The sequence below is a fragment of the Pistacia vera genome, unplaced genomic scaffold (genome assembly GCF_008641045.1).
Source record: "Pistacia vera cultivar Batoury unplaced genomic scaffold, PisVer_v2 Contig507, whole genome shotgun sequence".
NCBI classification, from domain to species: domain Eukaryota; kingdom Viridiplantae; phylum Streptophyta; class Magnoliopsida; order Sapindales; family Anacardiaceae; genus Pistacia; species Pistacia vera.
The window spans coordinates 341897-486075 of NW_022196343.1; the positions used below are offsets into that span (position 1 = coordinate 341897).

The 144179-nt window shown below is 36.1% G+C and overlaps 5 protein-coding genes and 5 pseudogenes across 6 annotated transcripts; 6 read left to right on the plus strand and 4 right to left on the minus strand.

The window, feature by feature from the left end:
- Positions 1 to 3563: 3563 nt before the first annotated feature.
- On the minus strand, positions 3564 to 6091 carry LOC116105906 (annotated as a pseudogene).
- A 6516-nt stretch (positions 6092 to 12607) lies between these two features.
- LOC116105887 lies at positions 12608 to 88817 on the plus strand (annotated as a pseudogene).
- On the minus strand, positions 45433 to 58497 carry LOC116105884 (LEAF RUST 10 DISEASE-RESISTANCE LOCUS RECEPTOR-LIKE PROTEIN KINASE-like 2.1). 2 transcript variants are annotated; one of them, XM_031392275.1, is made up of 3 exons: positions 57679 to 58497; positions 47223 to 47261; positions 45433 to 46710 (listed from the first exon to the last, which is right to left on the minus strand). In XM_031392275.1, exons 1-3 carry the CDS (start codon positions 58367 to 58369, stop codon positions 45596 to 45598), a joined length of 1845 nt encoding a protein of 614 aa, XP_031248135.1. In that variant the 5' UTR covers positions 58370 to 58497; the 3' UTR covers positions 45433 to 45595. The 2 variants fall into 2 exon arrangements, 1 of the variants encoding a protein (XP_031248135.1); XR_004124174.1 differs by lacking the exon at positions 57679 to 58497 and adding an exon at positions 50470 to 51300 and having other exon boundaries at positions 46635 to 46710.
- Positions 80402 to 83467, minus strand: LOC116105883 (LEAF RUST 10 DISEASE-RESISTANCE LOCUS RECEPTOR-LIKE PROTEIN KINASE-like 2.1). The gene is made up of 3 exons (XM_031392273.1): positions 82656 to 83467; positions 82393 to 82443; positions 80402 to 81629 (listed from the first exon to the last, which is right to left on the minus strand). Exons 1-3 carry the CDS (start codon positions 83344 to 83346, stop codon positions 80518 to 80520), a joined length of 1854 nt encoding a protein of 617 aa, XP_031248133.1. The 5' UTR covers positions 83347 to 83467; the 3' UTR covers positions 80402 to 80517.
- Positions 88818 to 96910: 8093 nt separating the features above from the next.
- LOC116105997 lies at positions 96911 to 99214 on the minus strand (annotated as a pseudogene).
- Positions 99215 to 103516: 4302 nt separating this feature from the next.
- On the plus strand, positions 103517 to 104263 carry LOC116105907 (annotated as a pseudogene).
- A 6911-nt stretch (positions 104264 to 111174) lies between these two features.
- LOC116105966 (non-functional NADPH-dependent codeinone reductase 2-like) lies at positions 111175 to 112967 on the plus strand. Its single transcript, XM_031392334.1, is given in 5 exon segments — positions 111175 to 111872; positions 111954 to 112194; positions 112267 to 112446; positions 112659 to 112754; positions 112756 to 112967. Coding segments are annotated over 5 exon segments (963 nt in total). The 5' UTR covers positions 111175 to 111555; the 3' UTR covers positions 112885 to 112967.
- Positions 112968 to 115073: 2106 nt separating this feature from the next.
- LOC116105972 lies at positions 115074 to 116342 on the plus strand (annotated as a pseudogene).
- Positions 116343 to 134248: 17906 nt separating this feature from the next.
- On the plus strand, positions 134249 to 137872 carry LOC116105954 (non-functional NADPH-dependent codeinone reductase 2-like). The gene is made up of 5 exons (XM_031392316.1): positions 134249 to 135336; positions 135720 to 136357; positions 136458 to 136698; positions 136781 to 136963; positions 137542 to 137872. The coding sequence occupies exons 2-5, from the start codon at positions 136044 to 136046 to the stop codon at positions 137764 to 137766; spliced, it is 963 nt and encodes a 320-aa protein (XP_031248176.1). The 5' UTR covers positions 134249 to 135336; positions 135720 to 136043; the 3' UTR covers positions 137767 to 137872.
- An 831-nt stretch (positions 137873 to 138703) lies between these two features.
- LOC116105955 (non-functional NADPH-dependent codeinone reductase 2-like) lies at positions 138704 to 140034 on the plus strand. Its single transcript, XM_031392317.1, has 4 exons — positions 138704 to 139115; positions 139198 to 139438; positions 139530 to 139694; positions 139783 to 140034. The coding sequence occupies exons 1-4, from the start codon at positions 138802 to 138804 to the stop codon at positions 140005 to 140007; spliced, it is 945 nt and encodes a 314-aa protein (XP_031248177.1). The 5' UTR covers positions 138704 to 138801; the 3' UTR covers positions 140008 to 140034.
- The last annotated feature ends 4145 nt before the right edge of the window (positions 140035 to 144179 follow it).

The window sequence follows — 144179 nt, forward strand, 5'->3', positions numbered from 1 at the left end:
CAATAAAAGAAAAAATTAAAAACATAAAAAGAAGGGCTAGCTTTACCAATTCCTTTCAAAAAATTTGTTTTTAATCATTTTAAGAATGAAGAAAATCCTTATCTCTATCGAGTCAGCACGTAGACAGGGATTTGATATTTAGATGAAATATAGTTTATACAATAATCATCTAGAAACCACTTTCTAAATCTTCACCGACGAGAATTTCTTCGTCATGTAAGATTTATTTTGATAAAAGTTAAAGACTTATCTATTAAATCATATTTAATCTAACAAAATTCTATTTTTAAATAAATTCTATAAGAATATTAAACGTATTATTAAATTAATGAATAGTAATACCTTTGTTTTGTTTTTTAATTTTTTTGGCAGGTCGGTAGGAACCTGGTCTACCTGCAAAAAAAAAAAAAAAAAAAAAAAAAAAAAAAAAAAGGTGGGTCAGGTAAGGGTCTTGTTCCCACAGGTCCTAAATATATTAACTCGTGATTGCTTAAAATATATGGGTACTGGTGGACCCGGGGTACAATACCCATTTTGTCGGGTCTACCATAGATGTTTCTCATTTTTATAGTGAAGTTGATAACTATTGACTTAATTTGTTCAAGTGATTAGTCTACCTAAGTTTCTGAAACCCAACTCGGATTGGGACTTGGGGCCTTTTACAGACAGGGTTACCCCCTGTCTACTATTTCAAAATCCCTAACTCGACCGTCGGCCACTTTCGACGCCCCCTTGCCCCCCACTCCCCTTACCTCACCTTACCGCCCCGCCCACCCCTGGTTGGCTGCAACCCTAGCTTTAGTTGCATCAAGCCCCATTTCTAGTGTTGTCGTGCTGCCTTTTGCATGAACTTGAGCTCAACGAGGTAGTGGTCATTGATAGCACAAACATGCACTTAAAGCCCCCAAAGGGTGCCTTGCTATGCCCCCATCATGGACGGTAGTTGCATGCAATTGTTGTCACACGCCCTCCCCTTCTGAGCCAACGTCCAACCCTGCTCTCCCGGTATGTAACTGTCACCAACTACTCGATTGTTGATTTGAATTTAGCCAAATCATAGGGGTGTGTTTGTAGATTTCAAACCTGTAGAGACTAATTCGTATTTATCAAGAGTGTGTTTCTAGATTTCAAACTTGCTGGATCACTGGTTAGACCGTCGATCGGATTGGTCGGATCGGTAAACCCGAGACCTGCCCTTGGCGGGTGACAGCTCGGGTAGGGTATAATAACACTGGTCTTACATGTATCTTTGATTGTGATTAATAATTCTATGAATTATGCTTATGTGTTGCACCATATTAAAAACAATAAACATGAAAAAGAGGCATCAATTTTATTAATTTATATTAATATAATATTGCTATAATTTATAAACATCAGAATTAAAGAGGGAATCTTCAGTTTTACATACACATTATTGTTGAAAATTAATTAGTTGAAAAGTAAGGGTAGAATTGTCCTTTGGCTTACCTTCCCTTATCTTATAAACCTTCAGACTAGGAGAGAGAAACCACACCACACAATTGCAATAATTCTAATAATTATAGAGGGAAATATCTTGAGAAAATGGTGAACATTCCAATGGCAACCTTGCCCTCCAATGGCAAAACCATTCCTCTTGTAGGCTTCGGCACAGCCGAATATCCATTCAACTCAACCGGCTCTGTGAAAGAATCGACTCTCCATGTAATTAAACTTGGCTACAAACATTTTGATACCGCTGCACTTTACCTTTGCGAACAACCTCTTGGAGAAGCAATAGCCGAAGCTTTACACCTTAGCCTTATCAAATCCCGCGATGAGCTTTTCATCACTTCCAAGCTTTGGCTCAACAATGCTCACGGCCACCTTATCGTCCCTGCACTACAAACCACTCTCAAGTAATGTAGCCAAACGATCCATGTTAAAAATTTTGCCTTTTCTGTAAAGATATCTAACCAATATTTTGTTGAATATAGGAATCTTGGCTTGGAGTACCTTGATCTCTATCTCATTCATTATCCGTTAAGCTTGAGACCAGAGTCAGATTCAAGCCTTTTACTGAAGAAAGAGGATATTATGAAAATGGACTTTGAGTTTCTGGTTCGAGACCACACTTTTATAGACTCGTCCCCCTCCGAAAATCAACCAGTATTTGCACTTTACCCCATGCGCGCGTATATGGGAAGATCCGTCATACCTTACGGTTTATGATATCCCCTAGGCATGAAGGATGCTTGTGAAGCTCCAAGCAGGAGTACACCCAACGAGTATAGGCAGGGGTGGATTTAGAAATTTCTATTAGGGTAGGCCAAAATTCAAAAATTATATATATTAATATTTTTTTAGAAAAATTGGCCCACCCTCAACTAGAGTAGCATCTGCCCTTAGGTATAGGCTTGGGTGGGATTACACCAAGCGAGTATTGGCCTAGGTGGGATTATCAGACAAGTATTGGCCTTTTTTATTTTCTAGTTGTTTGTCTGGTTTAGGGACTGACATGTGAGAGTTATGGCATGACTCCTTCGGTATTGGTTCGGTGGTAATGAGAGGTATGATAGATTGGTATGGTCTGGGTACAAGTATGGTGATTGTTGCATTATTTACATGAGTGGTATGTTATTCCATGGCATTCAAAAGGATTTTTGCATACTGTTTCGAGAATAAATATTATTTTCATATAAAATGTATTATCCATTCATTGGGTTCTCTAGCTCACTATTTTAAATTCCTCCTGTAGGGTTTGTGCGAAGCTTACTTTATGCTCTAAGGTGGCCCACTGATGCATGTTCATCTGCATGATTTGTAAAAATCTAGAGCACTCTGATACATTTGGTTTTGTACTTGGATTAATTGTAATTTTAGTTTTCAGAACTTATGTTGTGATACTTTTAAAGTTGTTTTTACGAAGGAACTTTTATGAAACATTTTGTTTTCAAAACCATTCACCCTCCTCTTGGGATCCTGAGTCCTTAGGTTTTATTTTATTTTATTTTATTTTTAATGAAATGATTTCAAAATATTCACCCTCCTCTCGAGATCTTGAGTCCCTAGGAGCGCTCAGATCCTGTGGGATAGGGATAGCCAGGAGGGGGCGTGTCAGTAGTTGTCCACGACCAGTAGCCCACACTCAGGAGGCGTTTGATTGGAGAAGAGGAAGCTAATATCACCCTAGAAACCACAAGGGAAACTTGGACATCTAGGATTCAACCTCTTTTTCTCTTGAGCCAAGCAAAAAGGTAAAAGATGAGAAAAAAAAAAAAAAAAAAAAAAAAGAGCACATGATAGGCTACACGACGCATGAATAATACTTTTGGTTTATTTGTATTACTTTTTTTTTTTTTTTTTTTTTTTTGGGTGGACGTGCTAATTGTATAAATGAATCAAACGGAAGCCTAGGGGAGGAAATCCCCTTCCACCAAAACCTTGGACAGGCCCAAGATTTGAACTATACAAAAGAACCAAAAAATTGCACAGGATGTGAAATCCTTTACAAGCAAGGCCCAAACCAAAAAAACCAGACTAAAGACGGAAGCAGCTACACCAGATAAATGTCATCAGGCCCTGGAAGAAGACCAATACAATCACCATTGCAAAAGAGGCAGTCCACAGTCCACACCCTTTGAAGCCCACCATACATACCTCCATCTGCGGAGTTCTAAAACCCATACTAACACTGCCCAAATCTCCAGAGGCAACATCTCAGCAGCTCCAGATTGAGACAACATTTCCAGACTTACAACATAAAAGCCACCCAGCGGCAAAAAAACCAGAGAGTCTGCACACACTCTGGGACAACCTGGAGCAGCAGCACTCAAAACTCTCTAAATGGTCATAAAACTAATCAAATAGCAAACTATACAGTAGCCAAAGTTTCCATACAAAAAAGATGTTCTCCCACGGCCACATCTCCTGATGAAGGCTCCCAAATCTTCCAAACTTAACCAAAATGCAGACTGAGTTCAGAAAAACATCTACATAATCTATTGTTGTCAGAGTAATGGGATTTTTCTTTGTTAATTGTGTAATTCTGTTATTGCTTCTACTCAATATGTTCAATGATTTTATCATTTTAAAATCGATAATGGACTCGGAAAAGCTTGTAGGAGATAATTTGTAAAACATCTTTTGACTGTTCCTGCCTGATGACATAGATTATTCCAGTTTAAAAAGTGTTCACTGCTCAACGGTTCTCTGTAACAGTTTCCGTTTGTTTTTCAAAAATGTTCACTGCTCAACGGTTTGATTAACAGCTTCTGTTAAGTGGCGTTAAATTCTTTTAGTTGAACGCTGCCGTTTCAGATCAAAGTTGCTGGGTTTTTCATTCTGCGTTTTGAGTTTAATTGAAGTGCTGCGTTTTGGCGATCAGTTAATTAATGAAGTGCTGCGTTTTGTAAATATAAAGCTGAAGAAGAAGAAGTGCAGAAACGCAACTGCAGCCGTTCAATTTTCAGATGCTGATGAAGTGTGTTTGTTTACCTGGCAGATTGACAGATTGCCAGCGTGTACTTTACTTATAAAAATAGACTGTAATCAGTTTAGAATTTTAATCCAAAATCAATAAAATTTCCAATTTGCAGAAAATTCTCTGTTTTTCAAGTTCTGCATTTTCTCTCCATTCTCTGTTTGTTTCTCTGGAAAATCTCTCATTTTCTAGAAAATATATCATATTCTCGCATGGTAAGAAGATCGAATCAAATAAATTGTTGTGTAACACAGAAACTTTAAGTAAAGGGTCTACAAACTTCCGGTAGGTTTTTGGTGCTCCTGAAGGTTAAAGTTACAAAGTTATTAAAAATCAACAAGAAGTGGTGATCTTGATCCAGAACTGTTACTTTTGTTGGCAAGATGAGATATCAAAGTTATAACACAGAGTTGCATGTGGAGGAGGAAAAAAAGCCGTTTCAGTGCCTATGAAGAAAGCAGTTACTAAAACACGCAGTAAAAAATGGAAATCACTGATCAATATATATATATATTCATCATACAGTGCAAGTGATATTTTTGCTAGATGAAATATGAAACTACAAATGTATTAATACATCTGAAGTCATGTTTCTTATTGGGAAGATATGCATTTTGATTAATACATCATTGTTGGAGAATCTTTTGGGGTTGATATTGGGAGAAGATAGGAAAGGCTTGGGCGGAATTTGCAAGGAACTGATGCTCCCTTCCAACATCTCCACTACTCTACCCATTGTTGGCCGATCTGATGGATTAGTTTGCATGCACCACAAGCTCACTATTACCATCTTCCTTACACATTCTTTATCTTGTTCATTTGAAATGCCTTGTAGTATGAGCTCTTCATCTACTTCAAGACGCTGATAAATCCATTGTGGAAATATATTTCACTGCTATTATCAACTCAAACATTGTTATTTTTTCTCCCTCCAGTCATTTCTAACACCATCATTCCATAGTTATAAACATCTGACTTGTGAAAGACTATTCCAAAGTTTCTAGAAAATACTTTTGGAGCAATATAACCAATGGTCCCTCGTACACCTATCATCAATACAAAACTCTCTTTCGTAGGACAAATTTTAGTTAGACCGAAATCAGAGATCTTTGGACAAAAATCTTCATCTAGGAGAATATGTGAGGCTTTATGTCAAAGTGTAGAATTCGTGTGCTACAACCACGGTGCAAGTACTCAAATTCTCGAGCTATGCCTACTACAATTTGATACAATTTTTCCCATTGCAATTATGATCTACCTTCAATGGATTCTTTTCATCTATGAACTTCTCTAGAGATCCATTTGACACAAACTTGTAGATAAGAGCTCTTTTATGTCCCTTGAAACAGAAACCTAAAAGAGGGACAATGTTGACATGGGCAGTCCTACTAATGCTAGCAACCTCATTAATGAATTCTTCCCGTTACCTTTGGATTCAGTTAAGACCGTCACTTTGCATTCAGTTAAGACCTTCACCGCCACATAATGACCATTTGGTAACCTACCTTTAAAAACTTTATGTTTGAATGAATTGGTCATTTTCTTAATATCTAAATACCTATATCTTTTAGGAGCAAGGGATCCATGGTTCCTTAAGAATGCCTCAATGTTTTGGCAATCCTTTTTTTTCTTCCTCCAGTAGGCCATGGAATTATGTGGTGATGATTTTCTCATGTAGCTAAAAGCTAGAACTATCAGTATACTCGTTGCAGTGGCCGATATGGCTGCAGTTAATTGAAGGAATCATCAGAGCATAAAGAAAGCAAACAGTCTAGGAAAATTTTGTGTGGTTAGAAGGTTCATCCATTCCACTAAAAAGTAAATATGTAAAGATCCTCAAACAAGATGAAGTTAAGTTCTAGGAGAAAGGACTGGATGACTATATTAACTACTGCAACTTTTGCTTAAGGTGTTTAACATTTCTTGCAATTCAATCATAATATTGTAACTTTTTAATGGATTGTCTTCGCAATTTCAGGTCATAAGTACTGTATATCCTTGATTAATCAACATCCGGTTATTCTCACAATTAATTTCTTTGTAGACTTCTTAATAGATTTTGCTTAAGATATTGATGACAAAAACAACGCATAGGCGAACACGAATGCGCTTAAGATATTTTCTAGGATATTTTTGATTTCATAATTTGAGCCTTATCTCTGTTTTAGTATCTATCTCATGATTTAGACTAATCAAGTTCAAGGTAATTCCCGAATAATTAACTCAAACTAATCTAGATGATTCAGTTGTTCCTGGAATCCTAGGAGTAGAAGCCAAACAAAAACAATAAACAGAAATTATCAATTGGATATTTGGTTAAAAAGATATATGACCGAGTCCAAGTCCTAGCTTCAGTCCCAGATTTCCATCACCTGCAATATGAACTACAAATAAATATGGTACAAGTTCTTGTCTAGAAAATATATTTATTATGTAATAAGAGTATTAAAGGTAATTTATTTTATGGGTTTGTCAACAACTTTTAGATTAGATAAATGTAAATAAAATTTGATTTTTTCTGTTTACATATACTTACTTGAAGGGTAATGTAAATAAAACAAACAACAAAAATTGTTCTACTATAGCCATTTTTGTTGCAATAACCATATGTTTGATACATCGCATTGTATAAAATTGTATAACACTATATATAATACTATGCAAATAAAACATGATGTATGGTGCATTATTGCATTATATTAACTCATATTTAATTGTTTAACTAAATTTTACAATAAATCATTATTCATTAAAAACTTATTTTTAACGTAATTTTTAATTAATATAATTTATTGAAATATTTACCAAAACATTTAATAATATTTACTAAATAGTAAAGAGATGACATAAATATGAGATATGATTTTACTAACGGAATTGATTAGTGGGAATTATTGTTCTTTTAAATTAATTTTAATTATATATATATTTTGTTTTTGGGGGAATAGATTTAAGGGAAGGGGGGATTTTGAATCAGTTTTTTTTCTTTTTTAGATTTTAGAATTGGCTGACGTGACAATTAACTGATGTGGCATATAAGATGATATTTGCCACGTTAGCTCCATATCAATTAGTATAAGAGATTAGTATGGGAGATTAGTAAGGCTAACATTACTCAAAGTTTAATCTAATTGTAGGCATACCTAATTTATGAGAGATTGGTGAAATTATTTTTCATACCTTTCCTAAAGTTTGCACACTGAAACTTTCCCTAGTAGTCAATTTTACACTGATCCTCTTTCTGAAAACACTCAAGACATTCCCCTATTACTTTAATTCGAAGGCGAAACAACCCTGTATATAAATTAAGGAAGTTGACACCATTTTGAGTCTTGATAACTTGGAGCCTTATAATCGAACAATTTGGATAGTCTTAGGAATAAATCATCAGTTGAGACCTTTGGGTAGGCAATGTTGTGTTTGGGCTCCTTGCATTGGAAAGTAAAGTTTTCAGGGATAGTATCAAGGGGACATCTGAACTGTGTTTGGTTGACTGGTTCAACAGAGATAAAAGGAGAGCTTGGAAGGCTCAAATTTTTGAAGGCACAGTTGTTCCTTGGTGTGAATGCAAATGTATCGTTTGCTTGAAGCGTGACCGTGTTATCCTGAGAGATGCTTGTAATATAAAACCATGGCCAATCTTTCTCCAACTTAATCCTCGGAAGTGGTTCACTGCAGTGATCTACTGTCAAGCATCCGCACTCAGAATACGTTCCATTGAAGTAGGGAAAACCTATACGTCCCAAAACTCCACAATAAAAAGGTCGACATCTGGGGTTGAATTTATTTTCTTCTTGGGACAAGGACAGAACCAAAAGACGAAAGATATGTTTGTTTGAAAGAATTGGGTTTTCAATTCATTGATTTATCACTAAGGAATTACACCCTTTATATTAGGAGTATACGATCTCCTAAATCTCCTAATTATGTCAATTGTGGATTACACAATATTTTGTCTGACATAATTAGGAGATTACATAATCTCTAGAATATTCTGAGATAGTATACCTAAAATAAATAAAAGATTACATAATATTCACTTGATTACAAAATATATACAAAATATTATGAAAATCTTAACACTTCCCCTCAAGTTGGTGCGTAGATGTCACACATGCCCAACTTGTCTAACACTTGTGAGAAAATACGTTTCGAGACAGCCTTGGTAAGAATATCAGCCAATTGATCCTCTGATCGAATCTTGGGCAGTTCAATAATCTTTTCATCCAGTTTTTCTTTGATGAAAAATCTATCTACTTCAACGTCCTTCGTACGATCATGTTGAACTGGATTGTGAGCAATGTCACATGCTGCTTTATTGTCACAATATAACTGGATTGGTTGATTAGGTTGATATTGGTATTACTTTTTTTTTTTTTTTTTTTGTGGTGGACGTGCTAATTGTATAAATGAATCAAAACGGACAGCCTAGGGGAAGGAAATTCCCTTCCACCAAAACCTGGACAGGCCCAAGATTTGAACTATACAAAAGGAACCAAAAAATTCACAAGGATGTGAAATCCTTTACAAGAAAGGCCCAAACCAAAAAAAACCAGGCTAAAGAGAAGCAGCTACACCAGATAAATGTCATCAGGCCCTGGAAGAAGACCATACATCACCATTGCAAAAGAGGCAGTCCCCAGTCACAACCTTTGAAGCCCACCATGCATACCTCCATCTGCAGAGTTCTAAAACCCATACAACACTGCCCAAATCACCGGCAACATGTCAGCAGCTCCATATTGAGACAACATTTCCAGACTTACAATAAAAGCCACCCAGCGGCAAAAAACCAGAGAGTCTGCACACACTCTGGGACAACCTGGAGCAGCAGCACTCAAAACTCTCTAAATGGTCTAAAAACTAATCAAATAGCAAACTATACAGTAGCCAAAGTTTCCATACAAAAAAGGATGTTTCCCACGGCACACTCTCCTGATGAAGGCTCAAATCTTCCCAACTTAACCAAAATGCAGACTGAGTTCAGAAAAACATATCTACATAATCTATGTTGTCAGAGTATGGATTTTTCTTTGTTAATTGTGTAATTCTGTTATTGCTTCTACTCAATGTTCATGATTTTATCATTTAAAATCGATAATGGACTCGGAAAGCTGTAGGGGATAATTTGTAAACATCTTTTGACTGTTAGGCAAATAATTCATAAAACAGTCCATCTTTCTCTATGTGAATAGTACTGAATGACTTGATAAAAAAAATGAAAACAAAATCTAGTTTTCATGTGAGAGGGGGATTGGTCTAATATATGTTCCTGCCTGATGACGTAGATTATTCAGTTTAAAAAGTGTTCACTGCTCAAGGTTCTCTGTAACAGTTTCCGTTTGTTTTTCAAAAATGTTCACTGCTCAACGTGTTGATTAGCAGCTTCTGTTAAGTGGCGTTAAATCTTTTAGTTGAACGCGCCGTTTCAGATCAAAGTTGCTGGGTTTTTCATTCTGCGTTTTGAGTTTAATTGAAGTGCTGCGTTTTGTGGATCAGTTAATTAATGAAGTGCTGCGTTTGTAAATATAAAGCTGAAGAAGAAGAAGTGCAGAAACGCAACTGCAGCGTCGTTCATTTTAGATGCTGATGAAGTGGTGTTGTTTACCTGGCAGATTGACAGATTGCAGCGTGTACTTTACTTATAAAAATAGACTGGAATCAGTTTAGAATTTTAATCCAAAATCAATAAAATTTCCAATTTGCAGAAAATTCTCTGTTTTTCAAGTTCTGCATTTTCTCCATTCTCTGTTTGTTTCTCTGGAAAATCTCTCATTTTCTAGAAAAATATCATATTCTCGCATGGTAAGAAGATCGAATCAAATAAATTGTTGTGTAACACAGAAACTTTAGTAAAGGGTCTACAAACTTCCGGTAGGTTTTTGGGCCTGAAGGTTAAAGTTACAAGTTATTAAAAATCAACAAGAAGTGGTGATCTTGATCCAGAACTGTTACTTTTGTGGCAAGATGAGATATCAAAGTTATAACACAGAGTTGCATGTGGAGAGGAAAAAAAGCCGTTTCAGTGCCTATGAAGAAAGCAGTTACTAAAACACGCAGTAAAAAATTGAAATCACTGATCAATATATATTATCATCATACAGTGCAAGTGATATTTTTGCTAGATGAAATATGAAACTACAAATGTATTAATACATCTGAGTCATGTTTCTATTGGGAAGATATGCATTTTGATTAATACATCATTGTTGGAGAATCTTTTGGGGTGATATTGGAGAAGATAGGAAAGGCTTGGGCGGAATTTGCAAGGAACTGATGCTCCCTTCCAACATCTCCACTACTCTACCCATTGTTGGCCGATCTGAGGATTAGTTTGCATGCACCACAAGCTCACTATTACATCTCCTACAATTCTTTATCTTGTTCATTTGAAATGCCTTAGTAGAGCTCTTCATCTACTTCAAGACGCTGATAAATCCATTGTGGAAATATATTTCACTGTATTATCAACTCAAACATTGTTATTTTTTCTCCTCCAGTCATTTCTAACACCATCATTCCATATTATAAAAACTGTTAAAGACTATTCCAAAGTTTCTAGAAAATACTTTTGGAGCAATATACCAATGGCCCTCGGACACCTATCATCATACAAAACTCTTTTCGTAGGACAAATTTAGTTAGACGAAATCAGAGATCTTTGGACAAAAATCTTCATCTAGGAGAATATGTGAGGCTTTATGTCAAAGTGTAGAATCGTGTGCTACAACCGGTGCAAGTACTCAAATCTCGAGCTATCGCTACTACAATTTGATACAATTTTTCCCATTGCAATTATGATTACCTTCAATGGATTCTTTTCATCTAGAACTCTCTAGAGATCCATTTGACACAAACTTGTAGATAGGCTCTTTTGTCCCTTGAAACAGAAACCTAAAAGAGGGACAATGTGACAGGGCAGTCTACTAATGCTAGCAACCTCATTAATGAATTCTTCCGTTACCTTTGGATTCAGTTAAGACCGTCACTTTGCATCAGTTAAGACCTTCACCGCCACATAATGACCATTTGGTAACTCCCTTTAAAAACTTTATGTTTGAATGAATTGGTCATTTTTAATATCTAAATACCTATATCTTTTAGGAGCAAGGGATCCAGGTTCCTTAAGAATGCCTCAATGTTTTGGCAATCCTTTTTTTTCTCCTCCAGTAGGCCATGGAATTATGTGGTGATGATTTCTCATGTAGCTAAAAGCTAGAACTATCAGTATACTCGTTGCAGTGGCCGATATGGCTGCAGTTAATTGAAGGAATCACAGAGCTAAAGAAAGCAACAGTCTAGGAAAATTTGTGTGGTGTAGAAGGTTCATCCATTCCACTAAAAGTAAATATGTAAAGATCCTCAAACAAGAGGTAGTTATCAAGCCCCATTTCTAGGTGTTGTCACGCTTGCCTTTTGCATGAACTTGAGCTCAACACGAGGTAGTGGTCATTGATAGCACAACATCATGCACTTAAAGCCCCCAAAGGGTGCCTTGCTATGCCCCCATCATGCGACGGTAGTTGCATGCAATTGTTGTCACACGCCCTCCCCTTCTGAGCCCAACGTCCCAACCCCGCTCTCCCTGGTATGTAGCTGTCGCCCAACTACTCGATTGTTGATTTGAATTTAGCCAGATCATAGGGGTGTGTTTGCTAGATTTCAAACCTGTAGGGACTAATTGTATTTATCAAGAGTGTGTTTTCTAGATTTCAAACTTGCTAGATCACTGGTTAGACAGTCGATCGGATTGGTCGGATCGGTAAACCCGAGACCCTGCCCCTTGGCCAGGTGACAGCCCGGTAGGGTATAATAACACTGGTATTACATGTATCTTTTGATTGTGATTAATAATTCTATTGAATTAATGCTTATGTGTTGCACCATATTAAAAATAATAAACATGAAAAAGAGGCATCAATTTATTAATTTATAATTAATATAATACTGCCTTATAATTTATAAACAATCAGAATTAAAAGATGGAATCTTCAGTTTTACATACACATTATTTGTTGAAAATTAATTAGTTGAAAAGTAAAGAGTAGAATTGTCCTTTGGCTTACCCTTCCCTTATCTTATAAAACCTTCAGACTACAGAGAGAAACCACACCACACAATTGCAATAATTCTAATAATTATAGAGGGAAATATCTTGAGAAAATGGTGAACATTCCAATTGCAACCTTGCCCTCCAATGGCAAAACCATTCCTCTTGTAGGCTTCGGCACAGCCGAATATCCATTCAACTCAACCGGCTTTGTGAAAGAATCGACTCTCCATGTAATTAAACTTGGCTACAAACATTTTGATACCGCTGCACTTTACCTTTGCGAACAACCTCTTGGAGAAGCAATAGCCGAAGCTTTACGCCTTGGCCTTATCAAATCCCGCGATGAGCTTTTTATCACTTCCAAGCTTTGGCTCAACAATGCTCACGGTCACCTTATCGTCCCTGCACTACAAACCACTCTCAAGTAATGTAGCCAAACGATCCATGTTAAAATTTTTGCCTTTTCTTTAAAGATATCTAACCAATATTTTGTTGAATACAGGAATCTTGGCTTGGAGTACCTTGATCTCTATCTCATTCATTATTCGTTAAGCTTGAGACTAGAGTCAGATTCAAGCCTTTTACTGAAGAAAGAGGATATTATGAAAATGGACTTTGAGTTTCCGGTTCGAGACCACACTTTTATAGACTCGTCCCCCTCCGAAAATCAGCTAGTATTTACACTTTACCCCATGCGCGTGTATATGGGAAGATCCGTCATACCTTACGGTTTATGATATCCCCTAGGCACGACGGATGCCTGTGAAGCTCCAAGCAGGAGTACACCCAATGAGTATAGGCAGGGGTGGATTTAGAAATTTCTATTAGGGTGGGCCAAAATTCAAAAATTATATATATTAATATTTTTTTAGAAAAATTGGCCCACCCTCAACTAGAGTAGCATCTGCCCCTGGGTATAGGCTTGGGTGGGATTACACCAAGCGAGTATTGGCCTAGGTGGGATTATCAGACAAGTATTGGCCTTGTTGATTTTCTAGTTGTTTGTCTGGTTTAGGGACTGACATGTGAGAGGTATGGCATGACTCCTTAGTTATTGGTTCGGTGGTTATGAGAGGTATGATAGATTGGTATGGTCTGGGTACAAGTATGGTGATTGTTGCATTATTTACATGAGTGGTATGTTATTCCATGACATTCAAAAGGATTTTTGCATACTGTTTCAGAATAAATATTATTTTCATATAAAATGTATTATCAGTTCATTGGGTTCTCTAGCTCACTATTTTAAATTCCTCCTGTAGGGTTTGTGCGAAGCTTACTCTATGCTCTAAGGTGGCCCACTGATGCATGTTCATCTGCATGATTTGTAAAAATCTAGAGCACTCTGATACATTTGGTTTTGTACTTGGATTAATTATAATTTTAGTTTTCAGAACTTATGTTGTGATACTTTTAAAGTTGTTTTTATGAAGAAACTTTTATGAAACATTTTGTTTTCAAAACCATTCACCCTCCTCTTGGGATCCTGAGTCCTTAGGTTTTTTTTTGTTTTTTTAATGAAATGATTTCAAAATATTTACCCTCCTCTTGAGATCTTGAGTCCCTAGGAGCGCTCAGATCCTATGGGATAGGGATAGCCACGAGAGGGCATGTCAGTAGTTGTCCACAACCAGTAGCCCACACTCAGGAGGCGTTTGATTGGAGAAGAGGAAGCCAATATCACCCTAGAAACCACAAGGGAAACTTGGACATCTAGGATTCAACCTCTTTTTCTCTTGAGCCAAGCAAAAAGGTAAAAGATGAGAACAAAAAAAAAAAAAAGAGCACATGATAGGCTACACGAGCCATGAATTAATACTTTTGGTTTATTTGTATTACTTTTTTTTTTTTTTTTTTTTTTGGTGGGCGTGCTAATTGTATAAATGAATCAAAACGGACAGCCTAGGGGAAGGAAATCCCCTTCCACCAAAACCTTGGACAGGCCCAAGATTTGAACTATACAAAAGGAACCAAAAAATTCACAAGGATGTGAAATCCTTTACAAGAAAGGCCCAAACCAAAAAAACCAGGCTAAAGACAGAAGCAGCTACACCAGATAAATGTCATCAGGCCCTGGAAGAAGACCAATACAATCACCATTGCAAAAGAGGCAGTCCACAGTCCACACCCTTTGAAGCCCACCATACATACCTCCATCTGCGGAGTTCTAAAACCCATACTAACACTGCCCAAATCTCCAGAGGCAACATCTCAGCAGCTCCAGATTGAGACAACATTTCCAGACTTACAATATAAAAGCCACCCAGCGGCAAAAAAACCAGAGAGTCTGCACACACTCTGGGACAACCTGGAGCAGCAGCACTCAAAACTCTCTAAATGGTCATAAAACTAATCAAATAGCAAACTATACAGTAGCCAAAGTTTCCATACAAAAAAGATGTTCTCCCACGGCCACATCTCCTGATGAAGGCTCCCAAATCTTCCAAACTTAACCAAAATGCAGACTGAGTTCAGAAAAACATATCTACATAATCTATTGTTGTCAGAGTAATGGGATTTTTCTTTGTTAATTGTGTAATTCTGTTATTGCTTCTACTCAATATGTTCAATGATTTTATCATTTTAAAATCGATAATGGACTCGGAAAAGCTTGTAGGAGATAATTTGTAAAACATCTTTTGACTGTTAGGCAAATAATTCATAAAACATGTCCATCTTTCTCTATGTGAATAGTACTTGAATGACTTGATAAAAAAAATGAAAACAAAATCCTAGTTTTCATGTGAGAGGGTGGATTGGTCTAATATATGTTCCTGCCTGATGACGTAGATTATTCCAGTTTAAAAAGTGTTCACTGCTCAACGGTTCTCTGTAACAGTTTCCGTTTGTTTTTCAAAAATGTTCACTGCTCAACGGTTTGATTAACAGCTTCTGTTAAGTGGCGTTAAATTCTTTTAGTTGAACGCTGCCGTTTCAGATCAAAGTTGCTGGGTTTTTCATTCTGCGTTTTGAGTTTAATTGAAGTGCTGCGTTTTGGCATCAAAAGTCAAAATGAATAAAAGAGTTCCAAACAAATAATACACAAATAATGCAGCAAAGATTAAATTTAGTTTGTAACAAAAAATGCATAAAGACATAAACAACAATAAGTTCAATAACACTAAAAAAAGAGCATCATTTTTACTGATTTAATTGTAAGTGAGCTGTAAAATTTTTTACCTATATGTATATATATAAAGCAACTCTAAGATAGATAGATGCCTTTATTCATACCATACTAAGATAACCATGATACTAACCTCATGGCATACAATGCTGCAAATAATAAAATATTAAAAGAACCAAACATGTTTCAAACCAAATGACAGACACATTATGATAAATAAAATTAAAGACTCAAACACCCGGCATGAATAAACTAAACAAACTGTGTTCTGGCAGACACCCTTTCAACATTCTAACCATCAAGGATTTCAGTAAAATACGTCTGAATCCAGGAGATTATATCCATGAAGAGGCATCATATTCGGATGAAGCTAGCAGACTGAAGATCAAATGGAAGATTAATCCCCACACTTGATGAACTCGCTCCAAGAAACTGTGGGGGACCAGAATTCTGGATCTAATCTTCTCAGCTTGCTTTCCGCATTCTTCTTCGCTCCTCAGCGCTGCTTTAACTGCTCAAGCTGTGGCAAATAAGGTCTTCAATCAGATTTCCCACCAACACTGAGCTGAGAAGCCTTCCTCATACTGAAAAGCTCTTCAATCGGATTCTCCCACCAGCTCTGAGCTTGAGCTGAGGAAGAAGAATGTTTGACATGCCAACTGAGAAGAATGACTGAACGAGATTTGTTTTAATTTTTTGTAAAACCCACCAAACGACGTGTTTGGGGGTGTGAGATTTTGTTTTTTTTTTCAAAAATTCGCGAATTATACGCGAATTATATTGGAAAACCTTATTATACGTAAATTATACGGCAGATTTTAAAATATGATACGTGGTTTATACGCGTGAATTATACAGATTCCGTACAATTCGCGTATAATACATGGTTTTACTAACTAGGATGAGTCAGCACGTAGTCCAGGGATTTGATATTTAGATGAAATAATATGTTTATACAATAATCATTTGAAGCCACTTTTCTAAATCTTCACCGATGAGAATTTCTTCCCATGTAAGATTTATTTTGATAAAAGTTAAAGACTATACTATTAAATTCATATTTTAATCTAACAAAATTCTTTTTTAAATAAATCTTATAAGATATTAACGTATTATTAAAATTAATGAAAAGTAATACCCTTTTTGTTTTGTTTTTAATTTTTTTTGCAGGTATGGTAGGTATACCTGGTCCACCTGCAAAAAAAAAAAAAAAAAAAAAAAAAGGTGGGTCAGTAAGGGTCTTGTACCCACAGGTCCTAAATATATAACTCGTGATTCTTAAAATATATGGGTACGGTGGACCCGGGGTAATACCCATTTTGTCGGGTCTACATAGATTTTCTCATCTTTATTAGTGAAGTTGATAACTATTTGACCTTATTGTTCAAGTGATTAGTCTACACAATGTTCTGAAACCATAGATTGGGACTTGGGGCCTTTTACAGAACAGGTTACCCCCTGTCTACTATTTCAAAATCCCTAACTCGACGTCGGCCACTTTTCGAGCCCTTGCGCCCCCCCCCCCCCCCCCCCCCCCTCACCTTACCACCGCCCACCCCTGGTTGGCGGCAACCCTAGCTTTCAAGTGCAGCAAGCCCATTTCTAGGTGTTGTCCGCTTGCCTTTTGCATGAACTTGAGCTCAACATGAGGTAGTGGTCATTGTAGCACAACATCTGCACTTAAACCACCAAAGTGCATTCCTATGGCCCCATCACGCGACGGAACTGCACGCATTGTTCACACGCCCTCCCCTTCTGAGCCCAACGTCAACCCGCTCTCCCGGTATAGCTGTCGCCCAACTACTCGATTGTTGATTGAATTAGCCATCATAGGGGGGTGTTTGCTAGATTTCAAACCTGTAGGGACTAATTGTATTTCAAGAGTGTGTTTTCTAGATTTCAAACTTGCTGATCACTGGTTAGACAGTCGATCGGATTGGTGGATCGGTAAACCCGAGACCCTGCCCCTTGGCCAGGTGACAGCCCGGTAGGGTATAATAACACTGGATTACATGTATCTTGATTGTGATTATAATTCTATTGAATTAATGCTTATGTGTTGCACCATATTAAAATAATAAACATGAAAAAGAGGCATCAATTTATTAATTTATAATTAATATAATACTGCCTTATAATTTATAAACAATCAGAATAAAGATGGAATCTCAGTTTTACAACATTATTTGTTGAAAATTAATTAGTTGAAAAGTAAAGGTAGAATTGCCTTGGCTTACCCTTCCCTTACTATAAAACCTTCGACTACAGAGAGAAACACACCACACAATTGAATAATTCTAATAATTATAGAGGGAAATATCTTGAGAAAATGGTGAACATTCCAATTGCAACCTTGCCCCCAATGGCAAAACCATTCCTCTTGTAGGCCGGCACCGCGAATATCCATTCAACTCAACCGGCTTGTGAAAGAATCGACTCTCCATGTAATTAAACTTGTACAAACATTTGATACCGCGACTTTACCTTTGCGAACAACCCTTGGAGAAGCAATAGCCGAAGCTTTCGCATGGCCTTATCAAATCCCGCGATGAGCTTTTATCACTTCCAAGCTTTGGCTAACAATGCTCACGGTCACCTTATCGTCCCTGCCATACAAACCACTCTAAGTAATGTAGCCAAACGATCCATGTTAAAATTTTTGCTTTTCTTAAAGATATCAACCAATATTTTGTTGCATAAATTTTTTACACTCCAATCCCTTAATTTGTTGAAAATTATTGGGCCCCCAAAAAACTTTTCTGACTCCGCCCGTGTCCATCAACATATTGTAGCAATACAGTTTAGCACAACACATTGACTCTCTTTACTTTGCGAATTTTGTGTACAATCCTTGGCTGAAATTACGGCCAATATGATCTTGTCTTTTTCCTGCCTTTGTCTAGATGTGTCAAATAAGTAGAAGAAGACAACTTGAAGCTATCTTCATGAATTTGATGTCATAGTAGTTTTTTTTTTTTTTTTCTTTTTTTTTTTCTTTGATTCAAGTCTTTCCACTACAATTCACTAAAAATTATTGGTCCAACATGTAGCGAAGATATCATATGTTGGCTAAAATTTCAACTTTTGTCTAACCCAATCTGAAAATTAACAGAAAAAACAGAAGGACAAAATAGAGATCAAACATACTGAAGCAACGTAGTTTCTTAGCTAAAGATGTGTGTAACTTATATGGAGTCACCCGTTTCATGTTTGAATAATACTACACAAACAAAAAAATTTTACAAAGATTTATATACAAAATGATATGACATAAAATAAATGAAAGAGTAAATATAATGAGTTTGAACTTTTGTATTTACTCTTTCATTCATATTATTTTGTATAGAAATCTTTGTAAGATTTTTTTGTACCGATAGTATTATTCTTCATGTTCATGCATGATATAATAAACTTTACATATGGATTAATGTCACCACGTTTCCATAACTATTTCCAAAATATTAATATATCGGATAAGTATCATACGTAATTAAATTGTTATGAATGAATCCTAATAATTGAGGATAACTACTATTTTCATTTTATATGTAACCTTCATTTTCTGAGGCAGTCCCATCGAATTCCCATGGAACTCTTGCTTATTGTTTGATTTGAATATATGGACAATATATTTGGAAAAAGAAAAAAAAAAATAAAAAATCGGTGATTTCCTTTTGCTTTTTGCCCATCAATTATCACTTGATTCAAAGTCTCATATCTTTGAACTGGAATGTTGATAAAAAGGGGAAGACTTGATAAGGAAAACCCAATTTGACTCAAGTCAACTAATTACTCTGATTAATTAGCCCTATTACATAATTTAAGATAATTAAACCCAAATGAAGAAACATCTACCCAGCAATCCATGTGAGCCCGTCCAATAAAAGAAAAAATTAAAAACATAAAAAGAAGAGCTAGCTTTACCAATTCCTTTCAAAAATTTTGTTTTTAATCATTTTAAGAATGAAGAAAATCCTTATCTCTATCGAGTCCCTAGTTAGTAAACGGGTACGGCAAAAAAAGGGTACTGGAATTATATGGATATAATACGGCAAATGGTGAAAAATACGTTTATAAAAATTCGGTCATAAAATTCAGATACGAAAAAAATACGGTACAGGTATATACGGGTTTAATACGGTGTATTGTCAATAATATGTTTTGAAAAATACGGCAATATCAATCTTAGTTTTAACACTTTTATGGACTACTTGGTTAAAAGCAAATATTCAATTAATCAATAACACAAATACACAATATATAACTGATATTCAAATTATAGTCTCCAGACTCAAACACAATATTTAACCAAGATTCAACTATAGTGTCAAATTAAACACATAAGTCATAACAAANTGAGGAGAAGGTAAATGCCAAGAGACATTGGCAATCCTCTATTTGGCAAGTAATTATAGCAGTAGCTCGTCAGCTACACCAAGCATAAAATATTACTACTAAGAAATCTTTCAATTACTTGTTTAATAGTTTTCTTTTTTTACTTTTTATTTATATTGTTTCTTCTAAACATGTCTTTCAAATATTGCTAGCTAGAAATTAGTTTTTAAATTAATTTCTAAAACGCGCTCTTGACTTGGAGAAACGAGAAAGGACGACTTGGAGAAACCAAAAGAGAAAGTTCTGGGTTAGGGTAGTATTTTAAAAGATACATATAAAAGAAAATTTAAAAATAAAAAGTGACACCTTCTCTCTCTCTCTCTCTCTCTCTCTCTCTCCCCTACCCTCTCTATAACTTTTCCCACTCGCTAAATGAAAAGTGACAGGCTGCACTTTTTTTTTTTTTTTTTTTTTGGTTGGAAACAGACAGGCTGCACATTTACTTTGGGCTTTTGGGCTTATTTTGTGTCCAAACCCACACATGGGGTGGACAGGCCGACAAGTGATAAGTATACTGAAACTTCAACATTCAAATAATATTCCCACGTGCAAACAGAGCAATAACTTTAGCTGATTTATCTGCACTTAGGGGAATGAGGAGTGATTAAGAAGCAGGATCTTTAATTTTTGGGGGCCTCTTTTGAAAATCTTAAAACTACTTTCGGTCTGCTACAACCTATTCATGGTTGAAAAATTATATGCTTTAGTCAATCTCAAGGCTTGAATCACTCCAATTCTAGTAGTTCTCTGGCCATTAATCAAGAGTTTAGGGCAAGTACCTATACAAGAATTTATAAAACCATGCAAGATAAGTTTATATTCAATGCTTTTTAAACTCCCATGTCAATTAAAAAATTGCAGTCACTTAACAATCATTTAGGTAATCAGATATATCTCAATACAGTATCTATTGTATATTTCATTGCCCCATAGCCCCTATATGTTGCAAAAAAGTAGTAAATAGAGAGGAAATAAGATAAAGTTGGCATGAATTCAACAGCAGCTTAAATTATGATAGATTGTTGAAATTGCTAGTTGAGGCAATCATCAAATATCAACAACAAATCTTTTGGAGAATAACTTCAATTGACACCTTAATATTCTTTTATATGTGTAAAAATCATCACTGAATAGCCTAAAAAGTATAAATACGGAATCATTTCTCCTTGTTGGAAGATGTGCATTTTGGTATGCCATTGGGTTACAATATTAGTCTCACAAATGTGCTGAAGAGTCTACCTGAGATCTGGAGAAGATAGAAAAGGCTTCGGTGGGATTTGCAAGGAACGAGTGTAATACTCTCTCTCTAACTAGTATACTCGAAAAATAATAGTAAAACTCGTAAAATATATATAAGAAAATATACATGTAGATGAGTATAAAATAATGGGCACATAACTAATTTTTCTTTAAATAAAAATCTTTATAAAATATAAAAGTCACAAAAAATCAACTCGACAGTGTTGCCCAACCCTTCCGCTACGTGATATTTCAAGCGACCGCATCTCACCTATTACCTACAAAAATATTGAAAACAACGGGATGAGCACTAATTGCTCAGTAAGTAAACCTGCTATGCTACTTTTCTCTCTCCGTTGCTTAAATTCTGAATTTCTTTCCTTACATCACACCTCTCTATTCTTCTTTGTTCTTTCTCTCCCTTTGGTAGAATTCCCTCCTTCTCAAACCCTAAGCATATACAACCATAAGAATTCAAAACTTTAAAATTTAATCTCACTTCTTGGTGCAAGAATCTTACCTTTGGATGTTTAGGATTGAAAATCCATCAAAAGTTAGCCAAAATCCTATGAATTTCCTTGGAAATTTAATAAAGAAATTTGAGAGAATTTGGGTAGAGAATGGCTTGAATGGAGGGTAGAGTGGCTAGGGTTTCTCTTCTTCAACTCTTAATATTCATAAAATAATATATATAGATTCCCATTTTACCCTTGCACTTTCTAAAAATTTCATCTATATCCCTTAGTCAATTATCATAATGCCCTCATTTTTATTGCATTCTCCATGAAATTCTATTACTTTTCACTCCCCATTTTTTCAACTAATTATGAGTGAAAAGACCATTTTACTCCTAATGAAATTTTAGGAAATTTTCTTCACACTTGTTCAAGATAACTTTAACAAGATTCAACTAAGGGTATTAGGGCATAAATAAAGCTACGTACCTTGATGTGGGTGTTACACCGAGGCTTCCTTCCAACATGTCCAACACTTTACTCATTGGTGGTCTATCAGAGGGGTTAGTCTGTATGCACCACAAACTAACAATTATCATCTTCCTTGCACATTCTTTATCCTCTTCATTTGAAATGCCTAGTAGCTCACATTCTTCATCTACTTCAAGATGTTGGTAAACCCAATGTGGTAAATACATTTCACTGGTGTGATCAACTTCAACATCAGTATTCTTTCTCCCTCCAACCATTTCTAAAACCATCATTCCATAGCCATAAACATCTGATTTGTGAGAGACTACTCCAAAGCTTCTATAAAATATTTCTAGAGCAATATAACAAATAGTCTCTCGTGCATTTGTCATCGATACAACACTATCTTTCTTGGGGCAAATCTTTGCAAGAGCAAAATCAGAAATCTTTGGACAAAAGTCTTCATCCAATAGAATATTGTGTGGCTTTATGTCAAAGTGCAAAATTTGGGTGCTACAACTACAATGCAAGTACTCTAACCCTCGAGCTATGCCTATTGCAATTTCGTATAATGTTTCCCACTTTAATTGATATGTCTGGGATTGATTTTTTTCATGTATAAACTTCTCGAGAGATCCATTGGACATATACTCATAGATAAGAGCTCTTCTATGACCCTCAAAACAAAAACCTAAAAGAGTGACAATGTTGACATGGGAAGTCCTATTGATGCTCGCAACCTCATTTATAAATTCTTCACCGTTACCTTTGGATTTAGTAAGTACTTTCACTGCCACATAACGGCCATCAAGTAGCCTACCTTTAAAAACACCTCTATACCTTCCTTGGCCTAGTTTATGCTTGAATGAATTTGTCATTTTCTTAATATCTAAGAAACTATATCTTTAAGGGGCAAGGGATTCATGGTTCCTTAAAAAGGCCGCAATGTTTTGGTAATCCTATGTTTTCTTCTTCCAGAAGATCATGGAATTACGTGCGAATGATTTTCTCCAGAAGCAAAAGGCTAGTATTATCAATGTACTAGTTCCAGTGGCCGATACGATTGCAATTAATTGAAGAAATGAATCATTAGAACACGAGGATTGCAAATGGTAGAGAAAATTTTGTAAGGTTAGAGGGGTCATTCATGAAGAGAGAGATTTTTAAAGACTCTCAAACATGATGAAATTAATTTCTAGGGGAAAGGAATTGATATAAATTTTTTATGTTTATTTTGTGAAGGCGAGAAGTTGAAGATCATATTATCTGAAATTGTGCAGAAAAACAAATAATACATAAGCAAACAAGGATGAAAGACACATTATAGTAATTTGAAGACAAGGATAATCTAAAAAGGACGCTCTAAAGGAACTAATGAACAAATCAAAATAAAAGATCTGTTTTGACATGAAATTGATATATCCATATATCAGACTTATATTTATGAAATGATAAAATATGCAAATTCTATACCAAAAAGTGTTTCATGTAGGACTGGACGGATTGGTTCATGTAAAAGTGCACGTTAACTACCAAAAGGTGATAATCATGTTCAAGCAAGTTTCAACAACACCATTGTGACTATTATAGATATATGGGGGCGGGAGATTTCTTGGTCCACCATTGAGACTTGTGGATTCAGGGGTATAAGAAGAGGACACCCTTTGTTGCTCAAGCCGCTACAGGAAATGCTATTGGAGCAGTTACGGAACAAGGTATGCAACGAGCAGAAGTTATGATAAAAGGAGATACAACATTACGAGCTATTGGTAGAAGTGGTTTACTTTTAAGTTACATATTATCTGAAACTCTTCAGAAAACAGAGGAATGAAACAGAGTACCAAACGCTTTTTGTAGGTTCTTAGCTGAAGATTAATTCACCACAAGGGTTCAACTTTAACAAGGTCATTGAGTAGCTTTTATTCTTCATCTCTTAATCAATATTTACACAATTACATAAACAATAAGATCATATTATAAAATGAGACAGAGAGAGAAGAGAAGAACAAGATTATAATTTTGAATTAATAAGCATAAAATACAAATAAGAACTTGATTAAACAGATACATTACCGAGTCCCAGGCGTAGCTTCAGTCCAAATTTTCCATCTTCTCCATCTCGGCCTGCAATAGAAGATACAAATCAACAGACGTGAAGATCTGGAGCTGCTACTTTTCTTGGCTAGATGAGATATGAAATTGCAAATATTTTATTGCAATTAATATGCTTTTCTTATTCTGAATTTTACTGGAAATGAAACTAAATTATCTACTCATTTTCAAAAGCATAATGTAATTTTTTATATTATACCTTCTTTTGAACATCGAAAATTTCCCTGGTGGTCAATTTGACACTAGCCTCCGCTCTGACAACACTCAAGACATTCTTTGGTTACATTCAGTTGAAGACGGAACCAACCAGTATATAAATTAAGGAAACTGTAGATCCAAAAAATCTACCGTCATGAAAATAGGGTCTAATTTCATAAGGTTGAGGCCACTGATAATCTGCTAGACCTGCACACATGAAAAGATAAGCGTGAAGCTTCTGGAAAACACTGGGGTGGTGTTTGCTGTAGGCACTCCGACGCTCAAGTCAGTGAGGCTGAAAGAGATTATTTGATAAGAATTAAAGAGATGAAGAATTACCAGGAGTCTTCTTCACTAGGAGCTAAATCACAGAACAATCAAGATTAAGCCTTTGGAATTCATTATGACTTGAACCGTTTTGATAGCCAACATTGAAGTGTTTAGACTCTCTGCAGTCCGGCCCAAAATTTGAAGGAATTCTATCACTTGGACATCTAAAAAGGGTTCGATTGTATGGTTTGACAGAGATAAAAGGGGACCTTGGAAGGCTCAAATTTCTGAAGGTACAATTTTTCAAAAGATTTGATGCAAATGTATTGTTTTCTTGAAGCGTGACTGTGTTAGTTTGAGAGATGGCTGTAACATAAACCCATGGCCAATCTTTATCCAGCTTAATCCTCGGAACTTGTTTATCCAACTTATCTACCTTCCAGAATCCACGCTCAGAATATGTTCCATTGACGAAAGGAAAGCCTATGCTTCCCACAAGTCCACATTCAAAAGGTTGACATCTGGGGTTGATTCCATATTCTTGAGCCCAGGACAGAACGAAAAGACGACAGATAATAAGGAACAGAAGGTTAGTGAGACGAGACATTCAAAAGTTCCCTAATTGCTAACAGATTTAACAACAGCTCCACCAACTATAAAAAAATCTGTGAATTACTTGTTAATTTACTTTATTATTTCTAACCACGTAATTAATCATTTTTTAATTATCGTCTAAAACACACGGTTTGGAAAACGGATAGGAAGACCGACGTGTTGAAATTGGACGATAGTAAAGTTAAAGTTGGGGTAGTATTGAAAATCAAACGTGTTGTGTACTGTAGTGCATGGAATTCATCTTGTTGATTGTTCGACCCATGATATGACTAATTAAACGTAAAAGCGAAAGATTTTGAATCTTTCTCCTTAACTTATTTTTCTATACGTTAGAAGAGACCCCTTTTGTTTTATATGTCATGTCTCCTATAAATGATTAATTTTCCACTCAATATAAAATATATTATTTGTCTTGGAAACTGGATAGATATAGTCTTCCAGAAACAGATAGCAAGTAATTTACTTTTCCACCAATTATTGGTCAAATATAATTTTTTTGGATAAACTTCTTAAAATAACGATGATAACTACTTCTAGCTAGTTTGACGGTTCACAACTCTTAGGTGTATTATATAAAAGGTCCTGAGTTTGAATTTCCATAAATACTTCTACTCAAGCTCACTATTATCATATTTCTTGAAAATTCTTTATCTTCTTCAATCCAAAGTTATCCATTTGGCGAGAAAAGCTGCAACTGCTATGTTATCATGTGGCATTACTTTAGAGATATGAATGAAGAATTGAAGATATAACATATCAGATAGCAGATTGATTTCCTTTGGGATTTAATTTTGGACTTTGCTGGTATCATAGGCTGATTAGATCAAAGAGAAATCTGATCCTAGGTTGAGATGATCCTAACCTTATCATATTTTGTGTATAAATATGAGAGGGAGAGAGCATAAAAAAATATAAGAAAATTTGGGTTTATTGGGTTTTGCCTTGTATCAATTTTTCTAGGGTTTTTTTCTTTCTCTTGAGAGCTAGTGAGGTTGTAATAATTCTTTCATTCATAGTGAACTTTGTTTTCTTTTGCCTCCTCGTCGAGTAGATTGTCTCTGTGAAGATCGAAACACGTAAATTTGATGTCTATTTCTTCTTTCTTCCTTGCTCTATTTTAAGTTCTATTAGCTTTATCTGCTTAAATTAGCGTCTGAACATAACATGCTATACAACTCTCAACTAATAATACTGTTAATAAAGTAGTCTTTTGGGTGAATCTTTTTTATCATATTATTCTCTATTATTTCTTACTATAATAAGCAAGGAAATTGCATTCCTTATCCTTTGAAACACGTCAGTTGACTTGGAAATTGTGTAGGAAAGTCTTGCATAAACAGACTTAAAAGCAGCCCCATAGGCAATCTTTTGACTATTCTGCCAAAATTTCCAACTTATCTCCCAATGGATAGTACGAATGTTAGAAGTTGAATTTGTCTGCATCGCTTCAATAATGGGCTGTTATGGTGTATATAAGTAGTTGGGTTCCCTCCTCCCTTGAGCTAGTTTTTAGGAGTGAGTTCTACCCAAGACCACTTTATGAATTAGAACCACGTTTGTTTCTCTCTTCTCCTTATGCGATGATGGGTTTGGACCCCACTCTTTGTGTTAGAAGTTGAATTCATCTTACATCACCCCAATACGAGTGTGATGGAGGTTAGAAGTTAAATTTGTCCCACATCGCCTCAATAATAAACACTTATGTTGTATATAAGTGGTTAGACCATCTCCTCCCTTGAGCTAGCTTTTGAGCTTGAGTTCTACCCAAGCCACTTTATCACTGGGAAGTCTTGACTCATTGACTCTTTAAAAACTATGACATCTAATTGACGATGATAACTTTCGGTAAGTTACATCATGCTCATAGTAAATATTTGATTGACACTCAAGTCTAAAATCATTACTAGTTTCAATCATTATGGAATCAGAAATTTGTTAACAAGATTGATATGTTGATCTAGGGCTGACTTATATTTAAACTAATATGTAGTTTTCTTAATTAGCGTTTTGGGTTGAGGTGTAGGTGGAGAAGCAAAGCAAGCCAATGGTCATTTAGTGCTTATGAATAAAGTAGTTACCAGAACAGAGTTAAAAAGCAGAGGTATTAATAATATATAAATTTGAAAATGTACCAATACATCTGAAATCACGGTTCTCAAAATGAAGATATGCATGTTGATTAATACATCATTTTAGGAACTACTTAACTTATCCCGGTGAAGATAAGAAAGGCTTGGGTGGAATTTGCAAGGAATTGATGCTCCCTTCCAACATCTCCACTACTCTACTCATTGTTGGCCGGTTTGAAGGATGAGTCTATGCACCACAGGCTCACTATAATCATCTTCCTTACACATTCTTTATCTACTTCATTTGAAATGCCTTGCAGTCCAAGTTCTTCACCTACTTCAAGACGCTCGTAAATCCATTGTGGAAAATATATTTCACTACTATTATCAACTTCAACATTGTTATTTTGTCTTCCTCCTGTCATTTCTATAACCATCATTTCCATAGCTATAAACATCTGACTTATGAGAGACTACTCCAAAGTTTCTAGAAAATATTCTGAAGCAATATAACCAATTGTCCCTCGTGCACCTATCACTGACACAATACTCTCTTTCTTGGGGCAAGTTTTAGCGAGACCAAAATCAGAGATCTTCGGACAAAAATCTTTATCTAAGAGAATATTATGAGGCTTTATGTCAAAGTGTAAAATTCGTGTGCTACAACCACGGTGCAAGTACTCTAATCCTCGAGCTATACCTATTGCAATATGCTATAATATTTCCCACTTCAGTGAATTATTTGTTAGGGATTGATCTTTTTCGTCTATGAACTTCTCAAGAGATCCATTAGACACATACTCGTACATGAGAGCTCTTGCATGACCCTCAAAACAAAAACCAAAAAGAGTGACAATATTGACATGGGAAGTCCTACTAATGCAAGCAACCTCATTGATAAATTCTTCACCATTACCCTTGGAATCAATTAAGTTCTTCACTGCTACATAGTGACCGTCAAGTAGCCTACCTTTGTAAACACATCCATATCCTCCTTGGCCAAGTTTGTGTCTGAACGAATTGGTCATTTTCTTAATATCTGAATAACTATATCTTTTAGGAGAAAGGGATCCATGATTCCTTAAAAATGCCTCAATGTTTTGGTAATTCTTAGTTTTCTTCATGCAGAAGACCATGGCATTATGTGGTGACGATTTTCTCCAGAAGCAAAAGGCTAGAAATATCATTATACTAGTTGCAGTGGCTGATACGGCTGCAATTAATTGAAGAAAGGAATCAACAAGATACAATGATGGCAAATTGTTTAGACAATTTTGAATGGTTAATTTGAAGCGCATCAATGCCACAAATATATACATCTCATGCAAGACTAACTGAAATTGTTCAAGTTATAGGAAAAGGGACTTGATGGCTATATTTTTGCTGCAACTTTTGATAAGTCTTTAACATGAACAGAGACCATAATACTATTTTGAAAGGAGACATCAGAAGATAAAGATGGAAAATTGTTTAGACAATTTTGAATGGTTATTAGAAGGATCCTCTGTTTTGTTTTTAACAACTGCTTCAGATAAATTCTAGACTATTGAGTTGAATACAGTGAATGCCTCTTAAAATCAATTGTCTAGATGATTTCAGGCTTTCCGGAAAACTAAAAGAAAAGAATAAGCAGAAAAGATAGTCACAAAGATATTTGGTGAAAGGGGTATCTTACCAAGTCCGATGCCTAGCTTCATTCCTGATTTCATTTTCCCATCCCCTGCAAGAAGTTACAAATAAATGGTTTTAGTTGAAACAATAAAAACTAGAGTGATTTGATCAACTTATCATTATCCAAGTTCTTCTCAAGATTATGAACGAAACAAAAGTCATGATAAGTTTGTTTGTTATGGAATTAGAATTAACGCAAGTTATATAGAGAAAAAACAATAGGTAAAACATGGAAAAGCAAGACGTATTTAACCAAGACAAAATCGTAGTACTTCACCGTAATTTGTGATGTGTGTTTTTTGAGTGTAAGATATTGTGGAGTTTGTTCTTCCTGTCACAGAACATTTAAAGTTTCCCTTGCTATCAGTTTGACATTGCCCTCCCGCAAAAAAACAGTCATAGCATTCATCCGTTACATTCACTTTCAAAGAGAAGAAACCCGTGAACAAATCAGAATATTCAACACTTTTCCGAGTGTTATTCACTTGGTAGCTAACAGGTGAACAATGAGGAGGGCTTGGAAAATGATCACTTGGCTTACCGTAGAAGATATAAGAGTGTTGAGAATTATTGCAGCCAAAACGGAAATTTTTGGGGAGCCTGTAACCGAGGGGGCATCGGAACGCTGATAGATTGCGGGCCACATTAAAAGAGAGAAAAGGAGAGATGGGAAGAATTAAAGTTTTTAAGGATTTGAGGCTACAATTCTTCAATTGTTCTTTTACATCTCCTTCTTCAAGATTAACCACATAATCTGCGGAGATGGCAGTGATATTAAACCATGGCCCACCCTTCCCCAACTGAATCTTCTGAACATCTTCAGTGCAGTTATCTATAATCAGCAACCCACACTCCGGATGCGTTCGATTGGGGAAGGGGAATCCAACATCACCCAGGAAACCACAATGGAAACTTGGACATCTAGGATTCAACCTCTTTTCCAATTGAGCCAAGAAGTAAAATATGAGAAAGAAGAAAGAACACATGATAAGTTGCACGACCCATCAGCTATTACTATTAACAAATCCTTGTATTGCTTCTATTTGTAGTTCTGTTCTTGCTTCTAACAAAACAAGCCAGTTGACGTAGAAATTGCACGGGAAAGACTTGCGAAAAAACATAAGGAAACAAGTGCAAGTTGGGGCATTCGCTTGAATCACACTCGCACCCCGCAAGAAAAATCCATTTTCATTGGTCGGCCAAAGACTAAGAAGACTGGACCGATTGACTTATTTTATGGCTTAAAGTGGCCTTCTCTGCAGTCTGCTACTTACTTGACGCGTTCAGATAGACGACAGAGAAGTGGAAAAATCTTGGCTCTATGACTCTCGTGAGATCAGAAAATTCACAAAATAATGGCCATAAAATGATTTTCATTACAAAAAAGAATAGGAACTTTACTGAATGAAGTATTTGATGGACCTATGACAAATAGTCCTGCTGTGCAATTAGTCATTTCCACCTCCTTTCTCTGAACATAACATTCTATACAACTCTCAACTAATAATACTGTTAATAAAGTAGTCTTTTGGGTGAATATTTTAATCATATCATTCAATTCCTTATCCTTTGAAACACGTCAGTTGACTTGAACATTGTGTAGGAAATTCTTGCAGAAACAGACTTAAAAGCTGCCCAATGGGCAATCTTTTTACTATTCCGGCAATAGTTAATGCAATACTTCCAACTACTCTCCCGGAGAATAGTACTGGGAAGACACGACTCATTGCCATCAGAAACTGTGACATCTGATTGACGATGATAACTTCATCCAGTTGTCTTCTTCAATTTATCTGACACGTCTAGACAAAGGCTAGCCTGAAAAAAAGGATAAGTCTTCGCTGATTAGGAAAAACAATTCTTTACTAAGAAACATAGTGGACCCAAATTGTTGTGCAGATTGTTAATAACTACAAAGATTTTTATTAAATGGTCAACAAATTTGGAGAAAATTTGTGTGGTTTAATTAAGGCCAAAGTTACTAAAGCAAGAAAAAGACTAAAAGTTGTTTTCTTCTTTGGAGAAATACATAATTTCAATCATTATGGAATTTGTTAACAAGATTGATCTGCTGATCTAGAGCTGATTTATATATGAACTAATATGTAATTTTCTTAGCGTTTTGGGTTGAAGTGTAGGTGAAGGAGCAAAGCAAGCCAATGATCATTTAGTGCCTATGAATAAAGTAGTTACTAAAACGGAGTCAAAAAGCAGAGGTTTTAATCAACAGAGAAATTTCAAAATGTATTAATATATCTGAAGCCACAGTTCTTAGTATGAAGATATGCATGTTGATTAATACATCATTTCAGGAACTACTTAACTTAGTAGGTTAATTGAAGAATCTCTTGGGGCTGATCCCGGTGAAGATAGGTAAGGCTTGGGTGGAATTTGCAAGGAATTGATGCTCTCTTCCAACATCTCCACTACTCTAGTCATTGTTGGCTGGTCTGAAGGATTAGTTTGTATGCACCACAAGCTCACTACAGAACAAAAGAGAAACTTTGCTAAATGGTCCACAAACTTTGGAGAAGCGAAGCTCTTGGCTGGCCTGTGACAAAAGTTCGGAAAACGGGAAAAGAGAAAACAGGTTTGAAATCTATGAGAAAAATATAAACAGATAAGGTAGCGTTTTGGGTTAATTACTTCCTGATAATCGAGGCAAGAAAGGAACAAATTCTACAAAGAAAGTGATGTGCAAATTGGGCCATTGTAATCTCTAGATTTAAGAGGTGGTTTTCATTGTGATAAAGAAAAGTCTTTCCAGGTGAAGTAGGCAATGGGGCAGCAAATGTAAGCACAGGGAAATCTATTGACATTTCAAGAATCTTTATCTGATTTGGAAGAGGTTATCTTTTCTAACTATGTGTTGCGAACCTACTCTATTGTACTAATTCAATCATCCACAAATTCACAACATCAACATATTCTACCATTAAGTATGAACAATCTAAACATTCAGAACTTCAAGTATGTATTTCCTGGTAGAGTCAGATCTACATTCATGTATGGACACTTCCCAACACCAGAATACAATTAACAAAACAACAAGAAAATAAATGGAACTGCTACGCTGGACTTCGAGAGCCAGCTACCTCCCCTTTTACTCAATTCTCTCTTGATGCCTTTTTAACGTCTGCTGCTCCCTTTTATTCACTTCCTTCCCTAACAGAATTCTATTCTCAGCCACTTATCTGTCGCCACCTGTTTATTCTGCCTTTTTCCTTTTTCTTCACACTTTAGCTGCTCCCTTTGTCACAATTGATTCCCTGGTGTTTCTTCCTACGCTTATTATAAACCTTCATTTCACGTGTTGTATCAATACCTTCCCGAAGAAGAGCCACCTTGTCCTCAAGGTGGAAGGAAGGAAATTGGTAATTCAGGCCATCATACTCTTCCCAAGTATTCTCGTGGTGGGGTAACCCTTTCCACTTAATTAAAACTTCCCTTTGTCCATTGATGAGCTTGCGTATTTTTAGCACGTCTTCTGGTTCGACAACTAAAACCAGGTCTTCATTTAAGGAATCGGGAAGAGGCTGAATGTTTGGTGGAGGAAAATTGGCTTTCTTGAGTTGGGACACATGAAATACATTGTGGATACGAGCACTAGCTGGAAGTTCTAACTTGTAGGCGGCTGATCCGATTTTCTCAAGGATTCGTAATGGCCCATAAAACGGGGACTTAGTTTTTCATTGCAGCGGGCAGCGAGTGATTTCAGACGGTGGCTGCAGCTTAAGGTATGCAGATTCGTCCACTTCAAACTGAACATCCCATCTCTTCGCATCGGTCGAATTTTTCATGCGGTTTTGAGCCTTATGCAAATTCTCCTTAAGCTCCAGGATAATACTGTTGCTATTCTGAATCTGCTAATTGACTTCATCTACCGGGGAGCTGTGGTCTGTGTATTTCAACAATGTTGGGGGGTCACGTCCGTACAAGGCCTTGAAAGGACTCATACCCGTGGAGCTGCTGTAAGTAGTGTTAAACCAGAATTCAGCCCACGGAATCCAGTGAGGCCACTACCGAGGTTGATTTCCTACAAAACAGCGAAGTTAAGTTTCCAAACATCTGTTAACAACCTTCGTTTGCCTGTCTGTCTGCGGGTGATAGGCTGAGCTCATATGAAGCTTAGTTCCAGCCTGCTTAAATAGTTCTCCCCAAAAATGGCTCATGAACACTCGATCGCGATCCGAAACAATCGTCCTTGGAAAGCCATGGAGTCGTACCACATCTTTGATGAATGCGGTTGCTACTTCTTTGGCTGTATAAGGGTGTTTGAGTGTGAGGAAATGGCTATATTTAGTGAGTCTGTCAACGACTACCAGGATAGTATCTACATTGTGTGCTTTCGGAAGCCCCACTATAAAATCCATAGAGATATCTTCCCAAACCTGGATTGGAATAGGAAGAGGCTGCAGAAGACCAGCAAGCCGCAATGCTTCATATTTGTTTTGTTGACACACACTACAAGAGTTCACATAATTTTGGATATCTCGCTTCATTCCATCCCAATAAAACACATTCATCAGGCGCTTGTATGTTCTGTAGAATCCAGAGTGGCCTCCAATCGGGGATGAGTGAAATTCATGCAAAACTTTTTGAATATGAGGGTCTTGTTTCGGAACAACCAACCTGTTTTGGTACATAAGGTGTCGGCCCCTGAGTTTGAAATGAGGGCGGCCGTGAGGGTTAACCATGAGTTGTTGGGTGAGCTGCCGCAACTTACCATCTTGTTGGATGGCCTCTTCCAGTTCTTCGAATCCGCCGAAACAGCCCATTGAAATGGTGTTATTCTCCACATTCTCGGGCCGCCGGGACAATGCATCCGCAACCTTGTTCTCTGGCCCTGGACGGTATTGTATTTCAAATTGCAACCCCAGTAATTTTGAAACCCATTTCTGCTGTTCTTCATTCAGCAACCTTTGTTCAGTCAGGAAATGTAGGCTTTTCTGGTCCGTTCTAATGACAAAACGTCGGCCAAGCAAATAATGTCTCCATTTCTGTACTGCCATCACGATAGCCATCATTTCTCTTTCATAAACCGACTTGAGTTTCGAATTTGCTGATAGCCCTTTACTGAGAAAAGCAAGCGGCCTTCCTTCCTGCATTAAAACAGTTCCCAAACCACAACCTGACACATCAGTTTCAATGAGAAATTGTTTAGAGAAATCAGGCATTACCAATACTGGTACACTGGTCAAGGCAGATTTTAATGCCTCGAAAGCTTCCTGAGGTTTCTCACCCCACATGAATGAATCCTTTCTCAATAAATTAGTCAAGGGAAGAGCTATCTTACCATACCTTTTCACAAAGCGTCTGTAATACCCTGTCAAGCCGAGGAACCCCCTGAGTGTTTTCGCATCCTTCGGTTGGGGCTAGTTGACAATACTTTCAATCTTTGAGGGATCCACAGCCAACCCGTGTGCCGAAATGAAATGGCCCAAATATTCTAATTGAGGTTGTCCAAAGAAACACTTCTTTCGGTTAGCCACTAATTGATGTTTTAGCAGTGTCTGAAACGTGAGACTGAGATGCCGCATGTGGTCGTCCATTGTTTTGCTGTACACCAGAATATCATCGAAGAATACCAGTATAAACTTCCAAAGGTATGGCCGAAAAACCTCGTTCATCAAGGCTTGGAATGTGGATGGTGCATTGGTCAACCCGAATGGCATAACGAGGACTTCGTAGTGCCCTTCGTGAGTTCGGAAAGCTGTCTTGTGTGTATCCTCTGGTCACACTCTAATTTGGTGGTACCCGGACTTCAAATCCAGTTTGGAGAATACCTTGGCCCCTCCAAGTTCATCGAATAACTCGTCAATGGCGGGAATGGGAAACCTATCTGGGATTGTTACTTTGTTGAGTGTCCTGTAATCAACGCAGAACGCCACCCACCATCTTTTTTCTTAACCAGCAGGACCGGACTAGAGAAGCGACTGATACTCAGCTTAATAATCCCCGAAGCTAACATCTCACTAATGATTTTCTCAATCTCATTTTTCTGGTAATAGGGATATATGTAAGGTCGAAGGTTTGGGGTTTGGGCATCAGGATTTAATCGAATGGCATGATCCTGAGGTCTACTCGGTGGTAATCTCGGCAAAGGCACAAAGACAGACTGAAATTTTGCTAACACTGACAACAGGTCACTACTGACACTAGCTTCTTCATCCAATTGTTTTTGTAGTTGCCCGAATTCGACCAGATAGCCATTTCCTTCACTCTTCAATGTTCGGATCATTGCTTTCAGGGAAACCACAGTTTTACTCAACGCCGGATCACCTAAAAGAGTAACCATTTCGTTACCCAGCTAAAATTTCATTACCTGCTTTCTCTAATCCATTGTAGTTTCACCCAACGTCTCTAACCAAGCCATACCAAGGACAACATCTGCACTACTCATGTCAAAAGGAAAAAAATCTTGAATTAGCCGTACCTCCTGAACTTATAAACATACTGCCTTACATTCGCCCTCACTCCTTACCTTATATCCATCTCCAACACGCACTCCAAACGGCTGTGTTTGTGTCACCACAATGCCCAACTTTTCTACAATCTCCTTACTAATGAAGTTGTGGGAAGCCCCACTGTCAATCAAGATAATCACCTCCTGACCCATTATACTCCCCTTCAGCTTCATCGTTTTTGGTCCATTAATTCCAACAACCGAACTCAAAGAAAGTTCAACATTACCTTGGCCTTGCTCTTCCATCGTTGCTTCACTGATTTCCACGTCACCTGGATCCAGATCTTCTTCTTCCTCGTCAACTAAAATTACTTGAAATTGCTTCTCACCACACTTATGACCAAAGGAATACTTCCCATCACACTTGAAGCACAAGCCTTTTTCCCTTTTTCGTTGTATTTCTACTTCTATCATCTTTCGAAAAGGGAAATCACGTTGTTGTGGATGACCTCTGTCGAAGGGTCTGAAAGTTGTAGACGCGTGTTCGCGGGGAGAAGAATGAATCGATGAACCCATGGTGTTACTCTCTATGTTTCGTTGTCCCACGTTGGAGACTGAATTTGAAAATGCATTTGATTTTAGGGATTCATTTGCGTTTGGGTATTTGCGTGAATCGGGTCGGGTTGTAAATGGGTTAAAAATTGGGTTAAAATTTCTGGATCCAAAGTTATTTAGTCCAACATGCATACCAGGCCCATTCCACCTATTGGTTCTTGCTGGGCCACTCTTTGCCTCTTTTAAAGCCCAGTTGCGTTCCTCCACTCTATGGGCTCTCTCTATGATTTGAAGAAGTGTATTGGGCTGGATCAACCTTAATTCGGCCTGAATCTCTGCCCTCAGTCCATTCAAAAACGCAGCACTCAATATTTCTTCCTTCTCTTCCACCAACAGAGCAGCTACCGCCTCAAACCTGCGTCTAAATTCTGCAACTGTACTGGTTTGTTTCATGGCCATGAGCGTCTCGTAAGGGTTACTTTCTTGGGATCCACTGAATCTCTGAATTAAGGCGAGTTTGAATGATGGCCACGAGTTAACTGGTGCTCTGACCTCCATCCACTGATACCAGTTAATGGCTTCCCCTTCCATCCATACTGCTGCAGCTGTGAGTTTCCCTTCATCTGAAATTCCATTTAGACTGAAGTACCTCTCAATTCTAAAAATCCACCCATACGGATTTTCCCCCATAAAAATGGGTAACTCTGATTTACGTCCTCCTACCTCACTCTGATTTTGTCCTAAACTTCCAGATCCACTGATCCCATTTTGGTTCTCCCCACCCTGGTTTCTCACGTTCCTGGATGATGATGGTTCACCGTGCCCAGCTTCCTCTTCATCTTTTCTTCTCATCCAACTTTGTATTTCCACCATACATTCACGAATCGTTCCCATGTCAACCCCTAATTTCGTCACTTCTCTTTCCACATTTTCTAGTCTTGATTCCATTTTCATTGCTACTATTACCCACACGTGTGCTCTGATACCAAATTGTTGCTAACCTACTCTATTGTACTAATTCAATCATCCACAAATTCACAGCATCAACATATTCCACCATTAAGTATGAACAATCTAAACATTCAGAACTTCAAGTATGTATTTCCTGGTAGAGTCAGATCTACATTCATGTATGGACACTTCCCAACACCAGAATACAATTAACAAAACAACAAGAAAATAAATGGAACTGCTACGCTGGACTTCGAGGGCCAGCTACCTCCCCTTTTACTCAATTCTCTCTTGATGCCTTTTTAACGTCTGCTGCTCCCTTTTATTCACTTCCTTCCCTAACAGAATTCTATTCTCAGCCACTTATCTGTCACCACCTGTTTATTCTACTTTTTTCCTTTTTCTTCACACTTTAGCTGCTCCCTTTGTCACAATTGATTCCCTGGTGCTTCTTCCCACGCTTCTTATTATAAACCTTCATTTCACGTGTTGTATCAGTCTCATAAAGCAGAGGATTTAAATTCAAGTTATCATTGTGACAAGACTATTAATTGAGGACAAACTTGTTTCTTTGAAAAGTCTTTGCAATTAAAGTAGGTAGCGGGGCAGAGAAAAAATGTATGCACAAGGAAATCTGATGAGAGACATAGGATTTATTACCTCAGAGTTGAACTTCAAGGCTTAAAAAATAATTCATACAGAACAGACAAACATGTTTTTGCAACAACAAGCAATACAATCACACCACAGAATCCTGTTGAACACGGTGGTTTTACCGATCAACAATACAGAAACTGGTAAGGTTCAATCTCAAGTTATCTGTTAACTTAGAATCGCTTATTGTTCTGCTTTTATGAGTAGCTACTTGCTCTACAGGAGTTCTATAAACAGGTGGAAACATGCATGCCATACTAAGCTTGTGCAGGACCATGCTAATCTTTTATATATCCTTCTAATTCTATCAAGTACCTTAGAAATTCAAAAGGATTACTTTGCACGACCATGCTAATCTTTTATGTATCCTTCTAATTCTATCAAGTAACTTACAAATTCAAAAGGATTACTTTGCACCTAGACCTAGAATTAGTTTTCAAAGAATTGTGAGTTAGCTGGACTCAGATCATAGGACTCTATTCGATTGATAGTATCCAACTGTGTCTAGTCCATTTCAGTATAAATTCATGCTTCAACAAATTCACATCCTCCAATTCAACAGGTGCAGCAACTAAATATTTACAGGCAATTTTACTCCAATTCACATCCTCATCCTTAGATTTTGTGTCAGTGACAGAAAACAAGTCATTAAATTTAAGAAAGAAGATGATATCAGCATGATGGTTTCCTTCCTTCATCTGAACTCTCTTGAACTCTTATAAGTCTAATGACACATGCAGAATAAGAAATATGAAATATGAAATATGTGTGATTAACATTTGTTTTCTGTTTTTATCCTTTCTGTTAACCGTCAATCGCAATCTTGTTTCTTGTTTGATATAGATGATAGATCGAAGTAGGGCAAACTAAGCTATTTTCTCGAAACCCAGAAAGGAATCAGTCAAATTCACTAGACTTAAACTAAACTAAACGCAGTTCACATTAATCCATGAAAAATGCTAGTAAACTTAGAACAAGAAACCAATAAGTAAAACATGGAAAGTGAGACAAGTAGTACCCAAGAACGAGTCCCAGTGCTTCACTATAATACCTGTCACTAAACAATTAACTTTCGTTCGCTATCAGTTTGGCATTGCCCTCCCGCCTTATAACAATCACGACATTGTTTTGTCACATTTACTTCCAGGGTGAAATCATAAGCTGACGAATTGAAAAATTCAACACTCTGTTGTGTCTTATTCATATGGAAGGGAATAAGTGAACATGATTGAAATATAGAACTTGACAATTCATCAGTTGCGAAAAAGTATAAAAACAAGTATTTTGGAGTCATTGTAGACCGAACCGGACTCTGTGGGCATCTGAATAAGGTTTGGTTGTAGGGATTTTCAAAAGAGAGAAAATGAGTGATGGGAAGACTCAACTTTGTTAAGGATCTGCACTTATCACTGTCCAAGTGATTTGGATATTCTTGCTCACGAAACCTGACGAGATGCTTGAAACATAAAACTGTGGCCCATGACTCCCCAGTTGAATCTTCTGAAACGTTTTGTCACAGTCATCCACTATGCATAAGCCACACTCTGGATGCGTTCGATTGGAGAAGGGGAAGCAGATCTCGCCAAGTAAACCACAAGTGAAAGGCAGACATTTTGGATTGATGCTCTTTTCTTCTTGAGCCAAGCCAAGAAGTAAAAGATGAAAGACAACAAACAACACAACACAACACAAACGAGCCATTCTACCAAACTTCTCTATCTCCTAACGTTTCTTCGTAATTCGTCTCAATATAGAAGCAGAGTTGCTTCTCTTTCAAAAGTAAAACACGCCAGTTGACTTAGAAATTGTAGGGGGAAGACTTAAAAAACTCTTTTTACTTCGGTTATTCATCCACTAATAATCAAACCCACATTTCATAAAAAGTAACTAGCAAAGGAATCCCTTTTTGTATTGTTAGCGGCCGAACGACAAGCACCCACTCATAGTTTGTCGTCAAGTCCAAAAAGTTTGGAAATGACAAACACCCACTTACCTACTTTTCTTTGATGTTTATTTCTTCTTCAAAGCCGCCGCCACCGGCATTCTTGCCGGTTTTCTTTTCCTTTTCCTTCACCTCGCATCACCATCCTCATCCATCCTCAGCCGGATTTGACCCATTTTTGGCTGGAATTTCCTCTTTCCCTTGACCTGGCTTCACCCTAGCGGCCTCCGGATCAAGCCAGAACGAGCCGGATTCGGACGCCGATGGATGCCGCCCTCACTCCCATCTGAATCCCCATCCCTCCTATTCAAAACCCATCCCTCCACTAGCCCTCCCAACTCCCCGTTTGCCGCCTGTGACCTGCATCTGCCGCCGCGAGATAGTCGCGTTTTGCGGCCTTTTCTTTCGTGTTTTGTTGGTTTTTTGGTGTTTGATCAGTGGGTTGCTGTTTAGAAGTGTTTGTGTTGCTGTTGTGGTGTTTTTTTCTGGTCGCCGGCAGCTTCCCCATCACTCCAACCTTGCTGCTTCATCGTCGCCCACCACCTGTTCAACCTTTTGCCGCCTCTAGCTCCCAGTCTGCCTAGCAACCAACTGTTGGAGTCTGTTAAAATGGGAATTTCATTTAGTAAATATAGAGTGAAGAGTGAGCACTTCATATGATTTTACAAGCTTTGCCTTAGCGCTCTTCATTTATTGTGTTAATGCACTATTGCTATCTGCCTTCCTTTTAATTTTTCTCCTATGTGTTTCTTTGCATTTTGTGATTGTCATAAGGTTACGAGGAAAACTTAGATTGTGTTTGTCTTTTGTTTAAAATTTAAATAGATATGAATTTGCCTAAAATTTGAAAACTTTTTTAACTTTTGGGGAATGGGGATTGTAGTTGAAAAAGGAGGAAAGGGTAGAAGGATTAGGTTAGGGATAAGTTTTTTTCAGCTGATTAAGAAATTACCAGACTATCCTTCAGCAGACGGAATTCATTAACAGAACCAGACAAAAAATTGGTGTTGTCATTTCCAAACTTTTTTAGTACCAAATTAGTTTTACGGCAAACTATGGATGGCTGCGTGTTGTTTGTTCTAGCTCAAAAAGCTAGAGTACAATGTAGTAGATAAACTTAATATCAACCTAAACATGAAACATGGGATCCGAATGTTATTTAATAGAATGTCTTGTATGTATGATCAGTGTGGGACTTATTTAGAACTTTGGTCCCAAGTGTCAACGGGATGCTTTTCACATACTTATGTTTCTTGCCTTTCTTCTTGTTACTCAATAAAAATGATGTGTTCTGTATTTTCTTTCTTTACTTTTAGGGATGGCAACGAGGCGGGGTCAAGGCATGGAAGCCTTCCCATCCTCACTTCATTTCCCCGCAACAAAATTAACATTTATCGCAATTTTTAGTACATTCTGATTTAGTGTTTATGTTTTCTGAAAGAATGACCATTAACAAGGGCAGAGCTATATGCTGGCCTGGCGAGGCCCAGGCTCCACAAAAAAAATATTTAAATTTTGTATTAAGATATACTTTTTCACATCTAAATATTCATCTTACCTTTGGGCCCCCTTATTTGTTGAAGCTGACTTTTAACTCCCTTTAATATAACTTTCTAAATTTATTTTTATACTCTAATCCCTTCGCTTGTTGAAAATTAATTGGGCCGACCAAAAAAATTTCTGACTCCTCCCGTGACCATCAACATATTGTAGCAATACAGTTTAGCACAGCACATTCACTCTCTTTACTTTGCGAATTTTGTGTACAATCCTTGGCTGAAATTACGGCCAACATGTATCCAAGATAAAGATTATATGTTGGCTGAAAATTCAGCTTTTGTTTAACAGATAATCTGAAAATTAGCAGAAAAAACAGAGGAACAAAATAGAGCAACGTAATTTCTTAGCTAAAGATTTGATTCTCCATGCATCATCAAACAAGGTTATAGTCTCATAGACTAGCTTTTATTCTTCTGTTCAAAACCAAAATTTAAACAATTACATGAACATTAAGATTAAATTGGACTTATAGTGGGTACTAAGTAGCAGTAAAAAAATTGTGTCACCATTGATATCAACACAAAATGGAAGACAGAAAGCGGGGAGACTTATAATTGTGAAAGTTTCTAGGTTTATTTGATAAAATATTTTAGAATAATTATATGTAAGGCTATTATTGAACAATTAACTAACGTTCTAATTCAGATGATTCCATTATTCTTGGAATTCTAGGAGGAGAAGCCAAACAGAGATAAAAGAAGAACCTGGAAGAGCAAATTACTGAAGGCACAATTGTTCCAAGGTTTCGGCAGAAAGGTATTGTTTTCTTGAAGCTGGAACATGTTACCCTCAGATATGCTTCCACAAATACGGAAAAATTTGTGTCGTCTGTATCTGTAGACAGAGGTTAAAAAAATTGGATAAGTCTACGGTCAGATAAGATTGTTTAGTCGTAATCTCTTACGGAACACCTAGAAAATTAAATATTAGATAATCCAATTTGGTTTGATATGCGTTCCCTCCCTTAATTCATGTAACTTGTTGGAATTTCTTACGAAATCTAAAACAATTTTGATACTTTTAGTGAGAAATATACATTTTAATTAATACATTATAGGATTGGCACTGTAGTAGTGTTGAAGAATCTGCTGGCCGTGATGTTGGAGAAGATAGGAAGGGCTTTGGTGGGATTTCCAAAGAACCGAGACTCCCTTCCAACATGCCCACCACTCTACTCACTGTGTCTAAGGAATTACTTTGGATGCATTACAAGCTCACTATTATCATCTTTCTCTCAAATTCTTTATCCTCTTCATTTGCAATGCCTTGGAGCTCAAATTCTTTATCTACTTTAAGACGCTGGTAAATCTAATGTGGTAAATATATTTCATTGGTATAATCAACTTCAACATTGATATTTTTTCTCCCCCCAACCATTTCCGAAACCGTTATCCATAGCTATAAATATCTAACTTGTGAGAGACTGGTGCAAAGCTTCTAGTTAAGTTAACAAAGCACACAGGAATGAAAGTGCAATTTATAATCTGAAACTCTGTAGAAAAATAGAGGACCGAAACAGAGAACCAAACACAGTAAAGCCTTTGTAGTTTCTTAGCTAAAGATTAATTAACACCAAGGGTTCAACTTTAATAAGGTTATTGAGTAGCTTTTATACGTCATCTCACTATCAATTTATACATGATATATGAACTATGAGATTATATTATAAAACGAGATAGAGAGGGATAGAATGGAGAAGAAGAAGATTATAATTTCGTAACGATAAGCAGAAAATATCAATAAGAATTTGATTAAGGAGATACACTACCGAGTCATAGGACCAGATTCAGTCCTAATTTTCCATGTTGTCCATCTCGACCTGCAACAGAAGATATAAAGAAAGATGTATACGTTACTATTAAAACTTATAGGTGTGCCCTATAGAGCTGTTACTTTTCTTGGCTAGATGAGATATGAAATTGCAAATATGTTCTGTTTCTTATTCTGAATTTTACCGGAGATTAAACCAAATTTTCTATGAATTTTCACAAGCATAATGTGTGAATTTCCTCCCATAATGTTAAAAAACAAAGGAGTAAAAAATAAAATAAAGAACAACACAATATCGGAAGAACATCAACCACACAAAGACACAATATTTACGTGGTTTGACATAACTTGTATACATTCACGTATGAGAGAGATTTTCAGTGATTTTCATAACACAATACATGAATGCATCACACCATTAACCTAGTACTTAGGCGGGAATTCCACCCTATGGTGTTTTATCAGTACAACACCATCAACCCTTTACATAGGCGGACACAATCAACCCTTTACATAGGCAGACATCTTGTTCCTATGGTGTTTAATACCCCTTAGTATTTACCCGATACCTAAAGTCATTTACCCTATGGTACCCTCACATCAAAACCCTTGTGTCATCACATTCTCTCTTTCTCTTATTCCCCCTCTCATAACCTTAAATTGGTCCTAACCCCTCTATTTATAAGTAGAATAAGACATTCTTTTTCTACTAGGATTTATATTTCAGATAAGATTCCTCTAATTTAATTCATTCTCATATTTTAACTCAAAATAAAATCCTAAATCAATTTTTCTTTCCTAATACAACTCAAAGTAAAAGGAAAACAAATATTCTCAAATACAAACTCCTAAAATAAAAATTTGGCTAAAACATAAATTCATTTTTCTTCTTTAGCAATATCTTCATCAATTACCAAAAAGTGTTCACATTCCAACGCACAACATGTTTGTTGCAATAAATACAAAATAAATTAGACAGATTATTTTTTATACCTGTTCTTTCAAATTGGTTATTGGCCCTTTGCTGTTAATTTGACATCAGCCACCTGTCTTTTGACATGCTCTGTTTACATTCAGTTGAAGGCAGAACCAACCAATATATAAATTAAGGAAGTCGACACCGTTTTGATTCTTGTTCACTAGGAGCTGAATCACAGAACAATGGGAATTAAGTCTTTGGAATTCATCATCGATTGAGCCGTTTTGGTAGCCAATTAACTGTTTGGAGTCTTTGCAGTCCGGAACGAAATTTGCAATACTTCTATTACCGGGACATCTGAAAAAGGTTTGATCGAATTGTTCAAAGATATAAAAGGAACGCTCAAATTTTTGAAGGCACAAGTGCCCAAAGGTTTTGGTGGTATTGTTTCGTATTCTTGAAGCGAGACCATGTTAGTCTGAGAGATTCTGTAATATAGAACCATGGCCAGTCTTTATTCAGCTGAAACCTTTGAACTTGTTCATCGCACTTATCTATCTTCCATAATCCGTAATCAGAATTCGTTCCACTGAAGAAGGGAAAGCCTATGCTTCCCAGGTTTCCACATTCAAAAGGTAGACATCTGGGGCTGACTCCATCTTCTTCTTGAGCCAAGGCAAGAGATAATAAAGAACAGAAGGTTAGTCCCACGAGACATTCAAAAATTCCCTAATTGGCAACAGATATGACAACAGCTCCACCGAACATCAACTATTACTATCAAGAAATCTTTGAATTACTTCTTTTGATTTGTCATTTCTGTTATTGTTTCTTCTCAGTTGTTTATCCTCCAAAACAGCAGTTGACTTGGGGTCTTCTGAATTATATATCATATATCTATGTATCTTGTTGATTTATATTTCAACTCTTGTAATACATATCTATTGTATATTGTTTTCTATATAACTATTACACAATTACCAAGAAGACTTTAAAAGCTCAGATGGAAATTGTTGAGCCAACTGATATTTTGCTGGAATAGTACTTAATGCAGCTGAAGCTGATGAAGCTGAAAGAAGTAGGTGATTGGAGCTGAAAATAATGTGGTTTAAGTCATCTGTTTTTGTGTTAACTACAGCAAGTAATGTAGCTGCATTAAAGTTTAAAATTCATATTTTTTGTTTAGTTAGATTTGTGCGGTGCTGGTGTAATGTTTTAGAAAAATCACTACAAGTTTAGGTGTAATAGTTGATGTGAAACTTTTGTATATATTTCAGTTCAAGTTAATGAAAATCCGATGAACTCTTAAGCCAACTTCATTGCATTCGACTCTTTCTTCTTCCCTTTACACCTTTAGCTAAAAAGCCAACAGAGATGATCCTGGTCCTTTGGTTAGATAATTGAGCAATTGACTTGGAAAGAAGACTTGTAATAGAAGAGTGTACATTTAACTGACACTTAATTCTCATTAAACAAACAAAAATTGCATTGAAGAGTCCAAGAGAAATATATAGTAATAATGATTATTTAGCGTTTTGGGTTGAGGTGAAGGTGGAGGAGCAAAGCAAGCCAGTGATCATTTAGTGCCTATGACCAGAACAGAGTTAAAAAGCAGAGGTTTTAATCAACAGAAAAAATTTGAAAATTTACTAATACATCTGAAGTCACTTCTTAGTATGAAGATATGCATGTTGATTAATACATCATTTCAGGAACTACTTAACTTAGTAGGTTAATTGAAGAATCTCTTGGGGCTGATCCCGGTGAAGACAGGAAAGGCTTGGGTGGAATTTGCAAGGAATTGATGCTCCCTTCCAACATCTCCACTACTCTACTCATTGTTGGCCGGTTCGAAGGATTAGTCTGTATGCACCACAAGCTCACTATAATCATCTTCCTTACACATTCTTTATCTTCTTCATTTGAAATGCCTAGCAGTCCAAGTTCTTCACCTACTTCAAGACGCTGATAAATCCATTGCGGAAAATATAATTCACTGCTATTATCAACTCCCACATTGTTATTTTGTCTTCCTCCTGTCATTTCTATAACCATCATTCCATAGCTATAAACATCTGATTTGTAAGAGACTGCTCCAAAGTTTCTAGAAAATACTTCTGGAGCAATATAACCAATTGTCCCATGTGCACCTGTCATTGATATAATACTCTCTTTCTGGGGGCAAATTTTAGCAAGACCAAAATCAGAGATTTTCGGACAAAAATTTTCATTGAGGAGAATGTTATGAGGTTTTATGTCAAAGTGCAAAATTCGTATGTTACAACCGCGGTGTAAATACTCTAACCCTCGGGCTATGCCTACCACAATTTGGTACAATGTTCTCCACTTCAATTGATGATCAACCTTCAATGGATTCTTCTCATCTATGAATTTATCAAGAGATCCATTTGACATAAACTCGTAGATGAGAGCTCTTGTACGACCCTCAAAACAGAAACCTAAAAGAGTGACAATATTGACATGGGAAGTCCTACTAATGCTAGCAACCTCATTGATAAATTCTTCACCATTACCTTTGGAATCAATTAAATTCTTCACCGCTACATAGCGACCATCAAGTAGCCTACCTTTATAAACACCTCCATATCCTCCTTGACCAAGTTTGTGTCTAAATGAATTGGTCACTTTTATAATATCTGAATAGCTGTATCTTTTAGGAAAATGGGATCCATGATTCCTTAAAAATGCCTCAATGTTTAGGTGATTCTTTGTTTTCTTCTTCCAGAAGAACCATGACATTATTTGAGAGGACAATTTTCTCCAGAAGTAAAAGGCCAGAATTACCAATATGCTAGTTGCAGTGACTAAGATGCCTGCAATTAATTGAAGACAGGAATTAGCTGAACACAATGATGGCAAATTGTTAAGACAATTTTGAATGGTCAATATGAAGGGCGTCAATGCCACAAATATTTGTATATATACATAAAGAATCACTTGCAAGACTAACTGAAATAGTTCAAGTTCTAGGAAAAGGGACATGATGGCTATATTTTTAGCTGCAACTTTTGATATGTCTTTAACACGAATAGAGACCATAATACCAAAGAAATTTTCTTAGAGGACAAGAACAATTATAACATGTTAATGGGTTCTCTGTGTCAATGGACATGCAAATGATTGATAGGAACTTTGCCTCATAGTTTAGACAATTGAGAGACGATAATTCAAGCTTTTGTACAGTTTTAATATCTGATTCATATACTCGTGTTCCCCAAAAATTAATTCTCGAGATGAATTCAAGCTCCCTGGAAATCTAGTGATAGAAGCAAAGAATAAACAGAAAGTAAATTCAATAGAATATTTGGTTAAAGAGGTATATTACCAAGTCCGATGCCTAGCTTCAATCCCAATTTCTCATCTCCTGCAGCAAATTACAAATAAGATGGCATTAGATTATCCAAATTCTTGTCAAGATTTTGAATGTAACAAAAGTCATAATAATCTTCTTGTGACAATCTGAGCTCTTCGACCTAGTGACGGCTCTAATGTTTTGGCATGGAATCAAAATAAACGCACGCAGATTATTGAGCAAAAAACCAATCTGTGAAACCGGGAAATCCGGACATGTTTTTAAGCAGGAATGAATCCTAGTACCTCACTGTAATTTTTTATTACCAGTTCTTTCTGTCACAGAACATTCAAACTTTCCCTCCCTATCCGTTTGGCCATGCCCTCCCGCAAAAAAAGCAACCATAATAGTCGCTTGTTACATTCAATTCCACAGAGAAAAAACCTGTAAATAAATCAGAATATTCAACACTTTTTTGAGTCTTATTCACTCAGAAGATAATAGGTGAACACTGAGGTGGAAGACCTCGAAGATGATCAGTTGGGTTTGAGTAGACGATCTAAGAGTGCTGGGAGTTATTGCAGCCAAAACTGAATTTGAATCATATTATCCCGAGAGATTGCTGAAATATTAAACCAATACCCCTCCTTGCCCAACTAAATCATCCGAACTAGATCAGTGCAGTTATCTACAATCATCAACCCACACTCAAGATACGATCGATTGGAGAAAGGGAAGCTGATATTGCCCATGAAACCATAATGGAAACATGGACATATTGGATTCACTCTCTTTTCTTCTTGAGCCAAGCAAAGAAGTAAAAGACGAAGAAAATATTCAAAGGCTAATTTACTGCAATTTCAAATCTCATCCCTAGGGAATAAAACAACGGAAGTACTGTAGGTTGCATTGAAAGCACAAGTAACCACAGATTTTAAGTAGTTGACAGGAAACAAGTCTTTGCAATTACCAAAAAAGAAGAGATCGGCATGGTAAGGTCTGAAGCTGAGGGAAGCACGCTCACAACATAATGGCCATAAAATGATTGTCCATCTTGTTCATTACAGAACAAACTAGAAACTTTACCAAATGGTCAACAAACTTTGGAGAAGTTTTTGGTGGCCCTATTACAAAAGTTGAGAAAGAGGTGTGAATTGGGAAAAGGGGCTTGACATGTATGAGGAAAAGCTAGACATGGCGTGGTTTGAGAGAAAGACGACAAAGATGTGGACTATAAAACTAGTGATTGGTTGTTAATTAAACATTATTGTTAATAAATGCGGACGAACTTGTACTTTTTAAAGTCTTTGTAGTTATCAGTTGAAGTTGGGAAGAAAACCTAATGATATTTCAAGAATCTGTCTAGCTTTTGAAGAGGCTCCCTACTCTAACTCAGTCTCTCATGAAACAGAGGATTTATTGGCACACAATTCATACAAAACAGACAAACAGGTCTCTGCAATGGCAAGCAATTCGATCACATCATAGGCCAAAAATCAGTAACAACAATTTTTCCATAAGATTCAGCTCAGGTTGATGATGAACTGAAAGGAACAAACTAAAGAATCATGAAAAACTTGGGGATTTACCTATCATGCTATGACAAACTAAACTGCTTTCTCTTAACCCGGGTAAGGAATCAAGCAAAATCCACTAGAATAATACGAGTAAAAAGCAAGAGAACAATTGTTGTCTTTTGTCATGTTATTAAACTAATCCACCTCCTATGAATGTATGAAGCGGCAGATAAGTGTCTCACAATTATTGAACTTCAAGGATGAGCACACAATTCATACAAAACAGACAAAAAGGCTTCTTTAATAGCAAGCAATACAATCACACCATAGAATCTTATCGAACACAACGATTTTACCCATCAACAATATAGCAACTAGTAAGATTCAATGTCAAATGTTCAAATAACCTAGAAGTTCTTAGTGTTCTGCTTTTATGAGTGGCCACTTTAGAGTTCTATAAACAAGTGGAAAGCATCCACTCACAATTGTCATACTAATCTTTACTGTATATGTGTTGGAGTTCCACACCGATTAAACACGCTTAAGCCTACTAGTTTATAAGAGGGAATAATCCTCTCATTCAACAAGGTCTTATTGGGTGAGGAGTTAGGCTCACCTCAAATTCTATCATTGTATTAGAGCTAGATTCAGTTGAATTAAGTGTTTAACCAGCGGGTGAGAAGTTAGAGCTAGCCACTACCTCCATCAATAGACATGACCCAACATATGGGCTTGATTGTGAGGGGGAGTGTTGGAGTTTCACATTGACTAGACACGCTAAAGCCTACTGGTTTATAAGAGGGCGTAATGCTCTCATTCAACAACATGGGGGTAATGCTCTCATTCAACAACATATGGGCTTGACTGTGAGGGGTACCTCCATTAATAGGCATGACCTAACATATGAGCTTGACCGTGAGGGGAAGTATTAGATATAAGAGGGGGTAATCATCCCATTCAACAAAGCTTCATTAGGTGAGGAGTCAGACCCACCTTAAATTCTATCAATATGGTAATTCTACACACCTTAGAAATTCATAAGGACTACTTTGTTATCATCCAATGCAATTTAGCTCTACCTATCTAAAATGCACAGATTTCACCCAGACAAAGAATCATCGACCACCAATTTTTCAGCAATCCAGTTCATTTCAGTGTAAATCCATCTTCAACTTCGCATAGTCAAAACTAGTTATTTTTTCATCCCTTTCCTCTAATTAAATAGGTGCAGCACAGAAACTAAGTATTAGCGGGAAATTTTACTCCAATTTCAAATCCTCATCCCTAGGGAATAATGCAACAGAAGTATGTGGGTTGCATGCTTCAAATGGAATCACAAGTAACCACAGATTTTGTGTCATTGACAGGAAACAGATCATTGCACTTATGGAAAAAGATTAGATCAGCGTGGTAGGGACTGGAGTTGAGGCAGAAATTATGAAAAATATTTGTGACCATATTTGTATGATCCGAATTCCAGACAAGATTGAGCATAGGACTGTCAGAATTGCCAATCTGAGACTCATATAGAGGATAGATCATGCTGCGACTTACTAAACTGCTTTCTCTCAACCCGGGTAAGGAATCGGTCAAAATCCATTAGACTAATCCTAGTAAAAAGCTACAGAAAAGTTATTGTTTGGCAATTTTGGTATTAAACTAAATGCAGCTCATACAAATGTATGAAAATCATCTAGTAACTTAGAACAAAGAAACAGATATTTTAAAAAAGCAAAACAGGACATGTATGTAATTTTTGTTACCTGTTCTTTCTTCTGAACAATAAAAAAATCCCTCGCTATTCCTTCTACAACCGCGTCCGGTCAAATTACAATCCACTCATTCTCTTTCTCCTTTCTCATAACACTTAAACTTCCCCTGGCTATCAGTTTTACATTGACCTCCCTCCAAATGACGGTTAAAACATTCTTTAGTTACCTTCACTACCAGTTGGAATTTATAAGTCGACAGATTGAAAATTTCACCACTGTTATGTGTCCTATTGAACAGGAAGCGAATACGTGAACATTGAGGTAGAGAATTAGATAAAAGAGGCCCCGGAGTTATTGCAGAGAAGAGGGTGAAAGTCTGTGGGCTTAGTATAGGTGAGGGGGCATTTAAAATTGTTTGGTCATTGGGAATTTCAAACGAGAGAAAAGGAGTAATGGCAAGAGTTAAGTTTTTGAAGGATTCGTCAAAGTGATATAAATATTCTGGGTCATGAAGTGTAACTGTATTATCCTTTAAGATGTTTACAGCATCAAAAAATGGCACGTGGTTTGGATATTGTTTGTCACATTCATCTACTATGCATAACCCACACTCAGGATGCGTTCGATTGGAAAAGGGGAGGCCGATCTCGCCAAGTGAACCACAAGAAAAAGGTGGACATCTTGAATTCCACCTCTTTTCTTCTTGAGCAAAGCAAAGAAGTAAAAGATGAAAAATAACAAAGAACACAACACAATAGGCACGACCCATTCTAAACTTCTCCGTTTGGCAACAAAAGCAGCAACAGCTTCCCCGACTCTCAACTACTAATACTGTTAAGAAGTCTTTGCTTCACTCCATTTTTGTCCAATCATTCTCTGACTGTTTCTTCACAGTTCTTCTCATTATAGACACGGCAGTTTACTTGGAAATTTTACAGGGAAGACTTGAGAAAAACAGAACGAAACAAGAGCTAGATGGGACATTCGCGTAAATCACATACGTACAGTGCATGAAAAATCAATTTTTATTGGTCTGCCAAAAGACTAATAGTTAGTAACTACAAAAAGAGTTGACGATTGACCTACTTGGAAGTCTTTAAGTCGTCCTCTCCACTGCTTAACGCGCATAGGTAAAGGACCTAGAGAAATACAAAATCTACTCTCTATAATTCTCATGAGATCAGAAAATCGACAACATAATACCCACAAAATGATTGCCCATTTTGTTCATTACAGAACAAAAGAGAAAAAATATAAATAGATAAGGTAGCGTTTTGGGTTAATAACTTCCTGATAATCGAGGCAAGAAAGGAACAAATTCTACAAAGAAAGTGATGTGCAAATTGGGCCATTGTAATCTCTAAATTTAAGAGGTGGTTGTCATTGTGATAAAGAAAAGTCTTTCCAGGTGATGTAGGCAACAGGGCAGCAAATGTAAGCACAAGGAAATCTATTGACATTTCAAGAATCTTTATCTGATTTGGAAGAGGTTATCTTCTGTAACCATGTCTCATAAAGCAAAGGATTTAAATTCAAGTTATCATTGTGATAAGACTATTAATTGAGGACAAACTTGTTTCCTTGAAAAGTCTTTGCAGTTAAAGTAGGTAGCAGGGCAGAGAAAAAATGTATGCACAAGGAAATCTGATGAGAGACACAGGATTTAGTACCTCAGAGTTGTTGAACTTCAAGGCTGAACAAATAAGTCATACAAAACAGACAAACAGGTTTCTGCAACAGCAAGCAATACAATCACACTTATCTGTTAACTTAGAATTGCTTAGTGGTCTGCTTTTATGAGTAGCTACTTGCTCTACAGAAGTTTCTATATACAGGTGGAGGAAACATGCATAGCATGCTAAGCTTGTGCAGGACCATGCTAATCTTTTCTGTATCCTTCTAATTCTATCAAGTATCTTACAAATTCGAAAGGACAACTTTGCACCTAGACCTAGAATTAGTTTTCAATGAATTGTGAGTTAGCTGGACTCAGATCAGAGGACTCTATTCTATTGACAGTATCCAACTGTGTCTAGTCCATTTCAGTATAAATTCATGCTTCAACAACTTCACATCCTCCAATTCAACAGAAGTAACCTCAGATTTTGTGTTAGTGACGGAAAACAAGTCATTGAAGTTATAAAAGATTATGAAAGAAGATAATATCAGCATGATGGTATCCTTCCCTCATCTAAACTCTCTTGAGCTCTTACAAGTCTAATGACACATGCACAAAAAGAAATATGAAATATGTATGATTTACATTTGTTTCCGTTTTTATCCTTTTTATTAACTGTCAATCTCAATCTTGTTTCTTGTTTGATATAGATGATAGACCGAAGTGGGGCAAACTAAGCTACTTTCTCTAAACCCAGGAAGGAATCAGTCAAAATTCACTAGACTTATCCAAGTAAAAATTAATCCAAAAGTAAAAGGCTAGGAAGAGTTATTGTTTGTTGGCAAGATGGTTATTAAACTAAACTAAACGCAGTTCACATCAATCCATGAAAAATTCTGGTAAACTTAGAAAAAGAAACCAATAAGTAAAAAAGGGAAAGTAAGACAAGTAGTACCCAGGAGCGTCCTAGTACTTCACTATAATACCTGTTCTTACTGTCTCCGTCAGTAAACAATTAAACTTTCCGTCGCTATCAGTTTGGCATTGCCCTCCCACCTTGTAACAATTCCGACATTCTTTTGTCACATTTACCTCCAGAGCGATCTCATGAAACAGAGGATTTAGTATCTCAAAATTGAACTTCAAGGCTGAGCACACAATTCATACAAAACAGACAGAGGTTTCTGCAATAGCAAGCAATACAATCACACCACAGAATCCTGTTGAACACAACGATTTTTACCCATCAACAATATAACAACTGGTAAGATTCAATGTTAAATGTTCAAGTAACCTAGAAGTTCTTAGTGTTCTGCTTTTATGAGTAGCCACTTACTCTAGAGGAGTTCTATAAACAGGTGGAAAGCATCCATTCACAATTCGTCATACTAATCTTTACTGATATGGTAATTCTATCTTCTTAGAAATTCATAGGGACTAATTTATTATCATCCAGTGCAGCTTAGCTCTACCTATCTGAAATGTTAGGAAATCGAGTAACGGAAAACATACATTCGAGATAAATAACATAGGATTAAAATCACATCACACAAAGAAACACGATATTTACGTGGTTCGGCATTCCCTGCCTACATCCACGGATGAGAGAAATCCACTATAATTTCTTGAACATAATATACAAGAGTACACAACACCTTAAGCCTGGTACATAAAATAGAGCAGAAACATCCTAGTTTCTAACTACGCTCAACCTAGTACCTAGAGTGAAAACGATCGCAGTTTCTTAGACATTTTCCTCATGGTGTTTTATACCCTACATCAAATATCCTGTGTTCTCTTATTCTCTCATAACCTTGAATTAGTTCTCACTCCTATAAATATAGGTAGTATATGGGATATTCTGTTCCTAATAAGATTCATACTTTAATTCTTAATAGGACTCTTATAATTTTATTCCTATTTAGAATTGTATTCTTTATTAAAGAGTTTTCCTAAAGGCATACAATTTTACATGGGAAAAAAAAAGGAAAATGGGCTACAATATCCCAACATGAAATGCATAGGTTGCAGTCCGGTCCAATCCATTTCAGTGTAAATCCATCCTTCAACAACTTCACATGAGCAAAACTAGTAATTTTTTCATCCCTTTCCTCTAATTAAACAGGTGTAGCATAGGAACTAAGTATTCACGGGAAATTTTACTCCAATTTCAAATCCTCATCCCTAGGGAATAATTCAGTAGACGTATTGCGGGTTGCATACTACAGTTGGAATCACAAGTAACCTCAGATTTTGTGTAATTGACAGAAAACAGATCATTGCACTTATGGAAAAGGACTAGATCAGCACGGTAGGTACTGGAGTTGAGGCAGAAATTATGAAAACTATTTGTGGCCATATTTGTATGATCCGAATTCCAGACAAGATTGAGCACTGAACTGTCAGAATTGCCAATCTGAGACTCGTATAGATGATAGATCATGCTGCTGACTTAGTAAACTGGTTTCTCTCAACCCGGGTAAGGAATCAGTCAAAATCCACTAGACTAATCCTAGTAAAAAGCTAGAGAAAAGTTATTGTTTGGCAATTATGGTATTAAACTAAATGCAGCTCATATGAATGTATGAAAATCAAATAGTAACTTAGAACAAAGAAACCGATATTTTAAAAAAGAAAAAACAGGACATGGATGTAACCGGTTAACAGTCTGGGACGACTGTAATTTGCCATACCTGTTCTTTCTCTTTCTCTTTTCCCAGAACACTTAAAGTTCCCCTGGCTATCTGTTTCACATTGGCCTCCCTCCAAATGACAATCAAAACATTCTTTAGTTACCTTCACTTCCAGTTCGAAAAGAGAAGTAGACAGATTGAAAATCTCAGTACTGTAACGCGTCTTATTGAACAGGAAGCGAATACGTGAACATTGAGGTAGAGAACTAGGCAATTTTTTAAATCTTGAGGGGTAGTAGATTGTTCGTTTTTGTGATGCTGGTTATTCAAAGAAGAGAGATGAAAAACTAAAAACTGGACACACTTTTTCATTAGACAAAAACTGCATATAACATACTTCAACTACTGTTTCAACAACCAGCAGACCACTTTTCCTTAATCTCAGCTAAACCACATAAAAGGCTAACTACTTCATTACAAAAACTGAGCCATTAAACAAAAGATTAACATTAAATTACAATACATCTTAAGCTACTGAAAAGAGAAGCACTCCCATGCAGTCCATGCAGAGCAAAAACTCTTCCAGGTTTCACATACATTCGGCAACCCACTTCCAGCACAGCATCAACCTTCAACATAGATAAACGAGTCCCTGGAGTTATTGCAGAAAAGAAGGGCGAAATCTGTGGGCTTAGTATGAGTGGGGGGGCATTTGAAAATTGTTTGGTTATTGTGAATTTCAAAAGAGAGAAAAGGAGTAATGGGAAGAGTTAAATTTTTGAAGGATCCGCAGCTAGTAATGGGAAGAGCTAAATTTTTTAAGGATCCGCAGCTACGGTTGTCAAAGGGAAGTAAATATTCTGGGTCATGAAGCGTAACCGTATTATCCTGTAAGATGCTTGAAACATTAAACAATGGTACGTGCTTCCCAAGTTGAATTCTCGGAAATTGTGTCACATTCATCTACTATGCATAACCCACACTGAGGATGCGTCCGATTGGAAAAGGGGAAGCCGATCTTGCCAAGCAAACCACAAGAGAAAGGTGGACATCTTGAATTCCACCTCTTTTCTTCTTGAGCAACGCAAAGAAGTAAAAGATGAAAGATAACAAAGAACACCACACAAGAGGCACGACCCATTGTAAACTTCTCCATTTAGCAACAAAAGCAGCAACAGCTTCCACAACTCTCAACTAGTAATACTGTTAAGAACTCTTTGCTTCACCCCATTTTTATCCAATCATTCTCAGACTGTTTCTTCGCAGTTCTTCTCACTATAGACACGGCAGTTGACTTGGAAATTTCACAGGGAAGACTTGAGAAAAACAGAGTACAGTGCATGAAAAATCAATTTTTATTGGTCGGCCTAAAGACTAATAATTAGTAACTTACAAAAAGAGTTGACGATTGACTTGCTTAAAGTCTTTAAGTCGTCTTCTCCACTGCTTACTTAACGCGTATAGACAAAAGACCAAAAGAAACACAAAATCTACTCTCCATATACAACATAATTACCACAAAATGATTGCCCATCTTGTTCATTACAGAACAAAAGAGAAACTTTGCTAAATGGTCCACAAACTTTGGAGAAGCGAAGCTCTTGGTGGTCATATAACAGAAGTTCAGAAAATGGGGTGAAAAAAGAAAACCGGTTTGACATCTATGAGAAAAACATAAACATATAAGGTAGCTTTTTGGGTTAATTACTTTCCTGATAATCGAAGCAAGGCAGGAACAAATTCTGTAAAGAAAGGGATGTGCAAATCGGGCCATTGTAATCTCTAAATTTAAGAGGTGGTTGTCATTGTGATAAAGAAAATTTTTTCCAGATGAAGTAGGCAATGGCCAATGGGGCAGCAAATGTAAGCACAAGGAAATCTATTGACATTTGAAGAATCTTTATCTGATTTGGAAGAGGTTTTCTTCTCTAACTATGTCTCATAAAGCAGAGGATTTAAATTCAAGTTATCATTGTGATAAGACTATTAATTGAGGACAAACTTGTTTCTTTGAAAAGTCTTTGCAGTTAAAGTAGGTAACGGGGCAGAGAAAAAATGTATGCACAAGGAAATCTGATAGAGACAGAGGATTTAGTATCTCAGAGTTTAATTTCAAGGCTGAACAAATAAGTCATACAAAACAGACAAACAGGTTTCTGCAACAGCAAGCAATACAATCACACCACAGAATCCGGTCGAACACGGCGGTTTTTAACGATCAACAACCACAGAAACTGGTAAGGTTCAATCCCAACTTATCTATTAGCTTAGAATCACTTAGTGTTCTGCTTTTATGAGTAGCTATTTGCTAAGCTTGTGCAGGAACCATGCTAATCTTTTTTGTGTCCTTCAAAGTCTATGAAGTACCTTCGAAAATCGAAAGGACTACTTTGGCACCTAGACCTAGAATTAGTTTTCAAAGAATTGTGAGTTAGCTGGACTCAGATCATAGGACTTTATTCTACTGACAGTATCTAACTGTGTCTAGTCCATTTCTGTACAAATTCATGCTTCGACAACTTCACTTTCTCCAACTGAACAGGTGCAGGCGTGCAGCAACTAAATATTTCCGGGAAACTTTACTCCAATTCACAACCTCATCCCTAGGAACTAATTCAACAGAAGTAACCTCAGATTTTGAGTTAGTGACAGAAAACAAGTCATTGAAGTTATGAAAGAACATGATATCAGCATGAAGGTATCCTTCCCTCTTCTGAACTCTCTTGAACTTTTATAAGTCTAAGAGACCACAGTGGGGCAAACTAAGCTGCTTTCTCCAAACCCAGAAAGGAATCAATCAAAATTCACTAGACTTATCCAAGTAAAAAGCTAGGAAGAGTTATTGTTTTTTGGAAAGATGGTTACTAAACTAAACTAAATGCAGTTCACATCAATGCACTAGAAATGCTAGTAAACTTAGAACAAGAAACCAATAAGCAAAACATGTAAAACATGGAAAGTAAGACAAGTAGTACCCAGGGAACGAGTACTAGCACTTCACTATAATACCTGTTCTTACTGTCACTGAACAATTAAACTTTCCGTCACCATCAGTTTGGCATTGCCCTCCCGCCTTAAAACAATTATGACATTCTTTTGTCACATTTACTTCCAGGGCGAATTCATTAGTTGACAAATTGTAAAATTCAACACTGTGTTGTGTCTTAATCACATGGAAGGGAATAAGTGAACATGATTGAGATATAGAACTTGGCAATTTAGTAGTTGGGAGATAGTATAAAAACAAGTGTTTGGAGTCATTGCAAACCAAACCGGAATTTGTGGGCTTTACATAATGGAGGGGGCATCTGAATATGTTTTGGTTGTAGGGATTTTCAAAAGAGAGAAAAGGAGTGATAGGAAGACTCAAATTTGTTAAGGATCCGCAGCTACTATTGTTGAACTGATTTGGATATTCTTGCTCACGAACCGTGACCATATTATCCTGAGAGATGCTTGAAACATAAAACTGTGGCCCATGACTCCCCAGTTGAATCTTCTGAAACGATTTGTCACAGTCATCCACTATGCATAAGCCACACTCGGGATGCGTTCGATTGGAGAAGGGGAAGCCGATCTCGCCGAGTAAACCACAAGAGAAACTTGGACATTTTTTATTGATTCCCTTTTCTTCTTCAGCCAAGCCAAGAAGTAAAAGACGAAAGACAACAAACAACAAAACACAACACAAACGAGCCATTCTTCCAAACTTCTCTAGCTCTTAACGTTTCTTCATGGTTCTTCTCAATATAGAAGCAGAGTTGCTTCTTCTTCAAAAGTAAAACACGCCAGTTGACTTGGAAATTTCAGCGGGGAAGACTTGAGAAAAACACAAGGAAATAAGCGAAAGTCGGGCATTCGCGGAAAGAATAGACTTACAGTGCATGAAAAACCAATTCTCATTGGTCGGCCAAAGACGAAAGTAATATATCGAATATGTTGATTAATACATCATTTCAGAAACTACTTATGATACGAATGCTTTCTGCCCCAGAGCAATTAAACTTTCCCATTCTATCAGTTAGGCATTGCCCTCCCGCATAGAAACAATCATAACATTCATCCGTTACATTCACTTCAACAGAGAAAAAACCCGTAAACAAATCAGAATATTCAACACTAGTTTGAGTCTTATTCACTCGGAAGTTAATAGGTGAACACCGAAATGGAGGACTTTGAAGATGATCAGTTGGGTTTGAGTAGACGATATACAAGTGCTGGGAGTTATTGCAGCAAAAACTGAAATTTTTTGGGATCGTGTAATTGCGGGGGCATTCGTACAGGGATTGAACGTAGGGCGCATTAAAAGAGAGAAAAGGAGAGACAGGAAGAATCAGTTTTTTCAAAAACACATTGGTTCTGAATTTGAATCATATTATCCTGAGAGATTGCCGAAATATTAAACCAATGGCCCTCCTTCCCCAACTGAATCGTCGGAAATTGTTCAGTGCAGCTGTCTACCATCACCAACCCACATTCAGGATGCGATGTATGGTAGAAGGGGAACCTGACATCGCCCAAGAAACCACAACGGAAACTTGGACATCTTGGATTCATCCTCTCTTCTTCTTCAGCCAAGCAAAGAAGTAAACGATTAAAAAGAACAAGGAAAACATGATAAGCTGCACAAGCCATCAGCCATTACTATCAGGAAATCTTTGTATTACTCGTGTTTTGTAATTCTGTGATTGCTTCTACTCAATCTGCTCGGTAATGTTCATCCCCTCAGAGACGATAGTTGACTTGGAGATTGAGTAGGAAAGACTTGCAGAAAAAAGACAAGAGTTAAAAGCAGTGCAAGTCTAGCTGCACAACAGTAAATCTTTTGATTGTTTGGCCAATAATTCACAAAACATTTCCATCCTGTGAATAGTGAAAGAAAGCTTGACTGTTCACTTATAAAAACTTTGCAGTCAAATTTATGATGATAGCTTCAACTTTTAATTAAAGGGTCCACAAACTTCCGCTAAGATGTGGGAAGTCCTGGGGGCTAAAGTTACAAATGTATGAATTAATCGAATAAACTTCTCTTCTTTTTTAGAAAAGTCCTCAATCTGATAACTCTTATTGCTGGTTATGTGCTTATTTAACCCTGCAGTGCCCATGTGCTGCACTAATTATCAAAGAGAAAAGATAAATTCAACATGTGAGGTCTCTCTAAATTGACAGATTATTGAAAGCATTTGTTAAATTTCCATAAGGCAATTACTCTTCAGCTTTCCTTGCTCAGATAGAATCATAGAAATTTAATTTACACTAAAATCTAACGGTATCCATAAAATTACATTGAAGAGGACAAACAAAAACATATTATTGTGGGATTTCTTAACAATTAATACATCAAAACCTATATGCTCCCTTCCAATATTAGTCTGTATACACCACAAGCTCACTATTATCATCTTTCCATCATATTCTTGATCCCCTTTGTTAGAGTTGTCAACCACTTCAATAATAAGGGGTGAGACAAACGCATTCGAGAGTCGAGCAGGCAAGGGTGTAGGAGGCAACACCCCCAGATCTGTAGGCAGTTTGGGCCTATCCCATGAAAAGCTGTTGTAGGATTTCTCTAAGTAATTAAATTCTTAATTGGGTTTGGACTTAAGAATAGGGATCCTAGTAATATTTTTCTCATTAAACCTAATATACAGACTTATTATTTTATTTTATGAGTGATATAGCAAATCATAAGCAAATACATTCATTATAATGAAAGAGGTGAGGAGATATTTTGATAATATTGACTCTGTTGGACGTAATCCTTTTTTGGGCTAACCAAGGTAAATCGCGTGTGTGCTTTCTTTTTACTGTTTACATTATTTGTGTGTGATTGTTTAGTTGTTTGGTTTCGATTACTCTCTAGATTATTTCACTCTTCACTTTTAATGCCTTTCAGTCTAAGTTCTTCATCAATCAGCAAAGTTAGCATTCAATCGATAATGCAAAGGACAAAAGAAATGAAAATTCTTGGCGATATGATCTTCTTAAAGTCTGAAAACATCATAAACGTAACCAGAAAATAATGTGCATATTATTCATAACAGCAGAGAAACCTTACTAAATGTTCTACAAACTTAAGAAACTTCAGTTTGGGTTATCCTGAGGCCAATCAAAGTTAAATTTGACCCAAAAAAAAAAAAAAAAAATTGTTTAGACTACCAGGTCAGTAATGTTATTGATCTGATACAACCGTTGGATCTAGAGATCAAAAGCTGAAATTTTTATTTAGAAAAAAAAAATAATAATTTTACATACTTATGTAAGATCATTGGGCCATTGAATGGATCCAAAGCTTTGCTCCTTTTATAAAAAGCCCAAGCCTTATTCAAGAATTGATGAACCTTCTTGCAAAATATCTCACCACCAATTATTAAGTACATTTGTTTAAATCCAACACTACCTTCCCTTTAATAATTTTAAACCTGCTTAATTTCAAGAATTACGTGGCATAGCTACTCATATTTGTCACAATAATTTAGAGTTGTTTATAATAATAAATAAATAATTCTCTCCTTCCCCTAAAATTTGGAATCAAAAAATCTTTTATAAAAAAAAATCTAGAATACTACCAGATGCCACGTCACTCATACCACCTACCAATGTATTTACACCACCTATGAATATTTTCTCTCTTTTGAATCCTTATCATTAAATTGATTGGTAGTTATTAATTTAAAATTATATGTTGCAACAATATATTGGTTGATGGTACGGGTGACGTGATACCCTTGTGGTACCATAGATGTTCTCATATTTTATTAGTAAAGTTGATAACTATTTAACTTAATTTATTCACGTGATTATGGGTCACAGTTCTAAATGGATAATGAAATATAAAGCCTGTACCTAGCCCTTGTGGGTACGGGTGGACCACCGAGTCACCTTTTTTTAGCTAGATGTGGTGAAATGTATATGGAGTCATGGGTTTCATGCATGATATAATATACTTTACACCTGAGTTAATGTTACCACATTTCCGTAACTATTTCCAAAAATTCAATATACTGAATTAGTATCATACATATATAATTAAACTGTTATGAATGAATTCTAACAATTCGACGATTATTACTATTTTCATTTTATATGTAACCCTCATTTTCTAGGCAGTCCCATCGAACTCTTGCTTTATTGTTTGATTTTAATATATGGACAATATATTTGGGAAAAAAAAAAATCGGTGATTCCTTTTGCTTTTTGCCTATCAACTATTACTTGATTCAAAGTCTCGTATCTTTATATTGGATAGTTGATAAAGGCAGGGAAGACTTGATAAAGGAAAACCCAAGTTGACTCAAGTCAACTAATTGCTCTCATTAATTAGCCTTATTACATAATTTAAGATAATTAAACCCAAATGAAGAAACATGTACCCAGCAATCGATGTAAGCATGTCCAATAAGAGAAAAAAGTGCAAACATAAAAAGAAGAGCTAGCTTTACCATTACCATTCCCTCACACAATTTTTATTTTATTTTTGGAATAATATTATCCTTACAACTAAATTATACAACCACACATATAATTAAACAAAAATTTTATAAAATTCATATAAAATAACTATTTTGTATTATATTTTTTACTTGGTTATATCTCTTATTGTATAATTCGGTTGGAAGAGTAACATTATTCTTATTTTTAGTCATTTTACAAAAGAAGAAAATCCTTCTCTCTATCAAATCAGTATGTAATATAGGGATTAGATATTTAGATTAAATAATAATTTTATACAATAATCATCTAGAAGCCACTCTTTCTATACCTTCACCAACAAGAATTTCCTCGTGATGTAAGTTTTATTTGATAAATTTTAATCTAACAAAATTATGTTTTTAAGCAAATCTTATAATAATATTAAACATATTATATAAATGGATAGTAATACCCATTTTTTTTTTTAAAGGTACCCGTGGGTATACCCAATCCGCCTACAAATTTAAAAAAAAAAAAAAAAGGGATGAACCAAGCACATGTATTGTTCCTGCAAGACTGCAAGTCCTAAGTATATTAACTTGTAACTGCTTAAAATGCAAGGGTACAAGTGGACTTGCGAATACAATACCTATTTTGCTAGGTCTACCATAGATGTTGTCATCTTTTATTAGTGAAGTTGATAATGAATAATAATAATATAAGTTAACATTATTAGAAGAGTAATACTAGCCTTACAAAGAGACATATAAAGAAGCATACAAAGAGACAAATCTAACCCTTAAAAGAATGGAAAAAGAGAGAGAGAGAAAGAGAGATAATCATGAATTTTAAGGATTGAATTTGTCTCTTTCTATGCCTCTTTGTAAGACTAGTATTACTTTTATTAGAATAACGGAGGATTACTCCCAACCACACACACCCTTATATAATTCACGTACATGATTCTTTCAAAACCACAACAGCTAGCACACGAAGCGGGCACCGCATCACCTTCACAAGAATAATTGTTCTTTTCTATTATCCTCTTATTTAGGGCCACGTTTTGATTTTGGTGGTGTTTGATCCATGTGCACACACCCACCAATTTTTCCTTTTTCGTAAGTATTTCAATCTCGCGAAGTCATCACTTCTTTACTTTATTTTTATATGGAGATGCTACTTTCCTTCTATGCATCAATGTCTTTTTGTTCACACCTTTCTATGCCACCCTGAAAATGTGCTAGATTCTTATATGCTATCCTACTTTCCCGATTGTTATAATAAATATAAAGGAAATAAATATAAAATATGATAGATTGTTGACAGGTATTTGTTAAATTGTCAAACACTATTAATATACACCTTTCATTACATTACATCATACTTATAGTAATGTAGTTTTCTGCTGATCTAGAGTTGATTTATATATGAACTAATATATAGTTTTCTTAGCGTTTTGGGTTGAGGTGAAGGTGGAGGAGCAAAGCAAGCTAGTGATCATTTAGTGCCTATGACCAGAACAGGGTTAAAAATAGGGGTTTTAACCAACATAAAAATCTGAAAATGTACTAATACATGTGAAGTCATAGTTCTTAGTACGAAGATATTCATGTTAATTAATACATCATTTCAAGAACTATTTAACTTAGTAGGTTAATTGAAAAATCTCTTGTGGTTGATCCCAGTGAAGATAGGAAAGCCTTGGGTGGAATTTGCAAGGAATTGATGCTCCCTTCCAACATCTGCAATACTCTACTCATTGTTGGCTGGTCCGAAGGATTAGTTTGTATGCACCACAAGCTCACTATAATCATCTTCCTTACACATTCTTTATCTTCTTCATTTGAAATGCCTAGCAATCCAAGTTCTTCACCTACTTCAAGACGCTCATAAATCCATGCAGGAAATATAATTCATTGCTATTATCAACTCCAACATTGTTATTTTGTCTTCCTCCTATCATTTCTATAACCATCATTCCATAGCTATAAACATATGACTTATGAGAGACTATGCCAAAGTGTCTAGAAAATACTTCTGGAGCAATGTAACCAATTGTTCCTCGTGCACCTGTCATTGATACAATACTCTCTTTCTTGCAGCAAAATTTAGCAAGACCAAAATCAGAGATCTTCGGACAAAAATGTTCATCTAAGAGAATGTTATGAGGCTTTATGTCAAAGTGTAAAATTCGTGTGCTACAACCACGATGCAAGTATTCTAATCCTTGAGCTATGCCTATTGCAATCTGGTATAATGCTTCCCACTTTAGTGAATGATGTGTTTGGGATCGATCTTTTTCAAATATGAACTTCTCAAGAGATCCGTTGGACATATACTTATAGATGAGAGCTTTTGTATGACCCTCAAAACAGAAACCTAAAAGAGTGTCAATGTTGACATGGGATGTCCTACTAATGCTAGCAACCTCATTTACAAATTCTTCACCATAACCTTTGGAATCAATTAAATTATTCACCGCTACATAGCGACCACCAAGTAGCCTACCTTTGTAAACACCTCCATATCCTCCTTGGCCAAGTTTTTTCTGAATGAATTGGTCATTTTCTTAATATCAAAATAACTATATCTTTTAGGAGAAAGGGATCAATGATTCATTAAAAATGCCTCAATGTTTTGATGATTCTTTGTTTTCTTCTTCCAGAAGACCATGGCATCATGTGGTGACGATTTTCTCCAAGAGCAAAAGGCCATAACTATCAATATACTAGTTGCAGTGGCTGATACGGATGCAATTAATTGAAGAAAGCAATCATCAGAACATAAGGATAGCAAAGGGTAGGAAAAAAATTATGGTTAGATTGGTCATCCATGACACTAAGAAATAAATTTAAAGACTCTCAAACAAGATGAAGGTAAGTTCTTGGAGAAAGGATTTGATATAATAACTTTATCAACTGCTGAGGATATTGGTTTTGTTGAGGCGGGAAAATTAAGATCAAATTTTGGCTCAATTTTCAACTGTCGTCTAACACAAATAATACATAAGCACACAAGAGAGGAAGTGCAACGTGTAATCTGAATTTTGTAGAAAAGCAGAGGAATGAAACAGAGAATCAAAGACACTGAAGCATTTGTAGTTTCTTATCTAAAGATTAATTCACCACCATGATTCAACTTTGACAAGGTTATTGAGAAGCTTTTATTCGTCACCTCTATCAATATTTAGACAATTACATAAACATTAAGATTATATTATAAAATGAGGCAGAGATAGAGAGTAAAGAAGAAGAAGATCATAGTTTTGAAACAATAAGCAGAGAATATACATAAGAATTAGATTAAAGAGATATATTATCGGGTCCTAAGCCTAGCTTTGGCCCCAATTTTTTATCTTCTCCTTCTTGGCCTGCAACAGAAGCTGAAATAAAGAGATATAAGTCACTATTAAGTCACAAAACGTAGGACATGTATTTAAATCTATGAAATTTTGCAAGTAAACTATTACAGCAAGAAACAAAAACCCATGCCTGTTCTTTCACCGCCATTTCTGATGCTTGTTTTTTCCTTTACAAAACAAATAAACTTTCCCTTATTATTAGTTTGACATTGCCCTCCAGCCAAAAAATAGTCCAAACATTCTTTTGTTACATTCACTTCCAGAGCGAATCGACCCATAAACAAATCAAAATATTCAACACTTGTTAGAGTTTTATTCACTTGGAAATTAATACGTGTGAATTGAGATGGAGAAGGTGGAAAATTTTTAATAGGGTGACCGTAGTAGATATAGGAGTGTTGGGAATTTTTGCAAGCAAAACTGAAATTTTTGGGGACTTTTAGATTGCAGGGGCATTCATACAGGGATTGATACATTTAATAGATTAATTACTGATTTTTTAAATTTAGATGAAACATTCAAAGATGAGCATAAAGCTATGTTGTTGATTGGATCGCTTCCAGATGAATTGGATCATCTTAGTGTTACACTTCTTCATGGGAAAGAAAAATTGTCCTTTGAAGAAGTTTGTTCTGCTTTGTCGAATCATGAAATTCGAAAAAAGGATCAGAATGAGAATAGAGATGAGTTGGCAGAAGCACTTGTAGCAAGAGGGCGGAGCCAAAGTCGTAAGAAGGAGAGAAGGGGAAGATCTCATTCAAAGGGAAAACACAATAGGAATCAATGTGCATTTTATCGTGAGGAAGGGCATTAGAAGAAATATTGTCCAAAGTTGCAAAAGAAAGAGGGCAAAGTTGTTGATGATGCATACGTTGTTGAGCATGAAGGAGATGAGTCAGATTTCTCTCTAGTTAGTTTACTATCCACCTCTAGATCAAATGAGTGAATTATGGATTCTGTTATATGTGTCCTCACCAGGAATGGTTCTTTAATTTTGAAGAATGTGATAGAGTTGTTTATATGGGCAATGATGATGTTTGTAAAACAACCAGGATAGCTAGGTTCAATTCGGTTGAAGAATCATGATTGCTCTACTAGAATGCTAACAGATGTTCAGTATGTACTGAAGTTGAAAAAGAATATCATCTCTTTGGGAGCCTTGGAATCTAAAGGCTTCACCATTAATATGCAAGATGAAAATCTAAAGGTTTCTTCAGGCGCTCTTGTGGTAATGAAAGGCATAAGGAGAAACAACTTGTATTACTATAATTGTAGTACAGTTATTGGAATGGCACCTGCAGTCGAACGGAAGGATGCAGATTCAGAAATACTCAAGTTGTGGCATATGTGTTTGGGGTATGCAGGTGAAAAAGCCTTACTTAGTTTGGTGAATCAAGGCTTATTGAAAGGTGCAAAGACCTGTAAGCTGGATTTCTTTGAGCATTGTGTTTTGGGAAAACAGACAAGAGTGAAATTCGGCACCGCAATCCATAATACTAAGGGTATCTTGGATTATGTTCGTTCTTATGTGTGGGGACCTATCAAAGCAGCATCTTTGGGAGGTATGCACTATTTTGTCACCTTTGTAGATGATTTTTCTAGAAGAATTTGGGTATATGTGATGAAAACTAAAGATGATATATTTGGTGTTTTCCTTAAATGGAAAAACATGATTGAGACTTAGACTGGTAGAAAGATCAAGCAGCTACATACAGATAATGGTGGGGAGTATCGTAGTAATTCGTTTCTGAAAGTTTGCTAAGATGAATATAGTACGTCAGTTTACAACAAGGAATACAGCACAGCAAAATAGGGTGGTAGAACGTATGAATCGAACTATATTGGAGAAAGTTCGATGTATGTTGTCTAATTCTGGGTTAGGCAAATAGTTTTGGGCTAAGGTAGTTATATATGCGTGTCATCTCATTAATCGTCTACCGTCAGCTACAACTGAAGGCAAGACACCGATTGAGGTATGGGCTGGAAAACCTATTTCCGATTATGACTCTTTACATGTTTTTGGTTCCACTGCTTATTATCACGTGAAAGAGTCTAAGTTAGATCCTAGAGCAAAGAAAGCACTATTCATGGGGATTACCTCAGGTGCGAAAGGATATCGTCTTTGATATCCAAGTTTGAAGAAAATACTGTTTAATAGGGACGTAACATTTGATGAGTCTTCTATGTTAGAAAGAAAACAGGAAGCCAGATTAAGGTCAACAATACTCTGTAGCAGGTGGAGCATACTCAGTAGCAGGTGGAGTTTGAAACAACAATTGAACCAGATAGTGTCCACAAGACAGAAAGTGATTCTAAGGTGACTAATGTGGATACTATAGATGAAGAGGAGATTTTACCCCAAGAATCTCCATAACAACAGGAATCAATTGCATACAATAGGCCAAGACGAGAAATTCACAAGCCTACTCGTTTTGCTAATATGGTGGCTTATGTAATTCTAATCGTAGGTGATAGTATTCTTACTACTTAAAAAGAAGAAGTTAAGAGTTCAAATTGTGAATCATGGAAACCAACCATGAATGATGAGATACGATCCCTACATAAGAAGGCGATTGGGTGCAAATGGGTGTATGCAAAGAAGAAAAGATTTCCTAATAGAGAAGTTGTTCGGCACAAGGTCAGGTTGGTAGAAAAGGGATAGAATCAAAGGGAAGGATTTGATTATAGTGAAGTGTTTTCTCCAGTAGTGAAGTATTCTTCCATTTTGATTTTGCTAACCTTGGTGGCACAGTTTGATTTTGAACTAGTTCAATTGGATGCGAAAATCGCATTTTCACATAGTAGTTCGGAAGGGGAAATTTACAAGACTCAACCAGATGATTATAGGGTTCTTGGAAAGGAAAATTAGGTTTGCAGATTGAAAAAATCACTATATAGTTTGAAGCAGTCACCGAGACAGTGGTACAAGTGATTTGATCAATGTATGATGGGCCATGGGTACATAAAGCTTGATATTTCACAAGCAACTAGTATGGTGAGCAGCATATGCATTATCTTGGTAAAGGACGTTGGCAAGTTGTGAAATGGTTTCTACGGTATATTTTAGGTATTGTAGATATTGGTTTAGTTTTTGTGTAGGATTATATTGAAAATGGGGAAAATGATTCTCTAGAAGATTGGAACAGAAGATAATCCTACAGACATGTTGACTACGGTTGTGACAAGGGTCAAGTTCATTTATTATTTGAGCTTGATCAACATCCTACAAGTTTGACTGCGCCATTTGGCACATTTGAAGGTGTTGCAAAATTTTTCAGAAGAATACAAAACTTTGAAGGTTTGGTAATTCGCCAAGGTGGAGATTTGTTGGAAAAATGGCTCATTTAACAAAATCCCACATGGGGTAGAAATGAAAATAAAGAAAGGTTTAGGGACTTATATGAAATTGGCCAAAGGTTAGCATGTCTCACATTGCTTAGGAATGGAAGTGGGGAAACTTTTGGGGCCTATAATAAGGACTATAAGCATTCCAAATTATATTTCCATTACAACCCTCTTGTATAGGGTTCTTTCATTAAGGACCTTTTAGTTAAAAAGTTTTGTTGTATCTCCCCTTTGTTTTAGGTAATTGTTTTTCTGCCCATACAGTTTGTGTTCGTAGAATTACCCACAAAATTTGTAATATTCCTTGGAGTTAGTGGAGTTTTCTTTTGCAGCACCCAAGACATAGGTTATAATACCGAACCTTGTTAATTTCTGGTATTCTTTATTTTTGCATTTATTTTGGCCATTTGTATCTGTTTTAGTTAGGGGTGAGCGGTTCCGGTCGGGGGAACTGGAACCAGAACCACACAGTGCAGGTTCCCAAAAAAAGGAATCGGAACCGGAATCGTACAGTGCAGGTTCTTCAATTCAAGGAACCAGAACCTAAAATGCAGGTTCCGGTTCCTTTCCGGGTACCCTATAAAAAATCAATTACCCCTTATTAGTTTTAAAATGACAAAAATAACTTAAAAGTTTATAAATACACCCCTAACAAATATACTATTTAGGTTTAGGGTTTAATTATAATGTAATATTATAATTAATTAAATTGTTAATCATTTAATTAAGTATTGTAATATTATTTATAATAGAATGTTATAATTAATTAAGTAATCATACCATAAATTTATAATGTAATGTTATAATTAATAAAATTCTAATCATTTTAATTAAGTATTGTGTAAATTAGTAAATTACTAATGTTTATAATATAATGTCATAATCAATTAAGTAATCATTTAATTATGTAATGTTATATTAATTATATGATCATACTATAATAATATAATGGAATGTTATAATTAATTAAATTTTAAATCATTTAATTAATATACTAATGTTTATAATAGAATGTTATAATTGATTAAGTAATCATATTATAAATATATAAGGTAATGTTATAATTAATTAAATTTTTAATCGTTTAATTAAATAATGTAATAATATAGTAAATTACTAATGTTTATAATGTAATATTATAAATTCATAACTAATTATATAATCATTTAACTATTTAATGTTATAATTAAGTAAGTGATCATAATATAATGTAATATAATAATGTTATAATTTAATTGAGTAATTATTTAACTATAATGTAATGTTTAATTAATGTTTATAATGAAAGGTTTATAAGGTAATGTTATAATTAATTAAATTTCTAATCATTTAATTAGGTATTGTGCTAATGTTTATGTAGTAAATTAGTAATTACTAATGTTTAAAACATAATATCATAACTTATAATCAATTAAGTAATCATTTAAATATGTAATGTTATAATTAATTATGTGATCATACTATAATATAATATTATAGTGAATTAAGTAATCAGATTATAGATCTTTAATGTTATATTATAATTAATTAAAATTTAATTATTTAATTAAGTAATGTAATAAATAATAATGTAGTAAATTACTAATGTTTATAACGTGATGTTATAAATTTATAACTAATTAAGTAATCATTTAACTATGTAATACTATAATTAATTAAGTGATCATAATATAATGTAATGTAATAATGTTATAATTTAATTAAGTAATTATTTAACTATAATTTAATATTTAATTAATTAAATTTCTAATCATTTAATTAAGTAATCATTTGTTTATAATGTAATATTATAATTAATATTAAATATAAGTCATAATCAATTAAATAATAATCTAAAATAATTTTATAATTAATTATGTAATCAAATAATCATACTATAATGAAATAGTAAAATGTTACAATGAATTAAGTAATTATACTATAAGTTTTTAATTAATATTATAATTAATTTGTTTATAATAGATATTATAATTAATTAAGTAATCATTTAATTATAATGTAATGTTACAATAATTACATAACGTACTATAAATTTATAATGTAATATTGTAATTAATATTTCTAATTATTTAATTAAGTATTATGCTAATGTTTATGTAGTAAATTAGTAACACTAGTATTTAATATAATTTTATAATCAACTAAGTAATCATTTAATATGGAATGTATAATTAATTATATATCATACTAATTGTAATGTTATAGTGAATTAACTATTAAGTATCATACTATAAATTTTTAATGTATATTATAATTAATTAAATTTTTAATCATTAATTAGTTTGTATTAATGTTTATAAAAAGTTATAATGACTAAGTAATATAATATAAATCTATAATGTAATGTTATAATTAATTAAATTTCTAATTATTAATTAAGTAATATACTAAATGTTATAACTATAAGTCAATTAATTAAGTAGTAATCAATTAATGTAATGCTATAATTAATTATACTATAAATCAATTAAGTAATGTTATAAAATATAATTAATTAAGTAATCATTTAACTATAATGTAATGTTATAATTGATTAAGTATGATATTTAACTAGTAATTAAATTTATTAATGTTTATCAATTTATCAATATAATAATTAATTACTAATTATTATAGATATAAATAATAAAATATTATTACTAAATCAAATATATTATTTTATTCAAAATAATTTCTTTTAATAACATTAAAAATGTAAAATACTTTTTAATTGGATCATAATTCCAATTATTCACTTAATTGATCAAAACTTTAATATTAATGTATTATAATATATTAAAGCTTTTAATATGGTGTAATTTATATGTAATAAGTATAATTGTATTCGTATATTTATTTAATTAGGTTATTCTAAAAATTTAACTTTTTCTATTTTAAATTTTTTTATATGTAAAATAATAGAAACCCTCCATTATTCACATTTCACAAATATTTCATTGTAGTCCAGGTTCCAAAATAGGTTCCAAACAGGTTCCAAAACAAGTTTCAAAATAGGTTCCAAAACAGGTTCCAAACAGGTTCCAAACATGTTCCAAACAGGTTTCAAAAATCAGTTCCAAACCGGGTACCCTCTACAGGTTCCAAACAGGGTACCCTCTACAGGTTCCAAACAGGGTACCCTTTTTACAGGTTCCGATTCTGGTTCCTCCACACACAAGAACCAGAACCGGAACCTCACAGTATCGGTTCCAAAAAATTGGAACCGGAACCTACCCGCATAGTACCGGTTCTAGGTAGGTTCTGGTTTCGGTTTCGGTTCTATCCCCTAGTTCTGATTCTACCCGCTACCCGTGCTCACCCCGAGTTTTAGTGGTTGTTATTATTATATCTAAATAGCTAACATTGAGTTTATGTTTCCATTGCATAAGAGTTAGTAACTGCAAAAAGAGTTGACAATGGACTTACTTGAAGTCTTTAAGTCGTCGTCTCCACTACTTACTTAACGCGTATAGATTAAAGACCCAGAGAAATACAAAATCTACTCTATAATTCTCACGAGATCAGAAAATCGACAACATAATACTGATAAGCCGGCAGTGCATAAAGTCTACACCCTTAAAGGGCATAAAAAGCATTAGGAAGGTTGTTAAAGGAGAGGGACCACAAAGTACAGGTGTCATTGGGGTGGATTCTGTTTTGGAGAATACAAATTGTGTGAGTAAGGGTAATTGTGGAAAAAGGGAATTAGTATATATTCAGGGAGAGATGTAGTAGGAAAACACTTTTGATTTTGGGTTGATAAAACAGTGGAGGTTCCTGGCTCCTCGAAACGCCAGGGTTTTATGATTTTTCCATTTTTCATCTGTTCTATTTTCATCCAGTTATTCTGTTTAATACAAGCAGTGCAGGAATTGCATTTGTGTCTTGAGTTGTGATTGAATGTGTGTGTTGGTTGATTTGTGTGAGAATTATTGCTGGCTGGGTGTTGTTTGATTTAATCTGCAGGTGGTTGTATCAAATTGGTATCAGAGCCAAGTTGGGGAATGGTAAAATCCAAAATGGAGACTAGGATGGATAATGTGGAGAAGGAGATGAATACAGTAAAGGAAGACATAGGATCCTTGAAAATTGACATGGGTAGTGTGAAAGAATATTTGACAGAAATGAGGGAGTTAATGCGCATGAGAGAAGAGAGGGAAAGAAGAAGAGAACAAGAAAGAGAGAAGACTTCTTCATCGGCAGAGAACCAGAATGCCAGTAGAGATAAGGAATCAGAACGGGAAGACAGTGGGAAAGACGAAAAAAAGAACAATCGAAAGCTGGAGTTACCCATCTTTAACGGTGAGGATCCGTTTGGATGGTCCTTCAGGGCAGATCGCTACTTCACCATCAATCATTTTCAAGAGACAGAAATGGTGGAAGCAGCAGCAGTTTGCATGGAGGGAAGAGCTTTAAGCTGTTATCAATGGGTCGAATCCAGAGCACCTTTTCAGTGGTGGGAAACCTTCAAAACAGCCTTGATCGATCGTTTCTGACCATCATTTAAAGGATCAGCATATGAGGCTTTAGTGGCCTTGAAACAAGAGGGGACAGTTACTGAATATAGGGAACAGTTCGAATCCAATGCAGCACCATTGAAGGACCTGGGTGATGATTTGCTCAAGGGAATTTTCGCGAATGGCTTAAAAGAAGATATAAAAGCTGAGCTTCGTTTGTCTCAGCCAACTACTTTATTTGGGCTGATGGATCAAGCCCACAGGATTGAGGAGAGGAATTGGGTATTGGATAAACAAAGGCCCAAGCCATTTAGAAGCCTAACGGGTCGTGGGGAGCCATATTCACGGGTCAACCCAAACCCAGAACCCACGCGCACTAATTGGTCGAATTTCAGCGCAAGACCACCAGATCCTTCTTCGTTTACGTCAAACTTCAACAAAGCCCCCGAACGAAGAGAGAAGACGACTGAGTCTACGGGGTCCGTCAACCGAACTGACAACTTCCGGTGGCTTTCTGATGCTAAACTGCAGTATAAGCGAGAGCGTGGGCTCTGTTACCACTGCGACGAGAAGTATGGGCCAAACCACTGGTGTAAAAACAAGACTCTGCAAGTGTTGTTACTCATGGATGACGATGACACAAACCCACCGGAAATTGGAACAGAAACTGACGAAGAATCCAACGGTGAAGGTAAATCTCTAGCCCTTTCGATGAACTCCATTGTGGGTATTTCTTCGGGAAAAACCTTGAAATTACAAGGGGAGATTGGGAATGAAAGCGTGGTGGTTTTGGTGGATAGTGGGGCCTCCCACAACTTTGTGTCCCATGGGGTCGTACAAAAGCTAGGGCTGAAGGTGGATGAAGGAAAGCCTTTTGGAGTAATGGTTGGGGATGGATGTACCATTCGGGGAAAAGGGATTTGTAAGGCAGTGAGGTTGAAACTTTAGGGAATTGAGATACAGCAGGAGTTTTTCCATTTAGAATTAGGAGGTGCAGACGTGGTTTTAGGGGTTACATGGCTGAGTAGCTTAGGGGATGTGAGCACCAATTGGCAAAGATTAACTATGGAATTTGACTGGGAAGGGAAGAGGGTGAAACTGCAAGGGGATCCCCTACTGGTAAAGACGGAGGTATCACTGAAGACTATGGTTAGGACTTTACAGGCTACGGGAAATGGGTATGTGGTGGAATTTGGATCCATAGGGTTGAAGGAAGAGCCAATACAGGAGGAAACTGACCCTGGAATATTTGAGTTAATAGACAGGTACCCACAACTGTTTGACCAGAATCCTAAATTACCACCCCGTAGGACCCATGACCATGCCATAGAACTTCAACCAGGTTCCAAACCACCCAATATCCGACCCTACAAATACCCGTATTTTCAGAAGAATGAAATCGAGAGGTTGGTTGGGGAAATGTTGTCTGAAGGGATTATCCAGCCTAGCGTCAGCCCATACGCCAGCCCTGTTCTATTGGTCAAAAAGAAGGATGGAAGTTGGCGATTCTGTGTGGATTACAGGGCATTAAACGATATTACCATACCCGATAAATTCCCAATATCAACCATTGAAGAATTACTTGATGAATTAGCCGGGGCAGCAATTTTGACTAAACTGGACCTTAAGTCAGGGTATCATCAAATTAGGGTGCGAGAGGTTGATGTTCCCAAAACAGCCTTTCACACACATGAGGGCCATTACGAGTTCCTTGTGATGCCTTTTGGTCTCACTAATGCGCCCTCCACATTTCAAGCCTTAATGAACTCAGTATTAAGGCCAGTTCTCCGTAAATTTATCCTGGTCTTCTTTGATGATATCCTTGTGTATAGCCCCTGCCTAACCACACACATTCAGCACTTACAACTCACTTTTCAGATTTTGCAGGAACACAATCTGGTGGTTAACAAGAAAAAGTGCTCCTTTGGCCAATCTAAGCTGGAATATTTGGGTCACCTAGTCTCGGAACACGGAGTTAAGGCAGATCCGAAGAAGATTGAAGCTATGGTATTGGCCGCGACATGTAAATGTGAAGGGATTGAGAGGTTTCCTTGGGTTGACAGGTCATTACCAGAGATTCGTAAAAGGTTATGGTTCAATTGCACAGCCCCTTACTCAGTTATTAAAGAACTACTCTTTCACTTGGAATGATTCGGCTCAATCGGCTTTTGATAGACTCAAGGAAGCCATGACTACCGTCCCTGTTTTAGTAGTTCCAGATTTCACACGTCCCTTTGAAATTCAGACAGACGCATCGGGAAGAGGTCTCGTGGCTGTTTTGGTATAGCAGTCTCGACCGATAGCATTTCTCAGCAAGGCATTCTCCCCTACAGCTAAGTTGAAATCGGTTTACGAGCGTGAGTTGATGGCCATTGTTTTTGCAGTTAGGAAATGGAGTCACTATCTGTTGGGCAGAAAATTCCTCATCAAAACTGATCAGCGCAGCCTCCAGTTTTTAACGGATCAACGATCAAAAACCCCGGAACAACACAAATGGATCTCCAAGCTAATGGGTTTTACCTTTGACATTCAGTACTACCCAGGGGCTTCCAACCGAGTAGCAGATGCTTTTTCAAGAAGAGAAGATGGAACCAAAGTGGCACACCTTTCAGCCTTATCTACGGTACAATTTTCTGAATTTGAGGAGATGGCCACGGAGGCACAAACAGATCCGAAACTCAGGGAAATCATTCAGGATCTTCTCCTTGACTCCTCTAGCCGACCCAACTATCATATCCGCAGGGGCTGCCTATTCTATAAGGAAAGGCTGGTTATTCCAAAAGGGTCCAGATTTGTTTCCAAATTACTGACCGAATTCCATTAGAGTCCTAGTGGAGGCCACTCGGGTTTCTTCAGAACCTACAAAAGAGTATCTTCGGTAGTTTATTGGGAGGGTATTCGGGGAGATATACAAAACTTCATTAAAACCTGTACCACCTGTCAACTAAATAAGCAGTCGTCGTTAAAACCTGCTGGACTCCTCCAACCTCTCCCCATTCTAGAACAGGTCTTTGAGGATATTTCTATGGACTTTATCGGGGGACTACCATGTTCGAAGGGAGTTGATACCATTTTTGTTGTCGTTGACCGTCTAACCAAGTACAGCCATTTTTTTAGTCTCGGTCACCCATACAATGCAAAGGATGTCGCCACCATATTCGTTAAGGAAGTGGTCCATCTACACGGTTTTCCCAATTACATTGTCTCTGACAGAGACAAACTCTTTATGAGTCAGTTTTGGCAAGAGTTGTTCAAGGCTGCCGGTACTGTTCTAAAATTTAGTTCAACTTACCATCCGCAGACCGATGGGCAAACGGAGGTGGTCAATAGGTGCCTCAAAACGTATCTTCGCTGTTTCTGCAGTTCTCAGCCCCGTCAGTGGCCTAATTGGCTTACTTGGGCAGAATATTGGTACAATACAACCTACCACGGGTCCATCCGAATGACGCCTTTCAAGGCCCTCTATGGACGAGATCCTCCTACCCTTTTAAAATTCACAGACTGTCCATCCGCCGTGGAAGATATCAATGTCCAATTGACAGAACGTAATGCCATATTAAGGGAGCTTAAGGACAATTTAGTTGCGGCTCAAGCTCGCATGAAACACAATGCTGATCTTCATCGGCGAGATGATTGTTTCCAGCCTGGTGACTTAGTTTTCCTGAAGCTTCAGCCCTACAAGTTTAAGTCCCTTGCCCGAAAAATGAATGAGAAACTCAGTCCTCGTTTCTATGGTCCTTACCCTGTTCTGGAACGCATAGGACCAGTGGCTTATAAATTGGATCTGCCTTCCATAGCCCGTATTCATCCTATTTTCCATATTTCTCAACTCAAGAGGAGCTTACATCAATCGGTACCTATAACCCCTTCCTGACTCACTCTCTGAAGACATGGAATTAATGGTCCAACCAGATGCTGTTCTTGCGGTGCGTACCCTGTCAGGTGGTCTAAAGAGGTTCTCATCAAATGGCAGCATTTACCTGATTTTGAAGCCACCTGGGAACCATATGAAGTGATTCGATTACAGTTCCCACAATTTCACCTTGAAGGACAAGGTGAATCTTCAGGGGGGGGGGAGGGGGGGTTATTGATAAGCTGGCAGTGCATAAAGTCTACACCCTTAAAGGGCGTAAAAAGCATTAGGAAGGTTGTTAAGGGAGAGGGACCACAAAGTACAGGTGTCATTAGCGTGGATTCTGTTTTGGAGAATACAAATTGTGTGAGTAAGGGTAATTGTGGAAAAAGGGAATTAGTATATATTCAGGGAGAGATGTAGTAGGAAAACACTTTTGATTTTGCGTTGATAAAACAGTGGAGGTTCCTGGCTCCTCGAAACGCCAGGGTTTTATGATTTTTCCATTTTTCATCTGTTCTATTTTCATCCAGTTATTCTGTTTAATACAAGCAGTGCAGGAATTGCATTTGTGTCTTGAGTTGTGATTGAATGTGTGTGTTGGTTGATTTGTGTGAGAATTATTGCTGGCTGGGTGTTGTTTGATTTAATCTGCAGGTGGTTGTATCAAATACCCACAAAATGATTGCCCATCTTGTTCATTACAGAACAAAAGAGAAACTTCGCTAAATGGTCCACAAACTTTGGAGCAGCGACGCTCTTGGCGGGCCTGTGACAAAAGTTCAGAAGACGGGGTGAAAAGAGAAAACGGGTTTGTCATCTATGAGAAAATATAAACAGATAAGGTAGCGTTTTGGGTTAATTACTTCCTGATAATCGAGGCAAGAAAGGAACAAATTCTACAAAGAAAGGGTTGTGCAAATTGGGCCATTGTAATCTCTAAATTTAAGAGGTGGTTGTCATTGTGATAAAGAAAATTCTTTCCAGGTGAAGTAGGCAATAGGGCAGCAAAGGTAAGCACAAGGAAATCTACTGACATTTCAAGAATATTTATCTGATTTGGAAGAGGTTATCTTCTCTAACTATGTCTCATAAAGCAGAGGATTTAAATTCAAGGTGTTGAAACTTGAAACACCACAAGTTATTATTGTGATAAGACTATTAACTGAGGACAAACTTGTTTCTTTGAATAGTCTTTGCAGTTAAAGTAGGTAACGGGGCAGAGAAAAAATGTATGCAGAAGGAAATCTGATGAGAGACAGAGGATGTAGTATCTCGGAGTTGTTGAACTCCAAGGCTGAACAAATAATTCATACAGAACAGACAAACATGTTTCTGCAACAGCAAGCAATACAATCACACCACAGAATCCTGTTGAACACGTCGCTATCAGTTTGGCATCGCCTTCCGGCCTTATAACAGTTACGACATTCTTTTGTCACATTTACCACCAGGGCGAATTCATAAGTTGACAAATTGAAAAGTTCAACACTGTGTTGCGTCTTAATCACATGGAAGGGAATACTTGAACATGATTGAGATATAGAACTTGGCAATTCAGCAGTTGGGAGATAGTATAAAAACGAGTTTTTGGAGTCATTGCAGACCAAACCGAACTTTCGATTGGAGAAGGGGAAGCCGATCTCGCCAAGTAAACCACAAGAGAAAGGTGGACATTTTGGATTGATTCTCTTTTCTTCTCGAGCCAAGCCAAGAAGTAAGAGATGAAAGACAACAAACAACACAAGACAAGACAAACGAGCCATAGCAGCAGAGTTGCTTCTCCTCCAAAAGCAAGACACGCCAGTTGACTGGAAATAGAGGAGAGGATTCTTCAACTTATTTGACATGTCTAGACCAACTTGTTCAGTATGTTACGTCATTTGCATGGGCCAACTTGTTTATCACGTTGCTCCTTACTCATTTCATATTACAAAATAATGTACTATAGCTAAATTATTATTCAAGCCATCCTAAAATTACTCATAATAATTCGCCAGATTTTTTTCTTAATTTCCATAATAAAATGACTCTTTTTGTGCAACATCAGATCGGGCTAAACAAATGACGTCAGCAGATTTTGGATAAAAATCTACTTGGTTAATTTCGTAAATTCGTACAAATAGAGAGAGAAAACAAGATCCTAGCCAACACGAACTTCACGTGTTGAAAAACTCATAACATCACATCAGAGATTTATGTACTCACCCGTGATTTTATCTGCTCTTCATCATTTGAATAGAATAGAAGTAATGTTTGGTTCGAAAATGTTGTATTATTGAAAATATTGTATTAATAAAAAGGTAGGTTACCTTAAAGATTATTAAAAATTTTATATTAAACATGTTTGGTTATATTGAAATAAATTGGTGAATATAAATAACTATTATGTTTGGTTGGAAAGAATAAAAAAATTTTGGAGAAACTTTTTACTAAATTGCTTTTCTTTGCTATTCTTTTTTAATATTATATTATTAATAATATTATTATATTATATTATATTATATTATTAATGGGTTAGATTAGGTATTTATTGGATTTGGTGAAAAATCAATTTGGGGATTTCATTTAGTCGAACTACAAAGGTAATAAAGTCTAAATATTTTATTAATTATGAGTAAAATTATAACAAAATTAAGGTTATCAAATAACTTTAGAATATCTAAGAAAAGATGGTACTCAAAATGAAATCTTTTATTACTTAATAACCAAATTAATATGATAATATAATTAGAGTTAATGTGGGATTACTCCCAACCAAAAGCACCCATATAATTCACGTACATGATTGTTTCATAACCACCACAACTAGCACCCAAAGCGGGCCACCACGTCACCTTCGCAAGAATAGTTGTTCTTTTATACTATCCTCTTACTTAGAGCCAAGTTTCGATTTAGGTGGTGTGTGATGCATGTGCACACATGATTCTTTCCGCATTTCCCGCACGCAAAGTCATCAATTCTTTACTTTGTTTATATATGGAGATGCATCAATGTCTTTTTGTTCACACCATTCTATGCTACCCTGAAAATGTGCTAGATTCTTATATGCTACACTGCTTTCCTAGGTGTTACAATAAATATAAAAGAAATAAATATAAAATATTACAGATCATTGACAGTATTTGTTAAATTGCTAGATGCTATTAATATACACCTTTCAATAAGTTACATCATGCTCATAGTTTTCTGCTAATCTACAGCTGATTTATATATGAACTAATATGTAGTTTTCTTAGTGTTTTGGGTTGAGGTGTAGGTGGAGGAGCAAAGCAAGCTAGTGATCATTTAGTGCCTATGAATAAAGTAGTTATCAGAACAGAGTTAAAAAGCAGAGTTATTAATAATATATAAATTTGAAAATGTACCAATACATCTGAAATCACACTTCTCAGTATGAAGTTATGCAAGTTGATTAATACATCATTTTTAGGAACTACTTAACTTAGTAGGCTAATTGAAGAATCTCTTGGGGCTGATCCTGATGAAGATAGGAAAGGCTTGGGTGGAATTTGCAAGGAATTGATGCTCCCTTCCAACATCTCCACTACTCTACTCATTGTTGGCCGGTCTGAAGGATTAGTCTGTATGCACCACAGGCTCACTATAATCATCTTCCTTACACATTCTTTATCTTCTTCATTTGAAATGCCTTGCAGTCCAAGTTCTTCACCCACTTCAAGACGTTCATAAATCCATTGCGGAAAATATATTTCACTACTATTATCAACTCCAACATTGTTATTTTGTCTTCCCCCTGTCATTTCTATAACCATCATTCCATAGCTGTAAACATCTGACTTATGAGAGACTACTCCAAAGTGTCTAGAAAATACTTCTGGAGCAATATAACCAATTGTCCCTCGTGCACCTGTCATTGATACAATACTCTCTTTCTTGGGGCAAATTTTTGCAAGACCAAAATCAGAGATCTTCGGACAAAAATCTTCATCTAAGAGAATGTTATGAGGCTTTATGTCAAAATGCAAAATTCGTGTGCTACAACCACGGTGCAAGTATTCTAATCCTCGAGCTATGCCTATTGCAATCTGGTAAAATGTTTCCCACTTCAATGAATGATTTGTTTGGGATTGATCTTTTTCGTGTATGAACTTCTCAAGAGATCCATTGGACATATACTCGTAGATGAGAGCTCTTGTACGACCCTCAAAACAAAAACCTAAAAGAGTGACAATGTTGACATGGGAAGTCTTACTAATGCTAGCAACCTCATTTATAAATTCTTCACCATTACCTTTGGAATCAATTAAATTCTTCACCGCTACATCGCGACCATCAAGTAGCCTACCTTTGTAAACACCTCCATATCCTCCTTGGCCAATTTTGTGTCTGAACGAATTGGTCATTTTCTTAATATCTGAATAACTATATCTCTTAGGAGAATGGGATCCATGATTCCTTAAAAATGCCTCAATGTTTTGGTAATTCTTAGTTTTCATCTTGCAAAAGAGCATGGCATTATGTGGTGACGATTTTCTCCAGGAGCAAAAGACCAAAACTATAAATATACCAGTTGCAGTGGCTGATACGGCTGCAATTAATTGAAGAAAGGAATCATCAGAACATAAGGATAGCAAAGGGCAGAATTTTTTTTTTTTTTTTTTTTTTTTTTTTCTTTTTATGGTTAGATGGGTCATCCATGCCACTAAGAAATATTTTTTAAAGACTCAAACAAGATGAAGTTAAGCTCTTGGAGAAAGGACTTGATATAATAACTATATCAACTGCTGACGATGTTGATTTTGTTGAGGCGAGAAATGAACATTTTGGGTCAATTTCCAGCTGTTGTCTAACATAAATAATACATAAGCACACAAGAATGGAAGTGCAACATGTAATCTGAATTTTCCAGAAAAACAGAGGAATGAAACAGAGAATCAAAGACACTGAAGCATTTGTAGTTTTTTATCCAAAGATTAATTCACCACAAGGATTCAGCTTTGACAAGGTTATTGAGAACCTTTTATTCTTCACCTCTATCAATATTTAGACAATTATATAAACATTAAGATTATATTTTAAAATCAAGCAGAGATAAAGAATAGAGTAGAGAGTAGAGAAGAAGAAGATCATCATAATTTTGAAACGATAAGTAGAGAATATCAACAAGAATTAGATTAAAGACTAAGAATAATACTTTGGGTACTAATGGATGGGTACTAATTTGTGTACTAACTAAAGCATAGTACCCGTACTATGTGCATAGTACGGGTACTATGCTTTAGTTAGTACACAAATTTGTACTCATCCATTAGTACCCATAGCATCACTCAAAGACTAAAGAGATGTATTACCCAGTCCTAAGCCTAGCTTCAGCCCCAATTTTTTATCTTCTCCTTCTTGGCCTGCAACAAAAGCTGATAATAAATTAACAGACTTGGTGATCTGGAGCTTATGTTTATCCTTTTCTTATGTTATTCCACTCCAAATTTCCAATAAGATATAGCAAAAACCCATGTAAATCACAAAAAGCAGGACATGTATTTAAATCTATGAAATTTGGCAAGTAAACTGTTACAACAAAACGAAAATGTGAAACATGGAAATCGTTACATGCCTGTTCTTTCCTTTACAGAACAATCGAACTGTCCCTCATTATCAGTTTGACATTGCCCTCCAGCCAAAAAACAATCAACACATTCATTTGCTACATTCACTTCCAGAATGAATTCACCCATAAACAAATCAGAATATTCAACACTTGTTTGAGTCCTATTCACTTGGAAATTAATAACTGTGCAGTTAGAGGGAGGTGGCAAAGTTTTACCAGGGTAACTATAGTAGATATAGGAGTGTCGGGGATTAGTGCAGGCAAAACTGGAAATGTTGGGGGCTTTGTAATTGCGGGGGCAATCGTACAGGGATTGATTGTAGGGCACGTTAAGAGATAGAAAAGGAGAGAGGGGGAGACTCAAATGTTTTAAGGATCTTTTGGGGCTACAATATTTCGCGTGTTCTTCACGAGGACGGTCATAAAGCAGGACCATATTATCCTGAGAGATGCCTCTGATACTGAACCACTGGCCATCCTTCCCCAACCGAATCTTGTGAACATTTTCAGTGCAGTTATCTACAACCAGCAACCCACACTCCGGATGCGTTCGATTGGAGAAGGGGAAGCCAATATTGCCAAGATAACCACAATCAAAAGGAGGACACCTTGGATTAAACCTCTTTTCTTCTTGAGCCAAGGAATACAGCAAAAGATGAGAAAGAAGAAAAAACACATAATAAGCTGAAAAAGCCATCTAAATATTACTATTAAGAAATCTTAGAACTAACCGATGTATTCTGTAATACTGTAATGGCTTCGACTCAATATGTTCAATAATTTTGTATTTTAAAACGCGTCAGTTGCCTTGGAAATTGAGTAGGATAGACTCGCAGAAACAGACTTAAAAGCAGTGTGAATTAGTCCTGCTGTGCAATATTTCCAACATCTCTCCCGGTGAATAGTACAGAGAAGACACGACTCATTGACTTGTTAAAAACTATGACATCTGAATCTCTGATTGACGATGATAACTTCGTCAAGTTCTATTCTTCGACTTATTGACACGTCTAGACAAAGGTTAGCAACAAAACAACAACTGATTAAATTTAACTAAATTTTTAAATCTCTTATCATTTTTATCAATTCTTTAAATCATTTAAAATTAATTTAATAATTAATCAAAATTTATCAAACCCAACTTAAAATAATAACTGATTAACCTATACTTTAACATAAATAAAATTAAATCAAAATTTATATATATATATATAAATATATTTTATTTTTTTCTGAGCAGAAAGAAAACTGTGATCAGTACCAGAGAATTGGGTATTATAGGAATTTTATTGCTTAGAACCGTGGCTGCTCTTGTAGAAATGATCACAAAACGTTAAATTGGGGGAAGTTAGGGATCAAAAAGTCAGTCAGAGTCAGAGAATAGAATAAGGTATGCATTAATTGACTTTGAATGTGCAAATAGTTTGACTGACTCGCTATTCGAATACCATTTTAGCTGACTTAACCAATTTGATAAATCCTTTGGACAACCACAAACCCACATGCTCACTCTTGCCCTTATTTCTGATAAAAATAATTAACCATAATTGAGGAAGTACTAATCATGTACTTGTTTATATCGATTGGCCTGAACCTTATAATGTAAACAAAAATAAATAAATAAAATCTGACGAAGGATTATTGTGTGTGTTTAATTTACGTTTATAATATTTGTAAACAAAGTGAAATGGTTGACCCAATTGGTCGGCCATGACTACGTGCAAGAAAAGTGTAAAATGTGAATCATAGGATGGTAGGGTGTTTGGGCCTATCCTATGAAAAGTTATTATAAGATTTTTTAAATAATTAAAATTTTTAATTAGGTTTGAGCTTAAGAATAGAAATCCTAGTAATATTTTTTTTATTAAATCTAGTATATAAACTTATTATTCTCTTATATGAATAATATAGCAAATAATAGGCAAATATATTCATTGTAACAAGAGAGAAGAGGAGATATTTTGATAATCTTGACTCTACTAGACGTAACACCTTTTTAGGTGAATCAAGATAAATCACACTTATGCTTTCTCTTTACTGTTTATATTATTTATGTGTAATTATTTATTTGTTTGGTTTCGATTACTAGTTCTCTAGATTGTTTCACTCTTCACTTTTAATGCTTTTAAGTCCTAGTTCTTCAACAATCAGCAAAGTTAGCATTCAATCGATAATGCAAAGGACAAAAGAAATGAAAATTCTTGGCTATATGATCTTCTTAAAGTATGAAAGCATCATAAACGTAACCATAAGATAATGTGCATATTATTCATAACAGCACAGAAACCTTGTAAATGTTCTACAAACTTGAGAAACTTCAATTTGAGTTATCCTGAGGCTAATCAAAGTTAAATTTGAAAAAAAAAAAAAATGATTTAGACTACCAAGTCAGTAACGTTATTGATCTGATACAACCGTTGGATCTAGAGATCAAAGGCTGATATTTTTATTTAGAAAAAAAAAAAAAAAATTTACTTAGATAAGATGATTGGGCCTTGAATGGATCCAAAGCTTTGCTCCTTTTCTAAAGCCCAAGCCTCATTCAAGAATAGATGGATCTTCCCGTAAAATATCTCACCACCGATTAGTAAGTACATTCTGTTTAAATCCAACACTACCTTCCCTTTAATAATTTTAAACCTGCTTAATTTCATGAATTACGTGGCATAGCTACTAATATTTGTCACTATAATTTAGAGTTGTTTATAATAAAAAATAAACAAACTCTCTCCTTCCCCTAAAATCCGGAATCAATATATCTTTTATGAAAAAATCTAGAATACTATAGGGTACCACGTCACCCATATCACATACCAATGCATTTACACTGCCTATGAACATTTTCTCTCTTAAATTTTTATCATTAAAGTGATTAGTAGTTATTAATTTAAAATTATATGTTGCAACAATATATTGGTTGATGGTACAGGTGACGTGGTACCCTTGTGGTATCATAGATTAGACCTAGCAAACGGGTGGCCTGGTGGGTATGGATCAGGTCAAAACAGGTCAAAGTTTTAAATAGGTAATGAAATATGAAAACCTATAGGTCACCCTTTTTTTTGGATAGATGTGGTGTAACTTATATGGGGTCACCCACTTCATGTTTATGCATGATATGATTTACTTTACATATGGATTAATGTTATCACATGTCAAAATATCAATATGTCGGGTAAGTATCATCAATAATTAAGTTGTTACTTACTTTATTGTTTGTTTTTAATATATGGACGATATATTTGGAAAAAGACAAAGAAAACAAAATCAGTGATATCCTTTTGCTTTTTGCCTATCAATTATTACTTATTTCAATTTTTAAACATTAATTGGTTAATTTATATTGGAAATTTGATAAAAGAGGAGAAGACTTGATAAAGGCAACCCGAATTTGACTCAAGTCAACTAATTGCTCGCATTAATTAGCCCTATTACATAATCTAAGATAATTAAACCATGTGAGCATGTCCAACAAGAGTAAAAGTAAAAACACAAAGAGAGGAGCCAGCTTTGCCAATCCCTTTCACAATTTTTATTTTTAACCATTTTAAGAACGAAGAAAATCGAGGGCTCTCTTTGTTTAAGTTTTTAGAATAGTATTCTATTCTGGATAAGATTTAATCAAATAGAATAAGATTATGATATGTGCTTGGTAAGTTTTTTAAAAATATTTTCTGAAAATATTTAGTTTTTTAACCCCCAATATTTGTTAATTTTACTAAACACCCCCCATAATAAAAGTTTACAAATTAACAAAAACACTTAACCCATCCAACTATTGCTGGTAGCCAGCCACCACCGCCAGACAGTGGCCAGAAGTCCCCAGAATGGCACACAAGCGACTGGATCTGGCCGAAAATGGTCAGATCTGGTCGTTGACGATGATCATATCTTGACCGTCATTAACAGCCAAACAACAGCCAAGATATGGTCGTAGATCTAGCCTTTTCCGGCCAGATCTATGGTGAATCTAGCCGAAAATGGCCAAATCCAAATAGTCATACGTCATTCTGGCGACTTCCGGGCATTGTAAGAATCCAAACTTCTAGTATTTGAATATCAAGTTAGATTATCTAATGCTTAGGTTAAAGAAAATTTTTAGCACCAAAATCGTAGAAAGCATAAGAATTTTACTGTATTGGGTACATTTAAAATGATATTCATGCATCAAAACTTACATTATGCATCAATTTTTGCCCTTTATAAGACTCTTGGACACCAAGAAATTAGAATTTGAAACGTGATATACCTAGTTGTAGTTGCATCCAAAGTAGTCAGATTCTTATTGTAAAGACTATAGAGAGATTATTGTAAGTTAAATTACCTGTTTAGGATCTCCAAGAATATCAACCATGACTCCATATCCATCTTCCATAACCTCTCTTCTTCCTTTCTTACTAGCCAAAATGAAATCTCTCCCTTCAACCTCAAACTCTTTCCTTTCCAACTTATTATTCCTCTCTATTTCACTCTTCAATACCAAGTTCGCACAATTCTCAGGCACAACAAGCCTCGCCGGCCTCTTCCTCAACCTTATCGCTCCTTTTCCACTACTTGCAGAAGCAGAAACTGACCCCTCACTCATAATAATAATATTTTCTTGCACAACTTTCCCATCTAAAACACAGGGATTTTCTTGAGGGTTTTTGTCACGAAAGTTTTGCTGAGAATTTTTATCATCATGCAAAGTTTGAAGTATCTTGATCTCTATCTCATTCATTATCCGTTAAGCTTGAGACCGGAGTCAGATTCAAGCCTTTTATTGAAGAAAGAGGATATTATGAAAACGGACTTTGAGTCTGTTTGGGGGGCCATGGAGGAATGTCAAAAGCTTGGTCTTACCAAATCCATAGGAGTCAGTAACTTTTCATGCAAGAAGCTTGAGGAATTACTTGCCATTGCGAAGAATCCCTCTTGCTGTCAATCAAGTTTGTTAATTCTTTAACAAAATTTAATATTTGTATGTTTTTTATATCGATAAGTATTGAGTATATCATATGTTTCATGTCCTTGTTAGGTGGAGCTGAACCCAGTTTGGCAACAGAAGAAGCTGAGGAAGTTCTGTGAGGAAAAGGGTATCCACATAACAGCTTACTCGCCATTAGAAGCCAACTGAGCTCTTTTGGGAACTAATCGAGTCATGGATTCTGAAGTGCTCCAAGAGATTGCAAGAGCTAAGGGGAAGTCAGTCGCTCAGGATTTTTTAGGTAATTGTATGGATGATTGTGATGATCTCATTTTATGTCAAACCTTATCAATCTTTTATATCCATACATACATACGTACGTACACACACATATATAAAAGACTCCATGCATACACATGAAAGCATTATAGAAAGAGCAGTCCACTAAGCTGTAAAATTAATCATGCGGAGTCGATTGTTGGATGTTGTTCATGCTTTACACAGAGTTAATGGATTATTGGTGAACACCGGCACACCTGGGGTCCCGCTAACTGGTGAGTGGGTGGGGGTGAGGGGGTAGCACCCCTACACAACAAACCCAATCGGTAATTAGGTTTGAATTTGGTTTGCAAAGATTTGGGCCTGGAACAGTTTAACCCAAATGTGATTAGGTTTACTATTGCTCATTTTATATGTGTTGTAATAGTGAAAAATCTAACTGTGAGAAATATTGCAAAAGAAGAGTGTGAGTGAGCTGCCCTGCTAGTATAGTTGCAGAATTTTGAAATATTGCAGAATGTTGGACTTAGTTCCCAATTTGGGAACGTTAATTGTCTCATTTTACTTTTCTGCTCCAAAAGTTTGGTGTGATTTGGCAATAGATTCAACATCTATGGACTCCAAATCCCAAGTCTTTGTTCACAAATATCATGTATATCGAGAAAGGTTCTAACAACTTTTATTAACTGAGGGTTATTTTGGTGCATGTGAAGATTTGTCTCTGATGGGTTTACGAGCAAAGAGTAAGTGTACTTGTTAAGAGATTCAACCAAGAAAGAATGAAAGAGAATCTAGATTTATTTGATTGGAAGTTAAGTCAGGAAGAATTGGACAAGATTGAACAAATCCCATAGAGCGAGGAAATCCTGCTGAGTTTACAGTAACGGAGCAAGGTCCTTACAAATCCATCAAGGAGTTCTGGGATGGAGAAATATAAAGTTCATTGCAGTATTAATGTTTGTGATTGTACTAGAATAATAAGATCAAACGGTTCATAATCATTTGGTTTGTGTTATTGTGTCATTAATTAATGTTTGTGATTGTACTAGAATAATAAGATCAAACGGTTCATAACCATTTGGTTTGTGTTATTGTGTCATTAATTATGTACAACTGTTTCCACAAAACGATTTTCCACATTCATCGTTTAATAAAAACTTTTATTCCATGAGTGAAAAACTGAAAATTATGCCAATAAAGACAAAATAATTTGATAAATCAAACTAAAATAAAACTTAGCTTCTACACTTATCTATCTTAATGAATGAATACTACATGTAAAAATTATCTATTCAAATTTTTTCATACAAATTGATGTGTTATAAATTGAATTAACGAATGTATGTATGAAGTCAACCCAATAAATATTTAATAAACATAAAGCAATGACTTGGAATTGCGGTGATTCTCCCAATTGCATGTAAAATCAATTAAAAATTATGAACATTAATACAAAATAACATATGAAAAAATTAATTAAGTGGTCTGATTATACCATTAGACATTTCCTTCTCCCTACTCTTGATTTTTCTTATAAAGACATCACATCTTACAGAAACAATTAAAAGCCACAGAATTGCATTGGTTATCCTTAAAGGAAATATACTGAGAAAATGGCGAATGTTCCAGTGGCAGCCTTGCCCTCAAATGGCAAAACCATCCCTCTTGTAGGCAATTGAACTTGGCTACAGACATTTTGATACCGCTGCAATTTACCAGTGCGAGCAGCCTCTTGGCGAAGCAATAGCAGAAGCTTTGCGCCTTGGCCTCATCAAATCTCGCGATGAACTTTTCATCACTTCCAAGCTTTGGGTCGACAACACTCACGGCGACCTTGCATGTCCTCCCGGCATTACAGAACACTCTCAAGTAATGTGATTCTTAATATCAATGAATATCTTCAGATTTACTTCTATGAAAATAATTTAAACATTTTGTTCGATACAGGAATCTTGGACTGGAGTATCTTGATCTTTATCTCATTCATTATCCATTAAGCTTGAGAAGAGCGCCATGAGGATACCACAATTATATTATTCATTTTAATTTAGTTTATTTTAAGATTGAATTATACTTATTTTTTTAGAGGTTTTTTATTCTAATTTGATGAAAAAATGAACAAATCTTATGAGTTTGTTTTGTGTTTTTTGTCTAAGAATGTTCTTGTTTTTCCAAATTAAACTTTAACTATATTTTGTTAAACGTTATTCTTCACCCTTTATTGACCACTTTCTTGTATTTCAAACATCACTGTTTAACTACTCAAAATTATTAAAAAAAAATTGAGTTACTATCTATGTTTATACCAAGAAAATTTTTCATTTTTTTTATTAATTTATATTAAAAGTCAATGCAACATTGATTTGATTTAAATTTTAGCTAACTTTAGTTTAGGTTATGTCTGATCCAAGTCATAAAAATTTATATTATAATCTTTGGAATTCAAAAGTAAAAAAAAAACCCCCAAAAAAAGGTTTTACTCAAGGTTTACTCGCACACATTTACTTAAAATTTTGCTTCTCATATATTTATTCAAATAGAAAAGTATTATGTTATTATATATATATATATATATAGGTTTTTAATATTGTATTATTTTATTTATTTAAGGTTTGATAATATTTTAAAATTTTTACTAATTGTTTGACAAACAATTGGGCAGTCCTGGGTAAAAATTATGCATCCGCTAAATAATATATATATATTAAGAATTATAGGGTGGTCTGCATGTTTATTCACAAAAACGTAATTAATACAAAATTTTATCATTATATATAAAGAGCCAAATCTTTTTTCTTGGGCTCATCAAAGCACCAGATGAGTTAGCTTTTGATCACTTCAAATTAAGCTCGATCATCACTCATCAATGCACAAGAAGACTTTGTCCTCCCTGCACTAGAGAACAATCATATATATGGCATATGATTAATGGATCAAATTATTATAAAAATTAAAATTTGATTTAATATAACTAAGTGAATTAATTTATCAAATTTAAACGTGTAATACATAAGACTTGGTTAAATGATCATTAAATTATTAATTTATAACCTATTAATTCATCATTCTGTAAAATTATACTTACTTCATTATCAATCCAGCTTTTAAAACTTAGCTGTTCACTAGAAATAGTGCACGTGAGAAATATATTAAGCTATATAACCAACAATATCAACTATTACAATTACTGGAGAAATTACAAATTAAATTGTTTTGGCATCCAATGACATTTAATTTAGAGTAAACAACATATTCTTACCTTAGGTTTGGTGAAATCCCAAGCGGATACCCCGATTCAATTTATTCCAGATTCCCATCGTTAAACTAATTTCGTTTTCTTTATTTTAACAGTGGAAGACTAAAATAGTTTTTACATAGACAAAATAACCCCAAATCTCAAATTTCTCTCCACCTCCACCTCTTCATCGATCTTTCGCTTTCCCTCATCTTTGCCGGCGCCAATCATTTTTTGGTCCTTTTAACGGCGGCCACAGTTGGGGGTTTTTTATGTGCTGTGTGATTGTCTCCAACCAGATTTCAGTTGATTCCAATGGCCTCAACCCAAAACGACACCACCCTTACACTCATAGGCATCTCCCCTTCAAAATCCCCAACCTTCCCAACCACAATTGTCCATCGTTCACTGCTGACACTCAACTTTGCGTTTTGCGAAATTAGTTGAAATTGGAGTTTGATTGGATTGTGGAATTGATTTTTGATTAGTTCTATTTTCAGTTTACTTTTTGTTTGATTTTTTATTTTGATTGCTGTATTGGGAAAGAAAAAGGGCCAACTGTGGTGGTGATTTGGTTGGCTAGTGTTGGGAAAGAAGAAGGGTTGACTGTGATGGTGGTTTGCGATGGGGTGGTTTGGAATGGGTTGTGAAGAAGAGGAGGGGAGATGAAGAAGAAGAGTTGCATCTGCCCCTGGGTACAGGCTTGGGTGGGATTACACCAAGCGAGTATTGGCCTAGGTGGGATTATCAGACAAGTATTGGCCTTGTTGATTTTCTAGTTGTTTGTCTGGTTTAGGGACTGACATGTGAGAGGTATGGCATGACTCCTTAGGTATTGGTTCGGTGGTTATGAGAGGTATGATAGATTGGCATGGTCTGGGTACAAGTATGGTGATTGTTGCATTATTTACATGAGTGGTATGTTATTCCATGGCATTCAAAAGGATTTTTGCATACTGTTTCGAGAATAAATATTATTTTCATATAAAATGTATTATCCATTCATTGGGTTGTAACGTCCCACTTGAGGTACGTTGCTAATGTTTCTTATTTCGCTCTTAATTGAGTCGGTTTTTGTGAATAGTGGTTGGTTGGTCTTAGGTTGTATTGAAATATTGAGTTTTTGCCTTGGATTTAGTCAAAGTTAGAAGGGTTTTGATGTTACAGGGCTCGCCGGGGCGAAGGATATTTGTCGCCACGGCGAAGAGGTGTTGGGCCACGGGGGGAAGCTGCTGGACAGTTTCGCCACAGCGAAGAAAGATTCGTCACCGCGGCGACATGCCGGTTGAAAAGTTTACTAAGTTTTAGATATTTTTCCCCTTGGGTACTATTTGACCATTTTACCCCTAATTAGCAGGAAAAGTGGAGAGTAAAATGTAAGGAAATTTCAAGGAAAACATGTTAGTATGAGGGTGCGTTTGTAAGGAATCAAAGGATATGGATGGAATTTCCATGAAAGAGCAAGGGCAAATGGGAAGAATGAGTTGTTAAGAGATATTTAAAGGGGTTTAGTCTTTGAGAACTCTTCATTTTTCCCATTCCACCGCCTCCTTCATTTTTCCAAACTCCCTCAAATTTCCTTCAATCTTGTAGGGATTTCCAAGAGCTTTTTTGAGTAACTTTTAGTAGGGTTTTAATCTAAAGCATCCTAAGGTAAGGATTCTTGCTTAAGTTGAGAGTTTTATTATGTTTTGATTAGAGTCTCATGTTGTGGTTGTTGGTTAAGTTGTAGATAAAGGCAAGCTCCCAAAGGAAAGGAGAAGTGTTAAAGAAGCTATTTTCTCATAAGGTAAGTAAACCAACCTAAGTTGAGATTAAGAACTCTTTTGAGTAGAGTTATATACATATATGTGTATTCATTTAATTGTTGAATGAGATTAGTAGTTATGATTGAGTTATGAGAAGCGTTTTATTTGCTTGATGTTGGGTTGAGTTGATAGAAGTTGGAGGAAGTTTTGAGCAAGCTTATGGAAGTGTTTTTCTTTTGACAGGAAATTTAGAACTTATGAGGGAGTTTTTCCCCATTTGGTTGATTAAAGAAAAGAAAAAGTTAGAGTTAAGTAGAGTTGTTTATGCACATGAGTTGTATGATGAAATGCTCAAGAGAAGCATAAGTAAGAGTAGAAGCCTTAATTGTTTGCTACATGTCATAGTTGCTTTTCATAAATGCATTAATGAGTATGAGTTATTTATGTGCATTGACTATGCTTTACTTATGCGCTAGAAAAGAGAGTAGAGAAAGAGTAGAGACTTTTGAGTTTAGACTACTCTAAGAGTAAGAGAAAGAGAAGAATAGCACTATAAGTAAAAGCTAGGTAGTGCTTAATAAGAGAATAGAGTAGGTTGTGCGATGGGGAACCTGTGAGTACGGTAGAGTTTCCCATGTACGCCGCATAGAGAAAGCGGCAAGAGTATTAGAGAGAGAAGTGTTGTAGCCCATAGAGTACATGCGGATAAGGGCTATACCCGAGTTTACCCAGAGATTCTATGCACTCACATGGCCAAAGGTTCCGAATCCAGCATAACCAAGTCCGATCGGCTAAATTGATAGAAGTCACAGGGAGTGGGAGCGAGTCCAGCCGGTTCTCCGGTCAGATGGGCCGTGACTTACTAGAAAGAAAGTTAGTATAAAGGAGTTATGAAAAGAGAAAATAGATAGTTATATTAAAAAAAGATTACGAGATATTTGAGTTAATGGGTTTACTTACTAAGCTGTTTGTGCTCATCCAGTTGTTCCCTATGTTTTGCAGGTTCTAGATGAGGACATAGTCGGATGGACATCGGCACACGAGAGAAATGGCTACACTGTCCACCCTATTTTGAGTTTTGCATATGTTACAAATCTTGTATATATTAGTATAAGAATACATATGTTTTAATAAAAAATTTTGGGCCCAACTTTTTATGTTTTTTACATGTACTTTTACTATGCATGTTGTTATAAGAATGGAGTCGTTACATGGGTTTCTAGCTCACTATTTTAAATTCCTCCTATAGGGTTTGTGCGAAGCTTACTCTATGCTTTAAGGGGGCCCACTGATGCATGTTCATCTGCATGATTTGTAAAAATCTAGAGCACTCTGATACATTTGGTTTTGTACTTGGATTAATTGTATTTTAGTTTTCAGAACTTATGTTGTGATACTTTTAAAGTTGTTTTTAGAAGGAACTTTTATAAACATTTTGTTTTCAAAACCATTCACCCCCTCTTGGGATCCTGAGTCCTTAGTTTTTTTTTTTTTTTTTTAATGAAATGATTTCAAAATATCACCCTCCTCTTGAGATCTTGAGTCCCTAGGAGCGCTCAGATCCTATGGGATAGGGATAGCCAGAGGGGGCATGTCAGTAGTTGTCCACAACCAGTAGCCCACACTCAGGAGGCGTTTGATTGGAGAAGAGGAAGCCAATCACTCTAGAAACCACAAGGGAAACTTGGACATCTAGGATTCAACCTCTTTTCTCTTGAGCCAAGCAAAAAGGTAAAAGATGAGAACAAAAAAAAAAAAAAAAAAAAAAAAAAAAAAGGCACATGATAGGCTGCACGAGCCATGAATTAATACTTTTGGTTTATTTGTATTACCTCCTTTTTTTTTTTTTTTTTTTTTGGGTGGACGTGGTAATTGTTAATGAATCAAAACAGACAGCCTAGGGGGTGGAAATCCCCTTCCACCAAAACCTTGGACAGCCCAAGAGTTGAACTATACAAAGGAACCAAAAAATTCAACAGGATGTGAAATCCTTTACAAGCAAGGCCCAAACCAAAAAAACCGACTAAGACAGAAGACCCTACACCAGATATGTCATCAGGCCCTGGAAGAAGACCATACAAATCACCTTGCAAAAGAGGCAGTCCACAGTCCACACCCTTTGAGCCCACCATACATACCTCCATCTGCGGAGTTCTAAAACCCATACTGACACTGCCCAAATCTCCAAGGCAACATCTCAGCAGCCTCCAGATGAGACAACATTTCCAGACTTACAACATAAAAGCCACCCAGCGGCAAAAAAACCAGAGAGTCTGCACACTCTGGGACAACCTGGAGCAGCAGCACTCAAAACTCTCTAAATGGTCAAAAACTAATCAAATAGCAAACTATACAGTAGCCAAAGTTTCCATACAAAAAAGATGTTCTCCCACGGCCACATCTCCTGATGAAGCTCCCAAATCTTCCAAACTTAACCAAAATGCAGACTGAGTTCAGAAAAACATCTACATAATCTATTGTTGTCGAGTAATGGATTTTTCTTTGTTAATTGTGTAATTCTGTTATTGCTTCTACTCAATATGTTCAATATTTTATCATTTTAAAATCGATAATGGACTCGGAAAAGCTTGTAGGAGATAATTTGTAAAACACTTTTGACTGTTTGCAAATATCATAAAACATGTCCATCTTTCTCTATGTGAATAGTACTTGAATGACTTGATAAAAAAAATGAAAAGAAAATCCTTTTTCATGTGAGAGGGTGTTAGTCTAATATATATATATATATATATATATCCTGCCCGATGACAAGATCATTCCAGCTTAAAAAGTGTTCACTGCTCAACGGTTCTCCGAAACAGTTTCCGTTTGTTTTTCAAAAATGTTCACTGCTCAACGGTTTGATTAACAGCTTCTGTTAAGTGGCGTAATTCTTTTAGTGAACCGGCCGTTTCAAGATCAAAGTTGCTGGGTTTTTCATTCTGCGTTTTGAGTTTAATTGAAGTGCTGCGTTTTGGCGATCATTAATTAATGAAGTGCTGCGTTTGTAATATAAAGCTGAAGAAGAGAAGTGCAGAAACGCACTGCAGCCGTTCAATTTTCAGATGCTGATGAAGTGTGTTTTTGTTACCTGGCAGTTGACAGATTGCCAGCGTGTACTTTACTTATAAAAATAGACTGTAATCAGTTTAGAATTTTAATCCAAAATCAATAAAATTTCCAATTTGCAGAAAATTCTCTGTTTTTCAAGTTCTGCATTTTCTCTCAATTCTCTGTTTGTTTCTCTGGAAAATCTTTCATTTTCTAGAAAATAATCATTTCTCGCTGGTAAGAAGTCGAACAAATAAATTGTTGTGTACACAGAAACTTTCAGTAAAGGGTCTACAAACTTCCGGTAGGTTTTTGGTGCTCCTGAAGGTTAAAGTTACAAAGTTATTAAAAACAACAAGAATGGTGATCTTGATCCAGAACTGTTACTTTTGTTGGCAAATGAGATATCCAAGTTATAACACAGAGTTGCATGTGGAGGAGGAAATAGCCATTCAGTGCCTATGAAGAGCAGTTACTAAAACACGCAGTAAAAAATGGAAATCATATATATATATATATATATATATATATATATATATATATCATACAGTGCAAGTGATATTTTTGCTAGATGAAATATGAAACTACAAATGTATTAGTACATCTTAAGTCATGTTTCTTATTGGGAAGATATGAAAGGCTTGGGCGGAATTTGCAAGGAACTGATGCTCCCTTCCAACATCTCCACTACTCTACTCATTGTTGGCCGGTCTGAAGGATTAGTCTGTATGCACCACAAGCTCACTATAATCACTCCTCACCATTCTTCATCTTCTTCATTTAAATGCCTGTGTCCATTCAGTGCCTATGAAGAAAGCAGTTACTAAAACACGCAGTAAAAATGGAAATCAATATATATATATATATATAATATATATATTATATTATATTATATATATATATCATACTGCAGTGATATTTTTGCTAGATGAAATATAAACTACAAATGTATTAGTACTCTTAAGTCATGTTTCTTATTGGGAAGATATGAAGGCTTGGGCGGAATTTGCAAGGAACTGATGCTCCCTTCCAACATCTCCACTACTCTACTCACTGTTGCCGGTCTGAGGATTAGTCTGTATGCACCACAAGCTCACTATAATCATCTTCCTCACACTTCTTCTCTTCTTCATTTGAAATGCCTTGTAGTCCAAGTTCTTCACCTATTTCAAGCCGCTCGTAAATCCATTGCGGAAAATAATTCATTGCTATTATCAACCTCAACATTGTTATTTTGTCTTCCTCCTGTCATTTCCATAACCATCATCCATGCTATAAACATCTGATTTATGAGACTATTCCAAGTGTCTAGAAAATACTTCTGGAGCAATATAACCAATTGTCCCCCGTACACTTGTCATTGATATAATACTCTCTTCTTAGGGCAAATTTGGCAAGACCAAAATCAGAGATCTTTGGACAAAAATCTTCATCTAAGAGAATGTTATGAGGCTTTATGTCAAAGTGCAAATTCGTGTGCTGCAACCACGGTCAAGTATTCTAATCCTCGAGCTATGCCTATTGCAATTGGTATAATGTTTCCCACTTTAGTGAATGATTTGTTTGGGATTGATCTTTTTGGTATGTATACTTCTCAAGAGATCCATGGACATATACTCATAAATGAGAGCTCTTGTACGACCCTCAACGAAACCTAAAGAGTGACAACGTTGACATGGGAAGTCCTACTAATGCTAGCAACCCCATTGATAAATTCTTCACCATTACCTTTGGAATCAATTAAATTCTTCACCGCTACATAGCGACCATCAAGTACCTACCTTTATAAAACACCTCCATATCCTCCTTGACCAAGTTTGTGTCTAAATGAATTGGTCACTTTTATAATATCTGAATAGCTGTATCTTTTAGGAAAATGGGATCCATGATTCCTTAAAAATGCCTCAATGTTTAGGTATTTTTTGTTTTCTTCTTCCAGAAACCATGGCATCATGTGGTGACGATTTTCCTCCAAGTGCAAAAGGCTAGAACTATCAATATACCATTGCGATGACTGATACGGCTGCAATTAATTGAAGAAAGCAATCATCAGAACATAGGGATAGCAAAGGGTAGGAAAAAATATATGGTTAGATGGGTCATCCATAACCCTAAGAAATAAATTTAAAGACTCTCAAACAAGATGAAGTTAAGTTCTTGGAGAAAGGACTTGATATAATAACTATATCAACTATTGAGGTTTGATTTTGTTGAGGCGAGAAAATTAAGATCACATTTGGCTCAATTTTCAGCTGTTGTCTAACACAAATAATACATAAGCACACAAGAGTGGAAGTGCAACATGTAATCTGAATTTTGCAGAAAAACAGAGGAATGAAACAGAGAATCAATACACTGAAGCATTTGTAGTTTCTTATCTAAGATTAATTCACCACCATGATTCAACTTTGACAGGTTAATGAGCTTTTATTCTTCACCTCTTCAATATTAGACAATTACATAAACATTAAGATTATATTATAAATGGCAGAGATAGAGAGTAGAGAAGAAGAAGATCATAGTTTTGAAACGATAAGCAGAGAATATCCATGAGAATTAGATTAAAGAGATATATTACCGAGTCCTAAGCCTACTTCAGCCTCGATTTTTTATCTTCTCCTTCTTGGCCTGCACAGAAGCTCAAATAAAGTGATATAAGTCACTATTAAATCACAAAAACCAGGACATGATTTAAATCTATGAAAGTTGGTAGTAAACTATTACAACAAGAAACGAACCGCCATTTCTGATGCCTGTTCTTTCCTTTGCAGAACAATTAAACTTTCCCTTATATCAGTTTGACATTGCCCTCCAGCCAAAAACAATCCAAACATTCATTTGTTACATTCACTTCCTGACTGAAATCACCCATAAACAAATCAGAATATTCAACACTTGTTTGAGTCTTATTCACTTAAGTTAAGAGTTTTGCATTGAGATGAGAAGGTGGCATATTTTTAGTAGGCTTACCATAGTGATATAGGAGTGTTGGGAATTTTTGCAGGCAACCTGAAGTTTTTGGGGACTTTGTAATTGCGTGGCATTCGTACAGGGATTGATTGTAGGGCACATTAAGAGATAGAAAAGGAGAGATGCAGACTCAAATGTTTTAAGGATCTGCTGCGACTACAATACTTCGCGTGTACTTCACGAGGTGGGTCAAAAGCTTAACCTATATTAACCTGAGAGATGCCTCTGATACGAACCACGGGCCATCCTCCCCAACCGAATCTTCTGAACATTTTCATTGCAGTTATCTACAACCAGCAACCCACACTCCGGATGCGTTCGATTGGAGAAGGGGAAGCCAATATTGCCAAGATAACCACAATCAAAAGGAGGACACCTTGGATTAACTCTTTTCTTCTTGAGCCAGAATCCAGCAAAAGATGAGAAAGAATAAAAACACATAATAAGCTGAAAAAGCCATCTAATATTACTATTAGAAAATCTTCGAACTAATCGATGTATTCTGTAACACTGTAATGGCTTCTACTCAATATGTTCAATAATTTTATCTTTTAAAAGTCGTCAGTTGACTTGGAAATTGAGTAGGAAAGACTCGCAGAGACAGACTTGAAAGCAGTGAATTAGCCTGCTGTGCAATATTTCCAACTTCTCATTGACTCGTTAAAAACTATGACATCTGAATCTCTGATTGACGATGATAACTTCATCAAGTTGTGTCTTCTCGCTTATTGACACGTCTAGACAAAGGTTACAGAAAAAAAACATGATTAAATTTAATTAAATTTCTAATCTCTATAATTTAAGGTTTACCAATTCTTTAATCATTTTAAAATTAATTCAATAACTAACCAAAATTTATTAACCCACAAAAACATAATTATTAACTTATACTTCAACATCAATAAATTAAATCAAAACCTATATGTATAAATATATTTGTTTTCTTCCGAGCAAAAAGAAAACTGTGACCAGAATGAGAGAATTAGGTATTATAAGAATTGTTTCACTCTTCACTTTTAAGGCTTTTCAGTCCAAGTTCTCAACAATCAGCAAGGTTAGCATTCAATCGATAATGCAAAGCACAAAAAATGAAAATTCTTGGCTATATGATCTTCTTAAAGTATAAAACATCATAAACGTAACCATAAGATAATGTGCATATTATTCATATCAGCACATAAACCTTGTAAATGTTCTACAAACTTGAGAAACTTCATTTGAGTTATCCTGAGGCTAATCAAAGTTAAATTTAAAAAAAAAAAAAAAAGGTTTAGACTACCAAGTCAGTAACGTTATTGATCTGATACAACCGTTGGATCAGAGATCAAAGGCTGAAATTTTTATTAGAAAAAAAAAAAAAAATCACATACTTAGATAAGATGATTGGGCCATTGAATGGATCCAAAGCTTTGCTCCTTTTCTAAAGCCCAAGCCTCATTCAAGAATAGATGGATCTTCCCGTAAAATATCTCACCACCGATTAGTAAGTACATTCTGTTAAATCCACACTACCTGCCCTTTAATAATTTTAAACCTGCTTAATTTCATGAATTACTTGCTAGCTACTAATATTTGTCACTATAATTTAGAGTTGTTTATAATAAAAATAAACAAGAACTCTCCTTCCCATAAATTCGGAATCAATATATCTTTTATGAAAAAATATAGATACTACTGGGTACCACGTCACCCATATAACATACAATGCATTTACACTACCTATGAATATTTTCTGTCTTAATTTTTATTGTTAGTGATTAGTATTTTATTAATTTAAATTATTGCTGCAACAATATTTGGTTGATGTACTAGTGACTGGTACCCTTGTGGTATCATGATTAGACCTAGCAAACGGTGGCCTGGTGGGTATGGATCAGGTCAAAACTGGTCAAAGTTTTAATAGGTTGAATATGAAACCTATAGGTCACCCCTTTTTTTGGATAAATGTGTTGTAACTTATATGAGTCACCCACTTCATATTTATGCATGTTTGATATATTTACACATGGATTAATGTTACCATATTTCAAAATATCATATGTCATATAAGTATCCATAATTAGTTGTTACTTACTTTATTGTTTGTTTTTAATATATGGATGACATTTGGAAAAAGACAGAAAAAAATCAGCGATATCCTTTTGCTTTTTGCCTATCGATTATTACTTATTTCAATTTTTAAACATTAATTGGTTAATTTATATTGGAAATTTGATAAAAGAGGAGAGCTTGATAAGGCAACCCGATTTGACTCAAGTCATTATTGCTCGCATTAATTACCCTATTCATAATCTAAGATAATTAAACCATGTAGCATGTCCAATTAGAGAAAAGTAAAACAACACAAGAGAGGAGCTAGCTTTGCCTACCCTTTCACAATTTTTATTTTTAACCTTTTTAAGAATGAAGAAAATCCGGCTCTCTTTGTATAAGTTTTTAGAATAGTATTCTATTCTAGATAGATTTAATCAATAGAATAGATTCTAATATGTGCTTGGTACGTTTTTGGAAATATTTTTTTGAAAATATTATTATTTAATCCCCACATTTGTTAATTTTACTAAAGACCCCATAATAAAGTTTATAAATTAACAAAAACACCTCACTCACCACCCAATTGGTAGCCACCCACCACCATCGGACAGTGACCGAAAGTCCCCGGAATGACACACAACCGGCTGGATCTAGCCTAAACGGTCAGATTTGGTCGTTGACTGGTCATATCTTGACCATTGATGACGACCATATCTTATCATCGTCGACAGCCAAACACAGCCAGATATGGTTTAGATCTAGCCCTTTCCGGCTAGATCCTGGTGAATCTAGCAGAAAATGGCAGAATCCACTGGTCATGCTTCATTCTGGCGACTTCCGGCCATTGTCCAACTGTAGTGATCGGTTGCCGACAAAGTTGGGTGGGTGAGGGTATTTTTGTTAATTTATACTTTTATTGAGAAAAGTAAGGCTTCGTTGTTTAGATTTTGGGATACGACTTTTAGTATTCCCAAAAAAGTTAACAGAAAATACTCAAAAACTCACAATATTTTCAACTTTATTCAACATTTTTAAACCCCCTAAATTTGTTAATTCAATAAATACCCCTAAATATTTTAAATGTTTTTGTTACGGCGACTCCGGCCACCCTCCAGCGGTGGTGGCCAGCTGTCCGTATTTGGGGTGGATTAGAGGTGTTTTGTTAACTTTTAATATTTTTATTAAGGGGTGTTTTGTAAAAAACAAACATAGGGGATATTTATAATTTGTAAATTCTACATCGTAATACCCGCCCAATTCAACAATTTTTTTTATTTTTTTCAAAAACTTTTCTCAAAACACAAAATTGTGAACCAAACGGAGCCTAATTGTTAATTTTTTTGAGTTTAATAGAATATGATTAGATTTTGAATTAAATAGTCAATATGAAAACAATAATATTTCACTGGATTGGATAGGATAGTAGGATATAATAACAATGAGGCTTATCTCTATCGATCAGTACTTAGTACAAGGATTAGTATTTTAGATTAGATTATAAATTAAGTTTATACAATAATAATCTAGAAGGCACTCTTTCTAATTCTCACCGAGAAGAATTTCTTCATCATGCAAGTTTTCGTTTGATAAAAGTTAAAGACTACACATTAATTCATATTTTAATCACAAAAAAACTTACCGAGTCGGGTTACCGTGTCCACCGTTTAAAAATCTCTATCTAATCGTTGGCCACTTCTAGCCACTTTCTGGCACCCCCTACCCCCTAACCCCTCCCGTCACCCTCCACCCTCACCTAACCCTCGCCCACCCTTGATGCGTCGCAGCCCTCGCTCCAACCACGACAATCCCATTTCCAAGCACTCAACACGCACGGTGGCCATTGACAACATGACACCACGTGCCTGAAGCCATTAGGGTCGCCTTGCTATACCCCATCGCGCGATCATAGTCATGCGGCACCAACTGCATGTGACTACTGTCGCACACCCTCCCCTCTCAGCCCAACACCCACCCACCCCTGGTGTGCCGCCGCTACCCACTAGTCAACCACCGATTTGCATTTGCCAAATCATGGGGTGTGTTTACTGGCTTTCAGACCTTCAAGGATGATGCATTTTATCAAGGGTGTGTTTACTACATTTTACACTTACTAGATCACCGTCAGGCTGATGGGCCCGTTAAACCCGAGACTTGGCCCCTTGCCGGGTGACACCTGGGGTGGGTTACAAAACACTGGTTTTACATGTATCTTTTGATTGTGATTAATAATTCTATTGAATATTTAATGCTTATGTCTTGCACCATATAAAAACAATAACATGAAAAAGATTCATCATTTTATTAATTTTAATTAATATAATACTGCCTTATAAACAATCAATTAAAAGATGGAATCTCCTGTTTTACATACATATTATTGGTTGAAAATTAATGTAGAAAAATAAAGTAAATTGTCCTTTAGCCTACCCTTCCCTTATCTTATAAGAGCTTCACACTAAGTGATAATTCTAATAATTATGAGGGAAATATATTGAAATGGTGAACGTTCCAGTGGCAACCTTGCCCTCCAATGGCAAAACCATTCCTATTGTAGGCTTCAGCACAGCCGAATATCCATTCACTCAACCACTCCGTGAAAGAATCGACTCTCCATGCAGTTAAACTCGCTACAGACATTTGATACTCTGCACTTTACCTCTGCGAGCAACCTCTTGGCGAAGCAATGGCCAAGCTTTACGCCTTGGCCTCATCAAATCCCGTGATGAGCTTTTCATAACTCCAAACTTTGGCTCAACAATGCTCATGGTCACCTTGTCGTCCCCATCTACAAACGAAACTTAAGTAATGTAACCAAACGATCGATGTTAAAAACTTTGCCCTTATGTAAGATATCTAACATATTTTGTTGAATACAAGAATCTTGGCTTGGAGTACCTTGTCTCTACCTCATTCATTATCCGTTAAGCTTGAGACCGGAGTCAGATTCAATCCTTTTATGAAGAAAGGGATATTATGAAAAATGGACTTTGAGTCTGTTTGGGGACCATGGAGGAATGTCAAAAGCTTGGTCTTACCAAACCCATAGGAGTCGTAACTTTTCATGCAAGAAGCTTGAGGAATTACTTGCCATTGCGAAGATCCCTCCTGCTGTCAATCAAGTTTGTCAATTCTTTAACAAAATTTAATATTTGTATGTTTCTTATATCGATAAGTATGAGTATTCATATGTTTCATGTCCTTGTTAGTGGAGCTGACCCCGTTTGGCAACAGAAGAAGCTGAGGAAGTTCTGTGAGAAAAAGGGTATCCACATACAGCTTACTCGCCATTAGAAGCCAACGGGCTCTTTGGGGAACTAATCGAGTCATGGATTCTAAGTGCTCCAAGAGATTGCAAGAGCTAAGGGGAATCAGTCGCTCAGGACATAAATAGTTTTTCGGATCTATAGCTTGGATTTTTAGGTAAAGTTGGATGATTGTGGATGATCTCGTTGTATGTCAACCTTATCGATCTTTTATATACGTACATACGTACACACACATATATAAAAGACTCCATGCATACACATGAAAGCATTATAGAAAGAGCAGTCCACTAAGCTGTAAAATAAATCATGCGGAGTCTATTGTTGGATGTTGTTATACTTTACACAGGGTTAATGGATTATCGGTGGACACTGACACACTGGGTCCCGTTAACTGGTGAGTGGGTGGGGTGAGGGGGTTATTTTGGTGCATGTGAAGATATGTCTCCGATGGGTTTACGAGCAAAAAGTAAGTGTACTTGTTAAGAGCTTCAACCAAGAAGAATGAAAGAGAATCTAGATTTATTGATTGGAAGTTAGTCGGAAAGAACTGGACAAGATTGAACAAATCCCAAAGCCGAGGAAATACTGCTGAGTTTACAGTAACGGAGCAAGGTCTTTACAAATCCAGTAAGAAGTTTTGGGATGGAGAATATAAAGTTCATTGCAGTATTAATGTTGTGATTGTACTAGAATAAAAGACAACGGGTTCAAACCATTTGGTTTGTGTTATTGTGTCTTAATTAATGTTTGTGATTGTACTAGAATAATAAGATCAAACGGTTCAAAACCATTTGGTTTGTGTTTTGTGTCATTAACCATGTAAAACTGTTCCATAAAACGATTATCTACATGCATAGTTTAATAAAACTTTTATTCCACGAGTGAAAACTGAAAATTATGCCAATAAAGACAAAATAATTTGATAAATCAAACTAAAATAAAACTTAGCTTCTACACTTATCTATCTTAATGAACCAATACTACATGTAAAAATTATCTCAAATGTTTCCATACAATTGATGTGTTATAAATTGAATTAACGAATTTGTATGAAGTCAACTCAATAAATATTTAATAGACATAGGATGACTTGGAATTGCGGTGATTCTCCCATTGCATGTAAAATCAATTAAAAATTATGACATTAACAAAAATAACATATGAAAAAATAATTAGTGGTCGATTATACCTTAGACATTTCCTTCTCCCTACTCTTGATTTTTCTTATAAGACATCACATCTTACAGAAACAATTAAAAGCCACAGAATGCATTGGTTATCCTTAAGGAATATACGAGAAAATGGCGAATGTTCCAGTGGCAGCCTTGCCGTCAAATGGCAAAACCATCCCTTGTAGGCAATTGAACTTGGCTACAGACATTTTGATACCGCTGCAATTTCCCATGCGAGCAGCCTCTTGGAAGCAATAGCGGAAGCTTTGCGCCTTGGCCTCACAATCTCGCGATGAACTTTTCACACTTCCAAGCTTTGGGTCGACAACACTCACGGCGACCTTGCATTTCCTCCCGGCATTACGAACACTCTCAAGTATGTGATCCTTAATGTCAATGAATATCTTCAGATTTACTTCTATGAAATAATTTAAACATTTTGTTCGATACAGGAATCTTGGACTGGAGTATCTTGATCTTTATCTCATTCATTATCCATTAACTTGAGAAGAGGGTCGTCAGGGTTTCCAGTCAAGAAGAGGATATTATAACAATGGATTTTGAGTCTGTTTGGGAGCCATGGGGAATGTCAAAAGCTTCGTCTCACCAAATCCATTGGATCAGCAACTATCGAGGGTTTAGAATCATGTTTATTATTAGTTATTGGAAAATAATAGAGACGCAAAAGTGTGCACTGAATGACGTGACGTAATCCTAACCGTCGATTAATTATAACTTCATATTAATCAACTGTCTGATTTTGTCACGTCATTCGTGCATGCATTCGATAACGGGGGTGGGATAAAAATCCAAAACCGAACCGAAAATTAGGTTTTTTTACAAACCGATTCGATTTTCGTAGTGAATTCAAAAACCGAAAAAAACCATTCAGTTTGAAAAAATTGCAAACTAATTAACCGAAAACCAGTTTTAAACCGGTTTTACCCTACATATAAAAGCAAAAAAAAAATTTTATTCCATGCATCCCGCTACAGCAGCGCCATCCACTTCGTCTTTCACTCTCTCCCTCCAGTCACCAAATCTAAAATTTCAAAATTCAAATCTCTGTACTTCATCTTCGTCAATCGTCTTTTCGCCATCACCCATCCACACTGTGAGATGTTTGTCGTTCGCTAGCACCCAGCACTCCGCAGAGTCACGCCATTGTCCCATCGTGAACAAAGTCTTCTCTCCAAGCTTCGATCTGCCGAGCTTCACGTTCACAGTCAACAGATCCACTCTCCAGTCAAGCCACCGTGAGGCTGAGCAGACTCCACCGTGAGGCTTGAGCAGACCCACCCTGAAGAACTCCACCGTGAGCACTAAGCCATGAGCAGACCCACCGTGAGCATACTCTTGAATCTTATTTGAACTTTATTATTTATATGCCATGCTATTGAACTGTGGATACCTCTTGAATCTTGATTTGAACTGTGTCAAGTGATGGTCCATTTGCAATGGCTAAAATATCCTTGTACCTTACATTACATGTTGGCTATGTAACATGCCTTTTGCAAGCATTTACTTACATGTTGCTGAAGTTTTGTTTGTTTTGTTTATACTGGGATTCTAGAGGAATTAATATCAACGTTTTTTTCGCTTGGTGAAGAGAAACTATAGAGACCAAAATTCGATACAGTTAGAAAATACCCATCTTTAAAATGGATTGAACAATGCATAAGTCATTGCAAGAAGTACTTTACAAAATTATGATCATGAGCCTCTTATATGATTCCCAGAGAAAAAAAAGTCAAAATCTTTGTGTAACGGGGAACTAAAACATGGAAGAAATTAAGAAAAAGTTCAAAAGAGCTCCAGGAGAAAATTGTGAATATAGTAAGTGAAATCTTAGGAAAACCTGAAGAAAAGCAAGAGAGAATAAATTAGAATATTAATTAGTTTGAAGAAATGATCTGTAGGACACGCATTAGTGTGAAAAGTGAAAAACCCTGTGAGAATAAAGTGAAAGAATAATTTCCAGAAAAGTAAAGTTGAAATGCTTAGCAGTATTTGATTTACAAACAGATGAAATGAAATTCCCAAGTGTCTACACCACAGTAATAAGTACTGGTTATGACTGTTTGTTTATATTGATATGGCATCTTTATCATGTTATTAAATGAACTTTAGAAATTTATTTTTAATTAGTTCTGAACTATGTTGTAATTGTTTATTTGTGTGATTTGTTAGATCGAAAAGAATATAATTTGAAAATGATTTGTTAGATTTGTTAGATTGGAGCAAGAATATATTGAAAAAATATTAGTAGGAAGAAGGTTTTGCCAAGTTGAAAGGAGAGAAATTGATAGAGAAATAATTATTCATATGTTTTATTATTTTCATTTATTAATTTAGTTGTTAATTGCAGATATGATCTTCTTCGTGTGCCCTACAGTACTGCCTTAACAAATCCAGGGAGTGCGAATCAAGAACCTCCACTACACCAACATTGTGGGATGAAGATGATTTATGTCATATTAATTTTTTTACTTTGTAATTTTATTATTATTTGAGTTTATTTATGATATTGACTATTTATAATGGTGAATTGAATTCTTTATGTTTTTTATTTCATATTCTGGATTCAGTATCTGCAAATAGTAATTTAATGTATTTTTCATATAAAGAATACACAATAATACAAATAAAAGAGAAACATAGTATGAATTATATATAAAAATAATATTTGAATTTAGGGACTTAAGTGAAACATTGAAGAATTTTAAGTATAAAGGGTAATTTGAAAACCGCTTTGAAAACGGTTAACCGTGTAAACGAACCGAAAATTCGGTTCGGTTCACATTCAGTTTTAACCGAACCCGTTCGGTTTTCGGTTTTGGCTTTTCTCCAAACTGAAAACAGTTTCGGTTTTCGGTTTGGATAAACCAGTTCGGTTAACCGGTTTATCCCACCCCTATCGGTACCTGTAGCATTACTCTTAGTTATTATGATGCCATAATAATAAAATCAACAATACCGCATATAGTGGATCCAACCTCTTTGAGGGTAGGACTCAATTTTAAAAAAAAAAATTACTATATATATGCCCCACAAATTGCTATTAATTATTACCCAATCTATCTTTAGATTTTAAAAAAAAATGAGAACTTTTATACATATATTTAGGCTACAAAAAATTTGCTATTAATATATATATACCAAACCCACATCATATTAAAGTTTAAAACTCTCTCCACTCTTCTCCACGGCTCCACATACTTTTTATAATTTATCCCCAAAATTTTACTTTCTCATTCTTTCTTTCTCTTTCTATGCTATTCACTTTTAAAACTTTTGAAGACTGACATTGTCAAAGTTTTCACTACTTAAAGTATCACAATTATATTGCCTATTTCAATTTAGTTTATTTTAAGTTGAATAATGCTTGTTTTTTTTTAGGTTTTTTATTTTATTAATGGAAAAAGGAACAGATCTTGTGAGTTTTTTTGTGTTTTGTATCTTAGAATGTTCTTGCTTTCCCAATTAAACATTAACTATATTTTGTTGGACGTTATTCTTTACCCTTCACCTATCACTTTCTTATATTTCAAACGTAATTGTTAACTACTTAAAATTATTAAAAAAAATTGAGTTACTATCTATGTTTATACCAGAAATTTCCCCTTTTTTTTATTATTTTATATTAAAAGCAACGCAACGTTGACTTGATCTAAATTTCAGTTAACTTGAGCTTAGGCTATGTTTAATCAAAGTCATAAAATTATATTATAATCTTGGAAGCCAAAAGTAAAAAAAAAAAAAAATTAAAAAAAAGTTTGTGCTCAAGGTTTACTCGCACACATTTACCAAATTTTTGCTTCTTTAAATTTATTCAAGCAGAAAAATATGGTGTTATTGCTTCTTTTCTTTCAGGTTTTAATTTGTATTTTTTATTTGCTTAGTAATTTTTTTAAATTTTCACTAATTATTAAACAACAATAGTATCCCTCAGGCAAAAATCCTGATCCCCAAAATATAATATATATATATATATTATATATATATATTATTTAAGAATTAGGGTGTGTCTGCATGTTTATTCACAAACTATGTAATTAAAGAGTCAAATCTTTTCTGGGCTCATCAAGCACCAGATGAGTTAGCTTTTGATCACTTCAAATTAGATTTCATTTGGAATGGGTTGTGAAGAAGAGGAGGGAGAGAAGAAGAAGAAGGTCCAAGGGTATTTGGTAAAAGAACCCTCTGTCCCTATCACACCCATTCTTCACTAAGGTCGTCCATTTAGGGTGGAAATCCAGAATTTATGAAATCGGTACCAACCTGAGATTTCATTAAACCTGGATAGGGAACATTCGTTTACTCCAATTTTTTACAACCCAGCGTCGCCCAACCGGGCTGAGTCACCATAATCGGGGATAGTATTTGCCGAATACCCTTGTTGGACCGGGGTTACTGCAACCCACCAGTCCAATTGGTTTTGTGTCAACCAGGTTAATGCACTCCTACCTGATAAATTGTAAAACCCTTCCATTTTTCAATTTTGCAGTCAACATCTACAATAAAACTTCGGCCACCTTGTGTGCCAAAATTGTCCACTGCCGGCCGCACTACAATCGTCGTTCGTCGGGTTTGTGGTTAATTTTATCTTGATTCACTTTATCTCGGTTCTCACCATGTGTTCATTGTGTTGTCAATTTCGAAAACTTGTATTTTATTGCTGTTGAAGCTGTGTTGATTATAAGAAGTGAGAACTTGAATACACCATTTCTAAGACTTGAATATAGCTGTTGTGTGTATAAGGATTGATGAGGTTCTCCATTGATTTTGATTATGATTATATTGAGATTTTCGATGATGATGTGATTAGAATTGTGGATTGGTGATGTTTGTGTGATAATTGAAATGGGGATAGAGGAGAGTAGTTTGTGATCCGATGTGAGACATGAGGTGTTTTGTCTAAGCTTATAAGCTGTCAAACTTGCTATAAGCCTAAAATTAAACTAACTTGTTTGTTATAATTTTGTTGAGTTTATAAGAAAAAAAAAAATAAGTTAGGGAGAGGGTATTTTTTTTTTTTAAGCTTATAAGCACTTTGCTTAAAGCTAGTTTAAACTATGTATATTATCCACATTATCCTTGTTTAATTTTAAAATTTCATAGTATACCCTTGTTTAATGTAGTACATTTTAGTAATTTTATAATAAATGTACTTATAACTATATTTTACTAAACCCGTTAAATACTTATCAGTCACTTATAAGTATTTTAATCAAATGCGTAATTGCTTAAAATTTTAAATACTGATAAGTTAATTTTAGCTAAGTTAATTTTTCTAAACTCAGACAAACACCCGATAAAGATGTGTTTGCAAGAAGGAATGGGTTGTGATTTTTTGGGACAAAACGGGATGGGATAAGGATAGGATAGGATAGATTTAGAGATTCTCTTCTTCACGTTTTTGTATATTTATATTAATTATTAATTTTTATTTATTAGATGTGAATATTACATTATTTTATTTTATTTCTATTTATTTAATTAAAATTCTATTTTAGTCATTTCAAATTACTTTAATATTTTTTTTTTTTTTCATTCATTTTTTTTTTCATTCAAGTTCAAAGTTTGACCTCCTCTCAATTTTTTTTTTTTTTTCAATTTAATTTATTAGCTGTCTTTAATCTATCTATTGCCTTGTTATTAACAATTTATTTCAAAGTTTTAATGTAATTTTTTTATTTTCTAAAATTATATTTAAGCCCTTTAATTTTTAGAACTTAAATTCTTTTTATTACATCATAATGATTCATTCAACTCTAACAACCCGTTGATTAAACTGATCGGACCGATCAACCGAGACCTAGGGCCTTGACCAGGTCAAGAACTTTGGGTTTTAAAACACTGGTTTACTCTTTAATTTATTAGCTCATTGTTAGCATTAAATTAATTTTCATGACTCACATTAATGCATTGGATACAACCCAGCTCACTCTCAAACATCTAGGTAGAAATCTGATTCTTCAAGATTGCTGGGTTGGTTGTTTTACATTATTTTTCAATGGCCTGTATGATTTCAGTTTTGATTTCCTTAATGATGTCAACAATTCTTTATCATTCTTTAAATCAGAACTTACGATCTGTTCACACAAGAAATCACATGTACCCATGTTACTCTCTAACTATTATATGAATATTTTATTGGATATCGATTTATGCATTGATAAATCTCTCTCTATTATAAGGGCTTCTTCAACCCCATCACACATTTGTGAAGGTTCTTGTGAAAAATGGTGACAGCTCCATTGGCGTCGTTAGCCTCAAATGGTGAAACAATTCCCCTTGTTGGGTTGGGAACAGCTGAATTTCCTTTCAACTCAACTCGTGACACCGCAAAACAAGCTGCTCTCCATGCAATTCAACTCGGCTACAGACATTTTGATACAGCCGCACTCTACGGCACCGAGCAAGCTCTTGGCGAAGCCATAGTTGAAGCTTTACGTCTTGGCCTCATCAAATCGCGCGATGAGCTTTTTATCACTTCAAAGCTTTGGGCCAGCAATGCTCACCGTGATCTTGTCCTCCCGGCAATTAAGAACACTCTCAAGTAATGTAGCCAAGCAATTAATGATATTTAAAAATTTTCCTAACTTTTTTATCTCTTAGTCTAATATTTTGTTGAATGCAGGAATCTGGGGTTGGATTACCTTGATCTTTATCTCGTTCATTTTCCGTTCAGATTGACACCGAACACGGGGTTTCCATTTGAAAAAAAGGAGATTCTTCCAATAGATTTGAAATCTGTTTGGGAGGCCATGGAGGAGTGTCAAAAGCTTGGTCTTACCAAATCAATAGGGGTCGGAAACTTTTCGGTCAAGAAGCTTGAGAAATTACTAGCCACCGCTAAAATCCCTCCTGCTGTTGATCAAGTTAGTCAATTAATTCTTTCACCAAATTAACTTTGTTTCATCAGTTAGTCAATTAATATATTTTCTTTAAAGGTGGAGATGAATCCGGTTTGGCAGCAAAAGAAGCTGAGAGAGTTCTGTAAGAAAAAGGGTATTCATGTAACAGCTTACTCGCCATTGGGAGCAAAGGGAACTCCATGGGGAACTGACCGTGTCTTGGACTCTGAAGTGCTCAAAGAGATTGCTAGCAGTAGAAGGAAGTCAGCTGCTCAGGTAATTGTTTCGATTTATAGTAGAATAGTGGAAAAGATTGATCTTCAAATAGCATCAATGATTTAATGGAAGAATACAATAGTTAATTGGTAATTAACTAATAATTTTGGATTATAAAAATCAATTATATGTTTTTTTTTTCTTTTTTTTTCTTTTTTTTTCTTTTTTTTTCTTTTTTTGGAGTTTTGAGGGGTATTTTGGTGCATGTGAAGGTTTCTCTAAGGTGGGTTCACGAGCAAGGAGTAAGTTTAGTTGTGAAGAGCTTTGATGAAGGAAGAATGAAAGAGAACCTGGATATCTTTGACTGGAAGTTTAAGTGAAGAAGAGCTACACAAGATAGCGCATATTCCACAAGTAAGAGGAAATCCTGCTGATTTTGCGGTATCAGAAGAAGGTCCTTACAAGTCCATTGAGGAGTTTTGGGATGGAGAAATCTAGAGTATTGCACTATATCATGTCAATCTTATCATCATTTAATTACATAATTAATATGATTAATGGTTTCAAATTCAAAATTGAATAATTTGACTTGTAATGAAACACCCGTATTTTTTTTTCATAATATAATTTGAATAATTTGATTTGATTCCATAATATTACTGTCTTTGAATTCTCCACGTAATGAGAGGTGCATAGGTGGCCTGGACTATTTCCAATTTCTTCTTTTATCTTTTAGCTCTAAACTACTTTGTTGTTTGCAATTTCGTATTGTATACAAGATGTGTTATTGATTCATGATTATCATAGAAGTCATCATATTGTAACAAATGTATAAGATTTTGTTCATGATTTGCTAATAGGGATTAGAGAAAGAAAGTAACTTATAAAAGTTGAAGCTGCAAAAATCAGAACATTTTTTTTTTTTTTTTTTTTTTTTTAGTGGAAGTATTATTAATCAGAGGTTTCTGGCTTCACCTAATGAAACTTTTAAGTTTTTAAAAAAACTAAACTCCAAGAATGAGATCGTTGGACTGACGTTGGAGTATATTTGGAGTAATTGAATTTGAATTTAGTTGATTGTGGGGGTGTAACTGTAAAATATTAAAACTACAGAAATTTTGGGGGTGTCATTGCAAGAATTGAAAACTAGAATAACTTATGCGGGTACCTGCAGGTTCACTCGTACTCGCATAGAGTAGAATGCAGGTCTAATATTTTGGGTCCATTTAAATCGACCCTTTTTGAACACGTACTAATAAGACCCACGCCTTTTTGGACCCGACTCACCCACCTGTTTTGTCAGATCTACTAAAAACCCATGCCACTATTTACAATCCATTTCAAAACAAAGCAACTGGACCTCATCATTCTTAATACGCCAGCCCACCAATTAATTGAACTCAAAACCCAACCAATGTAATTTGGGCTCAACATTTATAGGCCGGCCTACTTAAGCAATAATACCCAAAAACCCATCAACACTATCAAGCCCACTAATTATAATTTAAGTCTAATAACCCAAATCAAAATAATTGGGCCTCATTATCTAATTTAACCAACCAGCCCACCCATTTACGGGATCTCTTTCCAACGCAACGACCAAGTTGATTACAAAACGCCAATATTTTAGTAAAAACATCCCATGCACAGTACACCCACACAACCCAAAATAATCAGACCTGCAGATTCCAAATTAATATCCAATTTCCAGCAGAAGGAAAGGGTCATAGACAATTAAACATTCAAAGTCTACACATACAAACCTCCCATAGATCATCACTTTGCCGAAGCTCATACTCCACAAGTATACAAAATGCATATTAGCAATTTATTCCAAACTAGACATGATATTCCCATGACTCAAATATATTATAAAATCAACATTATGATGATGCATGGATTTGTTAATGCAATTACTAATCCACTCACCTTTTGAAGCTAAAAAACTGTGATCCGAAGAAAGATTAGAATCCTCTCATGGCACCCCCTGCTTGTCCTTTTGATTCTAAATCCAATGGACTCTCCATGCAAATTCTCCCCATCACCATTTTGCTAAATCTTCCTTCACTCTCTCCGATCGCCGAAATTTTTTCGTCGACAATCTCTCTTTCCAGCCACCACCATCACATTCTCTTGGCCCTTTCCTCTCTCTCTTCTCGGTTTTATTTCTCTCTCTTCTTCTTTTCTCTCTTTCAAGCGATTACTGTTCATCAGCATATCTAATAAATTTTCCTTTAGTCCTCACTTGTTTCAGACATTCTTTACTCCCAAAAACTTTCAAAATCTAACACTTTAACCCGCCAAAAATCATTAAATCAAATTTAATAAAATTCCATAAAATACATATTATCGATACCATAAATTTTGTTCATATATGTACCATAAATTCATCAGAAATAAGAAGAAAGATGTGTTAATGAAGCCAATATTACGTTTCCCTTTTAAATTCTCAATAATGCACATGATTAGAAAATAAAGTAAAACGAAAATTACATATTACTGATATTGACCTTATATCTTAAATAGCTACAAGCCTACATAGGTACCAAAAGTCACTATCATCGTGGCAATAAATCCACAAGTCACCTATTGTACTCATCTTTTCTCTACTTGTGGTTCTCATATAAAGCCATCGATCGTATTAGAGAAATTCAAGCCACAGAACTTCCTCTAGTAGCAGCCTTAGCCTCAAATCTTTAGAAAAAATGGTGACTGTTCCAGTAGCTACCTTAACCTCAAATGGTAGAACCATTCCTCTTGTAGGCTTTGGCACCGCTGAATTTCCTTTCAACTCAACTGAATCTGTAAAAAAATATGTTCTCCATGCAATTCAACTCGGCTACAGACATTTTGATACTGCTGCACTCTATCAGACCGAGCAATCTCTTGGCGAAGCCATAGCCGAAGCTTTACATCTTGGGCTCATCACATCACGCGATGAGCTTTTCATCACTTCAAAGCTTTGGAGCGGCGATGCACACCTTGACCTTGTTGTCCCTGCAATAAAAAACAGTCTCGAGTAATGTAATCAGGCCAAACATTAATTAAGAGACTATTTTTATGTGAAAATTTTTAATTTTTTGTTTCATTGTAGGAATCTTGGGTTGGAGTATCTCGATCTATATCTCATTCATTTTCCGGGAAGCGTGAAACCGGGCACAGGGTTTCCATTTAAAACAGAAGACATTGTGGAGATGGATATAGAGTCTGTGTGGGAGGCCATGGAGGAGTGTCAAAAGCTTGGACTTACGAAATCCATAGGAGTCAGCAACTTTTCCTGCAAGAAGCTTGAGAAATTACTTGCTTCTGCAAAAATCCTTCCGGCTGTCAATCAAGTTAGAAGTCAATTCTTTAACAAAAGTTTTATGTTTCTAGTGTTGATATAGCTGAATAAACACGCGTGTTTGATATTTTGGTTAGGTGGAGATGAACCCAGTTTGGCAACAGAAGAAGCTGAGAGAGTTCTGTGAGGAAAAGGGCATCCATATAACAGCTTACTCGCCGTTGGGAGCCAAAGGAGTAGTTTGGGGAACTAACAGAGTCATGGATTCTCAAGTGCTGAAAGAGATTGCAATTGCTAAAGGAAAGACAGTTGCTCAGGTAATTAGATTTCTGAGTCAGTTCATTCCAATTTTTTTCAAGTTATCTGAACTTATTTTAGTAATATTTTCGAGTGAAAGGACGAGATTTAATGCTTGACTTCTTCTCTGCTTTATTTCGTATACGTGAAGGTTTCTCTCAGGTCGGTTTACGAGCAAGGATAAGTTTAGTTGTGAAGAGCTTTGACAGAGAAAGAATGAAAGAAAACCTTGAGATATTTGAGTGGCAGTTAAGTGCTGAAGAACGTCAGAAAATAGAACAAATTCCACAGATGAGAGGGAACATCATTCAGCCATTTGTGTCAGAGAAGGGTCCTTACAAGTCCATTGAAGAGATCTGGGATGGAGAAATTTAAGGTCAATTTACTGTTGTGACTTCAATGCAAACTATGTATTTCTAGTTAATTATATTTATATTTACTATGCACTCCCATAATAAACTCAGAATTAAACTAATTTTCTTCCAAGGTTGGAAGAGCGAGAATGATGATATATGTTTCAACAGTACTCATAAATTCTTTGAAATAACGAGTAAATAGTCATTAGATTTCCCAAGAAAATCAGCCATAATACTATTTCAAAATATAACACTATTGGATAATTCAACGATCAATTAAGATTTTTAGTTTTGAATTAGATTCACTTAGAATATTAATAAGGATGGTTAGTGAGAAAATTTACCCAGTTTTAACTGCATGTCCGAGGGAAAATATAAGTTACTAACTAATCATAGGTTCAATTCTATGGGCCAAATAAAAAGGGTTCAGTTAATAGACAAAACTATTGACAATGATTTGGAGTATACATATTTTGGAACTAACCCTCAAAACCCAAATCTCAATAACCAGATTCCTCTGCTTCACTTTCTCAGATAGAGACAAAACCTTTGTGTAACTGATATGAAGAGTAAATATGATGTCATACACATTGACCTAATGTAACTCACCTTCATTGACTACTTCTTTGTACATAAGACTTTCTCAGTTGCACATAAGAACTACTTTCTCGACCCACATATATAGTATTCTTGATTTTTCGAGTATTATTATACTTACAATCTCCTCTCATAAACTTTTCTCATAATTTCGACATGATAACTCGTGATTGATTAGTTTGCAAATAAATTTTACTTGCTCATTATAAGTTTCGTCTGCTTATTTGTGAGTTGATCAATCGCAAGTTATCACATCGAATTGTGAGAGAAAATTTGTGTTAAACATAGTATTCTGTTTCCCAACTCATTCACCTCTATCACTTTAGGTCCAATGATTGAATTGCCTACTGAAAGATGCTTGTAGTGCCTATTGCAGTTACCAAAAAAATGTATGGAAATGTTTGGGAAAAGTTTAGAAATCATAATAAATCAGTCAGCAGTTTATTGACAAAACATGATTCTCATTTTTGTATGCAGTGGATTTATGATCTTTTGAAAAGAAAATTCCAAGCAAACCATTCTGCAGCATTTTCTTCTACGTCAGTAATAATCAAGATTTAACATAGATTTAACATATTTCCGTCTTTGAAGTCTACAAAGCACAAACCAATATCATCCATCACATCCACCAAGACGAAATAAGTCGCAGAAAACAGTACCTCAAGAGGTTTCAATTCTGACACAAACACTTACTTCTTTTCTTGCTTAGAAATCATTACAGATTCTTCTATTTCCTTCAAGAGATCACCGAACATTTTCACAAGATCAGGAAACTGGCCAATCGTACGAATAACCCTCTCCTCCATTTCAGTTCTGTCGATCTTCCCGATGAAAAAATAACGCCACTGTTCTAGAAAATTGTATTTAAAATCTGAAGGATCCAACTTGCTCCTCACTTTCTCAGCAAAACTTAACGTTTCCCGGTGAAGACTCTGCCTTTCCTCCTCCATCGATCGGTTCTCGTCGATTAAGAAAAACCCTAACCCTTTTCTTGAAATGAGAATCAATGTAATTTTTCGGGTGCGGTTGTGGTGACTATGGTCATGAAATGGAGACTAAAATGAAAGGAAAGATCGAGAAGATTCTCAAATTGTTATTAAAAGTGGCGTCTATGACGTGGACCAGTATTGGGATTTACACTTGTAAAGAACGCGAAGTAGCAGCTGTCTAATATATTATGAACCCAGTTAAGTTTGGAAATTTCTGAAGAATTTAATGTCTTCTGCATCATTAATCACACCAAGAAAACAATAACGAAAACACAAACAATCAAACCAAAGAAATGCAAATCAAGATTTAACGTCATTCAAGCTTTTAAAGTTTGCAAATTGCAAAAGCTCATCACAAGAAAGAAATAACTCCAGGAAAACAGTACCTCAAGGAGCACCCAATCACACACAAACACTTATATTTCTTCTTCCTAAGATGTATTTTCAATTTCTCCATGACCAAGATTCCTCAAGACCATTCTCTACTCGACTAGACTCTTCAAGATGTCCCCAAACATTTTCAAAAGATCAGGATATTGGCCAATCGTGTGAAAAGGCTTTTCCTCCATTTCAGTTCTGTCAATATTCTTTCCCTTGCAAAAATCATGCAAAGGTTGTAGAAAATTGTACTTAAAATCTGAAGGATCCAACTTGCTCTGCACTTCCTCAAGGAAATTGAACATTGCCACGTATAACCTCAAGTTGGCGACTAGCCTCAAGTCTTCCGCCATTGATTGGTGTCTGATTAAGAACTAATACCCTAACTGTTATTTTCAAAAGGAAATCAATGTAATTTTCTGGTGCCGTTATGGTGACTACAGACGTGAAGGGGAGACTAAAAAGAAACAAAAGATCAAGAAGATACTTATACTGTTATCAAAAGGGCGTCATATTCATGACGCTGGATCAGTATTTAGATTTCCACTTGTACAGAAAGCGAAGTAGCAGCTGTGTTATCTAAATCCAATTTATATTGAAATCTTTTAGTTTTCATTTTTCATTTTTTACAATTTTTTCTTCAGAATGTAACAAATTATGGGTTAATACATTTGACAAATTGTGTACAATGCATTGCCGCCTGCAGAACTTCATATTTTGGATTCTACATCATGATTGAAGATTTTTTGAAAGCTCAATCATATCAAGTAATACGTAACTAGAAGAGTTTTAGATTCTACAACTCGCCTGCATGAAGCCAGAATCAGTAGTAATCACGTTTAAGATGAAAAATTAATATCAGAAATAACACAGAAACTTCACATGCTAATGCTGCACAACTTCTTAGAAGTTTCAGGTTGCCCTGTGGTTATGAGAAATCCGCCTGAAAAATTGCGTTTAAGATCAAAACAAAAGAACTTACAACAAATGTTGATCAACTTCAGTAACTTTATGACAGATTTCCAGGACCCAGTTTGGAGCCTTTCTCATAAACAGTCTTCCCTTCTGTGTTGGGCCAGGTCCCTCCTATGTGAGGCGGCCTTTTTCAAAGCCCAGAAGGGCTTGCAGTGAATAAAAGAAAAAAAATAAAGGGTGGAAAAAAAGTTGAAGGTTTTTTTTTTTTTTAATCTCTTTACAGTTCATCAAAGTTATGATCCCGCTTCACGTGTGTTGGATCGAGCTCAAATTTTAAACAGAGACTCACGACACAAAGAGCTACAATCTGAACAATGAAGATCAGATTTTGAGTTCTGAAACTCGTGGTTTGCTTCTGTGAACAGTAATTACAGGTTCTAGTGAGATCTTTTCGACATCCATTTTTTGTTGGTCTTGTTTCCACCATGATGATGATGTTCTTATTGTGATTGTATTTTAAGATTTGATTGTTCTTAATGTTTGTGTTTGTTGAATACATCTAGTAAGCTAAGAAGAATCATTATAAGATATTATTTGGTTGATAGTAGAGGTTTTTTAGTGGATTTCGATCTCGTGGTTTTTGCTTTTGTATTGAAAGGTTTTTCTAGTGTTCTTTGAATGATTGTTTGATGCTGAATTTTTTTACTATATTAGTGTGATTATTCTTTAGTTAATATTTTACAAAAACTAGATCATTAGTTTCGGACAACATTCTACCATAAAAAGACTCCACAATTACCAATTCACTCATTCTCTCTAACCTTCACAAATGGATCAAAATTTAATTTCTTCATTAATAACAAGCCTTTGTATCTTCACTACTCTCTTTCTTTAGGCAAGAACAGCCTTAGGTACTGGCAGATTCACAATTACGAAGGTTGTGTTCCCAAATCCTATGGCGATGGCCTAAACATAAGCTACCCATTTTATATCCAAGGCCAGCAAGGACCCTCCAGATTCACAATTACCAAGCTTGTGTATCCAAATCCTATGGCAATGGCCTAAATATAAGCTACCCATTTTATATCCAAGGCCAGCAATAACCCTCCAACGGCCGTCTTAAGGATCCAGTTCTTGTGAAATATTAACTAGAGAATAATCACATTAATATAGTAAAAAAATTCAGCATCAAACAATCATATAAAGAACACAAAAATTTACGTGAAAAACCCTTTAATACAAAGGGAAAAACCACGGGATTGAAATCCGCTCAAAAAACCTCCACTATCAACCAAATAATGTCTTACAAGGATTCTTGTTAGCTTATTAAATGTATCCAGCAAATACAGACATCAAAAATAATCAAATCTTGAAATATAATCACAATAAGAACATCATCATCATATGAAAACATGACCAACAAGAAAAAGATATTGAAAAGATTTCACCAAAACACGAAGTTACTATTTACAGGTACAAAACACTAGTCCCAAAACTCTAAATCTAATCTTCACCGTTCAGATTGTAGCTTCTTGTGTCGTAGTCTCTCTTCTAAATTTGAGCTCAATCCAACTTTTGGTGAAACGAGTTCACAATTTTGATGTAACTATAAAGAGATAAAAAAAACGCTTCACAACCTGTCTTTACTTTTACCCTTTTTTTTCTTTTATTAACAAAAAAGCCCTGTTGGGCTTTGAAAAGGCCACCTCACATATGAGGAGGGGCCCCCTGGCCCAACACAACTCTCATGCCATGCCCATGGAAATTCAGTTCTCATCTTAAACGACAATGACTACATTATCTACCAAATCTTCTACCACAACCGGTCTCTTCTTCTCTCAAATGCCATGATATTTAAAGCACTGAACTCTAGTTGTTTGAATAAAATTCCTCCAATCCATAACCTTTCTCTTCTTAATGACACCTTCGTCGTCGCTCCTAAACAAATTTAAATATATTTGCTATATTACAATTACAACTTACCACTGCCTATAGAATTCACGGTTACTAACTGGAGATTTAATATTGTTCGTATTAATTCTAGTTTTCTGCTTCTAGAGAAAATTATCATCAGATATTTGCATGGGCTTATGGAAGAGGAAAACTAAGGATTATCCTAACATTGAGCTCTTTTTGAGGAACTATGGGACCTTAGCCCCTAAAAGATTAAGCTATTTACAAATTAAGAAAATGACCAATTCATTCAAGCATAAATAAGGTCAAGGAGCTATGACGATGTTTACGAAGGTAGTCTACTTGATGCTCATAATGTGGCAGTGAAGGTCTTAAGTGAATCAAAAGGTAATGGTGAAGAATTTATAAATGAGGTGGCTAGCATTAGTTGGACTTCTCCTGTTAATATTGTCACTCTTTTAGGCTTATGTTTTGATGGTCATAGGAGAGCTCTAATTTATGAATATTTGGCCACTAGATCACTTGAGAAGCTCAGAGATGAAAATGTACAATCAATCTGAGACAAAATTGAAGTGGGAAACATTGTACAAAATTGCAATCGACATTGCTAGATGATTAGAGTATTTACGTCATGGTTGTAATAGACAAATTTTGCACTTTGATAAAAACTCTCATAACATTCTCTTAGATGAAGACTTTTGTCCAAAGATCTCATATTTCGGCCTTGTTAAAATGTGCCTGAGAAAGAAATTATCATATCAATGAGAGGTCTATGAGAAACTGTTGGTTATATTGCACCAGAATTTTTGGTACAAACTTTGAAAAAGTCTCTCATAAGTCAAACATCTATAGTCATGAAATAATGGTTTTAGAAATGATTGGAAGAGGAAAAACGACAATGTCAAAGTTGAGCGCAGCAGTTAAATATATTTTCCAAATTGGATTTATTACATTTAAGTCTTTATAGCTCTACAGTCTACACATAGATATGACTACATTTAAGTCTTTATCGGTCAATGATCATGATGATCTGTATATTGTATTTGGTAAAGCCCAGAACCGAACCCTCCCAATCACTGGATCACTGGCATATCCACTCTGGATCAAACTCTTCTTCACCTGAAATAGTTACATGCGCTCGGAGATCAAAGTCAGAGAACTCCCTCTTGATAGATAAATTCTCTTCACGCCCATCTTGCCCTTTGTACGCTATTATCTTTGCCTGTTCTTCAACCCCAAAAGGACTCCCATGACTCATCCCCTAGACATTGCTGCAAAAGGAATCTCACCTTCGTCATAGTCCCAGCAAGGCCACAGGACACAAAAAAAAAAGCATTGGAAATACAGTACTCTTGATTTTCCAACTTGCTCACCCCCTCTCTATTGTTGGAGTTGTTGAATACTTCAGCATTAATGGGTAACAGAGATGCACTCGGGGGTCCCGCTATATAAACGCTCACCCCCGAGCCCGTAGGCGGTTTTGGGCTTTTCCATGTATAACCACTGTAGGATTTCTTTTAAGTTATTAATTCCTTTTTGGGTTGGGCTTAAGAATATTAATCCTTGTAAAACTAGGTTTAATCTCTTAAACCTAGTATATAAACATTCTTTTCTCTTGTTATGAGTGTGAGAGCAATTCATTCATTGTAAACGAGAGAGGTGAGGCATATTACAATAATATTGACTCAGCTGGATGTAGCCCACATTGGGTGAACCAGGGTAAATCGCACGTATTATTTTCTTTGTTTACTGTTTGATTTGTTTACTATTATATTTTGTTCCTGTTTTTCGTCTCTATTTCATTCAATTGGTATAGGAGCTAGGTTCTGTTAGATCGTGATTTAGAGATGGCGGGATCAAAGGTTGAGATTGAGAAGTTCGACGGCAAACGCTTCGAGCTTTGGAAACTACTGATGGAGGATCTACTCGTTGATAGGGACCTGTGGGGTGCAATTGTGAATGATAGGCCGACAGTCGGGACTATCGTTGTTACGATGAGTGAAACGTCTGGAACTGGATTGTCAAGTACGCTTGGGTCTAAACCTGCTGAAGGAGAATTATCAACGACTGATCGTGCCGCACTTGCTGAATGGGACAAGATGGATCAGAAAGCCAGAGGTTTGATTCACATCTGTCTTGAGTATTCTGTTCTAACGAATGTGATGGATCAGGATACGGCTAAGGGTTTATGGCAGAAGCTGGAAAATATGTATTTGAGTAAGTCTTTGGTGAATGTGCTGTTCCGTCGTAAGAAACTCTACAATCTCCGTATGCATGATGGGGATTCTCTTGCTGCACATCTGGATGAGTTTAATACTCTGGTGAATCAACTGCTGGCTGTGGATGTATAACTCACCGAATCTGAGAAAGTGGTAACATTGTTATGCTCGCTGCCTGATACGTGGGACAACCTGATTGTTGCGATTGGTGGTAGAGGATTGACACAGATGTCGTAGGAATCTATATGTTCTACATTGTTGGCAGAGGATATGCGGCGAAGAGGTTCAGAGGGTTCGTTTAGGGATGCTTTAACTGCTAGGGGACGAAACCTTGATAGGAATTCTAATAAGTCTGGCGACAGGGGAAAGTCGCGAGGTAGATCTAAGAGCAAGGATAAAAGTAAGATTAAATGCTGGAGATGTCAAGAATTTGGGCATTTTAAGAAAGACTGCAGAAACAAACCNAGTGTATACAATACACCCAGAAATGACCTAACCAGTCACTCAACACTCAAGTTACAGGAAACACTCAACCCAAACTGTAGAAACCCTAAAGGTTTAACAATGGTGTTTTACCGAAGAAGAGAGAGTAATCGTAAAACGAAAAGACTAATCTCTGTTGCCTCAACTGCCAAAAAATAATTCTGCTTTTATATGGGAACATTAGGGTTAAATGTCACCCGTTGGATCTCCCTTTATCATCAACGCTCAGGATTGATTCTGTCAGTTGGAGCAAAGCGACGTCGTTCCACTTAAGTGTCAATACGGTAACGTTTCAAGCCATCATCCAACAACCATTCTGCAACATTTTCTTCTACATCAGTAATAACAGCAAATAGAACAAATTCCACAGATGAGAGGGAACATCATTCAGTTATTTGTGTCAGAGAAGAGCCCTTACAAGTCCATTGAAGAGATCTGGGATGGAGAAATTTAAGGTCAATTTACTGTTGTTGTGACTTCAATGCAAACTTTGTATTTGAAGATGAATTTATATTTACCATGCACTCCCATAATAAACTCAGAATTAAACTAATTTTGTTCCAAGGTTGGAACGGGGAGGGAAATTTAATCCTTAAACCTCTTATTATCACTCAAAATCAATTCGGGTAAGCGAGAATGATGATATATGTTTCAACAGTACTCATAAATTCTTTGAAATAATGAGGAAATGGTCATTAGATTTCGCAAGAAAATCAGCCACAGCGTTATTTCAAAATATAAGCTTATTAACTGGTCGTCGGTTCAATTCTACGGGCCAAATAATAAAGGTTCAGTTAATAGACAACTAATGACAATGATTTGGAGTATACTGGTCGTCGGTTCAATTCCACTGCTTCACTTTCTCAGATAGAGACAAAACCTTTGTGTAACCTGATGCACATGCAACCACCAATGAGAAGTGTGACATGACGTGATGTACTCATCTCCATTACACAAAAGAACTACTTTAGATCTCGACCCACAAATACAGTACTCTTGGTTTCCCAACTCCTTCACCTCTATCACTGCTGTAAGTCTAATGATTTAATTCCCTATTCAAAGATGCCTGTAGTGCCTCTTGCAGTTGCCAATAAAATGTATGGAAATGTTTTTGGGAAAAGTTCAGAAAATTATGATAAATCAGTCAGCAGATTATTGAACAAAACATGATTCTTATTTTTGTAGCATTTTCTTCTACATCAGTAATAACAGCAACAAACACATAGATTCACAAAACCAAATGCTAATCAAGATTTAACATATTTCCGTCTTTGAAGTCTACAAAGCACAAGCCAACATCATCCATCACATCCACCAAGAACGAAATAAGTCGCAGAAAACAGTACCTCAAGAGGTTTCAATTCAAACACAAACACTTACTTCTTTTCTTTCTTAGAAATCATTACAGATTCTTCTATTTCCTTCAAGAGGTCACCAAACATTTTCACAAGATCAGGAAACTGACCAATCGTACGAATAACCCTCTCCTCCATTTCAGTTCTGTCGATCTTTCCGATGAAAAAATTAACGCCACTGTTCTAGAAAATTGTACTTAAAATCTGAAGGATCCAACTTGCTCCTCACTTTCTCAACAAAACTTGATGTTTCCCGGTGAAGCCTCTGCCTCTCCTCCTCCATCGATCGGTTGTCATCGATTAAGAAAAACCCTAACCCTTTTCTTAAAATGAGAATCAATGTAATTTTCTGGTACGGTTATGGTGACTATATATGGACTATGGTCATGAAATGGTACGGTTATGATATTATCTTTGCCTGTTCTTCAACCCCAAAAGGAGTCCCATGACTCATCCCCTTGACATTGCTGCAAAAGGAATCTCACCTTCATCATAGTCCCAGCAAGGCCACAGGACACAAAACAAAATAAATTGGAAATACAGTACTCTTGATTTTCCAACTCGCTCACCCCTCTCTGTAAGTCTCTCAATGATAGAATGGTAACTCAAAGATGCTTCTAGCCTCTGGCAGTTCCCAATAAAATGTTTGGGAATTTTGGGAAAAGTTCAGAGAATAGCAAGAAAACAGTCATCATATTATTAGCGAAACATGATTCCTATTTTTGTAAAAATTCTTCATGCAGTGGGTTTAGGATCTTTTGAAAAGGTAATTTTAAGCAAACCATTCTGCAGAATTTTCTTCTACATCAGTAATAGCGGCAACACAACAGCAAAGAATTCACACTCCATCAAACAAACCAAATGCAAATGAAGATTTAACATAATTCGTCTTTGAAGTCTACAAGAACAAGCCAATATCATCCATTACATGCAGCAAAACAAGTTTCAGTTCAAACACAAACACTTATTTCTTCTCTTTCTTAGAAATTACTGCAGATTCTTCTATTTCCTTCAAGAGGTCACCAAACATTTTCACAAGATCAGGAAATTGACCGATCGTACGAATAACCCTCTCCTCCATTTCAGTTCTGTCAATCTTTCCGATAAAATAATAACGCCACTGTTCTAGAAAATTGTACCTAAAATCTGAAGGGTCCAACTTGCTCCTCACTTTCTCAGCAAAACTTAACGTTTCCCGGTGAAGCCTCTGCCTCTCCTCCTCCATGGATCGGTGGTCGTTGATTACAAAAAAAACCTGACAGTTTCTTCAAATGAGAATCAATGTAATTTTCTGGGGAGTTTGTGGCGACTATGGACGTGAAATGGAAGGAAAGATAGAGAAGATTCTTAAATTCTCATCGAGCTGGCGTCATCTTGATGACGTGGATCAGCATTAACACTTGTATTGAAAGCGAAGTGGCAGTTGTCTAATCTGAACCCAATTTATTCAACTTTCTCTGATAGGAAAACCCTTGTTAAGAAAATCTCTGTTGTACAATCTGTTGTTTGATTATTTTACTGTTAAGAGTAAACGACATGTTGCCACCCATGGTTTAGCGAAATGGCAAGTTCCCACCCAGGGAATCTGGAAAACTGACTTGGGTCTTTTATCGAGTAGGTGGCAGACGCGACTTTGGGCTTCGAATTCCGGCAAACGGAAAGTCAGAAACGGCCAAAAAAATATCCACACAAACTAAAACACGAGAGTTTGTTAGTGTATTTTGATGACACTGGTTGCTCTCCGATCGAACAGAAAACGACCGAAAAGGCAAGTGTGGGAGTGGTCGGTGTGATGATGATGTGGCTTGTGTATGCCACGGTGGAGTCAGCATCAGTCAAAGAAATCAGCCTCAAATTAAACCAATACGGCAGCGTTTCAGCCATCAGTTTTAAGTGCCTTATCTGGCACACGAATTTCATTCTGTTGCAACAGAATGCGCAGCTCCTTTACGCCTTCTCTGGTTCATTCTCAGCCCTAACAACAGAAGATTCTAGTGCTCCTCTGCTCTAACAAACTGCAGATTTTTCTGGACAGCTGGAGGATGATCAATGGAGTCCTGATCTGTATAAAATCAGATCTTTTGTGCTGGAGAAAAACAGAGTTTTCAGAGGGATATTTCGGGTGTGTTCTTTCTTGTTTTTCCTGGTTGTTTACTCTTTGTAATCTTGGTTTCCTTGAGTAATAAAATACCCTATAGTGTGCCTTGAAGAGTGGATGTAGGCTACCTTAGCCGAACCACTATAAATCCCCTGTGTCAATTGTTTTTCTGTTATTTCATGGTTTTTTTTTTTAATCTCTTATTTGATTGCTTGTTGATTGATAAGATCGTGTTGCTCATTGATTGATTTAATAAGCATAACTGAAAGCCCTAATTAGTCACTACAGTCGGAAAAGTGAGTTATGACGGCAAGTGGGGGTATGGGTTTTGTAGAGAAGGTCTGTGGGAGTAAAAATGTTATTTTGAAGTTCAGGATTGGTCGAAAAAAGCCAAAATCCGGTGGCTTAGGCAATACTAATGCGAGTCGCTTCTTACTAACATGAACCAATTTCAGCCCAAATGACGCATTTCAATGAAAAGTTAAAATTAAGAAAACGATGTTAATTTAAGGGGGGAATATGGAATAAATGAAACCAGATGTGAGAACTTGCCATTGCGCTAAACCTTCGGTGGAAACAGTAGTTTACTCTACTAGTAATTATGTCAGTACTAAATAAATTTTACTGTAGACAGTCATCAGTATGAGCACTGCATATACTAATTGTTGTTTCAGTTCAACGTTCTCCTGCAGGTTTAAGAAACTATCCTCTGTTTGGTGATAAAGAGATTGATAGACTGATTGAAACTATCTTCTACTCAGTATAGAGATCCTATCATGGTTAGGAATGTCAACTCCTGGATAGTCTTAGCAAGGCCACATTAATGTAGAAGTTTCAGTTTGGCTTGTGGGAATGAGAAAGTCGAGTGAAAAAAGTAATGTATATAAGATGTAAGAAAACAATCCAAAAAACAAGATTCAGATTGGCCTTGTTGAACTTAAATTTATTTGACTTTGCAGTCGCATGACTCCCTCAAAATTCTGACAATTTGTCAGTTTTGGATTGGCTAGAAACTGCTGCTGAGAATTCTTGATCCACAATTACAGAAATCTCTGTACCAATAACATTGGCAGGGAATCTTGGAGGAAAGTTTGAAAATGGAAGATAATGAGAAAACAGTCATTAGATTATTGGCAAAACATGATTCTTGCTTTTGTAGAGATTCTTTATGCAAGTGGATTTCAGAAATTCTGCCAAATTCAATAAACATCGAATAAAAGAAATGCAAATCGAGATTTAACGTAATTCAGGCTTTAAAGTCAACAAATTGCACAAGCCAAAATCATCCATCAATTGGCCAAGAAGGAAATAACTCTGAAGAAAAACAGTACCTCAAGAAGCTCCCATCACGCACAAACACTTACATTTCTTCTTCCTGAGATGTTTTTTCAGTTTTTTCGTGGCCAAATTTGTCCGAGACCTTTGTCTATTCGTCTGCACTCTTCAAGATGTCCCCAAATATTTTCAAAAGATCAGGATATTGACTAATCGTGTGAAAAACCTTTTCCTCCATTTCAGTTCTGTCAAGCTTTCTGATGCCAAAATCATGTAAATGTTGTAAAAAATGGTACTGGAGGATCCAACTTCCTCTCCACTTTCTGAACAAAAGAAAACATTTCCTGGAAAGACCTCACGGCGGCTAGCCTCCTCCTCTCCTCCTCCATTGATCCGTGACTGATTAAGAACTACTACCCTAACTATTTTCTTCTAAAGGAAATATGTAATTTTCTGCAGCGGTTATGGCGACTGTGGACATGAAATGGAAACAAAAAAGAAAGGAAAGATCTTATACTGTTATCAAAATGACGTCACACTGATGACTATTTAAGGAATAGTATATCCTAAATTTATTATATAAATCCTAGAATATATTATAACACATATTATATGATCATATAATAGCTTATATGATTATATTATAATACATATTTTATTATTATAGTATTTATTATATTATCATATAATATATTATATGATACTATAATATATAATTCATTATTATGTGTATATTTAAGATTTATTTTCCTAAATTATGTGCTTAGGTTTTCCTATATATCGGGACTTTGTATTGTAAGTAGAGGTGGGCAAGGCCTGCGCCCAAATTGGGACCGGGTCCAATTTTTTAAGGACTAGTCTTGGCCCCATTAGATTTCTTAGGGCCCGGACTGATCCTTTTTTTTTTTTTAATATTTTTTTTGTAAATTTTTTTTAACCCCTACATTTATTGTTAATTTCATACTAAATATGGGGCTTTAGATATTTTACAAGGGGTTAAATGTAATTGGGGAGGGGGTTTGAGCCCAAACCTAGGTTCGGTCCCAAGCCCGAGCCTTGGAGGAGGGACCTGCCTGGACCTGGTCCCTCCTCCCTCGGGCTTGGTTCGGTCCTAAGACCGGGTTTTGGGTTGGGTCCTTTGGGTCCGAACCTAATTCCCACCTCTAATTGTAACATCTTATCAATTCAATATAAAACTTCTTCACTAATTTTCTCACACGGTATCAAAATGGCAAGTTCCTTTTGTGCCCCTAATCTTTGGAAACCGATAGTTTCCCCCCTTGCCTTTAGTGTTTTTCCTTTTCTCCTAGCAACTGCCACCTTCTCAAGTTTGCTTTCTTGCAAATTAACCCCTGTCAACCTCTTACTTCATGTAATATCCCACTTGAGGTACGTATTTAAGATTTGCTAAAAGTTTATTGTTTTAACTTAAATTGAGTTTGTATGTTGAGTTGGTTGAATTGTTGCCTTGAAATGGGTTGAGTTTTGATGAAGTTGGAAATTTAAACTTCGCCGGGGCGAAGAAGAAACTTCGCCGCGGCGAGGAGGAGAAGTGGCATTACGGGTAGGTTCTGCCCTATTTCGCCGAGGCGACGGAAAATACTTCGCCGCGGCGAAGAGCCTAAAACAAAGATTCTTGAGTTTTCTAGAGAATTCTTCTTTTGGGACACAATGACCATTCTACCCCTAATTAGTAGAAANCTCAAACTTTGAAAAGTGACACCTGTACCCCTATGATCTCCCATGGCATCTTCATCTTTACCTACTAATGTTGTGATCATTCCAATCACTGATTCTGGTGCTTTTCTCCTAGCCTAGTTCTCATCGTCGGTCATCCAGCTGACGATCCCATCGTCCTCCTCATTTATAGGTGGATTCCTTTTCCCACCACCGGGCTTCTCCTCACCCACAATGCCAGTCCATCTTCCACTAGCCCTCTCTTCTGCAGTCGGTCACCACTTCTCGATCATAAGTGATGTGCATCCTCTAGTGCCCTTTCTTCCGAATAGCACCACCAACCCCACTTACTCTCATTGGTTGAGGATTGATCACTTGGTCTTGACTTGGATCAAGTCCACTGTTTCATCTTCCATTGTCCAACCCTTGTTACTACCATGCACCGTTGCTGTCGAAACATGGTCTCTCCTAGATCGACGACTAAATCCGCTCTTCGATGTTCATCTTCAATCCATTCATGACAAATGGCATACTTCTTGTAAGACTACTGATCAAACAATGGTTGATTACCTTATTGTAGCCAAGTCCTTATCTAATTCCCTTGCTGTAGCTGGCTTTCTAGTCTCAAATTCTGACTTGGTTGAGTATGCTATAGATGGCTTAGGTCATAAGTATCAGGGATTCATCACATCTATGCATCTCCGACCCTCTACCACTTTTAATGACTTGTATGATCTTCTAGTTTAGGAAGAATAACTTCAACAGAAGCACTCGGGTTTATCCACCTAACTTGTGGTTATGGCTACTATTAACAACTAGTCACAATCCTCTGGGGGCCTTTGGCTCTTCTTCCAATAAACGCAACTCTTGATCTCGCAATCATGGTAATCGCGACGTGGTCGTGGTACTCAATTCTCTCTTTAGTGTACTCAGTCATCCACTCTACAACTGCCCTCTCCCTCATTTTAGCCTCCCTTGCTACCTACTCTAGTAGATGGTCTTCCTCGAGGTACCTGTTAGATCTATGAAAAATATGGGCACTCCGCTCGCGTTTATCCCCAATGCGAAAACTTTGCCTACTTATGGATGTTGTTGCCATGCCCTTTACTACTATGTCTGTGTGTGATACCTCTAACTCCAACTGGGTTCTTAATTTTGGGCCACACACCATATGACACCTAATACTGCTGCTTTGTCCTCTCCTTAGACTCATAATGGTATGTCTTTCGTTGTTGCTGGGAATGGTCGGTCTCTATCTATTACTCATAAGGGTTCTTTGTGTCTGTCAGAGTCCCTAGGTTCTTACATTATTTTATCTGATTTTTTGTGTGTTCCGTCACTACGTAAAAATTTGTTGTCTATTCATAAATTTGCATCAGATACTGACTCAACTTGTCTTCTTGACTCATATATTTTCGTGATTAAGGCAAAACGGATGGGTCAGATTCTTCTCTCTGATCGCAACAGTAACGAGCTCTATTAGTTAACATCTCCAATTATCAATGCTCTTTTCTTTGTTTGTGTGTCGTCTGATGTTTGACATTATCGTATTGGACACCCTTCCTCTACTGTGCTCAAGATTGTGCTTGCCTCTGTGTCTAGTCCTATCTGTGGTCTGTAGGATCTCTCTATTGTGTGTCATTTGTGTCCTCTTAGTAAAGGTTGTCGTCTTCCCTTTGCCAAACGAACATACACCACTCGAGCCCCGCTTGAGCTTCTTCATCTTGATGTCTAGGGTCTTGCTCCTATCCCATCTTTGTCATCCTTTAAATATTACCTACCAATTGCAGACAACTTCAATCAATTTAGTTGGTTATTTCCTATGTTTAATAAATCTGATGTTAGTATAATTTTTCAAAAATTCCAATTATTGGTAGAAAAATTACTTTCGTGTCCTATTAAAATTGTGCGTTCCAATGGGGGTGGTGAGTTTGATAATAAGTCATTTTGTTCTCTTCTTGAGTTTCACGGTATTACCCATCAACTATACTACCCTTAAACCCCTGGCCAAAATGGTGTCGTTGAGAGGAAACACTGAGACATGGTGGAAAACGGACGTTGTCTTTTATTACAAGCTAACTTACCACCATCCTTTGGGTGGATGCCTTTTCTATTGCTGTTTTCTTGATTAACATGTTACACATGCCACTGCTCAAGAATCGGTGTCCTTTGAAGCACTTTTTTGGTGTCCTCCTAACTATTGCTTCTTGTGGATTTTTAGTTGTGCCTGTTATCCATTGCTTACTTCGACAGTTGCACACAAACTAGCCCCACGTTCTGCATTTTCTTAGGGTATGACTTGTTGCATTGTGGGTATCATTGCCTCCATATACCCTCAGGCCATGTCTACATTTCTCGCCATGTGGTTTTTCATGAGACGACATTTCTTAGTTATGCTACCACTACCACTTCATCGACGCCTTCGTTGGACTTTCGAACCTTGTCTGTTCCATCCACGACTGTTTAGCTTTTTGATATTTTTTTGTTCTAGTCTTGATTCTCCCTCTGCTTTGGCCGTTGAGACACCATCACCCTCGGTCGCTCTAGATCCCTCCACTAGTTCAGTTCCAACTTCCCCAGGCTTGTAGTCTTAGTCAAACTCCATGAGTCTACCTCAATCACCATCAGTTGGTTCACTATCCCCTTCCTTCGAGGATTTAGCGCCTCTCCTCTAATGACTACGATTTTTGTGTTTGACAGTTCTATAACCCCATCACCGCCTCTCCGTCAGAGATGCCACAACATCAATTCCATCATGGCTTCTTCCCCTCATGTCCTTCCACGCACTCTTACTGCTGAGACTTTGGATCCCATGCTTCATGAACCTTCATCCTTCAAGCAGGCACAATCTATCCCTCATTGGCGTCAGGCAATGTGTGAAAAGCATGATGCGCTTCTAAGGAATAAAACTTGGGTCTTAGTTCTACATACTCCTCAACAGAATCTTGTTGGTTATCGTTGGGTGTACAAGGTTACGCGTAGAGCTAATGGTTCTGTTGAACGATACAAGACTCGTCTGGTTGCCAAGGGTTTTCATCAGCAGCCTGGTGTGGACTTTGAGGATACTTTCAGTCCTTTTGTCAAGCCTATCACTATTCGCACCATCTTGCCCTAGCCACAATGCATGGTTGGCCGCTTTGTCAACATGATGTCAATAACACCTTTCTCCAGGGTTATTTGATTGAAGAAGTATTCATGGAACAACCTCCCAATTTCACCAACCCACGGCATCCATCCCATGTCTGTCATCTCATTAAAGCTATCTATAGTCTTAAGCGGCCTCCTTGTGTGTGGTACCACCAACTATACTTTTTCCTGGTTAATCATGAGTTTACCAACAGTCGATCTGACTCCTCTCTTTTCATCCACCGCACCTCCACTTTCACGGTGATCCTCCTTGTTTATGAATATGATCTGGTTGTTACTAGTTCTGATCCATCAATTGTCACTGGTTGTGTCTCTACTTTATGCTCTACCTTGTGGGTCAAGACTTGGGGTCTCTTGGTTTCTTTCTTGGCATGGAATTTGTCTAGGACCCTACTATTTTGTACCTATCTCAGCGTCATTATATGGTGGATTTACTTCGATGCTTTGAGCTTGACTCCTGCACTCCCTGTGCCACTCTCATTAGATCCTCTGAACCTTCACTGTCCTCCGATGATGATCCCTTTTCGGATACCATTCTCCATCATAGTATGGTTACTGGTCTTTAGTATCTCATTCTCACTTGGCCAAACATTGCCTTTGTTGTGAATCAGGTAGCCCAACGATTGACTACTCCCACTCATTATGGCATGTGCGATGTTAAGGGTATTTTTCGGTACCTTAAGGGCACTTTGTTTCGTGGTCTCACCTTTCATCGTGACCTTGGTCTTCATATACTGGCCTATTTTGATGCTGGTTGGGCTACTGATGTCGCCACTCTATCATTAACAGTTGTGTTTTTCTAGGTCGCAATCTGATTTCGTAGACTGTCAAGAAGCAATTTGTCATGTCTCGCTCCAATGTTGAGTCCGAATAATCACAGGTCCAATAGCTCCAAACCCGCCACTAGAATCACAATACAGTCATCACCACTGCCACAAACCACCACAAATTTCAAACATTATCAACCCAAATCAATAATCTATTAAACAATTTAATCACACATCACGAAATACGTATTATCAATCAATCATCAAAGAAGAAAATGTTTTTAAATTCCAGCGCTGAGCGCGGGCAGAAGGCTCTTTGAGGCCTTTTTACAAACACTTGGAGTTTTGCAAAACCTCGGGGAAAACGACCGCCAGCGACTGGAATCGACCAGAAAACCAAAGTACAAAACCACAACAGACTACCAACAAGCCTGACTCCAAACAAACAAGCAATTAGCCCCAATTAATTCCTCAAAAGCTCCAATTAAAACAACACCAGCTTCAAAGTTGCACAAACCCAAGAGGGAGTTGCCGGCAAAAACGATGGACAAGCTCGGGCCAAACTGATGGGGGTTATGAAGAGGAGAATCCGATGAGTCATTTGGTATCGATAGGTTGCACTTTGGTGGTCGGAGATGGGCAAGTTGGTTGGGGAATTTTACGAACAGGTGGTGGGCAGCCCAAAAACAACCGGTAGACTGTAAACGGACAATAGGGAAAGCTGATTGAACGTTGGGTTTAACAGAGAGGGTGAAGAGGGTTCCAGCGGTGGTGGAAGAGTGAATTTTCAGTGTGCCAATCGACCGAAAACAAGCTTGAAAGATGCGTATTCATCGGAAAAGAGATGAGATGAAAAAGATGAAGATGAGGAGGGGGAGATGGGAGATGGGAGGGGACTTTTTCGTTTATATATAAGGGATAAAGTTTCCCTTGCTTCTTGCTTTCGAGCCATAGTTTCCTACTTCATTTCGGTTTTCCTTTTGATCATTTACTGGTATTAATTTTTTTGTTTGTGTTGCTGCGAGACAACATAGACACAGAAGGTTTAAGCTCAGCCTCAGGGGTGATGAATCAATCACACAAATGTTCACTCGCTTCACCGATACCATCAATGCCTTGAAATCTCTTGGCAAATATGACTCCAACAGTGAGCTAGTGAGGAAGATTCTACGATCTCTTCCTAGATCAGGGGAAGCTAAGGTGACAACATCTACTATTTTTGAATTTACTTTTTTATACTCCTTCAATAAAACTTAACAGCATATATTTTGAAACTTTTCGGGTAGTAAATTGTCATTAGGGCAAACTTCGGTGGAAACAGTCGTTCACCTGTCGTTCATCAATGTGTTATCAACAAAGGTCATAGAGTGAAAATTATCAATAAAAACAACAAAGTTTGAAGTAATTAATCTTAAAAAAAAGAAAAAAAAAATTGAACTATTTGCCACACTTAATTATGATAAACTATATTGATTCATGTCAGCCATATACTGCATATTTTTTTTTTTTTTTTAATTTCTTTCTCTATCTATTGGTATTCTGGATTAACTTCTTATTCTTTTTTGAATGAATAATTGTTTAAGGCGTCTGGAAACTACAGTTGAGAGTGTGTTTGGAAATTCGAAGATGTTCTTCACGGGCCCTTTTTGAAAACGAAGCCAGACAAGATCCTTGGGTCCTTGAATGAGTCAAAACAAAAGCTTTTTTCTACTAAGGTGGGATTTTCACTAAATTGTTCAACAACTCCCACTTCACAATGTCTTTCTTTAATATATAAATCCACAAGCTGTCTATTTGTACTTTTCTTTCACTGCTTGTGGTTATCCTATAAAGCCATGAATCGTATCAGATAAATTCAAGCCACAAAACTTCCTCTAGTAGTAACCACTCTCAAATCTTGAGAAAAAATGGTGACCGTTCCAGTAACAACCTTAGCCTCAAATGGCAAAACCATTCCTCTTGTAGGCTTTGGCACAGCGGAGTTTCCGTTCAGTTCAACTGAATCTGTAGATGAAATTATTCTCCATGCAATTAAACTCGGCTACAGGCATTTTGACACCGCCGCAATTTACATGACCGAGCAGTCTCTCGGCAAAGCAGTAGCTGAAGCTCTATGTCTTGGACTTATCAAATCGCGTGACGAGCTCTTCATCACTTCAAAGCTTTGGGTTGCCAATGCTCATCATGATATTGTCCTCCCTGCACTACAAACCACTCTCAAGTAATTTAGCAGTCTAATTATGTTAAACAAAAAAGAAAAAAAAAATTTGCCAATTTAATGGAAACTTCTAATCTCTTTTTTTTTTTTTTTTTTTTTCAAGGAATCTTGGGTTGGAGTACCTTGATCTCTATCTCATTCATTTTCCGGTAAGCTTGAGACCAGGGGTTGAGTATCCATGGGAGGAAGAGGATGTTCTTCCAATGGATTTGGAGTCTGTTCGGGAGGCCATGGAGGAGTGTCAAAAGCTTGGTCTTATAAAATCCATTGGAGTCAGCAACTTCAGTTGCAAAAAGCTTGAGAGGTTACTTGCCAGTGCAAAGATCCCTCCTGCTGTCAATCAAGTTGGTCAATAATATGCAAGATATTTAATTCTGTTTTAACTCTTGATAATCAAATATGTAAAAATTTTGTTGTTTTGATAAGGTGGAGATGAACCCAATATGGCAGCAGAAGAAGCTGAGAGAATTCTGTGAGGGAAAGGGTATTCATCTAACAGCTTACTCGCCATTAGGAGCCAGTGGAAGCACACTTTGGGGAAATCACCATGTCATGGAATGTCAAGTACTGAAAGACATTGCAAATTCCAAAGGGAAGACAGTTGCTCAGGTAATTAATTATTTAGTTGTTAAAGCTTTACTGTTGGTATTTTCATTTTGGAACTTTATTCCTCTCCTTATCTCAATTGGCCTGAATCTTCCAACAAACTCCATTTTCTATATATACATCTACATACAATCACTTGCTTCCAAAACTGCATACATTTGAAATTCAAAGTTGAGCCACCCAATTATATTACTAGATTGCTCTCTCTTGTATAGGTTATAAAGAAAGTCTATGGTATCACGATGGTATTATTAAAGAGTGGCATTATTAGCATATGATTTCTTCTTCTGTTTTCTTCTTCTGTAATAAAACGATCATATCCATGAAACATAGAAGTTAAGCGATAGATTATGTAAAATATTTAATCCATGTAAAAGCTTATAGTGGTGAAAATAATATTGAGAAAATTAAGATAAACTTTGAAGCATTGTGGGAAATACAAGATCAATCATTAAATAGAAGAATAATTCAATATATATAGTAGATAAGTATAAAGTAGTGCTTGACTATTTTTCAATCTTTAGTTTTAATATCTCATTATTTCACCATTGAATTTGGGTTTATTTTGGTGCCATGTCAAGGTTTCTCTCAGATGGGTTCATGAACAAAGAGTAAGCTTAGTTGTAAAGAGCTTTAACGAAGAAAGAATGGAAGAGAACCTGAATATATTTGATTGGAATTTAACTAAAGAAGAATTGCATAGGATAGAGCAAATTCCTCAGAGGAGGGGAAATTATGTTGAATATTTCATATCAGAAAAAGGTCCTTACAAATCAATCGAGGAGTTCTGGGATGGAGAAATTTAAGTTCAAGTTGTGGCTTCTAAATTCCACCAGTAAAATAGAGTATTGTTTGGTAAATATTATTCTTAATTAAATGTACTTTGAATTTATAGACCAAAAGAAGAAATAAAAAAACACATCTAAGTTCTGAATTCGTTTATTGCCCTGTAAAAGATGTAGGGCACAAGGGCCTGCAGCATTATCACCTTTTATTTTATTGTTGAAATATATAAATCTATTGATATCGAAAAGGATATATGGATCAAGAACATTAAAGTATTACTAGAATTCACATACATGATATTGATATATAATTAATTTATTTATTAAGTTAACGTATAATTTAAAATCGTTTTCAAAAAAGACGATTCCTTTTGAGACCTTCAACTTACTCATATAAAATATTACAAAGTTGAAAGAGATAACTACAATGATTTTGTTTTGATATACAATCATATCTACCTACAATTGTTGAAAAAACAATAATATATATAAGGTTAGAAATCATAAATTTCAATCCTAAATATATAATTAATATAACGTGGATACGTTATGAATAATATTAGTTTATCACAAGAAATTCTCATTATTCTAACAAACAATATCACGACGTATAAATAAGTTGTAAGAATAAAACTTATAACATTAGAATCTCCTCTTTGTATATCCTATTTGTATATGTAATGTTATTTACTTAAAAACCCTCTCAAGTATTCATCTCATTTGAAAAAATAATAATAAAATTAAAAAAAAAAAATTGGCAAAAACTCTCTTTTCATATATTATATGAATGCAATGTTATGTTTTCTTCAATTTTGACTCTTTCCACACAATGTCGACAAATTGGTAATGGCATTTTTATTTTATTCAATTCTATATATTGCATAATTTAGCCGGTGGCGGTTTGTTCTTTTGTTCATTGATAATAATCATCCGCCGGCTTGTCTTCTAATTCTCTTTATAAATTGTTTTCCTCTTCAATTATTGGAGCTAGAAACCAACGACCTAAATAGTTAAGAACCAAGCAATCGCTTAATCCATCGGAGTTGTCTTGTGAAAATGGTGACGATTCCAGTGGCACCCTTACCCACAACAGGCAAAACTATTCCTCTTGTAGGCTTTGGCACTGCTGAATTTCCGTTCAACTCAACTGACTCAGTAAAAGAATCTGCTCTCCATGCAATTCAACTCGGCTACAGACATTTTGATACTGCTGCAATCTACCAGAGCGAGAAATCTCTTGGCGAAGCCATAGCCGAAGCCTTACAGCTTGGCCTCATCAAATCACGCGATGAGCTTTTCATCACTTCAAAATTGTGGATCGACGATGCACACCACGACCTTGTCCTCCCTGCAATTAAAAACACTCTCAAGTAACGTAGTCCGGTCAAACGTTAGTGTGAAGAGACTGAATTTTTGTATGAAAATCTTTAATATTTTGTTTCAATATTGTAGGAATCTTGGGTTGGAGTATCTTGATCTCTATCTCATTCATTTTCCGGGAAGCTTGAAACCAGGAACAGGGTTTCCATGTAAAACAGAAGATATTCTGCCGATGGACTTAGAGTCTGTTTGGAAGGCCATGGAGGAGTGTCAAAAGCTTGGTCTTACAAAATCCATAGGAGTCAGCAACTTTTCATGCAAGAAGCTCGAGAAATTACTGGCCACTGCTAAAATCCCTCCTGCCGTCAATCAAGTTAGTTTCAGATCTCCTTAATAATAATAATAATAATAATAATAATAATAATATAAATATACACACGCTCACACTAATTTGTTTTGGTAAGGTGGAAATGCACCCAATTTGGCAGCAGAAGAAGCTGAGAGACTTCTGTAACGAAAATGGCGTCCACATAACAGCTTACTCGCCATTAGGAGGCCGAGGAATCCGAGTCTTGGAGTGTGAAGTATTGAAAGAGATTGCAAGTACCAAAGGGAAGACAGTTGCTCAGGTAAATTTTTTTTTTTTTTTCTTGTTGACATTAATTATTTCGTTGTTTTCAGGACAAGTAACTGAGGTTTATTTTGTTGCATGAGAAGGTTGCTCTCAGATGGGTTTATGAGCAAGGGGTCAGTTTAGCTGTGAAGAGCTTTAACAAAGAAAGAATGGAAGAAAACCTTGAGATATTTGATTGGAAGTTAAGTCTCAAAGAAGTTCATAAGATAGAGCAAATTCCTCAGCAAAGAGGGAATCTTTTTGATTTATTTGTATCAGAAACTGGTCCTTTTAAGTCAATCGAGGATATCTGGGATGGAGAATTATAGGGTCAATTGTTTATATAAATTTTGCTTGTATGATAAGAATAATGATTTTAATTTGTTTGGTGGACTAACTGAAAGAACACCTTCATGAGCTTATTTAAATGGACTCAATGAACCAAAATAATACAAATGGCGATAAAGAATCAGTCAACAAGCAAACAAACAACCGCAATACAATACACGTGATTTTACCTGATTTACCAAAAACGGCTAAATTCATTACTTCTCCCCAAGAGAAGTGGGACATTGGGACCTTGATCAGTTTTTTATTCCTGAAAAAGCACGAACATTAAAGAATTAAATTTATATTTATTATTAAATTAACATTTAAAATAGCTTTCAAATAGATCCTTGACCCATTCTGTTTTTTCTCTTTTACTTATAATATTTTGTTTTTGGACCCTCTTCAGAATGATACACTTAAAATAGAGTAAACGACATATTCCCACCCAAGGTTTAACGAAATCCCAAGTTGGTATCCCAAGCTACATTTATTCCAGATTCCCACCTTTAAAGTGACGGAAAAATGTTTGATGTAACGGTAAAGGGGTAAATTGGTCATTTTACATTGGCAGCGCACGTTAGCAGACTACCGCCTATAACAGTCCTCCAGCGCACGTTAGCAGACGACGTCCTTGACGTTTTTTACCCTTTTTCCGGCAATTCCTCCACCCAAAATCACCCTTGTCACCACCATTTGAACCCCCATCCTCCCCTCTACAAAACCATACCCTTCACAACCCCTCATCACTCGCCGATCGCCGGCCACGACAACCGCGACATGCGACTCGTTTTTACTGGTTTTCAGCCGTTCTGAACGACGAAAACCCTAACCACCACCACCACCATTTGACTCCTCCCATCGTCCCCTGCAAAACGCCTAACCTTCCCAGCCACGACAACTCACCATTTGCCGTCCACCACTTCACAAAAAAGGGTCGATGAACACGAACTCTCAGCCGACGAAACGGTTGCTAGAGACATAGGGGTTTTATAGATTTGGAGACGGTGGTTGCAGTGGTGGTGTCCAATTGGATTTTCGCCGTCTGAATTGACCGGAATCTAGCAAAGAACACCGAAACCCTAAGCCTAACAGTGCCGGCAATTGGAGGGGCCAATGAGTCGGGAACCAGAGGGGTTTTGGATGACAAACTATGGGAAGTTGATGGAGGTGACCACCAGGTTCGACGCCGTCAGAAACAGCCCAAATCGGGTTGTTTCGACGAGGGTGTGTAGTGACCGAGGGTGTTTTTGACATAATTTGAAAATAAAATGGTAAGTTATAATTCTACTAATTTAGGGGTTAAAAAATAATTTATTAATTTAGGGTTAACGACATTATGGTAATTACACCCTCTAAACCCTAAAAATTACTAACATTGTTATTTTAAGGGTGGGAATCTAGAATAAATATAACCTGGGGTACCGGCTTGAGATTTCATCAAACCTTGGGTGGGAATATGTCGTTTACTCCTTAAAATATTATAAACTTATAACCGTAGCGAAATTGATTTTGTTTGATTATATAATAAAAAACAACCTATAATTATTTTTTTAAAAGTTTTACGGTATACCAAAAGAAGTTTAATTTCCTATATCCTAGTTCATTTTATCCTACATGGCATAGAATTATTTAATTACTGACATTGATCAGATTATGGTCATATAAATTAATCTTACATGACTCAGCATGACATTAAATAGAATCCACATGGAAAATTAATGTGCTCTTTTCTTTCTTTTTTATTCATTCAAATCAGAATTTTATATGTAATTTATAAATTTAGGGCGAACAACAGATTTCCCCACCCCCAAACTTTGCTCTAACGACAATTTACTACCCGAAAAGTTTCAAAACAATAATCACCTACCTTCCGTTAATATATGTTAGTAAATTCTGTTATGTGAGATTGATAGTTACTGTAAAGATAAAAATACCCTTCCCTATTTGAATTCAAATCTCAGGAATCGATTTCGGCACTTAGACCTCCAATAACTCCAAACCTGCCACCGAAACCACCAAATACAGACATCACCACTTCCACAAACCACCACAAATTTAAAACACTTCCAACCCAAATCAATAGTACATTAAACAGGTATTATCAATCAATCATCAAAGAATAGAAAACTTGTTGATAAAACAAAAGAAAGAGACAAATATTTCTAAGGCAAAAGACAAGATTTATTTATTGCTTCACTGCGAATTACAATGACTCAAAAGAAAATTGCTCTATTTATAGAGCTAAATGCCAAACGGCTATATGCATAAAGAAAATATCTAGCCACTAACTCAGCCACTAACTCCTGCATAAGTGCCCAAAGACTAGGACTTGTAATAGTATCAATTTAAGCATTATCCCACTAATAACAGACTCCAATGGACTCGGACAAAACAATAGACTCATAATGTAAACAAAGAGACTTAATCAAATAAACTCACGTGACTCAACATTCCTTCCCTTAAACTGAAAGATTTTCAAATAGTCAGTTTAGACAACATTAGAACAAAAAATCATTCCTGAAACTGGTCATTCCAAAGTGCGTACACCAAGCAATTTCCGTAGCTTCTGAAATAACGACACTTTGAGGGGTTTAGTAAATATATCAGCAACTTGGTCTTCACTTCTGCAGAAGGTAAGATCAATGATTCCATCGTTGGTGAGATTTCTCAAGAAGTGATACTTCACATCTATATGTTTACTCTGCCTAGGTAAAACAAGATTCTTGGAGAGCTTAATTGTTGAATTGCTGTCACAATTAATTGGGATCGGTCCTTGTTGCTTGAAATAGAGCTCTTCAATAACTTTTCTCAACCAAACAGCTTGGCAAGCACATGAAGTTTCTGCAACGAACTCGGCTTCGATTGTTGACAGCGTGACAATTGGTTGTTTCTTTGAAGACTATGAGACAGCTCCTGAACCTATCATAAAGACATAACCTAAAGTGCTCTTTCTATCATCTTGATCTCTGGCATAATCACTATCCGTAAATCCAATTAAATCTGACGTTTCTCCTTTCTTGTAAAACAACCCATAACCAGCAGTCCCTTGCAAGTATCGAAATATTCTTTTTGTAGCTAAAAGATGTATCTCCCTCGGGCATTCCATGTATCTGCTAATAAGACTTACAACATGCATTATGTCAAGTCTTGCAGCTGTTAAATACATCAAACTCCTTACAATTTGCTTGTAAAAAGTGTTATCAATCTTCCTTCCTTCAGTATCTCGAACAAGCTTCAAACCAACTTCAGTAGGTGTGCTAACAGAGTTGCAATTTTTCATTTGAAACCTGTCCAAAATGTCTTGCACATACTTCTTTTGAGAAATAAAAATTCCAGCTGCAAATTGCACCACTTCAATGTCCAAAAAATAATGTATCGTTCCAAGATCAGACATATCAAATTCTACCATCATAGATTGTTTAAATTTGTCAAACATGGCACTATCATTTCCAATGAAAATAAGATCATCAACATATAAGCAAACAATGAGAAATTTTCCTCCATCTCCAGTCTTTGTAAAAAGTGTATACCCATGTGGACATTTGTTAAATCTCTCTTTAGAAAAATAAGCATCTATACGACTATACCAAGCGTGTGGAGCTTGTTTTAGCCCGTACAATGCTTTTTTGAGTTTATAAAACTTATTTTCACTTCCAAGCTTCACATAACCAAGAGGTTGATCAATAAATACATGTTCTTCCAAGTCGCCATGTAAAAATGTTGATTTCACATCCAACTGGAAAATAGGCCAAGAGTTTTGGGCCACCAATGCAATCACTAGTCTGATTATGTCATGTCTTGCAACTGGAGCAAAAACTTCTTTGTAGTCGATGCTGAACTCTTGCTTATAGCCCTTAGCGACTAAGCGTGCCTTGTATTTGTCAATTTCTCCATTCCCCTTCAGTTTCGTTTTGTATACCCATTTCACACCAATGTTCTTTTGCCCTTTTGGAAGCTTTGTCAACTCGCAAGTGTTGTTTCTTTTAATGGCTGCTATTTCTGCATCCATAACCTACCACCACTTTGACTCCTTGACAGCATCTTTGAAAGCTACAGGATCACAATCTGAAAAAAGAGCAAAATGTGTAAGTTGGTCTTCAGACGGATCATTCCGAGGTACCTCATAATCAGCCATCCATGCTGGTCTTTTTTTAACTCGTTGAGGTCATTG

What these genes read in the sequence shown, in the direction of transcription:
- LOC116105955 (XM_031392317.1), top strand. Translation starts at nt 138,802, where the DNA reads ATGGTGACGATTCCAGTGGCACCCTTACCCACAACAGGCAAAACTATT. An exon ending in GCAATTAAAAACACTCTCAA is followed by an intron (nt 139,116 to 139,197) that starts GTAACGTAGTCC and finishes TCAATATTGTAG; the next exon opens with GAATCTTGGGTTGGAGTATC. An exon ending in TCCCTCCTGCCGTCAATCAA is followed by an intron (nt 139,439 to 139,529) that starts GTTAGTTTCAGA and finishes TGTTTTGGTAAG; the next exon opens with GTGGAAATGCACCCAATTTG.
- LOC116105954 (XM_031392316.1), top strand. Translation starts at nt 136,044, where the DNA reads ATGGTGACCGTTCCAGTAACAACCTTAGCCTCAAATGGCAAAACCATT. An exon ending in GCACTACAAACCACTCTCAA is followed by an intron (nt 136,358 to 136,457) that starts GTAATTTAGCAG and finishes TTTTTTTTCAAG; the next exon opens with GAATCTTGGGTTGGAGTACC. An exon ending in TCCCTCCTGCTGTCAATCAA is followed by an intron (nt 136,699 to 136,780) that starts GTTGGTCAATAA and finishes TGTTTTGATAAG; the next exon opens with GTGGAGATGAACCCAATATG.
- LOC116105883 (XM_031392273.1), bottom strand. Translation starts at nt 83,346, where the DNA reads ATGGCTTTTTCAGCTTATTATGTGTTTTTTCTTCTTTCTCATCTTTTG. An exon ending in TTCTGTAAAGGAAAGAACAG is followed by an intron (nt 82,444 to 82,655) that starts GCATGTAACGAT and finishes CTTTTGTTGCAG; the next exon opens with GCCAAGAAGGAGAAGATAAA. An exon ending in GAAGCTAGGCTTAGGACTGG is followed by an intron (nt 81,630 to 82,392) that starts GTAATACATCTC and finishes AATTAATTGCAG; the next exon opens with CCGTATCAGCCACTGCAACT.
- LOC116105884 (XM_031392275.1), bottom strand. Translation starts at nt 58,369, where the DNA reads ATGGCTCGTTTGTGTTGTGTTTTGTTGTTTGTTGTCTTTCGTCTTTTA. An exon ending in TTCAGTGACAGTAAGAACAG is followed by an intron (nt 47,262 to 57,678) that starts GTATTATAGTGA and finishes AATTTGCTGCAG; the next exon opens with GAGATGAGAAATTGGGATTG. An exon ending in GAAGCTAGGCATCGGACTTG is followed by an intron (nt 46,711 to 47,222) that starts GTAATATACCTC and finishes AATTAATTGCAG; the next exon opens with GCATCTTAGTCACTGCAACT.